The sequence below is a fragment of the Melozone crissalis genome, unplaced genomic scaffold, assembly GCF_028551555.1.
Source record: "Melozone crissalis strain CALT ecotype California unplaced genomic scaffold, PUWL_Pcris_2 ptg000079l_1, whole genome shotgun sequence".
NCBI lineage: Eukaryota > Metazoa > Chordata > Aves > Passeriformes > Passerellidae > Melozone > Melozone crissalis.
In genome coordinates this window covers 5,698,649-5,820,544 of record NW_026535856.1, presented here as the reverse complement: position 1 = coordinate 5,820,544, position 121,896 = coordinate 5,698,649, and the positions used below count along the sequence as shown (strand labels likewise).

General features: G+C 52.3%; 4 gene segments (V, D, J or C); 1 reads left to right on the top strand and 3 right to left on the bottom strand.

Annotated features, from left to right (window-relative positions):
• Positions 1–222: 222 nt before the first annotated feature.
• On the top strand, positions 223–666 carry LOC128946355 (Ig heavy chain V region 3-like; the record flags this gene model as incomplete). The annotated part of the segment is given in 1 exon segment: positions 223–666. A coding segment is annotated over 1 exon segment (444 nt), but the record flags the coding sequence as incomplete, so codon positions are not given.
• Positions 667–5,576: 4,910 nt separating this feature from the next.
• Positions 5,577–47,698, bottom strand: LOC128946354 (Ig heavy chain V region 914-like; the record flags this gene model as incomplete). The annotated part of the segment is given in 4 exon segments: positions 5,577–5,583; positions 13,050–13,174; positions 17,859–17,914; positions 47,377–47,698. Coding segments are annotated over 4 exon segments (510 nt in total), but the record flags the coding sequence as incomplete, so codon positions are not given.
• An 8,729-nt stretch (positions 47,699–56,427) lies between these two features.
• LOC128946353 (Ig heavy chain V region 3-like) lies at positions 56,428–60,981 on the bottom strand (the record flags this gene model as incomplete). The annotated part of the segment is given in 2 exon segments: positions 56,428–56,481; positions 60,598–60,981. Coding segments are annotated over 2 exon segments (438 nt in total), but the record flags the coding sequence as incomplete, so codon positions are not given.
• A 54,333-nt stretch (positions 60,982–115,314) lies between these two features.
• LOC128946352 (Ig heavy chain V region 6.96-like) lies at positions 115,315–118,070 on the bottom strand. The segment is given in 4 exon segments: positions 115,315–115,487; positions 116,594–116,746; positions 117,430–117,595; positions 117,996–118,070. Coding segments are annotated over 4 exon segments (567 nt in total).
• Between the last annotated feature and the right edge of the window lie 3,826 nt (positions 118,071–121,896).

Below are 121,896 nucleotides of genomic sequence, written 5' to 3'. Positions count from 1 at the left end.
GGCCGCCCGGAGCCCTGCGGGACAAAGGGGAGATGGGGATGAGGCGAAAGCTCAACCCTTGACCCAAATCCTGACTCTTGGCCCAAAATTGGGTTCCTTGGAGTTCATCATCCTCCCCCCAGGAGAATTCTACCCCTTTGTCCAGCTGGCCACACCCACTTGGAGGTCCTTGACCAATCAGACTTTTGATTTCCATCATCTCCCCTTTTTCCCGCAGGGCTCCGGGCGGCCATGACCCTGCTGGAGTGCGGGGGGGACCTCCAGCCCCCCAGGGGGTCCCTGCGCCTCCGCTGCCGAGGGTCCGGGTTCACTTTCGGGAGCTACGAAATGTTCTGGATGCGCCAGAGACCCGGGGAGGGGCTGGAGTGGCTCGCGTGGATCAGGAACGATGGTGGCAACTCCGGCTACGCGGATTCAGTCAAGGGCCGGGTCACGATCTCTAGGGACAACGGGCAGAGCTCGGTGACGCTGACCATGAACAACCTCAAGGACGAGGATTCCGGATCCTATTTCTGCGCCAAATGTTACAGCAGTGGTTGTGGTCCTAATATTGATGCTGGTTATGATGACGATGCCAGTGGTGGCCCCTCCTCGATGCTGTGCCCTCAAACATCCCAAAACCCCACATTCTACCCCCAAATCTTTAGTATTGGCCACAAATCTTGACCGTTTTTCCCAATCTCCTCAATCATTGTCTCACCCCACACATTTCCATGGGGCTTTCAGAATTTGAAATAATTCTCAAAGGTTCATCCCCAAAACTCTGCCCTGTGTGCCCCAGATCTCAGCGGGGTTCACTTGTGACCATTGGCTCCAAACTCAGCTGGCTCTACCCCAAATCTCGACTCTTGGCGCCACACCTCAGCTCTTGGCTCCAAGGCTCAACCAAGGCTCTCAACCCTCGGTGCAAATGGTCAAGATTTAGGAAAAATGGTCCAGATTTGGGTCTGTGGGGGTCAACAATGGAGTCAAGGGCAGGAGGGAAGGACCTGGTGAACGGGGATGTAGACAGGACCAAAATTAGAACCAGCAGCATGTGCCTCCCAACCCCAACCCTCATAGGCATTTTTGGCACAGCAATAGGATCGGGAATCCTCGTCCTTGAGGTTGTTCATGGTCAGCGTCACCGAGCTCTGCCCATTGTCCCTGGAGATCGTGACTTGGCCCTTGACCGACGGCACTTCTCTGGGGGTGGAATCATCACCGTTGATCCCCGTGACGTATTCCAGCCCCTTCCCGCGTCTCTGGCGCATCCAGAACATTGCAGATTTTTTGAAATTGAAGCCAGAGGCACGGCACAACAAGTTCAGGGACCCCCCGGGTGTCTGGAGGCTCCCCCCACATGCCAGCAGGGTCACGGCCGCCCGGAGCCCTGTGGGACAGAAGGGAGATGGGGATGAGGAACCTGATTGGCTGTGGGCATGAATGGGTGGCAGTGTAAGCTGGATAAAGGGACGGGACCCACTTGGGAGGAGGATGATGAACGCCAAGGGTCCCAATTTGGGGCCCAGAATCAGGATTTGGGTCAGGGGTTGAGCTTTGGCCTCATCCCAATCTCTTCTTTGTCCCACAGGGCTCCGGGCAGCCGTGACCCTGCTGGAATGCGGCGGGGGACCTCCAGCCCCTTGGTGGGTCCCTGCGCCTCCTGTGCTAAGGGTCTGGGTTAAGTTTTGGTGGTTATACCATGCACTGGATCCGCCAGAGACCCGGGCATGGGCTGGAATGGCTCGCCAGAATCAGCAGCAGTGCTGTTTCCTACACCGACTACGCGCCGTCAGTCAAGGGCCGGTTGAGGATGTCCAGGGACAACGGGCAGAGCTCGGTGACGGTGACCATGAACAACCTCAAGGACGAGGATTCTGGATCCTATTTCTGTGCAAAAGCGAGTGGTGCGGGTAACCCTGCTGCTGCTTATATTGACCGTGTCAGTGGTGGCACCACCCCTGTCTGAGCCACCGGTCCGCAATCCCAGACTGTTCCCCCCCAAACCTCAGCCCTTGTCCCTTTGTCCCAAATCTCCCCCATTTGCCCCAATGGTCAGCACTTACTGTGGAGTATTTTATTAAGAATTGGTTGGCTGAGGAAGGCCATACTGACTTAATGCCACTGGTTAAGCTTGAAAGGGAGGTCAGCAGTCTCTGATTCAGTGACTGCTGACAGGCAAGAATGCCGGATGGCCTTGCTGCAACATGAGGAAAGGGAGGTGAGATTAGTCCTGAATATCTGCAGAATGTAACAGAAGAATAAGCACAAGAATGTAGAAGTAGGTGTAGTTGCTGATATGTAACTAACCAATCCTGAGCTCAACTTTTGCAATATGTATGAAGCTTATTAAGAACTGTATTTAACCCGCCGTATTTGATCAATAAATCGGACTTGGATGAACCAACTGGTGTCTGGGTCTCCTTCCTCCGACAAATGGTGGAGAATGCGGGCAAAGGCACTCTGAACGTTCCCTCTCTTGGATTATAAATTCACCATGGTTGAGGAGGTTGGGTGAGAGTCCTTGCAGCCGGGACGGTGCCGGATTTTAAAAGCACCCTTGAGGATCACAACGGTGACTCAAGTCTGTACGTGTCACCGGGAGCCTGGAAGGCTGCAACAGCGTGCGCTGATATATAGGTATGGATAGGCAAGCGACATACGACCTCTTCTCCTCATATTTAGAAAGGCGAGGAGTAAAAGGGGTAGATTTAAAAAAGGAGTTACCAGGGTTATTAGCTTATGGTTATTCTAAAGGAATTTTTGCTAATCCACATACAGTTCATGAGATAGCAGAGTGGAAAAAGTTTGGGGATATCCTGTGGGATGCAGTGTTAGATGATGATAAGTCAGCAAAGAAATTTGGCAAGTTATGGCGGGTGGTGTATAATACGTTGCTTTAGCAGATTTCTGAGAGAAAGGCAGCAGAAAGGGCAACAGAAGCTCATAAGAGGAATAGAGGGTATGGTCGTGAGGATGATCCCCTGGCACCTTCTGTAACTCAGATACTTATGCCTAAGAGTCCCCAGCAGAGTGGTGTGCTGGATTTTCCTACAGATAGTGTGGAACCGTCTGCACCTTTACTGTTGGGGGAGGAGGACGGGTTGGATGGTGGAGGTAAGAGCTCGCCTCCGCCGCCAGCTTCAGGCAGGTTGGATGGTGGGGGTGGGAGCAAGCCAGCTTCACCTCCGTCTCCAGCTTTGCCTCCGCCGCTTCCCCTGCATGAGGCGGCTTCGGTGGGGGGGTCGCTTCCCCCGCGCAAGCCAGCTCCGGCTTCACCCTCGGCTTCGGTGGGGGGGGGGGGCCGCTTCCCCCGCGTGAGCCCACTCCGGTTTCACCGGCTTTGCCTCCGCCGCTTCCCCAGAATAAGTCAGCCCCGGCGGGGGAGGGGCCGATTCCCCCGCCGGAAACCTCGGTCTCTGTACTGAAGTGCCAGCAGCATAGCACCCTTAAAAAGTCAGATCCTATCCCAGGGGCACACAGTGACCTATGGGGGGAGATGGCTAAGCAGAGAAGGGAAGCTTGGGCTGCTGTGGCAAAAGAAGTAATGCAAATGGGGGATGGCAAGGCGATGGAAGTAGTCTCTAATCTTGCATGTCCGTTTACATATACACCACAATATGATGCACAGGGGAACCTTACGCATAATATAGCAGCCTATGAGCCTTTAGACTTGAAGTTGTTAGCTCAGTTACGTTCTACGGTTAGTCAGTTTGGAGTAAAAAGTGAACCTGTTAGGCAAATGTTAGATTACCTTTTTAATACTCAGATTTTATGTCCAAATGATTTAAGAGGAATAGTTAGGTTGATATTTACTCAGCATCAGCAGTTACTGTTTAATGCACACTGGCAAGCTATGGTTAATGAGTCGGTTGCTGTGCAGCGAGCTCAAGGAGATCCATTACATGGAGTGACAGTAGATGAGCTTATGGGCTTAGGGGCATATTTGCGTATAGAGGCACAGATGATATCAGGAGCAGATAAGCTTAGAGAGTCTATGCGGTTAGGGCGTGCTGCAATAGATATGGTTAAAGAACCAGGAGGGTTACCAGCTTATATGGGCATTAAACAAGGTAGAGAAGAATCATTTGGGAATTTTATAGATAGGGCAGCTACTGCCATAGATCGGGCTGGTGTTGCAGACTACATGAACGGGGCGCTATTGAAGCAGTGAGCTCTTCAAAATAGCAATCCAGCAACACAAAGAGTGTTAGCTACTTTAGGGACAAATTGGACCATTGAGGAGGCATTAGAGCGAATGGCATTAATGCCAACAGCTTCACAGGCATTTATAATAGATGCGCTAAAGGAGCTAGGGTTAGGATTACAAAAGCAAGCAGAGTCTACTCAGAGTCAAGCGTTAGCTGCTCTTGCTCCTCTCCAAAGTGGCTCACCGGCAGTCACGCAGAGCTCGAGACCATTCCTCAAGTGCTACAGATGTGGCAGTGAGGGTCATACGCGACGAACATGCCGAGCATCCAGGGTATGGTGTCACAACTGCCGCTCCAGTTCCCACAACTCTGCAGCTTGTAGGCGCCGGTCGGGAAACTATCCCAGGAGCGCGCAGCAGGCGAGCCGCGCCCAGACACAAGTAGCTGCCGTGACATCGGAGACACCAGCTGCTGACGCAACATCGCTGCCACCCCCTGTCTGCAACCAGCAACAGCAGGGAGCCTCGGCTTGGACTTATCAGCAGCAGTAGACGTCACATTAATGACGAATCGGCCTGAGAGGATACAAACTGGAGTAAAGGGTCCTCTCATTTTGAATGAACAAAAATGTGGAGCATTGTTATTAGGACGTTCTTCAATAACTATGCTGGGATTATTTGTATTGCCTGGTGTTATCGATGCGGATTATACAGGGGAAATACAAATTATGGTTTACACCCTTTATCCTCCTATTAAAATAACAAAAGGACAACGCATTGCACAATTAATACCACTATCACAAATGACATCTGGTATACCATCATTTACTGGACAAACGCGGGATGAAAAAGGTTTTGGCTCTACTGGTGTTACACTTTTGACTGTGGATTTACAAAATAGACCAAAACAAAAGGTGGAAATTACCCATGGACATCAAAGCATAACCCTTTATGGATTATTGGATACAGGAGCAGATACCAGCATTATTTCTCCAGAAGCATGGCCACAACATTGGCCTCTATTCCCATCATCAAATATGCTCACCGGAGTAGGGGGATTTACATTAGCAAGTAGATCACCAATTTTGCTAGTGTGTATTGATGATCAACAAGTATCTGCTGTGTTTTCCGTTGTTCAATTACCACCTACAGTTTCTTGTTTAATTGGAAGGGACATTTTAACACAATTGGGAGTGGTGTTAACTAATCATCACCCTTTGGGGTAATTGCCATTGCTTGGACTTTCCCCATTCCACTCACCTGGAAAACGGATACACCGGTGATGGTTAAGCAATGGCCATTAAAAGGGGAAAGCCTTATGCACGCTCATGAATTAGTAAAGGAACAATATACAAAGGGACATCTACGACTTTCCACGAGCCCTTGGAATACACCTATTTTTGTAATTAAGAAGAAATCAGGGAAATATCGTTTGTTACATGATTTACGAGCTGTAAACGAACAAAGGGAACCAATGGGAGCCTTACAGCCTGGTCTTCCAAATCCAGCTATGATCCCAGAACATTGGCCGCTTTTAATTATTGATCTAAAGGATTGTTTTTTCACTATTGGGCTGCATCCTGATGATATGAAGAGATTTGCTTTTACTTTACCGGCAATAAATCGTGGAGAGCCAGATAAAAGATTTGAATGGACGACTCTTCCGCAAGGGATGCGGAATTCCCCGATGTTGTGTCAGCTTTATGTTGATGCTGCATTACAGCCACTACGTCGTAAGTGGCCAGCAACTATAATATATCATTACATGGATGACATTTTGTTTGCACAGCAACAACCATTCTCCTCTCTGCAGATTGACAGTATTAGAGATACTCTTTCAGCATATTCGCTTGTTATTGCTGCAGAGAAAATTCAGACCACCACACCATGGAAATATCTGGGATGGACCTTAACGGATCAAAAAGTAATACCTCAAAAATTGGAATTACAATTGGACATTAAAACTTTGCATGATGCACAAAAATTACTGGGAGACTTGCAGTGGTTAAAGCCCATTGTGGGAATACCAAATCATTTGTTAGAAACCCTACGGCCTTTGTTAAAGGGTATTGACCCTACTACTCCTGTACATCTGACAAAGGAACACCATCTTACTTTGCAGCAAATAAGTAACTGTGTACAACAAGGGTATGTGTCTCGTCAACAGCTCGACTGCCCTATTGATCTTACTATTTGGAATAGTCCTTGCCATTTGCTTGGTGCTCTCTCTCAACAACAGAAGAAAACGGGGGAGATACGAGTTTTGGAATGGTTATCACCATCACTACAACATAAGAGAACAATATTTTCAAAAATTGAACAATTGGCTGCATTAATCAAAAAAGGGCGTCTCAGAATTACTGAAGTGGATGGTCGAGAACCTGCTACCATTAGATTGCCTATGGAAAAAGAAACCTTAGACTGGTACTTAATTAATTCAAAGGACTTACAGGAAGCATTATTGACATCGTCTGCTAAGGTAGAGACTAGTAAATTAGTACCTAAAGTTTTGCAATGGATGACAGAATGGAACTGGATTACTCGACCATTGAGAGAAGAACGCCCTATAGAAGGAGCTATTACAGCTTTTACAGATGCGGGAAAGAAATCAAGGCGTGCTGCTGTCACCTGGCAAGAAAAAGGACAATGGAAGCATCAACTTCTCACAGCAGACCCTGCAGATAGCTTACAAACCTTGGAATTGTTAGCAGTAGTATGGGCAATGTCTAACTTACAGGAGCCTTTAAATGTGGTCACAGACTCTATGTATGTTGCAGGAGTAGTCAGACGAATAGAGGAAGCAGCAATTAAGGAAGTGAATAATAAACGATTGTACGAGTTACTGATACAATTGAGGAAAGCTTTACGGGAGCGAAATGCAGCGTATTCTGTGATTCATATTAGGAGTCATAAATGGTCTGAAGGTTTAGGAGAAGGGAACGAACGTGCAGACAAATTGGTTACTTTACCCATTGATAACTCTTGTCTTATTGATAAGCATACATTGGCCAGAGAAGCACATAGTAGATATCATCAAAATGCAAGAGGATTGGCAAGAAACTTTGAGCTAAGTTTGTCAGAAGCTAAGGCCATTATTAGAGCTTGTCCAACATGTAGTTATCATAATGGGGGAATAGGTTTAGGTATTGGAGTTAATCCTCGAGGTTTAGCAATAAATGAGAAATGGCAAATGGATGTTACACAGGTACCTAGATTTGGCAAAGTTAAGTACGTGCATGTCACTATAGATACATATAGTCACTACATATGGGCTACGGCTCAGGCAGGACAGAAAGCTATACATGTCATTAGGCACCTGTTAAGTTGCTTTGCTGTCATGGGAGTCCCAAAGAGTATTAAAACGGATAATGGTCGAGATTATGTGTGTGCTAGGGTCCAGAAATTCTTAAATCGGTGGTCCATTAAACATGTGACAGGTATTCCACACTCTTCTACTGGACAGGCAATAGTAGAAAGAGCAAACGGCACCCTTAAACGGTATATTGAGAAGCATCAAGATTAAACAGACCCACAATCATGTTTGGCTAAGGTTCTGTATGTGATCAATCATTTATGTATTTTTGGGGAAGACGATATCCCTCCTGCAATTAAACATCATCCTAAGTCAGGTCAGAAAATTACTAAGGAAACTGAGGTCTGGGTTAAGTATAAGAATCCGAGTACAGGATTATGGGAAAAACCTGCAAAAGTGTTATATTGGGGTAGGGGATATCTTTGTGTTTCCTCACCTACAGGGCCTTTGTGGGTGCCTGCTAAGTGGACTAAACCTGTTTTTGATGTAGCCTCTAGTGGATCGCCTCACGGAGGAGGACAGTGAGCGACTGAGGGAGAAACTGCCTCTAGTCCTACGTCCGCTGCTGCTACAGCTGAAGGGACACTCGAAAGTGTTGGACAGAGCACTGACATGTCACTATCGGACGGCCCAGGAGTTGATTGGTTTTATTGATTCATTATCAACTTTTCGTTTAATAAATCCAGCAAAGGAACATTGCCTTGACTGTCACGATCCACATTGTGCTGCCTGGATAGCCCTACGTTGTGGGGGTTGTGATAATACTTTTTGGATAGAACAATCATTATTACGGGATTTATGATGTCACACTTGTGAGCACGAGCACACGTGGGGTAAAAACTGGGAAGATGAATTAAGGAGACAGACGGGTCTAAATGCATATGAAGCTTTAAATCTTTATGAGTCTCCTGAACAAAAAATTCTTGCTTATTATCGTTGGGAAGTACAATGTGTTGTAAATAGAATTAAGGTTCAGGGTAAATCACGTATAGTCTCTGTAAGGTGTAGGAAATTAGTTCCTTTAACACAACGTTCTATTGTAGGACCCTTCAGGGGGAATCCTGAAAGAGCATTAGATCATTGCATTGAAAAGTTTCAAAAATTAAGTTTGCAAGTGACAGGACCAGTGAAATTAGGAGCAGCAGAACTGAAAACTGATAAGAAAAATAAGGCTAGGAAGGGAGCAACCTCTTCTAAATAAGGCTAATTAGTTTTCTATGATTAGGACAATTTTACAGTTGTGCGACCCTCGGGAGGATATAGTTATTGAAGAAGATAACGAGCAGGAACAACGATTACGAAATAAGATACACCTTGTGTTAAAGAAAGAGATTGAACTATTAGCTTTATATAGTAAGAAAGGTGAAGAGGCTTTGCAATCACCACCATTAAACTGGTTGCATTGGGTCGAAGAGACAGACTTTTATACTGGTCCTTACTTACATTCACTTCCTTGTTATGTTTGTAAAAGGGATGTTGATAAGTGCTATGCATGGATAGCTTTGCATTGTGCAGGTTGTAATAAGGTTTATTGGTACTCACAAAGATCAATAGGGAATTTATGGAGTGGACCTTGTTTCGGGAAGTGGATTCAAGATTTTGTCTGGGTTAGAGCTCTTGAACAAAGTACTGGCCTGCCAGGAAGGGCAGGTGTGAAGGTCCGCCTGAAATGAACGGGTGACGAATGATTTTTGGGTGCAAAAATAATCAACAAAGGCACAGGGGTTTTGCAGTAACAAATCAACAAGGTGCAATTTTATTGATTATAACCACAGCTAAATATGCATTAGGTTAAGGGATCCGGGGAAGAGAAGGGTAAGACAAGGAAAAAAGGGAGGAAAGAAGGTCAGGGAATGGCTACCAAAACGTGAGGTCTTCGGGGTCCCGCCACTGAAACTCGCTGGTACACGTCTTGGGGAGTACTCAAAGGACAGTGGGACCGAACCCCAATATATATACTGTTCTTGGTTGGGGGAAGGGTAGCTGAAATTAGGTTTCTATGGAGGGGAGAAGTCCATTGTTTTCATGGCCGAATGCTCACAGGTACGTTAGGTTTTTCCCCCTCCCTGAGTTGGGAGGGGGTACAGTCCCAGTCTCTGGAAGGAGGTTGCCATGGGGGTGCCATGGGGGTGCCATGGGGGTGCCAATAGGGTGCCAAAGGGGTTCTTGGTTCCTTTGATGAGGGGATTCGCATCTCTGTTGGTCCGTCATGGTGGTTGAAGACAGGCAAGAGGGGTCTTCTCATGGAGCAGGGGGGAGCCACCCCAGAGCTCAGTCCAGCCAGATCAGGAGTTTGGAAGAAAGTCCAGTTCAATTGTCCAGAAAAGGGCAGCATGCCCCCTTCGAGTACAGCATGGCGTGTTCTGCAAACATCACTTGTGAGCACACTAGATAAGCAGGAAGAAAAAACAGGCAAAAAAGAAAGAAAAATGAAGTTTGTTTTTATTATACTGCTTAAATGCTGTAGCAATTAAAGCAGTAGGAATAACACATTTCGGTCAGCCAAGAGAAAATCTATGGGTAAAACTTGCAAACCAAATTAACCAATCATCACTTTGTCTTAATCTTGGAGGGGTTACTAATCCATTTCGAACATGCCTGGTAGGACTTCCAGTGTGGTCTCCTAGAGAATTTTGCAGTTTAATAAGTAATCGAACTTTATGCATGCGTAACATGTCAAACATCACATTGCCAGCACAGCAAGGATATACTGCAGGTCAGAGTGATGGCTATCGCCAATGCTTACTAATCCAATCACTTAACCCTTCTTTGCATTCTCCTCCTGAAGAATTGGATCTTTTTGGAAGTGCAAATGCCAGTATATCTAATGCTACAACCGGCGGATGGTTTAGTTTCAAACCCTTAGATGCCCAGAATTTAAATCAACCTAAAGACACATGGGCCACCTTAGATTCATCCCTGAATTTGAGTGAATTCTCTCCACAGCATTACAGTCAATGTAACGGCACAAACATCACGGCACCAATGAAATTACCTACAGGAATATTTCTAATTTGTGGAGACAGGGCGTGGAATGGTGTACCAGCTAAGCCACAGGGTGGACCCTGTTATTTGGGAAAATTGTCCTTGTTTCACCCTAATGTATCCTTGCTAATGCAGCTCAGTCAAACATCAAACAGGAAAAAATGTAGTATACATGACTTGGACTGCAGCCAGATAGGAGATCCAAAGTTTTGGGGTACATTCAGGCAAGTAGTAGTCTCAACTATTTTACCAGGAGGATCTGCCAATAAGGCTATGAATTTAGCAAAACAATTAGGGTGCTGGGCAAGAGATGAGCTGAACAAAACATCCCAAATTCTGGGACATGATGACTGCAGATGTGCAGAGTGTTAACCATGCTGTTTTACAAAATAGAGCTGCTGTAGACTTTTTGCTCTTAGCACAAGGGCATGGATGTGAAGAATTTGAGGGAATGTGTTGTATGAATTTGTCTGATCATTCGGTGTCCATTCATACTAAGATAAAAGAATTACAACAGGGACCTCACAATCTCAAAGAAGAAGAAGGTTTAGGAATTGACGAATGGCTTAAAGGCTTAGGGCTTGGACCATGGCTAAGGAACATTGTGACATATGCTATCGGCTTACTGGGTGTGATCTTAATATTTTTGCTTATTTTGCCTTGTATTTTTACTTGTATTCAAAACATGGTTAGCCGTATGATAGCAAAAACCTGGCAAACTAATCTCCTTGCTCAAGAAGAAAATGGGGGAAATGTGGAGGATTTTATTAAGAATTGGTTAGCTGAGAAAGGCCATACTGACTTAATGCCGCTGGTTAAGCTTGAAAGGGAGGTCAGCAGTCTCTGATTCAGTGACTGCTGACAGGCAAGAATGCCGGATGACCTTGCTGCAACATGAGGAAAGGGAGGTGAGATTAGTCCTGAATATCTGCAGAATGTAACAGAAGAATAAGCACAAGAATGTAGAAGTAGGTGTAGTTGCTGATATGTAACTAACCAATCCTGAGCTCAACTTTTGCAATATGTATGAAGCTTATTAAGAACTGTATTTAACCCGCCGTATTTGATCAATAAATTGGACTTGGATGAACCAACTGGCGTCTGGGTCTCCTTCCTCCGACAACTTACCCCAAACCCTCCCCTGCTCCTGCCCCAAATCTCAACCATTGGCCCCAAACCTTCAAGCCTGGGATCCAGGTCAGGCCTTGCTCTCCAAGAATTCCCATTTCTGCCTGTGCCAGCTCAGCCAATGGTGAGATGGCAAAGATTTGGGTGAAATGGGCAAAATTGGGGGAAAGTCGAGAGTTGGGGCAGCAGGGGCAGAGTTTGGGGGGAAATGGCTGAGATTTGAGGAACAGGACTGGGATTTTGGGGAAGGACCACTGGGGAATGCAGACATTTGGTGACCATCATGGGGGGTGCCACTGCAGGAACTGTCGCCAAAACCATCAGCAGTGTTACCAGCACCACCATCGAAACATCTGGCGCAGAAATAAACAGCGGAATCCTCGTCCTTGAGGTTGTTCATGGTTAGCGTCACCGAGCTCTGCCCGTTGTCCCTGGAGATCGTGAACCGGCCCCCGAACGATGGCGCGTAGTTGGTGCCTCCACCAGTGCTGCGGATACTGGCGATGTATTACAGCCCCTGCCCGGGTCTCTGTCAATACCAGCCCATCCGAAAACTGCCGAAACTGAACCCGGACCCTCTGCAGAGGAGACGCAGGGACCCCCTGGGGGGCTGGAGGTCCCCCCGCACTCCAGCAGGGTCACGGCCGCCCGGAGCCCTGCGGGACAAGAGGGGAGATGGGGATGGGAAACCTGATTGAGCAAGCAGGGGAGAAGGGGCATGGCTTGTGGAAAAAAGGTGTGGGGCCAACATGGGAGGGGCAGCAGGAGCAGCAGGGCCAAGAGCCGGACTGAACTAGAGGCCGTGGCAGGGATGTGCCCAGGTTGGGGTCCCAGGGGGGTTTTGGGGGTCGTTAACAGTGTATTAACCGTGTAATCAATGCAGTATGCTCAGGATGAGGTGTCTAATTAATTAAAGAATTGATTGGGGTTTATTGCCGGTTTTGAGGCATGTTGAGATATGGAAAACTCTGGTGGGGTTTTGGGGCTAAACAAGGGGAGTAATGAGAGAAATTGGTGAAGGTTTGGGGATGGGCTCCGGGCGGCCATGACCCTGCTGGAGAGCAGGGGGGGGCCTCCAGCCCGCCGGTGGGTCCCTGCGCCTCCTCTGCTGAGGGTCCGGGTTCAGTTACAGACATTTTGGGATGGGCTGGTATGGACAGAGACCTGGGCACGGCTGGAATGGATCGCAGTGATCTGGAGCAGTGGTGCCACCTACAACGCACCATCTGTCAAGGGCCGGGTCACGATCTCCAGGGACAACGGGCAGAACTTGGTGACACTGACCATGAACAACCTCAAGGACGAGGATTCCGGATCCTATTTCTGTGCCAAGGATGCTGATGGTTATGGTGCTGCTCCTAATGCTGCTTGGGAATGGGGTGACCTTCACCGTCAGTATAACCAGCACCATAAATATAGTAACCAGGAGCAGATGTGGTGCAGAAATAGGATCCAGAATCCTCGTCCTTTAGGTTGGTCATGGTCAGGGACATGGAGGTCTGCCCGTCGTCCCTGGAGATCGTGAACCGGCCCTGCACCGACGGCGTCCCGTAGAAGGTGTAACCCCCACTGCCGTAGTAGATGCTGGCGATGAATTCCAGCCCCTGCCCGGGTCTCTGCCAGATCCAGAAAAGGTCAAATTTGTCAAAATCGAACCCAGACCCCAGGCAGAGGAGGAACAGGGACCCCCTGGGGGGCTGGAGGTCCCCCCCGCACTCCAGCAGGGTCACGGCCGCCCAGAGCCCTGCGGCACAAAGGGGAGATGGGGATGAGAAACCTGATTGGAGCAGAAGCTTAATAATGAGCGTGGCCAGCTGGAAAAAGGGGCAGGACCCACCTGGGAGGAGGATGATGAACGCCAAGGGTCCCAATTTGGGGCCCAGAGTCAGGATTTGGGTCAATGTTGAGCTTTGGCCTCATCCCCATCTCCCCTTTGTCCCGCAGGCCTACGGGCGGCCGTGACCCATCTGGAGTGCGGGGGGGACCTCCAGCCCCCCGGGGGGTCCCTGCGCCTTCCCTGCCGAGGGTCCGGGTGCAGTTTCGGGAGTTGTGCCATGCAATGGGTCCGACAGAGACCCCGGCATGGGCTGGAATTCGTCGCCTACATCAGGAGTGATGGTTCCGGCACCTGGTACGCGCCATCGGTGCAGGGCCGGGTTATGATCTCCAGGGACAACGGGTAGAGCTCGGTGACACTGACCATGAACAACGTGCAGGACGAGGATTCCGGATCCTATTTCTGCCCCAAATGTTCCGGCAGTAGTTTTGATTATGATGCTGCTGCTTTTGGTGATCATGGTGTTGGTGGTTGTGGCCCCAAGCCCTCTCCTCTCTGTGCCCACGTATCAGAGAATTCTCTGACCCCTCCCCAAATCCCAGCCCTTTTCCCCAAATCTCCGTCATTTTCACCTAAATTCTGCCATTGCTGCCCCAACTCTGCATTTCCCCTCAGTTTTTATCATTTTTCCCCAATCTCAGCCTTCTCCTCCTCACCCTCGGACAGTTTGCCCAGAACCATGCCCTAGTCCAACACCAAGCACTGAGCCAAAACCCCCAAATTGGTTCTGCCCCAAGCCCTCCTGCTTTGACCCCAAAACTCACCCGATTCTGCCCCAAATCCCCACTTTGGGCTCCCAGCAGCCACTGACCCAAACCTCACCCACTGTCCCCAAATCTCAACCCTTGGGGAACTTTTGGGGGTCCAGGGGGAGATTTGGGGCCGAGAGTTTAATTTGGGGCCAGATCCAGGGCAGGGTTGGGGGCCAATGGGCAGTGTGTGGGCAAAGGGGGCGGGGTTGGGGCAAAGGGTCAGGGGTGGGACAGGGGGTTTGGAGAAGGGTCTGGGGACAGCTGGGGACAGGGACGGGGACAGGACCCCAAACACCAACCCAACCACCGGGAGTGAAACCAATGGCATGGGCGGCATTCCAGCCACCATAGGAATCCTTTGCACAGAAATAGGATCCAGAATCCTCGTCCTTGAGGTTGTTCATGGCCAGCGTCACCGAGCTCTGCCCATTGTCCCTGGAGATTGTGAACCGGCCCTTGACTGAATCTCCATAGTGTGTGGAGCCAACAGTGTTGATCTGTGCTACGAACTCCAAACCCTGTCCAGGTCTCTGTCGACACCAGCCCATCCCAAAACTGCCAAAACTGAACTCGGCTCCTCGGCAGAGGAGGCACAGGGACCCCCCGGGGGGCTGGAGGTCCCCCCCGCACTCCAGCAGGGTCACGGCTGACCGGAGCCCTGCGGGACAAAGGGGAGATGATAGAAATCAAAACTCTGATATGTCAAGGGCCTCCAAGTGGGTGTGGCCAGCTTGACAAAGGAGTAGAATCCTCCTGGGAAGAGGATTCAAAAGAACTCTAAAGATCCCAGTTTGGGGCCCAGAGTCAGAATTTGGGTCAAGGGTTGAGCTTTGGCCTCATCCCCATCTCCCCTTTGTCCCGCAGGGCTCCAGGCGGCCGTGACCCTGCTGGAGTGTTGGGGAGACCTCCAGCCCCCCGGGGGATCCCTGCGCCTCCTCTGCCGAGGGTCCAGGTTCAGTTTTGGCAGTTTTGCCATGAACTGGGTCCGACAGAGACCCGGATAGGGGCTGGAATTCGTCGCCTACATCAGGAGTGATGTTTCCAACATTTACTAGGCGCCATCGGTCAAGGGTCGGTTCACGATCTCCAGACACAACAGGCAGAGCTCGGTGATGCTGACCATGAACAACCTCAAGGACGAGGATTCCGGATCCTATTTCTGCGGGAAATTTGCCTATAATACTTGGGGTGCTGCTTCTGATGGTATTAACCCCATCCCCGTGGCTGTGTCCCCACCTGTCCCAGTTCCCCAGACCCTTCTCCCAAACTCTGGCCCTGACCCCATTCCTGACCCCATCTCCCTACCCTGCCTTGGCTCTGCCCCGAATTCTCCACTCTCGACCACAAAATTGACCTAAATCTTTACCCTTGACCAGAAGTATCCACTTTCAGAATCAAGTTTTGGGGCACAAAGTGGAGATTTGGGGTCAGGAGTTGTGGTTTGGGGTCAGCGGGTGAGAATTGGGGCCGAGGCAGAGCAAGGTTGGGATCATTGGTCAAGGGCTGGGTGTGGGCTGGGGTTTTGGGGGAAGGGTCTGGGAAACGGGGACAGGGGGCGGACATGGGCGTGGGGGGCACGGTCAAAACCATACACAGCACCAGCAGGATCATACCAAACATTAACAGATTTGGCAAAGAAATAGGTGGCAGAATCCTCGTCATTGAGGTTCTTCATGATCAGCGTCACCAAGCTCTGCCTGTTGTCCCTGGAGATCCTGAACTGGCCCTTGACTGAGGGTGCATAGCCGGTGCTGGAACCATCGTTCTTTATCCCCCTGAGCCACTCCGTCACCTGCCCGGGTTTCTGGTGCACCCACTGCATCCCAAAATTCAAAAAATCGAACCCGGACCCTAGGCAGAGGAGGCGCAGGGACCTCCCGGGGGGCTGGGGGTCCCCTTCGCACTCCAGCAGGGTCACGCCGCTCCCCCATGCCCAAACCTTCACAGGAGTTTTGCCCCAAATTCCCTTTGTCTTGCCCCAAACATCCAACAGAGGTATCCTGAATGGTAAAGTGCCTTAAACCCTGCAATTACTCCCAATCCACCCACTGATCAATTGGACACCTCTGTCTGACTTTTGCATCGCCTCATCCCCATCCCCCCTTTGTCCTGCAAGGCTCTGGGCGGCCGTGACCCTGCTGGAGTGCGGGGGGGACCTCCAGCCCCCCGGGCTGTCCCTGACGTTGCTGTGCTGAGGGTCCGGGTTTGATTTTGGGAGTTTAGAAATGGAATGGGTTCGACAGAGACCTGGAAAGGGGCTGGAGTGGGTCAGAAGTATCATCAGCAGAGGTGGAACCTGGTACGCGCCATCGTTCAAGGGCCGGTTCAGGATGTCCAGGGACAACGGGCAGAGCTCGGTGGCGCTGACCATGAACAACCTCAAGGACGAGGATTCCGGATCCTATTTCTGTGCCAAAACCACTGCTTCTGGAAATGTTAATCCTGGTTATGCTATTGGCCCCGTGCCCATCTCTGCATCCCCCCCTGTCCCCGTTCCCCAGACCCTTCCTCAATCCCCAGCCCCTGATCCCATTTCTCACTCTCTGTCCCAGCCCTGCTCTGGCTCTGCCTTAAATGTCCCCTCTGGGCCACACTCAGTTCCCTCGTTCTCCAAATATCCCCGAAATGCCTGGATTTCGGCCCAAAGTTAAGATCAGGAATCAAGAATTCAAATTTTAGCCCAAAATTCCTGATGTGAGGCCAACGGCGCAGACTTGGGTCTGTGACTCAGTGCTTGAAGGGGAGATTTGGGGTGAAACTGGACAAGTCTGGTGGCAATGGTTGGGATTGGAGGGACGAGGCCGAGCTCAGGGTGAAACCGGCCCTGATTTGGGGCCGGAGCTGAGATCTGGGGCCAGAAGCTGAGATTAGGGGCCAGGAGCTGAGATTTGGGGCAGAACCATTTCAGAGCTGGGACACAGGGACAGGAATGGGGTCAGGAGTTGGGGTTTGGGGAAAGAATCTGGAAAATGAGGAAAAGTGTGGAAAGAGCAATGCGGATGGGGAAAATAGGACTTGCAGCAACAGCCCAAACCGCATATTTGGCACAGAAATAGGATCCGGAGTCCTTGTCCTTGAGGCTGTTCATGGTCAGCATCACCGAGCTCTGCCCATTGTCCCTGGAGATCCTGAACCGGCCCTGGACAGAATCCGCGTACCTGGTCCTGGAACCATCGCTGTTGATGCTGGTGATGATTTCCAGCCTCTACCCGGGTCTCTGTCGAAACCAGCCCAGCCCAAAACTGACAAAGCTGAACCCGGACCCTCGGCAGAGGAGGCGCAGAGACCCCCCGGTGGGCTGGAGGTCCCCCCAACACTCCAGCAGGGTCACGGCTGCCCAGAGCCCTGCGGGACAAAGGGGAGATGGGGATGAGCCCAAAGCTCAACCCTTGACCCAAATCCTGACCCTTGGTCCTAACTTGGGACCCTTGGAGTTCATCATCTTCCTCCCAGGTGGGTCCTGCCCCATTTTCCACATGGCCACACCAGCTTTAAGTCCCTCTACCAATCAGGTTTCCCATACCCATCTCCCCTTTGTCCCGCTGGGCTCTGGGTGGCCATGACCCTGCTGGAGTGCGGGGGGGACCTCCAGCCCCCTGGGGGGTCCCTGCGCCTCCTCTGCCGATGGTCCGTGTTCCATTTCGGCAATTTTGGGATGGGCTGGATGCGCCAGAGACCCGGGCAGGGGTTGGAGTTTGTGGTAAGTGTCACCAGAGATGGCGCCACTCCGAGATACGTGCCGTCAGTCAACGGCCGGGTCACGATCTCTGTGGACAACGGGCAGAGCTCGGCGATGCTGACCATGAAAAACCTCAAGGACAATGATTCCGGATCCTATTTCTGTGGGAAATCTGCTAATGCTGGTTGGCCTGCTGCTGCTACTCATATTGACCATGCCAATTTTGGCTTCACCCTGTCTGAGCCCCCTGTCCCCTATATCACACCCTCCCCCCAAACCTCAGCCCTTGACCCCTTGTCCCAAATCTCCCCCATTTGCTCAAATGATCAGCACTGACCCCAAACCCTCCCCTGCTCCTGCCCCAAATCTGAACCATTGGCCCCAAACCTGCACCCCTGGGCTCCAGATCAGGCCTCCTCCAATCAGGGCTGGGGAATGGGTAGAGATTAGGGAGAAATGGGCAAAATTGGAGGAAAGCACAGAGTTGGGGCAACAATGGCAGAGTCTGGGGGAAAATGGTCGAGGCTTTAGAAGGGCTAAAACTTGGGCGAAGCATCGCTGGGACTGGAGAAATTTCACGACCCGCATGGTCACTGCCGGAAGTCAAGGCAAAAACAGCAGCGGCACCACCACCAGCAAAACCATTGTCACGTTTGGCACAGAAATAGGATGCGGAATCCTCGTCCTTAAGGTTGTTCATGGTCAGCGTCACCGAGCTCTGCCCGTTGTCCCTGGAGATCGTGAACCGGCCCTTGAACGATGGCGCGTAGTTGGTGGAGCCACCATTGCTGTTGATACTGGCTATGTATTCCAAGCCCTGCCCGGGTCTCTGGCGAAACCAGTACATCCCAAACTGTCCGAAATTAAACCAAGACCCCTTGCAGAGGAGGCGCAGGGACCCCCTGGGGGGCTGGAGGTCCCGCCCGCACTCCAGCAGGGTCACGGCTGCCCAGAGCCCTGCGGAACAAAGGGGAGATAGGGATGAGACCAAAGCTCAACATTGACCGTAATCCTGACTCTTGGCCCCAAATTGGGACCCTTGGAGTTCATCATCCTCCTCCCAGGAGGGTCCCGCCCCTTTTTAAAGCTGGCCACGCCCACTTTGAGGCCCTGAACCAATCAGGTTCCTCATCCCCATGTCCCCTTTGTACCGCATGGCTCCGGGCAGCCCTGACCCTGCTGGAGTGCGGGGTGGACCTCCAGCCCCCCGGGGCCTCCCTGTGCCTCCTCTGAAGAGGGTCCGGGTCCAATTTTGGCAGTTTTGGGATGGGCTGGCATCGCCAGAGGCCAGGACAGTGGCTGGAAGCAGTCGCAAGTATCAGCAATGGTGGCAGCGCCTACTAGGCGCCATTGGTGCAGGGCCGTGTCACGATCTCCAGGGACAACCGGCAGAGCTCTGTGACTCTGACCATGAACAACCTCAAGGACGAGGATTCCGGATCCTATTTCTGTGACAAAAGCGCCTATGATGGTTGGGGTTGCGAGGCTCATGCTGCTGGTTCTAATTTTGGTCCCGTCACCATCACCGCATCCCCACCTGTCCCCTTTCCCCAGGTCCTTCCTCCAACCCTTGACCCCATTGTTGCCCCCCACAGACCCAAATCTGGCCTGTTTTTCCCCAATCTCGACCATTTTCACCTATGTTTGGGGACCTTGGTTGAGACTTGGAGCCAAGAGCTGAGGATTGGTGACAAGAGCCGAGATTTGGGGCAGAACCAGCTGAGTTTGGATCCAATGGTCACAAGTGAACCCCGCTTAGATCCGGAGCACACAGGGCAGGGTTGAGGGGATGAACCCTTGAGAATTATTTCAAATTCTGAAAGCCCCTTGAAAATGTGTGAGGTGAGACAATGATTGGGGAAATTGGGGAAAATGGTCAAGATTTGTGGCCAGCTCTAAAGATTTGGGGGTAGAATGTGGGGTTTTGGGATGTTTGTGGGCACAGTATCGAGGAGGGGGCCACCACTGGCATCGTCATCATAACCAGCATCAATATTAGCACCACAAGCACTGCTATAACATTTGGCACAGAAATAGGATCCGGAATCCTCATCCTTGAGGTTGTTCATGGTCAGCGTCACCGAGCTCTGCCCGTTGTCCCTGGAGATCCTGAACCGGCCCTGGACCAAATCTGTGTACCTGGTGCTGGAACCGTCGCTGTTGATGCTGGCGATGAATTCCAGCCCCTGCCCGGGTCTCTGGCGGACCCAGCCCATTACAAAATTCCCAAAATCGAACCCGGACCCTCAGCAGAGGAGGCGCAGGGACCCCCCGGGGGGCTGGAGGTCCCCCCCGCACTCCAGCAGGGTCACGGCCGCCCGGAGCCCTGCGGGACAAAGGGGAGATGGGCATAAGGCCAAAGCTCAACATTGACCCAAATCCTAACTCTTGGCCCCAAACTGGGACCCTTGGAGTTCATCATCCTCCTCCCTGGTGTGTCGCAATCCTTTATCAAGCTTTCCCCTCCCAGTTTTTTGGCCTGAAACAATCAGGTTCCTCATCCCCATCTCCCCTTTGTCCCGCAGGGCTCCCGGCGGCCGTGACCCTGCTGGAGTGCGGGGGGGACCTCCAGCCCTCTGGGGGTTCCCTGCGCCTCCTCTGCCGTGGGTCCGGGTCTGATTTCAGGAGCAATGGAATGTTCTGGATGTGTCAGAGACTCGGGCAGTGGCTGGAGTGGCTTGTGGGGATCAGCAGGGACGGTTCCAGCGCCCAGTACGGGGCGTCATTCAAGGAGCGCGTGAGGATCTCCAGGGACAACAGGCAGAGCTCGGTGACGCTGACCATGAACAACCTCAAGGACGAGGATTCCGGATCCTATTTCTGCGCCAAATCTGCTGATAATTATTCGGGGAATAATGCTTGTGGAGGATTTTATTAAGAGTTGGTTAGCTGAGAAAGGCCATACTGACTTAATGCCGCTGGTTAAGCTTGAAAGGGAGGTCAGCAGTCTCTGATTCAGTGACTGCTGACAGGCAAGAATACCGGATGGCCTTGCTGCAACATGAGGAAAGGGAGGTGAGATTAATCCTGAATATCTGCAGAATGTAACAGAAGAATAAGCACAAGAATGTAGAAGTAGGTGTAGTTGCTGATATGTAACTAACCAATCCTGAGCTCAACTTTTGCAATATGTATGAAGCTTATTAAGAACTATATTTAACCCGCCGTATTCGATCAATAAATCGGACTTGGATGAACCAATTGGTGTCTGGGTCTCCTTCCTCCGACAAATGGTGGAGAATGCGGGCAAAGGCAGCATTCTGAACGTTCGCTCTCTTGGATTATAAATTCGCCACGATCGAGGAAGTTGGGTGAGAGTCCTTGCAGCCGGGACGGTGCCAGATTTTTAAAAGCACCCTTGAGGATTACAAAAGGTATCTCAAGTCTCTACGTGTCGCCGAGAGCCTGGAAGGCTGCAACAGCGCGCGCTGATATATAGGTATGGATAGGCAAGCGACATACGATTCCTTCTCCTCATATTTAGAAAGACGAGGAGTAAAAGGGATAGATTTAAAATAGGAATTACCAGGGTTATTAGCTTATGGTTATTCTAAAGTAATTTTTGCTAATTCATATACAGTTCATGAGATAGTAGAGTGGAAAAGGTTTGCGGATATCCTGTGGGATACAGTGTTAGATGATGATAAGTCAGCAAAGACATTTGGCAAGTTATGGCGGGTGGTGTATAATACGTTACTTCAGCAGGTCTCTGAGAGAAAGGCAGCAGAAAGGGCGACAGAAGCTCATAAGAGGAATATAGGGTATGGTCGTGAGGATGATCCCTTAGCACCTTCTGTAACTCAGATACTTATGCTTAAGGGTCCCCAGCAAAATGGTGTGGAAAATTTTCCCTTAGATACAGTGGAACCATCTGCACCCTTCCTGTCAGAGGGGGAGGGCGAGTTGGATGGTGGGGGTGGGAGCAAGCCAGCTTCGCCTCTGCCGCCAGCTTCAGCCGAGTTGGATGGTGGAGGTAAGAGCAAGCCAGCTTTGCCTCCGCTGCCAGCTTCAGGCGGGTCGGATGGTGGGGGTGGGAGCAAGCCAGCTGCGCCTCCGCCGCCACCTTTGCCTCCGCCGCTTCCCCCGAGCGGGCCGCCTCCGCGGGGGAGCCGCTTCCCCCGCGCGAGTCGTCTCCGGTTTCACTGTCAGCTCCAGCAGCGGAAAGAAGTGCAGCGGGGGGGCCACTTCCCCCGCGCGAGCCGGCTCCTGCTCCACCGCCTTCCCCGTGCGAGAACTCGGTCTCGGTACCGAAGTGCCAGCAGCATAGCACCCTTAAAGAGTCAGATCCCATCCCGGGGGCACACAGTGACCTATGGGGGGAGATGGCTAAACAGAGGAGGGAAGCTTGGGCTGCTGTGGCAAAAGAAGTAATGCAAATGGGGGATGGCGAGGCGGTGGAAGTAGCTTCTAATCTTGCATGTCCGGTCACATACACACCACAGTATGATGCACAGGGGAACCTTACACATAATATAGCGGAATATACTCCCTTAGATTGGAAGTTGTTAGCCCAGTTACATTCTATGGTTAGTTTGGAGTAAAAAGTGAACCTGTTAGGCAAATGCAAGAGTGTTAGCTACTTTAGGGGCAAATTGGACTATTGAGGAAGCTTTAGAGCGAATGGCATTAATGCCAACAGCTTCACAGGCATTTATAGTAGAAACTTTAAAGGAATTAGGATTAGGGTTACAAAAGCAAGCAGAGTCTACTCAAAATCAGGTGTTAGCTGCTCAGAATCAGGTGTTAGCTGCTCTTGCTCCTCTCCGAAGCGGCTCACTGGCGGACACGCAGAGCTCGAGACCATTCATCAAGTGTTACTGATGCGGCAATGAGGGACATACGCGCCCAGACACAAGTAGCCGCCGTGACATCGGAGACATCAGCTGCTGACGTAACATCACTGTCACCTCCTGTCTGCAACAACAACAGCAGGGAGCCTCGGTTTGGATTTATCAGCAGCAGTAGACATCACACTAATGACGAACCGGCCTGAGAGGATACAAACTGGAGTAAAGGGTCCTCTTATATTAAATGGATAAAGATGTGGAGCATTGTTATTAGGACGTTCTTCAATAACTATGCTGGGATTATTTGTATTGCCTGGTGTTATTGATGCAGATTATACAGGGGAAATACAAATCATGGTTTAAACCCTTTATCCTCCTATTAAAATAACAAAAGGACAACGCATTGCACAATTAATACCACTATCACAAATGACATCTGGTATACCATCATTTACTGGACAAACGCGGGATGAAAAGGGTTTTGGCTCTACTGGTGTTACACTTTTAACTGTGGATTTACAAAATAGACCAAAACAAAAAGTGGAAATTACCCATGGGCATGAAAGCATAACCCTTTATGGATCATTGGATACAGGAGCTATTACAGCTTTTACAGATGCAGGAAAGAAATCAAGGCGTGCTGCTGTCACCTGGCAAGAAAAAGGACAATGGAAGCATCAACTTCTTACAGCAGATCCTGCAGATAGTTTACAAACTTTGGAATTGTTGGCAGTAGTATGGGCAGTGTCTAACTTACAGGAGCCTTTAAATGTGGTCACAGATTCTATGTATGTTGCAGGAGTAGTCAGACGAATAGAGGAAGCAGCAATTAAGGAAGTGAATAATAAACGATTGTATGAGTTATTGATACAATTAAGGAAAGCTTTACGAGAGAGAAATGCAGTGTATTCTGTGATTCATATTGGGAGTCATAAATGGTCTGAAGGTTTAGGAGAAGGGAATGAACGTGCAGATAAATTGGTTACCTTACCCATTGATAACTCTTGTCCTATTGACAAGCATACATTGGCCAGAGAAGCACATAGCAGATATCATCAAAATGCAAGAGGGCTTGCAAAACATTTTGAGCTGAGTTTATCAGAAGCTAAAGCCATTGTTAGAGCATGTCCAATATGTAGTTATCATAATGAGGGAATAGGTTTAGGCATGGGAGTTAATCCTCGAGGTTTGGAAATAAATGAAAAATGGCAAATGGATGTTACACAGGTACCTAGATTTGGTAAAGTTAAGTGTGTGCATGTCACTATAGATACATATAGTCATTACATATGGGCTATGGCTCAGGCAGGAGAAAAAGCTACACATGTTATCAGGCACCTGTTAAGTTGTTTTGCTGTTATGGGAGTCCCAAAGAGTATCAAAACGGATAATGGTCCAGCTTATGTGAGTGCTAGGGTCCAGAAATTGTTGAATCAGTGGTCTGTTAGGCATGTGACAGGTATTCCACACTCTCCTACTGGATAGGCAATAGTGGAAAGAGCAAATGGTACCCTTAAGCAGTATATTGAAAAGCATCAAGATATAAAGGACCCACAATCATGTTTGGCTAAGGTTCTGTATGTGATCAATCATTTATGTATTTTTGGAGAAGACGATATCCCTCCTGCAATTAAACATCATCCGAGGTCAGGTCAGGAAATTAAAACTCGACTACAGGATTATGGGAAAAACCTGCAAAAGTATTATACTGGGGTCGGGGATATCTTTGTGTTTCCTCACCTACAGGGCCTTTGTGGGTGCCTGCTAAGTGGACTAAACCTGTTTTTGATACAGCCTCTGGTGGACCACCTCACGGAAGAGGACAAGGAGCTACTGGGGAAGAAACTGTTTCTAGTCCTACGACCACTACTGTTACAGTGGAAGGGACACTTGAAAGTGTTGGACAAAGCACTGACATGTCACTATCGGACGGCCCAGGAGTTGATTGGTTTTATTGACTCATTATCAACTTTTCGTTTAACAAATCCAGCAAAGGAACATTGCCTTGACTGTTACAATCCACATTGTGCTGCCTGGATAGCTCTACGTTGTGGGGATTGTGATAGAACTTTTTGGATAGAACAATCTTTATTATGGGATTTATGGTGTCACACTTGTGAGCACGAGCACACGTGGGGTAAAAGCTGGCAAGATGAATTAAGGAGACAAACAGGGCAAAATGCATATATAGCTTTAAATCTTTATGAGTCGCCTGAACAGAAAATTCTTGCTTATTATCAATGGGAAGTACAATGTGTTGTAAATAGAATTGAGGTTCAGGGTAAATCACGTATAGTCTCTGTAAGGTGTAGAAAATTAGTACCTTTAACACAACGCTCGATTGTAGGGTCCTTCAGGGGGAATCCTGAAAGAGCATTGCATCATTGCATTGAAAAATTACAAAAATTAAGTTTGCAAGTAACAGTACCAGTAACGTTAGGAGCAGCAAAACTGAAAACAGATAAGAAAAAGAAGGAAAGATGGGGAACAACCTCATCTAAATAAGGCTATTAGTGATTGCTAATTAGTTTTCTATGATTAGGGCAATTTCACTTCTATGAGACCCTGCCTTGTGGGATGCTGTAGCTCCATGGGACCCTGCTTCGTGGCATGCTATAGGTGTTGAAGAACAAGAACAGCGATTACGAGATAAGATACATTTTGTATTAAAGAAGGAGCTTGAATTGGTAGCTGTATATAGTAAGAAAGCTGAAGAGTCTTTGCAACCACCACCATTGAACTGGTTGGATTGGATCACACAGACAAATTTTAATACTGATCCTTTCCTATATACACTTCCTTGTTATGTTTGCAAAAAGGATAATGATAAGTGCTATGCTTGGGTAGCTTTGCATTGTGCTGATTGTAATAAGGTTTATTGGTACTCACAAAGATCAATAGGAAATTTATGGTGTAGACCTTGTTTTGGGAAGTGGATTCAAGATTTTGTCTGGGTTAGAGCTCTTGAGCAAAGTACTGGCCTGCCAGGACGGGCAGGATTGGAGCTTTTTGAGAGTGCAGAACAAGTGGCTATAGCATATATTAGATGGAAGTTACAGCAAGTACTTAGAGAGCTTGAAGTTACTAGTGCCTCACGCATTATAGCAGCTCGCTGTAAAGCTGATTTGCCTTTAAACCTACCTGATGCTATACCTGTGAGCAAGGATGCTGATTTGGAGTTAGATCAGTGTATTCAAACAATGACTCAGGTCCATTTTAATCAGCCTAACAAGTCAGGTAAAAGACAGCGAAGGAAGAAAAAACAGGCAAAAAGGAAAGAAAAATGAAGTTTGTTTTTATTATACTGCTTAACGCTGTAGCGATTAAAGCAGTAGGAATAACACATTTCAGTCAGCCAAGAGAAAATCTATGGGTAACACTTGCTAATCAAATTAACAAATCATCACTTTGTCTTAGTCTTGGAGGGGTTACTAATCCATTTCGAACATGCTTGGTAGGACTTCCAGTGTGGTCTCCTAGAGAATTTTGCAGTTTAATAAATAATCGAACCTTATGCATGCGTAACATGTCTAACATCACATTGCCAGCACAGCAAGGATATACTGCAGGTCAGAGTGATGGCTATCGCCAATGTTTACTTATCCAATCACTTAACACTTCCTTGCGTTCTCCTCCTGAAGAATTAGATCTTTTTGGAAGTGCAAATGCCAGTATGTCTAACACCACAGCTGGCGGATGGTTTAGTTTCAAACCCTTGGATGTCCAGAATTTAAATCAACCTAAAGACACATGGGCCACCTTGGATTCATCCCTGAATTTGAGTGAATTCTCTCCACAGCATTACAGTCAATGTAACGGCACAAACATCACAGCACCAATGAAATTACCTACAGGAATATTTTTAATTTGTGGAGACAGGGCATGGAATAGTGTACCAGCTAAGCCACAGGGTGGACCCTGTTATTTGAGAAAATTGTCCTTGTTTCACCCTAATGTATCCTTGCTAATGCAGCTCAGTCAAACATCAAACAGGAAAAAGTGTAGTATACATGACTTGGACTGCAGCCAGATAGGAGATCCAAAGTTTTGGGGTACATTCAGACAAGTAGTAGTTTCAACTATTTTACCAGGAAGATCTACCAATAAGGCTATGAATTTAGCAAAACAATTAGGGTGCTGGACAAGAAATGAGCTGAACCAGACATCCCAAATTCTGGACATGATGACTGCAGATGTGCAAAGTGTTAACCATGCTGTTTTACAAAATAGAGCTGCTGTAGACTTTTTGCTCTTGGCACAAGGACATGGATGTGAAGAATTTGAGGGAATGTGTTGTATGAATTTGTCTGATCATTCGGTGTCCATTCATACTAAGATAAAAGAACTACAACAGGGACTTCACAATCTCAAAGAAGAAGAAGGTTTAGGAATTGACGAATGGCTTAAAGGCTTAGGGCTTGGACCATGGCTAAGGAACATTGTGATCTATGCTATAGGACTGCTGGGTGTGATCTTAATGTTTTTGCTTATTTTGCCTTGTATTTTTACTTGTATTCAAAACATGGTTAGCCGTATGATAGCAAAAACCTGGCAAACTAATCTCCTTGCTTAAGAAGAAGACGGGGGAAATGTGGAGGATTTTATTAAGAGTTGGTTAGCTGAGAAAGGCCATACTGACTTAATGCCGCTGGTTAAGCTTGAAAGGGAGGTCAGCAGTCTCTGATTCAGTGACTGCTGACAGGCAAGAATACCGGATGGCCTTGCTGCAACATGAGGAAAGGGAGGTGAGATTAATCCTGAATATCTGCAGAATGTAACAGAAGAATAAGCACAAGAATGTAGAAGTAGGTGTAGTTGCTGATATGTAACTAACCAATCCTGAGCTCAACTTTTGCAATATGTATGAAGCTTATTAAGAACTATATTTAACCCGCCGTATTCGATCAATAAATCGGACTTGGATGAACCAATTGGTGTCTGGGTCTCCTTCCTCCGACAAATGCTTATAATGTTGACCCCATTCCCATGGTTGTGTCCCCATCCCGTCCCTGTTCCCCAGCCCCTTCCCCCAATCCCCAGCCCCTGAATCCATTCCTGTCCCCGTGTCCCAGCTCTGAGCTGGCTCTGCCCCAATCTCAGCTCCTGGCCCCAAACCTCAGCTCTGGGCTCCAAGGCTCAACCAAGGTCCCCAAATCTGAGTGGAAATGGTCGAGATTTGGGGAAAATGGGCAAGATTAGGTCCGTGGCTAGGACTCAGTTCCACCACTGGGATTTTGGCACACAATGGGTCCAGTCTGGGTACGATGATTGGTATTTCATGGACGAGGCAGAGGTAAGGGTGAAACCGGCCCTGATTTGGGGCCAGAGCTGAGATCTGGGGCCAGAGCAGGGCAGGCTTCAGACAAAGGGTCAGGAATGGGGTCAGGGGTTGGAGGGAAGGGTCTGGGGAATGGGGACAGGGACGGAGCTGAAAGGACAACCAGCAGCAGCATTCCAACCACCCGTGCCAGGTTCTTTGGCACAGAAATAGGTGACAGAATCCTCGTCCATGAGGTTGTTCATGGTCAGCATCACGGAGCTCTGCCCGTTGTCCCTGGAGATCCTGACGTGATCGTTGAACGATGGCGCGAGGTTGGTGCCCGAACCATCTTCCTGATGCTCCCGACCCATTCCAGCCCCTGCTCGGGTCTCTGGCGGACCCATTGCATGGCAACACTCCCGAAACTGAACCCGGACCCTCGGCAGATGAGGCGCAGGGAACCCCCGGGGGGCTGGAGTTCCCCCCCGCACTCCAGCAGGGTCACGGCCGCCCGAAGCCCTGCGGGACAAAGGGGAGATGGGGATGAGGAACCTGATTGGTCGAGGACCTCAAAGCAGGCGTGGCCAGCTGGAAAAAGGTGTGGGACCCACCTCGGAGGGCCAGCAGGGGCAGGAGCACACACCTGCTCCTCCCAACCGTTTCGGGAGGGGTTCTTCAGAAATGAATTGTAAGCACCTGTTTATTTCACAGGCACAGCAACCCCCAGCACAGAAAATAAACAACACCAGATGACACCACTCCTTCATTGCTCTGAAAAAGGTGACAAATTCAGAAAGTCTCCCGCAGGGGTGGTCGCTCTGTTATCAGTCCCTCCAGTGCTGGGGCAGCTGCTGCAGCTACAAGGTGCAAACTCTCGGTGTTTCCCAGGTCCTAGTCCAGAGCAGGTCCAAAAAAGGGAAAGGAGAAACAGTCCAGGGAAAATTCTGATTGCCAAGTTGAACTAACTAAAGAGCAGGAGCAAAAAGCAAGAGCAAAATATGCCCTGCGTACTGCCCCGTCTCTGTGTGCCACCGACTGCTGGGGGAGTGGAAAGCTGATACAAAATAAAAGAAAACAAAAACAAAACAAATCAAAACAAAATATTCTCTCTTAGAGCCATTCTTGAAGTCACAGACCATAATATCCAGCATAAAAAGAAAAATTACAGGGGATGCAAGCAACCTAATGACACACTAGGACAACAAGGAGTCAACAACTGGACCAAAGGCCAAGCTTTGGGGCAAAACTCGAGAGTTTGGGGACACAATGATGAGTGCAGATCAAATACCAGAGCTCCAGGCCATGGCCAGCACCGTCACTATAAGCACCAGTAGGCCAACAACCGGTACAAAAAGATTTCATGCAGAAATAGGGTCTGGAATCTTCGTCCTTGAGGTTGTTCATGGTCAGCGTCACCAAGCTCTGCCTGTTGTCCCTGGAGATCCTGAAACGACCCGGTACCGACAACGCGTAATAGGGGCTGCTACGGCTGCTGATACTGGCAATGTATTCCAGCCCCTGCCCGGGTCTCCGGCACACCCAGCCCATCCCAAAATGTCCGAAACTGAACCCGGACCCTTGGCAGAGGAGGCACAGGGACCCCCCGGGGGGCTGGAGGTCCCCTCCGCACTCCATCAGGGTCACGGCCAGCCGGAGCCCTGTGGGACCAAGAGGAGATGGGGATCAGGGAACAAATCCACCCAAATGTTGATTCCTGCATGCAGATCCTGATGTTGACCCGAAATTGTTGCACTTTCTCCTCCTCCCGATCCTGCTGCCAGTCCCAGGTGGGTCGAGGCCCCTTTTTGGATCTGGTCACCCCCTGCCCAGCCCACGCCCGGATCCGGGGCCTCATCCCCATCTCCCCTTTGTCCGGCAGGGCTCCGGGCGGCCGTGACCCTGCTGGAGTGCGGGGGTGACCTCCAGCCCCCTGGGGGGTCCCTGCGCCTCCTCTGCCAAGGGTCCGGGTTCAATTTTGGGCATTTTGGAATGATCTGGATCCGACAGAAATCTGGGAAGACGCTGGAATACATTGCGAGTATCAGCAGTGGTGCTTACAGCGACTACGCGCCGTCGCTCAAGGGCCGGTTCACGATCTCCAGGGACAACGGGCAGAGCTCGGTGACGCTGACCATGAACAATCTCAAGGATGAGGATTCCGGATCCTATTTCTTTGCCAAACGTGGTACTGGTAGTAGTTACGGTTATGATAGTGCTGCTCTTAGTGACAGTTCCGGCAATGGTCCCACCCACCATGATGGTCACCAAATGTCTCCGATCCCCGTAGATCCTTTCCCAATATCCCAGACCTTCTCCTCAGATGTTCACCACTTACGAGCAAACTCTGGCATTACTGCCCCAATTTCCGACTTTCTCCCAGTTTTGCAAATTTCACCCAAATCTCCCTCAGCTCCCCGGGCCCTGATTGGAGGAGACCTGAACTGGAGGCCAGGGGTGAAGGTTTGGGGCCAATGGTTGAGATTTGGGGCAGGAGCAGGGGAGGGTTTGGGGTCAGTGCTGACCATTGGTGCCAATGGGGGAGATTTGGGACAAAGGGTCAAGAGCTGAGGTTTGAGGGGCAACGGTCTGGGATTGGGGACGAAGGGGAAATGGAGACGGGGGTGGATCCACAACTGGTGTCTTCAACATAGGCAGCAGCATCGCCCCAATTGCCAGAAGCAGCAGATTTGGCGCAGAAATAGGTGGCGGAATCCTCGTCCTTGAGGTTGTTCATGGTCAGCGTCACCGAGCTCTGCACGGTGTCCCTGGAGATCCTGAACCGGCCCTTGAACGATGGCGCGTAGCCGGTGTAAGCACCATCGTTCCTGATCCCCGCGACCCACTCCAGCCCCTGCCCGGGTCTCTGCCGGATCCATTGCATGGAAAAACTGCCGAAACTGAACCCGGACCCTTGGCAGAGGAGGCGCAGGGATCCCCCGGAGGGCTGGAGGCCCCCCCCGCACTCCAGCAGGGTCACGGCCGCCCGGAGCCCTGCGGGAAAAAGGGGAGATGGGGATGATGGAATGTATCCACCCAAATGTTGATTCTTGCATGCAGACCCTGATGTTGCCAAAAAATTGGGGCCCTTGGACCTCACCATCTTCCTCCTGCAACTCCTGCCAGTCATCCCAGGTGGATCCCACACCCTTTTGCTGGAATGGCAGCGCCCACTTTGACTGCACAGCCAATCCATCCCCTCATCCTCATATCCCCTTTGTCCCGCAAGGCTCCGGGAGGCCGTAACCCTGCTGGAGTGCGGGGGGGACCTCCAGCCCCCCGGGGTTTCCCTGCGCCTCCTCTGCCGAAGGTTTGGGTTCGATTTTGGGAGTTTTTCCATGCAATGGATGTGCCAGAGACCCGGGCAGGGGCTGGAGTGGCTCACAGGGATCAGCGGCAGTGGTTCCAGCACCTTCTACACGCTGTCGGTCAAGGGCCGGTTCACGATCTCCAGGGATAACGGGCAGAGCTCGGTGACGCTGATCATGAACAACCTCAAGGACAAGGATTCCGGGTCCTCTTTCTGTGCCAAACGTGACAATGGTTATGCTGGTGGTGATGCTGCTGCTGTTTTTGCCTTCACTTCTGGTGGTGACCATGATGGTCGTGAAATTTCTCCAATCCCAGTGATGCTTTCACCAAGTTTCAGCCCTTCTAAAACCTCAATCATTTTCCCCCAAACTCTGCCATTGTTGCCCCAACTCTGTGCTTTCCTCCAATTTTGTCCATTTCTCCCTAATCTCTACCAAGTCCCAGGCCCTGATTGGAGGAGGCCTGAACTGGAGCCCAGGGGTGAAGGTTTGGGGCCAATGGTTGAGTTCTGGGGCAGGAGCAGAGGAGGGTTCGGGGTCAGTGCTGACCATTGGGGCAAATGGGGGAGATTTGGGACAAGGGGTTGAGGGCTGAGGTTTGGGGGGAAGGGTCTGGGTTTGGGGACAGGGGGCTCACACAGGGGTGATGCCAAAACTGGCATGGTCAATATGAGTAGCTGCAGCCGGCTACCAGCATTAGCAGATTTCCCACAGAAATAGGATCTGGAATCCTCGTCCTTGAGGTTGTTCATGGTCAGCGTCACCGAGCTCTGCCCGTTGTCCCTGGAGATCCTAAACCGGCCTTGACTGATGGCGCGTACTCGGTGTAACGTCCATTGTTGTTGACACTCGCGACGTATTCCAACCCCTGCCCGGGTCTCTGGCGCATCCAGCCCATCCTAAATTGTCCAAAATTGAACCCGGCCCCTCGGCAGAGGAGGCGCAGGGACCCCCCGGGTGGCTGGAGGTTCCCCCCGCACTCCCGCAGGGTCACGGCCGCCCGGAGCCCTGCGGGACAAAGGGGAGATGGGGGTGAGGGAAAACCCCAGCCCTTGAGCCAAATCCTGAATCTTGGCCCCAAATTGGGACCCTTGGACCTCCCCATCCTCCATCTCCTCCTCCTGCTGGCCTTCCCAGGTGGGTCCCGACCACCTCCAGATCTGGCTACGCCCAGTTTATTTTGGAAACTAGGACTGAGTGGCATCGGACCCCAATACTCAGAATGCTGCACAATTGCTGTGTTCAATCTATACTATATTACATTAATTCTATATCTACTTAATACTATATTATATCTCATTTATAATATATTATATTTCATTTGTGCTATATTACGACTCCACTAAAGAGATACTAAAAGAATTCAGTACAAAAGACTCTAAAATATCCTATAGAAAACCTGTGAGCAATTAAATTAAAAAAAAATAAGAATCAATCAGCAGAACCCAACTGGTAAATGCCTGGAGGGGAACGATCCCCCCGACACATTCCACATGTGCAGAAACAGCAGGAGCAGCGATGAGAGATGGGAATCGTTTCATCTTCATCTTCTCCCTGTACTGCTCCAGGAAAAATAATGAGAGAGAGAGAGAGGCAGACAGAGAGAGAGGGAGAGAGTGAGAGAGAGAGAGAGGGAGAGAGGGAGAGAGGGAGAGAGGGAGAGAGAGGAAGAGAGACAATGGTGTCTGACTCTGTGCAGGGAACGAGAATGGCACAGCCAGGCCCCGTGCCCATCTCCCCTTTGTCGCGCAGGGCTCCGGGTCGCCGTGACCCTGCTGGAGTGCGGGGGGGACCTCCAGCCCCCCGGGGCTTCCCTGCGCCTCCTCTGCCAAGGGTTCGGGTTCTATTTTGGGGGTTTTGGCATGCACTGGGTGCGCCACAGACCCGGGCAGGGGCTGGAATGGCTTGCAGGGATCAGCAGCAATGGTGCTTGCACCAACTACTTGCCATCGGCACAGGGCCGGTATTGAAGTGAAGGGAGAAACGACCATCCTAGTAATGCATCGAACTCCAATTTTATTGATCAATCAATCACCTTAAATAACAGTGCTAACGAACTCCATGAATATTCTGTAATCCAGATTCATGATAGGCTAACAGAGAAACTTCTAACCACTCCTCTTGTTTTAGAATATCTACAATTGTTTGTTAAAAACAGAACCAGCGTTCCCAAAACTTCTACATCAGTTCTCAGGGTGCCAGGTTTTCCCAGAGACGGTGTTCTGCTTGTTATGGGAAGACTGTCTGAGAACTTTATTGTTTATAAAGAGAGTCTAATTGTTTATAGAAATCAGAAGGCTGAGAACTGCTTTACTTTTCCCTTATACTTTTCTCTCAATTGTATGTCTCATGGCCTTTTATTTAAGTCATTCTCCGACAGGTCGGTTCAGGATCTCCAGGGACAATGGGCAGAGCTCGCTGACGCTGACCATGAACAACCTGAAGGACAAGGATTCCGGATCCTATTTCTGTGCCAAGGGTGCTGGTGCTACTGCTGCTGACAATGATGCCTATGGTATTGGCCCCGCACCCATCGCTGTGTCACCACTTGCCCTCACCTGTCCCAGACCCTTCCCCAAACACCAGCCCTGACCCCATTCCTGTCCCCGCGTCCCAACCCTGCCTTGCCTCTGCCCCACATTCTCAGCTCCTGGCCCCACACCTCAGCTCGGGGCCTACTCGTGGCCATTTTGCCTCCGGAGCTCTCCTTGGCCCTGCTGACCCAGCCCTTGACCGATGGAACGTTCCAGGTGACTCCACCCTTGCACCCATCTGCTTCTCTCAGCATGGAGCCCTCGACTCGAGATCAATTAAAACAGTTTCATCTCCCCTAACTTCCATGAGTTTTTGGGAAAAAAAAAAGGGTTTTTTCTCCATAGCTCGCAGAGAGGATTCCAGCCCAGCCCCAAGGAGCAGCCCAGACACTGAGGCCGCTGAGGGAGAAGTGAAGCCCCAGGTGGGAGCGAGGGAGGGAGGGAGGGAGGAGAAGACGCCGCGATTTTGGGGCTCCGCAGCCTCCCCCCACTTCCTCCCCTGCAGCTGCCGGGGCCCGGCCGGGGCAGGAAAGGAAACAGAAAGTTCCTGGTTTTGGTCGTTTTGAACATCTGTGTTTGGCAGAGGACAACTCAGCCTCGGGGCACTGCGGCAGAGCGCCGGCTGCACAAAAAGCTTTGTGTGCAAAAGGCCCTGGAGCGATCCCCGCTCCGCACTGGGACGGAGGGGAAGGGCCAGACTGGGGAGGAATGGGCAAAATTGGGGGAAACTGGGAATTGGGAAAGTGATGGTGTATTGGAATAAGAATCCAAATATTATCAGTTAGATGGTGCCTGGGCCAGTCTGACCCTCGCTGCTGGGCCAAAGGCAGCAACTGTGGTGTAAATCACCCCTGAGATACCTTGGCTGCTGGAGATTGCAGCTGGGCACTGAGCAAGTCCAGGCTTGTCAGGAACTCCGTTTACCTCAGGAGAGAGAGCTTCTGGCGATGGTGAAGAGAAAAAGGAGAGGATTCCGCTGGAGAGTTTAATGTCCAGAAGTTTATTCCATGGTTATAGAGGTCTGGACGGGAGCAGCTGCTCCAGCAGAATGCACGAGCACATGGCCTGATCACCTTTTAATCTCCCGGGGCAGGGGGAGGGGAGGTACAGGTGAGCCACCCAACCAGGTGAGGGGGGCTGGGTCTCAGGGGGGGACGACACCCAGACTGGCCAATGACCCCTGGGCATAGGGGCATCTTTTGAACTTGACCAACCACAGGACACCTCGCTGGAATGTTGAGCCTGATTGACAGGACTCACTCAGCATGGGGGCAAGGGGGAAGGGAGAGAGGTATAGGCACACCTGGGAAAGGGACCGGGAAGCTCAAGACACACCGCAACATCTCCCCCTAGTTTTGTTTAAAAAGAAGAGGGCTGTGTTTGTGGTGCAGAGTGATTGCCAAACTATGGTTGGTAAATCAGTTCTTCCTCTACAGGAGGGTCAGTGTTTTCCACTGAGGCCTCCAGGTCATCCATTGGAGCACTGAGGGCTTCCAAATGGTAGACCTCAGGAGGGGGAGATGAGCTTGAAATTAACTTGAGGACCATGCGTTTTATTAGTCTAAAAACAATGCTGAAAACTACAATAACTATAGCTAAAATAAACAGCACTAAAAACACAGTTTTCAGAATAGATCCCAACCAGCCCGAGAGTCCCCAGCCTTTGAACAGTCTATTCAGCCAGTTGTCAGTTTCTCTGTTGATGTCCGAGAGCCTTTGTCAAGGTAGTCCATATGTGGTTTGGGCTGCGGCACTATGCAGGAGATCGCAGGTGGGATGATCACGAGCAGAACGAGAAGCAGGCTCAGTCTCATGGCATCTCGAGGCTACACACGAACAGTGGGATCTAAACTGGTACAAAAACTTGAAACAAACATATATTACAAACTATTCCAGATAGGAGGCTTAAATGGAATTTCCTCCAGAGAACGCGTGTGGCGTTTTCTTCTCCAGGCAGCATGAGCAACCTGGGGTGCTTCTGCAGATTTCTCTGAGACCTTGGGAACATAGGGCTTTACCCATTTGGAAAGAACCCACCTTAAACCAGAGGGGGTGGACACACAGGCGTATCCACGTCCCCAAGTAACCAATTTGTAAGGTCCCACCATTTTCCAAGTCTCAGGGTCTTTTACTAAAACCGGAGGCTTTTCTTTCATCAACCTGTGACTGCTCCCCCCAAAGTGGCGTAGGATGGGTGGGTTCAGGCTGTCAAAAGAACAATTCAGAAAATTGATTGTGAATAGCGCCCTGGATAACCGGATATGGGGAGGTTCCACCTTCAGAACCTGTTGCTGCTGGTCCAGGACCCTTTTAATATCACGGTGAGTTCTTTCTACAATGGCTTGACCTGTAGGGGAGTAGGGGATGCCAGTTTTGTGCTCTACTCCCCATTGCTGCAGGAAGCTCCCAAATTCCTTGGATTTATAAGCAGGCCCATTATCAGTTTTCAGCTCCTTGGGGATGCCCATGAAAGAAAAAGCCTGTAAGAGGTGCTTAATAGCATCAATAGATGATTCTCCTGTGTGGGCAGAAGCATAGACCGCTCCAGAAAAGGTATCTACACTAACATGAACATATTTTTGCCGTCCAAAAGACTGTATGTGTGTTACATCTGTTTGCCACAGTTCACAACTGTTCAGTCCCCTTGGGTTTGCTCCCGTACTCACTGCAGGGAGTGCATGTTGTTGGCAATTTGGGCACGTGGCCACAATCGCTTTGGCCTGTTCTCGAGTGATGTTAAACTGACGAACCAGGCCAGGTGCATTTTGGTGGAAAAGCTGGTGGCTGATTTTTGCCTGTTCAAAAACATTTGGGAGAGTGGCCATCACTGCAGGTGCAGCAAGAGCATCTGCCCTTCTGTTGCCTTCAGCGATAAACCCTGGCAAGTCAGTGTGTGACCTGACATGCATCACATAAAATGGTTGCTCTCGGTGAGTGACTAACTTTACCAGTTTTGAGAGCAATTCGAAAAGTGCGATGTTAGATACATCTTGCAGTATTGCTTGATCTGCCCTGGATACTACTCCTGCCACATATGAAGAGTCTGTAATCAGATTAAATGGTTCTGAGAACCTTTCAAAAGCCCTAACAACAGCAGCCAATTCAGCAACCTGAGGTGAACCTTCCACCTCAGCAATGTCCGTCTCCCACTGCTGGGTTTGAGGATCCTTCCAAGTCACAACAGACTTGTGGGACCTCCCAGACGCATCTGTAAAGACAGTCAGAGCCCTTTTTAAAGGTCTCCTACTTAGAGCGCTTCTCAATTTTAAAGTAAATTGAACGTCTTGTTCAAACAATTTGTGAGCGGGCCGCGCTACCGAAATTTGTCCTGAGTAGGAATCCAGAGCAAACTGCAACACTTCATTTTCTTGAAACAATTGTTCTAGTATTTTCATAGTATTTTGACCTGATTTTAACTCAACTGGAATGTGAATGCACTTAAAATCACATCCTGCTAACTCCATGATCCGGGTCCTTGCTTTCCGGATCAGTTCTGCTACCAGCTCCTGAGGCTTTGTCAGTCTCTTGGACCTTTTGTGACTGAGGAAAACCCACTCTACGATCAAAAGAGGGTCCCTCTGGTCCCGGTCCTTTTTTTGTGTGTTCTTTGCCTTGGGTGTTTGTTTTTCCTCCCACTGGAAAATAATTCCATGGAGGTGTGGCAACTTACCTAGAATGATAAATTTGAATGGCAGGTCAGGCCGGCATCGGTTGGCCTGTCTTGTGGACATTGCAATCTGCACCTTTTCTAGAGCTTTCCGTGCCTCTGGGGTAATAGACCTAGGAGCACCTGGGTCCTCTCCCCCTTTCAATAAATTGAAAAGAGGGGCAAGGTCTTCATTAGTCAGACCGAGCCATGGTCTTACCCAATTCAAAGACCCACACAACTTGTGGACATCCGCAAGAGTCTTGATCCTTGGATTGATTTCTAGTTTTTGAGGAACAATGGTCCTATTTCCAATTTCTAAACCCAAATACTTCCAAGGTGGCATCTTTTGAATTTTCTTTTCCTGGAGCTCGAACCCTGCAACAATCAATGCATCGATCGTTAGGTCAAGCGCATGTGTGAGTAAATCATCATTGGGGGCACACACAAGGATATCATCCATGTAATGATAAATAATGGCCTTCTCTGCGGCTGCACGTACTGGGGAAAGCAGGGAAGAGACATTCCACTGGCAGATAGCTGGAGATACCTTTAATCCCTGAGGAAGAACGGTCCAGTGGTACCTTTTCATAGGGGCTTCCATGTTGATGGAAGGGACCGAGAATGCAAAACGCGGTGCATCGTCAGGGTGCAAGGGGATTTGGAAAAAACAATCTTTAATATCAATAACAGCTAATTTCCAATCTTGGGGAAGCATTGTTGGGGATGGCATACCAGGTTGGGGAGAACCCATATCTTCAATTACATTATTAATTTGTCGGAGGTCACAGAGGAGCTGCCATCTCTTTTTGTCAGCTTTTTGGATGACAAACACTGGAGAGTTCCATGGGGACATGGTCTCCACAATGTGGCCCTTTTTTAGTTGCTCTTGCACTAGTTCCTCAAGCGCCTTTATTTTTTGTTTACTGAGTGGCCACTGTTTCACCTGAACTGGTTCGTCTGTTTTCCACTTCAGTTTTTGGGTGGGGCGCTGTTGTTCAATGACTGCTGCACAAAAATGCTGTGGAGGGTCTGGAATATCAATTGTGACACCCCACTGGGCCATTAAATCTCTCCCTAACAAAGGTTCCGAATAATCTAACACAAATGGACGGATATTTGCCAATTGCCCGTTTGGGCCCTCGAATTGAATAATACTTTTGGATTGTCTTGCTAATTGCAGACCGCCCACACCTTGAAGGTGACCGGCAACATTTTGCAAAGGCCAATGTGCTGGCCAGTCTTTTACTGGAATCACTGTGCAGTCTGCACCTGTGTCTACAAGCATCTCAATGCGTTTAGACTCCCCACCCCCACTGACATTGCACCATAATTTGGGTTTATCTTTCCCAATAACTTGGACACGGGCAACTGTGGGCCCTTGTTTTTCGATATTTTCAGGTAAAGATGGCACAGGGATAGCTTGTGCAACAATTTGTCCCTTGGGAAGAAACAGGGGTGGGTGGAAACAGTGCAGGCCGAGAACAAATTGCTCAGGATCTGATGTTGTCATTCCTGGAGCAATTCTGATCTCTTGTGGTGTGTGTTTGGTGTCCCCAATGACGATGTACTTACAACGAATTCGGTTCCAAGTACCCTTCTGTTCAGGATTTACAGAGACAAAATGCCAGTTGCTGTCCTTCAGGAGAAGTGACTCTGTCAGCTGAAACCTGTAAGGCTCATTGACAGAAGACGTGGTTAACACAGGATTACCTAAATCATAACAAAGGTTATTTCGTTTCACTTTTAACAAAGTACTAGCAGACTTGGTCTTTGAAGCACCTGCTTCACTTACACAAACATTAATATTATCGCGCGCTTGATTTGTTTTGCTACCCTTATTCCCTTGGCCTGCTTTTTTTATATCTGCGCGCCTGGCAGGCGGGCGCTCCCTTTTCAGTTTTTTTGTTGTTGACCCGCAGGGAGGGCTTGTAGTTCTCCTCCCCTGCCATTTCTAAATTCATCAAATTCCCTTTTCAGGGGGCACTGGTTACTCCAGTGCCCTAGGTTATTACAAAGCAGGCATGGTTTTGTGGGCTCAACCATTGCTGGTCTCCGCTGCTGCCCAGGGTACTGCTGTGCTGAGGGGAAAGGTGCAGGGCTGGCAACGGCGACACGCTGAGGTGGTCTTGGCAGCAGCCTTGGTCTGGAGTCTTCAGCCACACTCATCAGAGGCACTTTCCTGTTACAGACTAGAAGCATATCTTTTAATGTAGGAGTAAGTTCCGTAGGAAGGCTCAGGATTGCCGCTTGACACTGTGCATTTGCATTTGTAAATGCCATTTCCTCTAAAATTGCTTCTCTAGCATTTTCTTTTTTAACTTGTATTTCAACGGCTCTAGTTAACCTTTCTACAAATTTCACAAAAGGCTCTGATGGTAGCTGTTTAATTTTACTATAAGGCTCAAAAGGCCCCTCAAGTTGGAGGGAAAAGAATGCTTTTTCAGCTGCTTCTTTTACTTTCTCGAGTGTTTCTGCAGGAATTGCAGTAGCTTGGATTGAGGGGGAAGACCATTGGCCCTCACCACAGAGGTGCTCAATGGTGATAGGGTTACCACTGTTGTCTTTGGCTGTGTTTGGATCAGCATGCAAGCCTGGGAGAGCATCTTTTAGCAGCTGTTTCCATGCAGTTTCCCATAATTTGAATTCCGTGGAAGTCATGAGACAAGAAAAAAGCTGTTTTAAATCATGTGGAATCACTACAGTCCTACTCAATTCAGAATTTAAAAGGCCACGGAAATATGGACTGTGTGGACCATATTCTTTATGAGATTTACAGATCTCTTTGATCAATTGTCGTCCAAAAGAATTCCAAATAGCAGTCGAGGCTGCCCCCCCTTGTGCTGCAGGCTGAAAGGTAACAGGAGCCAGTGACAACATGGGACTATGCATTGAATCTGCTGTTCCCTGCTCTGTATCCCTTGAAACAGAAGCATTGGGATCACAGCTACAGGTCTGGGGATAAGCAGTGGGTGTGTCCCCACCGTGGGAACTCGGGGAGGGGGCGGGGACAAGGGGTTGGCAGGGGGCGGGGAAACCGTGGGAACAGGGGGCGGGGTCAGGGGGCAAGCAGGGGGCGGGGACACCTGGTGACATCACGTCAGCAGACGCCCCCTGGGAGGAGTAGAGGGGCGGAGCTGAGGGTACTGCAGGAAAGGGGGGGGAAGGGGGGAAGGGGTCACGAGGAACAGGAGGAGAGGGGGATGGGGCTGGAATTTTGGGATGTTTAAGAGGATTTTGGGAAGAAGAAGACCAGGTTTGGGAAGGTGCCACGTGGCATCCACCATTTTGCGGACCCCCTAGGGATTGGGGGCCATTTTGGGCATCACTGCTCTCCGGAAAGCTGACTCTGGGTTTCAGAGTGGAGGACACAGGGGATTGGGAAAGGTTCCACGCAGCCTGGCCAGGGCTTTGTGGACAGGGCAACTCAGGCAATTCAGCAGACTCTGGGAGACGACTTCCCAATGAGTTTGCTCTCTTTAAAATACCAAGTTTTGGGGTAAGAGGTTTAGGGGTTTTAGAGCTAGGAGAGGGAGAAACAGGGAGAGCAGAGGTACATGGCTTGGCATTTGGCTTTTTCTCCATTTCCCTTTGTTTGAGCAATGCAGTTCGAATTTGTAAACTCCAGAACACAAATTTAGCAGAGGGTACATTGCCAGATTGTCCTAAGGTTATCAATGCATTCCCAACTTTATCCCAGAATTGAATATTGTGGATTTCTTCAGGGGAAATTTTTGGGAAGTGGAGGAAAAGCCATCTTATAAACTGTTTTAATTTTCCTTTAGAGAACTTCACATTACCACTGTCTAAAATTCTAACAATATTATAATACACTCCTTTTTGTACAATGCTGAGTTTGGAACCCATGTTAGATGTAAAAAGCAAAGTACTTAATCCTGCCTGACCAAAAACAAAGCTAAAATCAGCTACCAATTTCGAAAAAAACCCACAGATAGAAAGCGATAACGAACAGATAGAAGCTTCACAATGCAGCTGTATGTACTGCTTTTGAAATTCCCAGGCAGCAGCAGCAGGGCACGCCCTGCCAAACCGAGGTGGAAACAAAGCCTCCCCCGCCGTGCAATGCAGCCCCCCCGTGGAGCTGAGAGAACAGCCTCCCCCACGCCACGTGGCAAGCCGAAACCCCGGTCCCCCGCGCCGCGTGTACCGAGAACACCCCTCCCCCGCACCGAGAAAGGGATCCCCCGGCCACGTGAAGAGCCGAGCACGCTGCGCTGCCGAGCGGGGGGGAAGGGCAGAGCACTCCCGCCGCTCCGGCGCGAATTCCAAAAGACAGTGAAACACACGGCAGAAAGCAAAAGCTAAAACGCAACGAATTCCTCTGTGGGGCTGCGCAGCCAAAAATGCAAAGGCAAAAAAAAGGAACAGAACTCACGGCAGAGTCTGTTTTTGAGCTTCTGCTCCACTGAAAGCAGAAATACTCACCTGAAATGGAAGCTGAAGCTGGCTGGGTACAGGAAGGTCTCCTCACCGGACAGGACTTCTCTCTGGGCACGAGAGAGGCTCCCCTGTCCTCCCTCTGGAAAATCTGCTCACCACAAAAGAGCTGGGCTTTCCAGAGGCACCGAACAGTCCACGAAACTTCTTCTGGGAATATTCCCAAAGTCTCTAGCTGAGGGCTATGCAACCAAAGCCCTTCCAGCTGGATGCACGGCTGCCAGAAGCTTCTCCGAGGTGTTGGGAGTCCGTTCTCGGGCTGCAGAGTCGCTCGCCCACCCAGGGACGCCAGTTATTGGAATAAGAATCCCAATATTATCAGTTAGATGGTGCCTGGGCCAGTCTGACCCTCGCTGCTGGGCCAAAGGCAGCAACTGTGGTGTAAATCACCCCTGAGATACCTTGGCTGCTGGAGATTGCAGCTGGGCACTGAGCAAGTCCAGGCTTGTCAGGAACTCCGTTTACCTCAGGAGAGAGAGCTTCTGGCGATGGTGAAGAGAAAAAGGAGAGGATTCCGCTAGAGAGTTTAATGTCCAGAAGTTTATTCCATGGTTACAGAGGTCTGGACGGGAGCAGCTGCTCCAGCAGAATGCACGAGCACATGGCCTGATCACCTTTTAATCTCCCGGGGCAGGGGGAGGGGAGGTACAGGTGAGCCACCCAACCAGGTGAGGGGGGCTGGGTCTCAGGGGGGGGACGACACCCAGACTGGCCAATGACCCCTGGGCATAGGGGCATCTTTTGAACTTGACCAACCACAGGACACCTCGCTGGAATGTTGAGCCTGATTGACAGGACTCACTCAGCATGGGGGCAAGGGGGAAGGGAGAGAGGTATAGGCACACCTGGGAAAGGGACCGGGAAGCTCAAGACACACCGCAACAATGGTGGAGTTTGGGGGAAAATATCTGAGATGTGAGAAAAAGAGCCAGGATTTTGGGGAAGGATCAGAGAATTTTGAGCTATTTGGGAAGAGAGAGGAGAGGGCTTGGGACAACAACCACCATCAACACCATGAGCAGCAGCACCACCACCACAACCACTGGCATAACATTTGGCAAAGAAATAAATGGCGGAATCCTCGTCCTTTAGGTTGTTCATGGTCAGCGTCACCGAGCTCTGCCCGTTGTCCCTGGAGATCGTGAACTGACCCTTGACTGATGGTGTGTAGGCGGTGTAACCACCATTACCGTAGATCCCCGTGACCCACTCAAGCGCATTCCTGGGTCTCTGACACATCCAGAACATTCCATAATTCCCGAAATCGAACCCGGACCTTCGGCAGAGGAGGCACAGGGACCCCCGGGGGGGCTGGAGGTCTCCCCAGCACTCCAGCAGGGTCACGGCCGCCCAGAGCCCTGTGGGACAAAGGGATGGCAAACCTTATTGTTCAAGGGCCTCAAAGCAGGTGTGGTCAGCTGGAAAAAGGGATGGGACCCACCTGGGAGGAGGATGATGAACTCCAAGGGTCCCAATTTGGGGCCCAGAGTCAGGATTTGGGTCAAGGGTTGAGCTTTGGCCTCATCCCCATCTCCCTTTTGTCCCTCTGGGCTCCGGGCAGCCGTGACCCTGCTAGAGTGTGGGGGGGGGGGGGGAACTCCAGCCCCCCGGGGGCTCCCTGACTTTGCTGTGCTGAGGGTCTGGGTTCAATGTCGGCAGTGTTGGGATGGGCTGGGTGCGCCAGAGACCCAAGCAGGGGCTGGAAACAGTTGCATGCCTTGACAGTGGTGGATACACCTGGTACCCATCCGAGGTCAAGGGCCGGTTCAGCATCACCAGGGACAATGGGCAGAGCTCGGTGACGCTGACCATGAACAACCTCAAGGACGAGGATTCCGCCGTCTATTTCTGTGCCAAATGTGATTATATAAATTGGGATGCTGCTGCTGATAGTTTTGGCCCTGTCCCCATCCGCACGTCCCCCCCGTCCCCATTTCCCAGACCCTTCCTCAAACCCCAGCCCCTGACCCCACTCCAGTCCCCTGTCCCAGCTCTGAACTGGTTCTACCCCAGTCTCAGCTCCTGGCCCCAATCTCAGCTCTGGGCTTCAAGGCTCAACCAAGGTCCCCAAACCTGCGTGCAAATGATTGAGATTTGGGGAAAATCAGCCAAATTTGGTCCGTGGCTATGACATAGTTCCACCACTGAAATTTTGGGGCAGAATGGGTCCAGTTTGGCAAAAATGGTTGGGATTTGTGGGACGAGAGTGAGCTCAGGGTGAAACCGGCCCTGATTTGGGGCCAGGAGCTGGGATTTGGGGTCAGAGCAGGGCAGGCTTGGGACAAAGGGTCAGGAGTGGGATCAGGGGTTGGAGGGAAGGGTCTGGCGAACGTGGACAGGTGGGGACACAGACATGGGAACAGGACCAACACCAGCCCTGTCACCATAACCAGCAGCAGGAGTAGCAGTATTAAAAGATTTCACACAGAAATAGGATCTGGAATCCTCGTCCTTGAGGTTGTTCATGGTCAGCGTCACCGAGCTCTGCCCGTTGTCCCTGGAGATCCTGAAACGACCCTGCACCGACGGCGCATAGGCGATGAAACCGCCAGTGTAGTAGATACTTGTGACGAATTACAACCCCTGCCCGGGTCTCTGGCGGATCCAGAACATGTCAACACTCCCGAAATTGAACCCGGAGCCTCAGCAGATGAGGCGCAGGGACCCCCTGGGGGGCTGGAGGTCCCCCCCGCACTCCAGCAGGGTCACAGCCGCCCGGAGCCCTGCGGGACAAAGGGGAGATGGGGATGGGAAACCTGATTGGCTGTGGTGTCATTGGTGGCGTGTTAAGCTAGAAAATGGGGTGGTGCCACCTGGAAGGAGCAGCAGGAGCAGCAGGAGGATGGGGAGAACCAAGGGTCTCAATTTGGGGCCAAGAGTCAGGATTTGGGTCAAGGGTTGAGCTTTGGCCTCATCCCCATCTCCCCTTTGTCCCGAAGGGCTCCAGGCGGCTGTGACCCTGCTGGAGTGCGGGGGGGAACTCCAGCCCCCCGGGGGGTCCCTGACGTTGCTGTGCCGAGGATCCGGGTGCAGTTTTGGGGATTATGGAATGTACTGGACCCGCCAGAGATCCGGGCAGGGTTTGGAATATGTCGCAGTCATCTACAACACTGGTGGCAGCACCGGCTATGTGCCATCGTTCAAGGCTCGGTTCACAATCTCCAGGGACAACGGGCAGAGCTCGGTGACGCTGAACATGAACCTCAATGACCAGGATTCCGCCATTTATTTCTGCGCCAAGTGTGCTGCTAATTATTACGCTGAAAGTGCTGGTCGTAGTGACGATGCCCATGGGGTTCCTCTGCCATCCCCGTGTCCCCCCCTGTCCCCGTTGCCCAGACCCTTTACCCAGACTCCCAGCCCACACCCAGCCCGTGGCCATTGATCCCAACCTTGCTCTGCCTCGGCCCCAGTTCTCATCCGCTGACCCCAAACCACAACTCCTGACCCCACATCTCCACTTTGTGCCCCAAAATTTTGCTCTGACGGTCGGGGTTTTAGGCCAAGGGTCCCGATTTGGGGTAAAAGGTTAAGGATTCGTGTCAGCGGCTGCTGCTGCAGAAAGCACAAAGTGGGGATTTGGGGCAGATTCGGGTGATTTTTGGAGCCAACTCAGTTGGATTTGGGGCAGAACCCGATTGGGGGTTTTGGCGCTGTGGTTGGTGGTGTTGGAACTGGGGGAGATCTGGGGCAAAGGGTCAAGAATGGGGTCAAGGACTGAGATTTGGGGGAAGGGTCTGGGGCCTAGGGGCAGGAAGGGACCCAGTCAAGGGGAAGAGGCCAAGAGCAGAGACATCATTACCCCAACTGGCACCAGCAGCCTTGGCACAGAAATAGGATCCGGAATCCTCATCCTTGAGGTTGTTCATGGTCAGTGTCACCGAGCTCTGCCCATTGTCCCTGGAGATCCTGAACCGGCCCTTGACTGAACCCGCGTACTCGGTGTAACCACCACTGCTGATCCCCGTGAGCCACTCCAGCCCCGGCCCGGGTCTCTGGCGGATCCAGAACATTCCATGATCCCCAAAACTGAACCCGGACCCTCGGCAGAGGAGGCGCAGGGACCCCCCTGGGGGCTGGAGGTCCCCCCTGCACTCCAGCAGGGTCACGGCCGCTCCCCCATGCCCAAACCTTCACCGGTTTTGCCCCAAATTCCCTTTGTTTTTCCCCAAATCTCCAACAGAGGTATCCTGAATGGTAAAGTGCCTTAAACCGTGCAATTAGCCCCAATCCACCCATTAATTACTTTGACAGCTCTGCCTGACTTTTGCATCGCCCCATCCCCATCTCTTCTTTGTCCTGCAAAGCTCCAGGCGGCTGTGACCCTGCTGGAGTGCGGGGGGCACCTCCAGCCCCCCGGGGGGTCCCTGACATTTTTGTGCCGAGGGTCCGGGTTCGATTTTGGAAATTTTGGGATGGCCTGGATCCGCCAGAGACCTGAGCAGGGGCTGTAGTGGCTCGGAACCATCACCAGAGGTGGTGGCAGCACCGGGTATGCGGATTCAGTCAAGGGCCGGTTCAGGATCTCCAGGGACAACGGGCAGCGCTCGGTGACGCTGACCATGAACAACCTCAAGGACGAGGACTCCGGATCCTATTTCTGCGCCAAGGACACCGATGGCCACAGTGCTTATGCTGATGCTGGTTGGAGAAGATGGAACAGCAAAGCCTTATCAATATGAGTGCCTGGCAAAAGATTTTGAGAATATGGAAACCATCAGCGAGATTGAAAGGAAAGCAAGCTTTGAGATCCCTCAGTTACTGAACAACTGGAAAACAGTTGTTCAGCGTGGCCGGCTAAAGGTGATCCCATTTTGATGGAACAACACCCTCTGATTGCAGACAGGACCAAGGGTCAGAGCAGACCCCACAGCTTGGCAGAAGGGCCCAAAGAGGAGTTTTTAGGGTTTAAAGTTACCCCAAAGAGGAGTTTTTAGGGCTTCAAATTACTCCAAAGAGGAGTTTTTAGGGTTTCCAAAGAGTAGGTTTTAGGCTTACCAGAAGGGGCTCAAAGAGGAATTTTTAGGGTTTAAAATGTAACAAAGTGTAGTAATGTAATGATTGTTTTAGGCTGGATGAAATGCTATAGCATTTGTATATTGTACCAGATTGGTTAGTGAGAATTAGAATATTCAACACAGAAGATGATTTATTGTGTGGTGATGGGAATCTCACTTTCTTATGCTTCTATTCTCTTACAGTTTTATGCTCTTACCCTTTTATTCACTGACTTTTTCACTCTCTTGCACTTTTTATTATCTCATGCTTTTTACTCTCTGACCATTTTTACTCTCTTACTCTCTTCCTCTTTTACCGTCTCACCCTCTCTCCTGCTCTCCCCTCTCTTCTCTCAGCCCTGCTCCAGCTGTGCCTGGCAGCTCCCTGCAGGGCCCTGCAGTTCGTCCTTTGCAATAAACCCCAAATGCCACAACCTGGCTGCAGAAATCTCTCGTGTCCGTCCGTCTGTCCCGACCGTCCTATGCCCTGATGCTCCTGCAGTGCTGGTTGGAGAATGGGGCCAAGCCTGGCACTTCAATAGAAGAAACACCATAAGTACCATCAGGAGTATAAGCATATTTGGCACAGAAATAGGATCCGGAATCCTCGTCCTTGAGGTTGTTCATGGTCAGCGTCACCAAGCTCTGCCCGTTGTCCCTGGAGATCCTGAACTGGCCCTTGACTGATGGCGCGTAGCTGGTGCTGGAACCAGAAGGGCTGCTGATGCCCGCGAGCCACTCCAGCCCCTGCTCGGGTCTCTGGCGGATCCATTGCATGGGAAAACTGCTGAAAGTGAACCCAGACGCTCGGCAGAGGAGGCGCAGGAACCCCCCGGGGGGCTGGAGGTCCCCCCCGCACTCCAGCAGGGTCACGGCCGCCCGGAGCCCTGCGGGACAAAGGGGAGAAGTGTGCTGAGCTTTGTGGACAGCTGGTTGGCTGTTAAAGGTCACGTTGACATAATGCCGCTGGTCAAGCTTGAAGGGGACAAGTACTGGAGCCAGCAGCCAGTGTCCAGTTACAGGCAAGGACATTGTGCCCTTGGTGCAACGGCAGGGTAGGGGAGAGCATCTTTGGCAGGAATACGAAGAGAAGTTTCAATAAAATACCCACAAGAATGCAGAATGAGGCGCAGTTGGCTGATGAGTAACCGACCAAAGGTGAGCTCGCCTTTGCAATATGCATGAGCCCCATTAACACCGATATAAAGATGCGTGCCTACCAATAAAGATTTGAGACTTGCTGATCACTCACATCGCGTGCCGCATTTCTCCCGCCCATCCCAACAGAGATGGGGAAGGGCAAATCTCAACCCTAGACCCCAAAATTCCAGCTATTGGCCTCAGGTTGTGACAATTTGTTCTTCTCCTCCTGCTCCTGGTCACCCTCCCAGGTGGGTCTCATCCCTTTTTCCAGCTGGCCAAACCCACTGCAGGCCCACAGCCAATCAGGTTTCTCATCCCCATCTCCCCTTTGTCCCTCAGGGCTCCGGGCGGCCGTGACCCTGCTGGAGTGTGGGGGGGACCTCCAGCCCCCCAGGGGGTCCCTGCGCCTCCTCTGCCGAGGGTCTGGGTTCGATTTTGGGAATTTTGGGATGGGCTGGATGCGCCAGAGACCTGCGCAGAGTTTGGAGTTTGTGGCGAGTGTCACCACTGATGGCGACACTCCCAGATACGCGCCATCGTTCAAGGGCCGGTTCAGGATCTCCAGGGACAATGGGCAGAGCTCGGTGACGCTGACCATGAACAACCTCAAGGACAAGGATTCCGGATCCTATTTCTGTGCCAAACTTTGCAATGGTTACGCTGGCAATGTTATTGACGCTGGTTTTGGCTTCACTTCTGGTAGTGACCATGATGGTCAACTAATGTCTCCAGTCCCAGAGATCCTTCCCCAAACTCCCAGCCGTGTTCCTAAAATCTTGACCATTTCCCCCAAACTCCACCATCACTTCCCCAACTCCCAATTTGCCCCCAATTTTGCCCATTTCTCCCCAATTTCCCCCAGTTCCCCTCTGTCCCAGTGTGGCAGGGGGATCGCTCCAGGGCCCTTTGCACAAAAAGCTTTTTGTGCAGCCAGCGCTCTGCCGCAGCGCCCCGAGGCTGAGCTGTCCTCTGCCAAACACAGATGTTCACAATGACCAAAACCAGGAACTTTCTGTTTCCTTTCCTGCCCCGGCCGGGCCCCGGCAGCTGCCGGGGAGGAAGTGGGGGGAGGCTGCAGAGCCCCAAAATCGCGGCGTCTGCTGCTCCCTCCCTCCCTCCATCCCTCGCTCCCGCCTGGGGCTTCACTGCTCCCTCAGCGGCCGCGGTGTCTGGGGCTGCTCCTTGGGGCTGGGCTGGAATCCTCTCACTTGAGAAAACCCCCTTTTTTTTACCCAAAAAACACATGAAATTTTGGGGAAATTAAATTTTTCAAATTGATCTCGAGTCGAGGGTTCCAGGCTGAGCGAAGCAGATGGGTGCAAGGGTGGAGTCATCTGGAACGTTCCATTGGTGAAGGGAAGGGTCAGAATCGCCAAGGAGAGCTCCGAAGTCAAAATGGCCCCGAGTGGGCCCCGAGCTGAAGTGTGGGGCCAGGAGCTGAGAATGTGGGGCAGAGCCAAGGCAGGGTTGGGACACGGGGACAGGAATGGGGTCAGGGCCTGGGGATTGGGGAAGGGTCTGGGACAGGTGAGGGCAAGTGGTGACACAGCGATGGGTGCGGGGCCAATACAATAGGCATCATTATCAGCAGCACCAGCACCCTTGGCTCAGAAATAACTGGCGGAATCCTCATCCTTGAGGTTGTTCATGGTCAGTGTCACCGAGCTCTGCCCGTTGTTCCTGGATATTGTGACCCGGCCCTTGACCGATGGCATGTAGTCGGTGTAAGCACCACTGCTGCTGATCCCTGCAAGCCATTCCAGCGCCTGCCCGGGTCTCTGGCGCACCCAACTGCATGCCAAAACCCCCAAAACTGAACCCGGACCCTCGGCAGAGGAGGCGCAGGGACCCCCCGAGGGGCTGGAGGTCCCCCCCGCACTCCAGCAGGGTCACAGCCACCCGGAGCCCTGCGGGACAAACGGGGAGATGGGGATGGGAAACCTGATTGGCTGCGGACCCAAAGGGAACATGGCCATGCCAAAAAAAGCGTGTGGGACCCAACTTGGAGAGGCAGCAGAAGCAAAAATCCAGGATGGGATGGTCCATGGTTCACAGTTTGGAGCCAAGGGCCATTATTTTGGCCAAGGGTGGAGCTTGGGCCTCATCCCCATCTCCCCTTTATCCCGCTGGGTTCCAGGTGGCCGTGACCCTGCTGGAGTGCGGGGGGGACCTCCAGCCCCCCGGGGGGTCCCTGCGCCTCCTATGTCCAGGGTCTGGGCTCAGTTTTGGGAGTTTTGACATGTGCTGGCTCCGCCAGAGACTCGGGCAGGGGCTGGAATGTGTTGGAAGTATCAGCAGTGGTGGTGGCACCACCTTCTATGCGCCATCGGTGCAGGGCCGGTTCACGATCTCCAGGGACAAAGGGCAGAGCTCGGTGACGCTCACCATGAACAACCTCAAGGACGAGGATTCTGGATCCTATTTCTGTGCCAAAGCTGCCTTTAATAATTGGGGTGCTGTTGCTGGTGTGGATGGTGTTCACCTCATCCCCATCCCTGTGTCCCCCCTGTCCCCGTTCCCCAGGCCCTTCCCCAGACCCCAGCCCCTGACCCCATTCCTTTCCCCGTGGCCCAGCTCTTACCTGGCTCTGCCCCAAATCTCAGCTTTTGGCCCCAAACCTCAGCTCTTGTCTCTAAGGCTCAACCAAGGTCCCCAAACCTGGGTGCAAATGGTCGAGATTTGGGGAAAAACGGGCCAGATTTGGGTCCGTGGAGTTCAGCAATGGGTTCAAGGGTAGGAGGGGAAGGACCTGGGGTATGGGGATGGGGACGGGACCAAAATTAGAACCAGCAGCATGAGCCTCCCAACCCCAACCATCATAGGCGTTTTTGGCACAGCAATAAGATCCGGAATCCTCGTCCTTGAGGTTGTTCATGGTCAGTGTCACCGAGTTCTGCCCGTTTTCCCTGGAGATCCTTAACCGGCCCTTGACCGACGGCGCGTATCTGGGGGTGGAACCATCACCGTTGATCCCCGTGACGAATCCCAGCCCAAGCCCGGGTCTCTGGCGGATCCAGAACATTGCAGATTTTGTGAAATTGAAGCCGGATATTTGGCTCAGCAACGTCAGGGACACCCCGGGGGGCCGGAGGTCCCCCCCGCACTCCAGCAGGGTCACGGCCGCCCGCAGCCCTGCGGGAAAAAGGGGAGGTGTGGATGAGGAGCTGGATTGGTTTTGGATCAAAAGTGGGCACCGCCATGCCAGAAAAAGGATGTGGGATCCACCTGGGATGACTGGCAGGAGTTGCAGGACGAAGATGGGGAGGTCCAAGGGCCCCAATTTTTGGTACACATCAGGATCTGCATGCAAGAATCAACATTTGGGTGGATTTTTTCCTTCATCCCCATTTCTGTGCCAAGGCTGCTGGTAATATTTGGGATGCTGCTGCTGCTGCTGCTGCTGATGGTTTTGACCCTGTTCCCATCTCCAAGACCTCCCCAGTCCCCAAACCCATCTTCTTCCCCCAAACCCCAGCCCTCGGCCCTTTGTCCCAAATCTCCCTCATTTGCCCCAGTGGTCAGCACTGACCCCAAACCCTCTCCTGCTCCTTCCCCAAAACTCAACCATTGGCCCCAAATCTTCACCCCTGGCCTCCAGTTCAGGCCTGCTCCAATCAGGGCCCGGGGAGCTGGGGGAGATTTGGGTGAAATGGGCAAAACTGGGGGAAAGCCGAGAGTTGGGGCAGCAGACGCGGAGTTTGGGGGAAATTCCTTAACAACTGAGGAGAAAAGCTGGGCTCTGGAGGAAGGATCACTGGAAGTGGAGACATCTGGTGACCATCATGGAGGGTGGGACCACTGCTGGAATTGTCACTAAAAGCAGCAACACCACCACCATAAATACTACGAGCGCGTTTGGCACAGAAATAAAAGACAGAATCCTCGTCCTTGAGGTTGTTCATGGTCAGCGTCACCGAGCTCTGCCCGTTGTCCCTGGAGATCCTGAACCGGCCCTGCACCCATGGCGCATAGTAAATATTGGAACCATCGCTCCTGATGTAGGCGACCCATTCCAGCCTTTGCCCGGGTCTCTGGCGCACCCAGTTCATGGCAACACTCCCGAAACGGAACCTGGACCATCGGCAGAGGAGGCGCAGGGGTCCCCCTGGGAGCTGGATGTCCCCCCCGCACTCCAGCAGGGTCACGGCCGCCCGGAGCCCTGCGGGAAAAAGGGGAGATGGGGATGGGAAACCTGATTAGTCGAGAGTCCTCAAGTCATCCAGGCCAGTTGGAAAATAGGATGGGATCCATTCTGGAGGATGACCAGGATCACGAGGAGAAGGACGAAGTGTTCACAATTTGGGGCCAATAGTTGGGATTTTGGGGTCAAGGGTTGAGCTTTGGCCTCATCCCCATCTCCCCTTTGTCCCGCAGGGCTCTGGGCGGCCGTGACCCTGCTGGAGGGCAGGGGGTACCTCCAGCCCCCCGGGGGGTCCCTGCGCCTCCTCTGCCGAGGGTCTGGGTTCGATTTTGGGAATTTTGGGATGGGCTGGATGCGCCAGAGACCTGCGCAGAGTTTGGAGTTTGTGGCGAGTGTCACCACTGATGGCGACACTCCCAGATACGCGCCATCGTTCAAGGGCCGGTTCAGGATCTCCAGGGACAACGGGCAGAGCTCGGTGACACTGACCATGAACAACCTCAAGGACGAGGATTCCGCCGTTTATTTCTGGGTCAAACTTTGCAATGGTTACGCTGGCAATGCTATTGACGCTGGTTTTGGCATCAATCCTGATAGTGACCATGATGGTCAACTAATGTCTCCAATCCCAGAGATCCTTCCCCAAAATCCCAGCCGTGTTCCTAAAATCTTGACCATTTCCCCCAAACTCCACCATCACTTCCCCAACTCCCAACTTCCACCCAATTTCCCCCATTTCTCCCCATTCTGGCCCTTCCCCTCCGTCCCAGTGCGGAACGGGGATCGCTCCAGGGCCCTTTGCACACAAAGCTTTTTGTGCAGCCGGCGCTCTGCCGCAGTGCCCCGAGGCTGAGCTGGCCTCTGCCAAACACAGATGTTCACAATGACCAAAACCAGGAACATTCTGTTTCCTTTCCTGCCCCGGCCGGGCCCTTGCAGCTGCCGCAGGGGAAGTGGGGGGAGGCTGCGGAGCCCCAAAATCGCGGCGTCTGCTCCTCCCTCCCTCCCTCCCTCCCACCAGGGGCTTCACTGCTCCATCAGCGGCCTCGGTGTCTGGGGCTGCTCCTTGGGGCTGGGCTGGAATCCTCTCTGAGAGCTATGGACATGGTGACGATGCTGGTGGTGGCCCAAACCCCCATCCCTGGCTCCCCAAATGTCCCAAAATCCCCAAATCCTGCCCCAAATCCCAACCCTTGACCCCATTCTTGACCTTCTCCCGCAGTGTCCACCATCTTTGCCCCAACTTCCGACTTTCTCCCAATTTTTCCCATTTCACCCAAATCTCCCCCAGCTCCTGGGCCCTGATTGGACGAGGCCGGAACTGGAGGCCAGGGGTGAAGATTTGGGGCCAATGGTTGAGTTTTGTGGCAGGAGCAGGGGAGGGTTTGGGGTCAGTGCTGACCATTTGTGCAAATGAGGGAGATTTGGGACAAAGGGCCGAGGGCTGGGGTTTGGGGGAAGAAGCTGGGTTTGGGGACAGGGGGGGAGACTGAGAGGGGGGTGGATCCACAACTGTCATCTTCACTATAAGAACCAGGTCTACAACAACCACTACCAGCATGTTTGGCACAGAAATAGGATCCGGAATCCTCGTCCTTGAGGTTGTTCATGGTCAGCGTCACTGAGCTCTGCCCGTTGTCCCTGGAGATCGTGAACCGGCCCTTGACCGACGGCGCGTACGCGGTGTAACCACCATTGCTGGTGATCCCTGCGAGCCATTGCAGCCCCTGCCCGGGTCTCTGGCGCACCCAGTGCATCCCAAAACCTCCAAAATCAAACCCGGCCCTTCGGCAGAGGAGGCACAGGGACCCACCGGGGGGCTGGAGGTCCCCCCTGCACTCCAGCAGTGTCACGGCCGCCCAGTGCCCTGCGGAACCAAGGGGAGATGGGGATGGGAAACCTGATTGGTGAAGAGTGCCCAAGTTGGCATTGCATGATTGAAAAAGTGGTCGGACCCCTGTAGGAGGAGGATGATGAACTCCAAGGATTCCAATTTGGGGCCGAGGGTCAGGATTTGGGTCAAGGGTTGAGCTTTGGCCTCATCCCCATCTCCCCTTTGTCCTGCAGGGCTCCGGGCGGCCGTGACCCTGCTGGAGTGCGGGGGGACCTCCAGCCCCCCGGGTGGTCCCTGACGTTGCTGTGCCGCGCATCTGGGTTCATTTTTGGGAGATTTGGAATGTTCTGGATCCATCAGAGACCCGGGCAGGCTCTGCAATTCGTGGCATACATCAACAGTGGTGGCACCACCATCTACTCGCAGTCGGTCAAGGGCCGGTTCACGATCTCCAGGGACAACGGGCAGAGCTCGGTGACGCTGACCATGAACAACCTCAAGGACGAGATTCCGCTGTTTATTTCTGCGCTACATGTTCCAATGTTTATGCTGGCAACGCTCATGCTGCTGGTTTTGGCATCAATCCTGGTAGTGACCATGATGGTCACCATATTTCCCCAATCCCGGTGATCCTTCCCCCAAATCGCAGCCCTTCTCCTCAAATCGTCACCATTTTATCCAAACTCCACCCCTGCTGACCCAACTCTGGACTTTTCCCCCAATTTTTCACATTTTTCCCAAATCTCGCCCTTCCCTTCACCCTGGGGCCGTTTGCCCAGAACCATCCCTCAAATCTCGGCCTTTCACCCCAGATTTACCCTCCCTTCCATTGTGACCATCGGCCTGAAAATCCCTCTGGGCCAGCCCCAAATCTGCACCCCTGGCCTCAAACCCGTACTGGGGGCACCGAATCCTGGGGATTTGGCAAAAAAATTGGCACCAACGGTGAAGGGGTGGGGCCGAGAGTTGGGAATTTGGAGGAAAATGGGGGAGATTTGGGGAAGAGCCCGATCAGAGGGGGGGTCACGGGGACAGGAATGGGGTAAGGGGTTGGGGTTTGGGGGAATGGCCTGGGGAACGGGGACAAGGGAGGACATAGAAATTGGTGCAGGGTCAATACAATAAGCACCATTAAAACCAGCACAACCAGCAGCAGCCTTGGCACAGAAATAGGATCCGGAATCCTCGTCCTTGAGGTTGTTCATGGTCAGCGTCACCAAGCTCTGCCCGTTGTCCCTGGAGATCCTGAACCGGCCCTTGACCGATGGCGCGTAGTAGGTGCTGCCACCACCATTACTGATATCTGCAATGTATTCCGACCCCTGCCTGGGTCTCTGGCGGATCCAAAACATGTCAAAACTGCCAAAACTGAACCCGGATCCACGGGAGAGGAGGCGCAGGGACCCCCCGGGGGGCTGGAGGTCCCCCCGCACTCCAGCAGGGTCATGGCCGCCCGGAGCCCTGCGGGACAAAGGGGAGAGGGGGATGAGGCCAAAGCTGAACCCTTGATCCAAATCCTAACTCTTGGCCCCAAACTGGGACCTTTGGAGTTCATCATCCTCCTCCCTGGTGTGTCGCAATCCTTTATCAAGCTTTCCCATCCCAGTTTTTCGCCCTGAACCAATCAGGTTCCTCATCCCCATCTCCCCTTTGTCCCGCAGGGCTCCGGGCGGCTGTGACCCTGCTGGAGTGCGGGGGGGACCTCCAGCCCCCCGGAGGGTCCCTGCGCCTCCTCTGCTGAGGGTCCAGGTTCGATTTCGGCAGTTTTGGGATGGGCTGGGTACGCCAGAGACCCGGGCAGGGGCTGGAGTTCGTAGCACAGATAAACACTGTTGGACACCCACTATAGAGATTCGGTCCAGGGCCGGGTCACGATCTCCAGGGACAACAGGCAGAGCTCGGTGACGCTGACCATGAACAACCTCAAGGACGAGGATTCCGGATCCTATTTCTGTGCCAAGGATTCCTATGGTGGCTGGAATGCCGCCCATGCCATTGGTTTCACTCCCGGTGGTTGGGTTCGTGTTTGGGGTTTCAGCCCCGTCCCTGTCCCCAGCTGTCCCCAGACCCTTCCCCAATCCCCACTGTCCCACCCCTGACCCTTTGTCCCAGGCCCGCCCCCTTTGCCCCAACGCTGCCCATTGGCCTAAAACCCTCCCCTGGGTCTGGCCCCAGACTCAACTCTCGGCACCAAATCTCCCCTTCGTGCTCCAAAAGTGCCCCAAGGGTAGAGATTTGGGGACAGAGGGTGAGGTTTTGGTCAGCGGCTGCGGCTGGGAGCCCAGAGTGGGGATTTGGGGCAGAATAGGGCGAGTTTTGGGGTCAAAGCAGGAGGGTTTGGGGCAGAACCAGTTTGGGGGTTTTGGGCCTTTGGTCAACATTGGTGGAAATGGGGGAGATCTGGGCAAATGGGTCAAGAATGAGGTCAAGGGCTGAGATTTGGGTGAAGGTTCTGAGATTTGGGGACAAGAGAGGCTGAGACGAGGGTGCTGCCTACACCAGCACGGTCAATGTAAGTAGCCGCAGCAGCCCAAGCAGCGCCAGCAGCTTTGGCGCAGAAATAGGATCCGGAATCCTCGTCCTTGAGGTTGTTCATGGTCAGCGTCACCGAGCTCTGCCTGTTGTCCCTGGAGATCGTGACCCGGCCCTTGACCGACGACGCGTACTAGGTGCTGGAACCATCGCTCCTGATCCACACGATGAATTCCAGCCCCTGCCCAGGTCTCTGGCAGATCCAGAGCATGTCAAATTTCCCAAAACTGAACCCGGACCCTTGGCAGGGGAGGCGCAGGGACCCCCCGGGGGGCTGGAGGTCCCCCCCGCACTCCAGCAGGGTCACGGCCGCCCGGAGCCCTGCGGGATAAAGGGGAGATGATTAAAAATGAGAAATATGATTGGTCCGGAAGGGGAAAAGGTGTGCGTGTTCCAGAAAAAAGTGGCGGAGCCCACCTGGGAGGGGCAGCAGGGGCAGCAGGGCCTGGAGCCAGGGGGAGCTCAGGGCCAAGGCCGGGCTGCGCCGGGGTTGGGGTCCCGGGGGGTTTTGGGGGTTGTTAACGTGGTATTGCTTTTGAAATCAATGTGGAACCCTGAGGAGAAGGTGTCCAATTAATTAATGAGATTATTTAATTCCAGCTTTTGAGGAACCTCAGGATACCCAAAAAATCTTGTTGAGGTTTGGGACCGAACCAGGGGAGTTATGAGTGAAATTGGTGAGGATTTTGGGATGGGCTCTGGGCGGCCGTGACTCTGCTGGAGTGCGGGGGAGACCTCCAGCCCCCCGGGGGGTCCCTGACGTTGCTGTGCCGAGGGTTCGGTTTCGATTTCGGGAGTTTTGGGATGGGCTTGGTGCGACAGAGACCCGGGCAGGGGCTGGAATTTGTCGCAAGGATCAGTGACAGTGGAGGTTACACTGAGTACGTGCCATCGGTCAAGGGCCGGGTGACGATCTCCAGGGACAACGGGCAGAGCTCGGTGACGCTGACCTGAACAACCTCAAGGACAAGGATTCCGGACCCTATTTCTGTGCCAAAACTGCTGATAATAATTGGGATGCTGCTGCTGCTGCTGCTGCTGATTGTTTTGACCCCGTTCCCATCTCCAAGACCTCCCCAGTCCCTAAACCCAGACCCTTCCCCTAAACTTCAGCCCTTGACCCCTTGTCCCATATCTCCCCCATTTGCCCCAATGGTCAGCACTGACCCCAAACCCTCCCATCCTCCTGCCCCAAATCTCAACCATTGGCCCCAAACCTTCACCTGGGGGCTCCATTTCAGGCCTCCTCCAATCAGGGCCAAGGGAGCTGGGGGAGATTGGGGTGAAATGGGCAAAACTGGGGAGACAATCGAGACTAGTGGAATGATGGGGCAAAGTTTGGGGGAAAATGGTGAAGATTTGACACAAAGGGCTGGGATGTCGGGGAAGGATCGCTGGGCATTGGAGACATTTTTTGACCAACATGGGGGTGGTCCGCTGACAGAATTGTCGCCAACAAGAGCAGGACCAGAAAAACCATAATCATTACTGCTACATTTGGCGCAGAAATAAACGGCGGAATCCTCGTACTTGAGGTTGTTCATGGTCAGCGTCACCGAGCTCTGCCCATTGTCCCTGGAGATCGTGAACCGACCATTGATTGATGGCGCGGGCTGGGTGGTGCCAACACCATTGATACTTGCGAGGTATTCCAGTGTCTTCCCAGATTTCTGGCAGATCCAGAACATTCCATAATTTCCGAAATCGAACCCGGACCCTCGGCAGAGGAGGCTCAGGGACCCCCCGGGGAGGCTGGAGGTCCCCCCCGCACTCCAGCAGGGTCACGGCCGCCCAGAGCCCTGCGGGACAAAGGGGAGATGAGGATGAGGCCAAAGCTCAACCCTTGACCCAAATCCTGACGCTTGGCCCCAAACTGGGACCTTTGGACCACCCCATCCTAGTTGTCCTGCTCCTGCTGCCCCTCTCAGGTGGGTCCCGCCCCATTTTCCAGTTTGACACACCCACTTTGAGGGCCACAGCCAATCAGGTTTCTAATCCCCATCTCCCCTTTGTCCCGCAGGGCTCCGGGCGGCCGTGCCCCTGTTGGAGAACAGGGGGCACCTCCAGCCCCCCGGGGGGCCCCTGACGTTGCTCTGCCGAGGGTCCGGATTCAGTTTTGGGAATTATGGAATGTACTGGATCCGCCAGAGACCTGGGCAGTGGCCTGAATTCATTGCATGTATCAATGCTGATGGTGTCAACACCTTCTACGTGCCGTCGGTCAAGGGTCGGTTCACGATCTCCAGGGACATCGGGCAGAGCTCGGTGACGCTGACCATGAACAACCTCAAGGACGAGGATTCCAGATCCTATTGCTGTGCAAAAAACGCCTATGATGGTTGAGGTTGGGAGGCTCATGCTGCTGGTTCTAATTTTGGTCCTGGCCCCATCCCTGTGTCCCCACCTGTCCCCGTTCCCCAGGTCCTTCCCTCCTACCCTTGACCCCATTGCTGGACTCCACAGACCCAAATCTGGCCCATTTTCCCCAAATCTTGACCATTTGCGCCGAGAGTTGAGAGCCTTGGTTGAGCCTTGGAGCCAAGAGTTGTGGTTTGGCGCCAAGAGCCGAGATTTGGGGCAGAGCCAGCTGAGTTTAGGGCCAATGGTCAGAAGTGAACCCCGCTGAGATCTGGGGCACAAAGGGCAGAGTTTTGGGGATGAACCTTTGAGATTTGGGCCAAATGATGAATGCCCCATAGAAATGTGGGAGGTGAGGCAATGATGGGGGAGTTAGGGGAAAATGTTAATGATTCAGTGCCAGGAGCAAAGATTTGAGGGTAGAATGTCGAAATTTCTGGATGTTTGTGGGCTTTCAATGGCTGGGGTGGGTCCACCACTGGCATTGTCAATAAAAGCAGCATAAATATAAGGACCACAACCACTGGTGTAACATTTGGCGCAGAAATAGGATCCGCAATCCTTGTCCTTGAGGTTGTTCATGGTCAGCGTCACCAAGCTCTGCCCGTTGTCCCTGGAGATCCTGAACCGGCCCTTGACTGAATCCGCTTAGCCGGAGTTGCCACCATTGCTCTTGATCCACGCGAGCTACTCCAGCCCCTGCCCGGGTCTCTGGCGCACCCAGAACATGTCATAGCTCCCGAAACTGAACCCGGACCCTCGGCAGAGGAGGCGCAGGGACCCCCCGGGAGGCTGGAGGTCCATCCCACACTCCAGCAGGGTCACGGCCGCCCGGAGCCTTGCGGGACAAAGGGGAGATGGGGATGAGGCCAAAGCTCAAACCTTGACCCAAATCCTGACTCTTGGCCCCAAACTGGGACGCTTGGAGTTCATCATCTTCCTCCCAGGTGGGTCTCGATACTTTATCAGGCTTGACCCTCCAAGTTTGCGACCCTGATCGAATCAGGTTTCTCATCCCCATCTCCCCTTTCTCCCGCAGGGCTCTGGGTGGCCGTGACCCTGCTGGAGTGCGGGGGGGACCTCCAGCCTCCCGGGGGGTCCCTGACGTTGCTGTGCTGAGGGTCCGGGTTCAGTTTGGGTAGTTTTGCCCTACAATGGGTCCGACAGAGACCCGGGCAGGGGCTGGAATTCGTTGCCTACATCAGCAACACTGGTGGCACCATCTACTACGCACCGTCAGTCCAGGGCCGGTTCACGATCTCCAGGGACAACGGGCAGAGCTCGGTGACGCTGACCATGAACAACCTCATGGACGAGGATTCCAGATCCTATTTCTGTGCTAAAAGTTGGGATGGTTGTTGTGGTCCTGCTGCTGGTAAAGACATTGATTGTGATGAGGTTGGTCACGGTGGTTTTTTCTGAGTCCTCAATTTTGAGTTCCCTCCTCCCCCAAAACCAGACACTTCCCCCAAACCTCAGCCCTTGACCCTTTGTCCCAAATCTCCCCCATTTGCACCAATGGTCAGCACTGACCCCAAACCCTCCGCTGCTCCTGCCCCAAAACTCAACCATTGGCCCCAAACCTTCACCCCTGGCCTCCAGTTCAGGCCTCCTCCAATCAGGGCCAGGGGAGCTGGGGGAGATTTTGGTGAAATGGGCAAAACTGGGGGAAAGTCGAGAGTTGGGCAGCAGGGGCAGAGTTTGGAGGAAAAGGGCTGAGATTTCAGGAGAAGGGCTGGGATTTTGGGGAAGGATCAGATAATTTTGTGATACTTGGAAACGCAGAAAAAAGGGCTTGGGACCACAACCACCATCAACACCATAAGCATAAGCGCCATTACCACAGCCACTGCTGTAACATTTGGCACAGAAATAGGATCCGGAATCCTCGTCCTTGAGGTTGTTCATGGTCAGCGTCACCAAGCTCTGCCCGTTGTCCCTGGAGATCCTGAACCGGCCCTTGACCGACGGCGCGTAGCCGGTGTAGCCACCAGTATTGCTGATATCTGTAATGTATTCCAGCCCCTGCCCGGGGCTCTGGTGCACCCAGAACATTTTATAACTCCCGAAAGTGAACCCGGACCCTTGGCAGAGGAGGTGCAGGGACTCCCTGGGGGGCTGGAGGTCCCCCCCGCACTCCCGCAGGGTCACGGCCGCCCGGAGCCCTGCGGGACAAAGGGGAGATGGGGATGGGAAACCTGATTGGTCCAAAGCCCCAAACTGGGGGTGGTTGGCTGGAAAAAGGGGCGGGACCCACCTGGGACTCCAAGCAGGAGCAGCAGGATGAAGCTGATGGAGAGAGCCAAGGTTCAAATTCTGGGTCAAAGAATCAGGATTTTGGGGTCAGTGGTTGAGCTTTGTCCATCCGCATCTCCCCTTTTTCCCGCAGGGCTCCGGGCAGCCGTGACCCTGCTGGAGTGCAGGGGGGACCTCCAGCCCCCCGGGGGGTCCCTGACATTGCTGTGCCGAGGGTCCGGGTTCAGTTTCGGTGATTATGGAATGTACTGGATTGGCCAGAGACCCGGGCAGGGTTTGCAATACGTCACAGGGATCCACTACAATGGCGTCACCATCTACGAGCCATCGGTCAAGGGCCGGGTGACGATTTCCAGGGACAACGGGCAGAGCTCGGTGACGCTGACCATGAACAACCTCAAGGACGAGGATTCTGGTGTTTATTTCTGCGCCAAGTGTGATGTTTATAATTATGCTGAAGATGCTGGTCGTAGTGACCATGCCCAAGGTGTCCCCACACCAATCCCCGTGTCCCCCCTGTCCCTGTTGTCCAGACCCTTCCCCCAAACCCCCAGCCCACACCCAGCCCTTGGCCATTGATCCCAACCTTGCTCTGCTCCAGCCCCAATTCTCACCCGCTGACCCAAAACCACAACTCCTGACCGCAAATCTCCACTTTGGGCCCCAAAACTTGATTCTGAAAGTGGATACTTCTGGTCAAGGGTTATGATTTCGGTCAACTTTGTGGCCAAGAGTAGAGAATATGGGGCAGAGCCAGGGCAGGGTTGGGAGATTGGGTCAGAAATGGGGTAAGGGGCAGAGTTTGGGAGAAGGGTCTTGGGAAACGGGAGAGGTGGGGACACAGCCATGGGGATGGGGTCAATACGATCAGCAGCAGCACCCCAAGTATCATAGGCAGCTTTCCCGCAGAAATAGGAACCGGCATCCTCATCCTCGTGGTTGTTCATGGTCAGCGTCAAAGAGCTCTGCCCGTTGTCCCTGGAGATCGTGAACCGGCCCTGCACTGATGATGCGTAGGCGTAGCTGGATCCATCGTTCTTGATCGCTGCGACGTATTCCAGCCCCTGCCCGGGTCTCTGATGAACCCAGAACATTCTGAAACTGCCGAAACTGAACCCGGACCCTCGGCAGAGGAGGCGCAGGGACCTCCCGGGGGGCTGGAGTTCCCCCCCGCACTCCAGCAGGGTCACGGCGGCACGGAGCCCTGTGGGACAAAGAGGAGATGGGGATGAGGCCAAAGCTCAACCCTTGATCCAAATCCTGACTCTTGGCTCCAAACTTTGACCCTTGGATTTCATCATCCTTCTCCCAGGTGGGTCCTGCTGCTCCTGCTGCTCCTCCCAGGTGGATCCCAACCCATTTTCCAGTTTAACACGCCCACTTTGATCTCACTGCCAATCAGGTTTCTCATCCCTATCTCCAGCCCGCCGGGGGGTCCCTGCGCCTGCTCTGCCGAGGGTCCGGATTCAGTTTCGGACGAACCAGTCTGATGTCGATCTGCCAGCGGCCTGGGCAGGGCCTGGAATACATTGCAGGGATTGATTATGATGGAGACACCAGATACTCGTCATCGTTCAGTAGCCGACTCAGCATCTCCAGGGACAACGGGCAGAGCTCGGTGACGCTGACCATGAACAACCTCAAGGACGAGGATTCCGGATCCTTTTTCTGTGCCAAAACTGCTGATAATAATTGGGATGCTGCTGCTGCTGCTGCTGCTGCTTCTGATGGTTTTGCCCCTGTTCCCATCACCAAGACCTCCCCAGTCCCCAATCCCAAACCCTTCCCCCTAAACCTCAGCCCTTGACCCTGTGTCCCAAATCTCCCCCATTTGCCCCAGTGGTCAGCACTGACCCCAAACCCTGCCCTGCTCCTGCCCCAAAACTCAACCATTGGCCCCAAACCTTCACCCCTGGCCTCCAGTTCAGGCCTCCTCCAATCAGGGCACGGGAACTGGGGGAGATGGGGGTGAAATGGGCAAAACTGGGGAGACAATCGAGACTAGGGGAAGGATGGGTCAAGGTTTGGGGGAAAATGGTGAAGATTTGACACAAAGGGCTGGGATGTCGGGGAAGGATCGCTGGGCATTGGAGACATTTTTTGACACACTTGGGGGTGGTCCGCTGATAGAATTGCCGCCAATAAGAGCAGGACCAGAAAAACCATAATCATTACTGCTACGTTTGGAGCAGAAATATACGGCGGAATCCTCGTCCTTGAGATTGTTCATGGTCAGCGTCACCGAGCTCTGCCCATTGTCCCTGGAGATCGTGAACCGACCTTTGATTGATGGCCCTTGGTGGGTGGTGCCAACACCATTGATACTTGCGAGGTATTCCAGTGTCTTCCCAGATTTCTGGCGAATCCAGAACATTCCATAATTTCCGAAATCGAACCTGGACCCTCGGCAGAGGAGGCTCAGGGACCCCCCGGGGGGCTGGATGTCCCCCCCGCACTCCAGCACGGTCACGGCTGCCCGGAGCCCAGCGGGACAAAGGGGAGATGGGGATGAGGCCAAAGCTCAACCCTTGACCCAAATCCTGACGCTTGGCCCCAAACTGGGACCTTTGGACCACCCCATCCTAGTTGTTCTGCTCCTGCTGCCCCTCTCAGGTGGGTCCCGTCCGATTTTCCAGTTTGACACACCCACTTTGAGGCCCACAGCCAATCAGGTTTCTAATCCCCATCTCCCCTTTGTCCCGCAGGGCTCCGGGCGGCCGTGCCCCTGTTGGAGTGTGGGGGGGACCTCCAGCCCCCCGGTGGGTCCCTGCGCCTTTTCTGTCGAGTGTCTGCGTTCAGTTTTGGGAGTTACGACAGGTTCTGGATCCGCCAGAGACCCGGGCAGGGGCTGGAGTGGGTTGCGAGTATCTACAGCAGTGGTGGCAGCTCCTGGTACGCCCCATCAGTCAGGGGTCGGTTCACGATCTCCAGGGACATCGGGCAGAGCTCGGTGACGCTGACCATGAACAACCTCAAGGACGAGGATTCCGGATCCTATTTCTGTGCCAAATGTGTGGATACTGGTTGCTATGATGGTTCTGCTGGTGCTGAACGTTTTGACCCCATCCCCATGGCCGTGTCCCCGCCCCTCTCCCTGCCCCCCAGACCCTTCCCCCAAACCCCCAGCCTACACCCAGCCCTTGACCATCGATCCCAACCTTGCTCTGCCTCGGCCCCAATCCTCACCCGCTGACCCCAAACCACAACTCCTGACCCCAAATCTCCTCTTTGTGCCCCAAACCTTAGCTCTGAAGGTCAGGGTTTGAGGCCCAGGGTCCTGATTTTGGGTCAAAGGTTCACGACTCATGTCAGTGGCTGTGGCTGGGAGCACAAGTGGGGATTTGGGGCAGAATCGTGTGAATTTTGGGGCCAAAGCATTTGGGTTTCGGGCAGAACCAGCTTGGGGGTTTTGGCTCAGTGGTTGGCGTTGTTGGAACTGGGGAAGATCTGGGACAAAGTGTCAAGAATGGGGTCAGGGGCTGAGATTTGGAGGAAGGGTCTGGGGATTGGGGACAGGAGGGGACGCAATCAAGGGGATGGGGCCAAGACGAGAGACATCATTACCCCAACTGGCACCAGCAGCCTTGGCGCAGAAATAGGATCCGGAATCCTCATCCTTGAGGTTGTTCATGGTCAGCGTCACCGAGCTCTACCCGTTGTCCCTGGAGATCGTGAACCGATCCTTGGCCGATGGCGCGTTCTCGGTGTAAGCACCATTGCTGTAGATCCCAGTGAGCCACTCCAGCCCCTGCCCAGGTCTCTGGCGGATCCAGAACATTCCAAAACTCCCAAAATTGAACCCGGACCCTCGGCACAGCAACATCAGGGACCCCCCCGGGGGGCTGGAGGTCCCCCCTGCACTCCAGCAGGGTCACGGCCGCTCCCCCATGCCCAAACCTTCACCGGTTTTGCCCCAAATTCCCTTTGTTTGTCCCCAAATCTCCAACAGATGTATCCTGAAAGGTAAAGTGCCTTAAACCGAGCAATGAGCCCCAATCCACCCATTAATTACTTGGACACCTCTGCCTGACTTTTGCATCGCCTCATCCCCATGTCCTCTTTGTCCCGCAGGGCTCCGGGCGGCCATGACTCTGCTGGAGTGTGGGGGCAACCTCAAGCCCCCCGGGGGGTCCCTGACGTTGCAGTGCCGAGGGTCCGGTTTTGATTTTGGCAATTTTGGGATGGCCTGGATCTGCCAGAGACCTGGGCAGGGGCTGGAGTGTGTCAGAACCATCACCAGCAGTGGTGGCAGCACCTCGTACGCGGATTCCGTCAAGGGCCGGTTCGGGATCTCCAGGGACAACGGGCAGAGCTCAGTGACGCTTACCATGAACAACCTCAAGGATGAGGATTCCGCATCCTGTTTCTGCGTCAAGGACACCGATGGTCACGGTGCTTATGCTGATGCTGGTTGGGGAAGGTGTAACAGCAAAGCCTTATCAATGTGATTGCCTGGCAAAAGATTTTGAGAATATGGAAACCATCAGCAAGATTGAAAGGAAAGCAAGCTTTGAGATCCCAGAGTGACCGAACAACAGGAAAACAACAGTGTGGTCACCTGAAGGTGATCCCCTTTTGATGGAACAACACCCTCTGATTGCAGACAGCTCCAAGTGTCAGAGCGACCTAACAGCTTGGCAGAAGGGGCCAAAGAGGAGATTTTAGAGTTTAAAGTTACTCCAAAAAGGAGTTTTCGTGTTTAAAGTTACTCCAAAAAGGTGTTTTCGGGTTTAAAGTTACTCCAAAAAGGTGTTTTTAGGGTTTGAAGTTTCTCCAAAAAGGAGTTTTTAGGGTTTCCAACGAGTCGGTTTCAGTCTTAGCAGAAGGGTCCCAAAGACCAATTTTTTTGGGTTTAAAATGTAACACAGTACGGTAATGAAACGATTCTTATAGGCTGTATGTAAATGCTGTAGGGTTTGTATATTGGACCAGATTGGTTAGTGAGAATTAGAATATTCTACAGAGAAGAAGATTTATTGTATTGTGGTGCGAACCTCACTCTCTTACCCTTTTATTCTCTTAGAGTTTTATGTTCTTACCCTTTTACACTCTTACCATTTTATTCACTGACTCTTTCACTCTCTTACCCTTTTTATTCTCTCACCCTTTCACTCATTTACCTTTTTTACTCTCTTACTCTCTCACCCTCTCATCCTCTCTCCCCTCTCTTCTCTCAGCCCGGCTCCAGCTGTGCCTGGCAGTTCCCAGCAGGCCCCTGCAGTTCGTCCTTTGCAATAAACCCCAAATGCCACAACCTGGCAGCAGAGATCTCTCATGTCCGTCCGTCTGTCCTGACCGTTCCGTGCCCTGATGGTCATGCAGTGCTGGTTGGGGAATGGGGCCAAGACCGGCACATCAATAGCACCACCATCAGAACTGCAACCACCAGTATAAGCACATTTCCCACAGAAATAGGATCCAGAATCCTCGTCCTTGAGGTTGTTCATGGTCAGCGTCACCGAGCTCTGCCCGTTGTCCCTGGAGATCCTGAACCGACCCTTGACCGATGGCGCGTAGTAGGCGCTGCCACCTTTGCTGATACTGGCGACTGGCTCCAGCCCCTGCCCGGGTCTCTGGCAGATCCAGAACATGGAGAAACTCCCAAAACTAAACCCGGACCCTCGTCAGGGGAGGCGCAGGGACCCCCCGGGGGGCTGGAGGTCCCCCCCGCACTCCAGCAGGGTCACGGCCGCCCGGAGCCCTGCGCGACAAAGGGGAGATGGGGATGAGGCAAAAGCTCAACCCTTGACCCAAATCCCGAATCTTGGCCCCAAATTGGGACCCTTCGAGTTCATCATCCTCCTCCCAGCTGGGTCCAGGCCCCTTTTTCTAGCTGGCCTTGCCCACTTGGATGCCCTCGACCAATCAGGTTTCTCATCCCCATCTCCCCTTTTTCCCGCAGGGCTCCGGGCGGCCGTGGCCCTACTGGAGTGTGGGGGGGACCTCCAGCCCCCCGGGGGTTCCCTGCGCCTCCTCTGCTGAGGGTCTGGATTCGATTTCCGACAAAGCAGTTTTATTTGGGTTCGCCAGAGGCCTGGGCAGGGGCTGGAAGGGGTTGCGCGGATTGACTACGATGGAGACAACTTCTATGTGGATTCGGTGCAGGGCCGGTTCACGATCTCCAGGAACAACGGGCAGAGCTCGGTGACGCTGACCATGAACAACCTCAAGGATGAGGATTCCACCGCCTATTTTCTGTGCCAAAGCTTCTTATGATGGTGGTGCTGATGCTGCTGCCTATATTGACCCTGCCGGTGGTGGCACCACCATTTCTGAGCCCTTCCTGTCCCCAGTCCCCAGACCCTTCCCCAAATCTCAGACCTTGACCCCATTCCTGACCCCCTCCCCCAGATCTCCCCCATTTCCAGCAACGCCAACCACGGAGACACAAAGCCCTTACTTGTTCTGCCCCAAACCAAAGTAAGTTGGCACCAAAATTCGCCCCAAATCTCCATGTTGTCCTCAAATCGTGCCCAGCTCCTCGGGCCCTGATTGGCTGAGCTGGCACAGGCAGAAATGGGAACTCTTGGAGAGCAAGGTCAGACGTCGAGCTCCGGGCTGAAGGTTTGGGGCCAGTGATTCAGTTTTGGGGCAGGAGCAGGGAAGGGTTTGTGGTCAGTGCTGACCATTGGTGCAAATGGGGACAAAGCGTAAAGGGCTGGGTCAATGGGTGACATTTGGGACGAAAATCACATCTCTGGGGACACAATGATTGGAGTGGTGCCAGAACCAGGAGCTGGAGGCCATAACGTGCATCGTCAACATAACCAGCACTAGAAACACAACCAGAGAACGGAGCTTTCCCACAGAAATAGGATCCAGAATCCTCATACTTGAGGTTGTTCATGGTCAGTTTCACCGAGCTCTGCCCGGTGTCCCTGGAGATCCTGAACCGGCCCTTGACTGATGGCGCGAAGATGGTGCTGCCACCAGTGTTGGTGATCCCCGCGAACCACTCCAGGCCCTGCCCGGGTCTCCGGTGGATCCAGTTCATTTCGTAGCTTCTGAAACTGAACCCGGACCCTCGGCAGAGGAGGCGCAGGGACCTCCCGGGGGGCTGGAGGTCCCCCTCGCACTCTAGCAGGGTCACGGCCGCCCGGAGCCCTGCGGGACAAAGGGGAGATAGGGATGAGAAACCTGACTGGTTGAATGTATCATATTGCATGTGGCCAGCTGTAAAAAGGAGCGGGACCCACCTGGGAGGAGGATGATGAAATCCAAGGGTCCCAGTTTGAGGCCCAGAGTCAGGATTTGGGTCAATGTTGAGCTTTGGCCTCATCCCCATCTCCCCTTTGTCCCACAGGGCTCCGGGCAGCCATGACCCTGCTGGAGTGCGGGGAGGACCTCCAGCCCCCCGGGGGGTCCCTGCGCCTGCTCTGCCCAGGGTCCGGGTTCGATTTCATCAGTTTTGGGATGGCCTGGATCCGCCAGAGACCGGGACAGGGTTTGGAGTTTGTGGCGAGTGTCACCAGTGATGGCGACACTCCCAGATACGCGCCGTCATTCAAGGGCCGGTTCAGGATCTCCAGGGACAACAGGCAGAGCTCGGTGACGCTGACCATGAACAACCTCAAGGACGAGGATTCCACCGTTTATTTCTGTATCAAACTTTGCAATGGTTACGCTGGCAATGCTATTGACGCCGGTTTCGGCATCAATCCTGGCAGTGACCATGATGGTCATCAAGTTTCCCCAATCCCAGAGATCCGTCGTCCAAATCCCAGCCCTTCTCCTCAAATCTTCACCATTTTCCCCCAAAGTCTGCCCCTGCAGACCAAACTCTCCATTTCCCCCCAATTTTCCCCATTCTACCCCAATCTCACCCAGTTTCCCTCCGTCCGAGTGTGGAGTAGGGATCGCTCCATGGCCCTTTGCACACAAAGCTTTTTGTGCTGCTGGAACTCTGCCGCAGAGCCCACAGGCTGAGCTGCCCTCTGCCAAACACAGATGTTCACAATGACCAAAACCAGGAACTTTCTGTTTCCTTTCCTGCCCCGGCCGGGCCCCGGCAGCTGCCGGGGAGGAAGTGGGGGGAGGCTGCAGACCCCCAAAATCGCGGCGTCTTCTCCTCCCTTCCTCCCACCCACGCTCCCACCTGGGGCTTCACTTCTCCCTCAGCGGCCGCGGTGTCTGGGGCTGCTCCTTGGGGCTGGGCTGGAATCCTCTCTGCGAGCTATGGAGAAAAAACCCTTTTATTTTTCCTGAAATTCATGAAAGATAGGGGAGATGAAATTGTTGAAATTGATCTCGAACCATAGGCACCATGCTGAGAGAAGCAGAGGGGTGCAAGGGTGGAGTCACCTGGAACGTTCCATCGGTCAAGGGCAGGGTCAGAATGGCCAAGGAGAGCTCAGGAGCCAAAATGGCCCCGAGTGGGCCCTGAGCTGAGGTGTGGGGCCAGGAGCTGAGAATGCGGGGCAGAGCCAGGGCAGGGTTGGGGCACGGGGACAGGAATGGGGTCAGGGCCTGGGGATTGGGGAAGGGTCTGGGGAACGGGGACAAGGGGGGAAAGGATGAAGGGCCGGCGTCAAAAGCATCAGCACGAGCAACATTTCCAGTAACAGTGGTTTTGGCACAGAAATAGGTGGCGGAATCCTCGTCCTTGAGGTTGTTCATGGTCAGCGTCACCGAGCTCTGCCCGTTGTCCCTGGAGATCGTGACCCGGCCCTTGACCGATGGTGCGTAGTAGGTACTGCCACCACTGTTGATGCTTCCAACCCACTCCAGCCCCTGTCCAGGTCTCTGTCGAACCCAATCCTTTTCGAAACTGCCAAAACTGAACCCGGACCCTCGGCATAGGAGGCGCAGGGAACCCCCAGGGGGCTGGAGGTCTCCCCCGCACTCCAGCAGGGTCACGGCTGCCCGGAGCCCTACGGGAAAAAGGGGAGATGGGGATGAGGAACCTGATTGGTCGAGGGCTTCAAAGCAGGTGTGGCAACCTGGAAAAAGAGGTGGGACCCACCTGGGAAGACCGTGATGAACTCCAAGGGTCCTAGTTTTGGTCCCAGGGTCAGGATTTGGGTCAAGGGTTGAGCTTTGGCCTCATCCCCATCTCCCGTTTGTCCCGCAGGGCTCCGGGCGGCCGTGACCCTGCTGGAGTGCGGGGGGGACCTCCTGCCCCCTGGGGGGTCCCTGACGTTGCTGTACCGAGGGTCCGGGTTCAGTTTCGGGGCTCACTCCATGCAATGGATCCGGCAGAGACCCGGGCAGGGGCTGGAATGGCTCGTGGGGATCCACAGCTCTGGGGGTTACATCCATTACGCCCCGTCGGTGCAGGGCCGGGTCAGGATCTCCAGGGACAACGGGCAGAGCTTCACAGCCCTGACTATGATCGACCTGCAGGACGAGGATTCCGGATTCTATTTCTGTGCCAAAGCCGCTGGGGCTGATGGGGATGACAATACTGCCTGTGTTACTGGCCCCACCCCCATCATTGTGTCCCCAAATGTCCCCAAACCCCAGACTCTCCCCCAATTCCCAGCCCTCGTCCCCACTCTTGGTGACTGATTTCGTGTCCCCAGCCCCGGGCCCAGCGCTGACCTTTGGGGCAGAGTTTGGGGGAAGATCAACGGCCAAGGGTTGGGGTTTCGGGCCGGAGAGGGGAAAGGGAAATGGAGAAAAGGTCACGGGCTGGGTCAGGGGCTGGGAGCTGGGCAAGGGTCTGGGGAACGGGGACGGGGGGGACACAGTGATGATGGTGAGACCAGGACTTCGCAGGTCCCCATCAGCAACAGCAACAGGAGCACCAGTACCGTTAGATTTCCCACAGAAATAAATGGCGGAATCCTCGTCCTTGAGGTTGTTCATGGTCAGCGTCACCGAGCTCTGCCCGTTGTCCCTGGAGATCGTGAACCGGCCCTTGACCGATGGCGCGTACCTGGTGCTGCCACCAGTGTTGATCTCTGCGACATACTCCAGTGCATTCCTTGGTGTCTGCTGATACCAACCCATCCCAAAACTGCTGAAACTGACCCCGGACCCTCAGCAGAGGAGGCGCAGGGACCCCCCGGGGGGCTGGAGGAACCCCCCCGCACTCCAGCAGGGTCACGGCCTCCCGGGGCCCTGTGGGACAAAGGGGAGATGGGGATGAGGTCAAAGCTCAACCGTTGACCCAAATCCTGACTCTGGGCCCCAAATTGGGACCTTTGGAGTTCATCATCCTCCTCCCAAGGGTGTTCTGCCCCTTTTTACAGCTGGCCTTGCCCACTTTGAGGCCCTCGACCAATCAGGTTCCTCATCCCCATCTCCCCTTTGTCTCGCAGGGCTCCGGGCAGCCGTGACTCTGCTGGAGTGCGGGGGGGACCTCCAGCCCCCCGGGGGGTCCCTGCGCCTCCTCTGCCGAGGGTCCGGGTTTGATTTTGGAAGCTACGACATGTTCTGTGTGCGCCAGAGACCTGGGCAGGGGCTGGAGTGGCTCGCGAGTATCAGCTACAATGGTGGTTTGACCGGGTACGTGGATTCGGTCAAGGGCCTGTTCAGGATCTCCAGAGACAACGGGTAGAGCTCGGTGACGCTAACCATGAACAACTTCACGGTCGAGGTTTCCGGATCCTATTTCTGTGCCAAGTGTGTTGATGATCGTGCTGGTTTGGAGAATTTTGCCTGTCGTTTTGACCTCATCCCCATCGCTGTTTCCCCCATGTCCCCGTTCCCCAGACCCTTCCCCAATCCCCAGCCCCTGACCCCATTCCTGTCCCCGTGTCCCAGCTCTGAACTAGCTCTGCCCCAATCTCAGCTCTTGGCCCCAAACCTCAGCTCTTGGCTCCACGTCCCAACCAAATTCCCCCAAACTGACGAGGACTGGCCAGATCCGGGCCCACCGTGTCAATCTGCCTTTGCTTTGTGTGATTGGCCACAAACCTCTCGCGCTGAGCGGCGCCATCGAGTTCTGTGTGTACTGCCAGGGCCGTGAGCCGCCGGCACCTCCCCATGGCCCCGGCCCGGTGAGGAGAGCGATTGTGGGAAACACAACGGCTCCCGAAGGGTCCCCACAGCCCCGTCCCGGTGGGGATTGGGACAGAGATTCCCGGGCGAGGATAAATCCCTCTGGGGCAGCCCCAAATCCGCACGCCTGGCACCAAACCCGCGCTGGGGGCACCGAATCCGGAGGGTTTGGCACAAAAATTGGCACCAAGGGTGAAGGGGTGATGCCGAGAGTTGGGAATCTGGGGGAAAATGGCGGAGATTTGGGACAGAGCCAGTTCAGGGCTGGGACACGGGGCAGGAATGGGGTCAGGGGCTGGGGACTAGGGGAAGGGTCTGGGCTTTGGAGATGTGGCTAAAACGATACCACCAGCATAGGCATTATTATCAGCAGACTTCCCACAGAAATAGATGGCGGAATCCTCGTCCTTGAGGTTGTTCGTGGTCAGCGTCACCGAGCTCTGCCCATTGTCCCTGGAGATCGTGAACCGGCCCTTGACTGAATCCGCGTAGGCAGTGCTGCCACCATTGCTGCTGATACTCGCGATGTATTCCAGCGTCTGCCCGGATCCCTGCCGCACCCAGTACATCCCAAATTTTCCAAAACTGAACCCGGACCCTCGGCAGAGGAGGCGCAGGGACCCCCCGGGGGCTGGAGGTGCCCCCCGCACTGCTAAAGGGTCACGGCCGCCCGGAGCCCTGCGGGACAAAGGGGAGATGGGGATGAGGCCAAAGCTCAACCCTTGACCCAAATCCTTACCCTTGGCCCAAAATTGGGACCCTTGGAGTTTATGATCCTCCTGCCAGGTGGGTCCTGTACCTTTTTCCAGCTGGCCACACCCACATTAAGGCTCTCGACCAATCAGATTTCTCATCCCCATCTCCCCTTTGTCCCGCAGGGCTCCGGGCGGCCGTGACCCTGCCGGAGTGCGGGGGGGACCTCCAGCCCCCCGGGAGGTCCCTGCGCCTCCTCTGCCGAGGGTCCGGGTTCATTTTCGGGGGTCACTCCATGCAATGGATCCGCCAGAGCACCGGGCAGGGGCTGGAATTGCTCGCGGGGATCCACAACTCTGGGGGTTACACCCACTACGCCCCGTCGGTCAAGGGCCGGGTCAGGATCTCCAGGGACAACGGGCTGATCTTCACAGCACTGACCATGATCGACCTGCAGCACGAGGATTCCGGATCCTATTTCTGTGCCAAAGCCGCTGGGGCTGATGGAGATGACCATGATGCCAATGCTATTGACTCCACCCCCATCCTTGTGTCCCCAAATGTCCCCGAACCGCAGACCCTTCCCCCAAATCCCAGCCCTCGTCCCCGCTCTCGGTGACTGAATTCGTGTCCCTAGCCACAGGCCTAGCGCTGACCTTTGGGCCGAGTTTGGGGAAAGATCAACTGCCAAGGGTTGGGGTTTGGAGCCGGAGAGGGGAAAGGGAAATGGAGAAATGGTCACGGGCTGGGTCAGGGGGTGGGAGCTGGGCAAGGGTCTGGGGAACGGGGACAGCTGGGGGTGCAGTGATGATGGTGAGACCAGGACTTCGCAGGTCCCCATCAGCAACAGCAACAGGAGCACCAGTATCAGCAGATTTCGCACAGAAATAGATGGCGGAATCCTCATCCTTGAGGTTGTTCATGGTCAGCGTCACCGAGCTCTGCCCGTTGTCCCTGGAGATCGTGAACCGGCCCTTGACCGACGGCGCATAGCCGGTGCTGCCACCAGTGTTGATCTCTGTGACGTACTCCAGTGCATTCCTTGGTGTCTGCCCATCCCAAAACTGCCGAAACTGACCCCGGACCCTCGGCAGAGGAGGCGCAGGGACCCCCCGGGGGGCTGGAGTTCCCCCCCCCCGCACTCCAGCAGGGTCACGGCCACCCAGGGCCCTGTGGGACAAAGGGGAGATGTGGATGAGGCCAAAGCTCAACCCTTGACCCAAGTCCTCAATCTTGGCCACAAATCGGGACTCTTGGAGTTTATCATCCTCCACCCATGTGAGTCCTGCCCCATTTTTGAAGCATGCCGCGCGAAGTCGGGAACTCTTCACCAATCAGGTTTCTCATCCCTATCTCCCCTTTGTCCCGCAGGGCTCCCTGTGGCCGTGACCCTGCTGGAGTGCAGGGGGGACCTCCAGCCCCCCGGGGGTTCCCTGCGCCTCCTCTGCCGAGGGTCCGGGTTCAGTTTCGGGAGTTTCTCCATATTCTGCATGTGCCAGAGACCCGGGCAGGCTTTGGAATACGTAACAAGCATCTACTACATTGGTGCCAACACCTACTACGCGCCATCGGTCAAGGGCCGGGTCAGGATCCCCAGGGACAACAGGCAGAGCTCGGTGGCGCTGACCATGAACAACCTCAAGGACGACGATTCCGCTGTTTATTTCTGTGCCAAATATTACACCAGTGGTTATGGTGGTGGTGCTGCTGCTCATGGTGTTGGTGATTCTGGTCCTAAGCCCTCTCCTCTCTCTTCCCAAATATCTCAGAATTCTCTGATCCTTCCCCAAAATCCCGGCTCTTTTTCTCACATCTCAGATATTTTCCCCCAAACTCCACCATCACTTCCCCAATTCCCAGTTTCCCCCCAATTATGCCCATTTCTCCCCCGTCTGGCCCTTCCCCTCCGTCCCAGTGTGGCACGGGGATCGCTCCAGGGCCCTTTGCACACAAAGCTTTTTGTGCAGTCGGCGCTCTGCCGCAGCGCCCCAAGGCTGAGCTGCACTCTGCCAAACACAGATGTTCACCGTGACCAAAACCAGCAACTTTCTGTTTCCTTTCCTGTCCCGGCCGGGCACCGGCAGCTGCCGGGGAGGAAGTGGGGGGAGGCTGCAGACCCCCAAAATCGCGGCGTCTGCTCCTCCCTCCCTCCCTCCCTTCCTCGCTCCCACCTGGGGCTTCACTTCTCCCTCAGCGGCCTCGGTGTCTGGGGCTGCTCCTTGGGGCTGGGCTGGAATCCTCTCTGGGAGCTCTGGACATGGTGACGATGCTGGTGGTGGCCCCAAACCCCCATCCCTGGCTCCCTAAATGTCCCAAAATCCCCAAATCCTGCCCAAAATCCCAACCCTTGACCCCATTCTTGACCTTCTCCCCCAGTGTCCACCATCTTTGCCCCAATTTCCGACTTTCACCCAGTTTTGCCCATTTCACCCAAATCTCCCTTAGCTCCCCGGGCCCTGATTGGAGGAGGCCTGAACTGGAGGCCAGGGGTGAAGATTTGGGGCCAATGTTTGAGATTTGGGGCAGGAGAAGGGGAGGGTTTGTGGTCAGTGCTGACCATTGGGGCAAATGGGGGAGATTTGGGACAAAGGGTCAAGGGCTGAGGTTTGGGGGGAGGGCCTGGGTTTGGGGACTGGGAGGCTCAAAATAAAGGACTCAGAAACAAATAGCACCATGACCAACATCATCCCAATCAATGTCTTTGCCGGCAGCGGGACCACAACAACCAGCCCAACTTTTGGCACAGAAATAGGTGGCGGAATCCTCGTCCTTGAGGTTGTTCATGGTCAGCGTCACTGAGCTCTGCCCGTTGTCTCTGGAGATCGTGACCCGGCCCTTGACCGATGGCGCGTAGTAGATGTAAGCACCAGTGTTGCTGATGTAGGCGACCCATTCCAGCCCCTGCCCCGGTCTGTGTCGAACCAGTTCATGGCAAAATTCCCAAATTCAAACCCAGACCCTCAGCAGAGGAGGCGCAGGGACCCCCCGGGGGGCCGGATGTCCCCTCCGCACTCCAGCAGGGTCACGGCCGCCCGGAGCCCTGCGGGACAAAGGGGAGATGGGGATGGGGCCATGTAAAAGTCAGGCAGAGCTGTCCAATTAATTAATGTGTGGATTGGGGCTAATTTCAGGGTTGAACGGACTTTACAGTACTGAAATTCTCTGTTGGAGATTTGGGGCCAGACAAAGGGAATTTGGGGCAAAACCAGTGATGGTTTGGGGATGGGCTCCAGGCGGCCGTGACCCTGCTGGATTGCAGGGGGGACCTCCAGCCCCCCGGGGGCTCCCTGCGGCGCCTCTGCTGAGGGTCCAGGTTCGATTTTGGGAGTTTCTCCATGTTCTGGATGCGCCAGAGACCCGGGCAGGGTTTGGAATACGTCGCAGGCATCTACTACAATGGTGCCAACACCTACTACGCGGATTTGGTCAAGGGCCGGTTCACGATCTCCAGGGACAATGGGCAGAGCTCGATGACGCTGACCATGAACAACCTCAAGTACGAGGATTCCGCCGTTTATTTCTGCGCCAAACGTAGCAGTAATGGTTATTGTTCTGCTGGTCCTGCTCGTATTGACAATTCCTGCCGTGGCCCCAGCCCCATTGCAGTCCCAAGTGCCCATAATCCCCAGAGTTCTTTCCCCGACTCCCAGCTCTGTTCATCAAATGTTCACCAGTTCCTTCCAAACTCTGTCCCTGCTGCCCCAACTCTCGGCTTTCCCCCAGTTTTGCCCATTTCACCCAAATCTCCCCCAGCCCCCTGGGCCCTGATTGGAGGAGGCCTGAACTGGAGGCCAGGGGTTAAGGTTTGGGGCCAATGGCTGAGTTTTGGGGCAGGAGCAGGGGAGGGTTTGGGGTCAGTGCTGACCATTGGTGCAGATGGGGGAGATTTGGGACAAAGGGTCAAGGGCTGAGGTTTGGGGGAAGAAGCTGGGTTTGGGGAAGGGGGAGGCCTTGGAGATGGGAACAGGGTCAAAACCATCAGCAGCAGCAGCAGCAGCAGCATCCCAAATATTACCAGCAGCCTTGGCACAGAAATGGGGATGAAAGAAAAAATCCACCCAAATGTTGATTCTTGCATGCAGATCCTGATGTGTACCAAAAATTGGGGCCCTTGGACCTCCCCATCTTCGTCCTGCAACTCCTGCCAGTCATCCCAGGTGGATCCCACACCCTTCTTCTGGCATGGCGATGCCCACTTTGGATCCATAACCAATCCAGCTCCTCCTCCCCATCTCCCCTTTTTCCCACAGGGCTCCGGGCAGCCGTGACCCTGCTGGAGTGCGGGGGGGACCTCCAGCCACCCGGCGGGTCCCTGACGTTGCTGTGCCAAACATCTGGCTTCAATTTCACAAAATCTGCAATGTTCTGTATCTGCCAGAGACCCGGGCTGGGGCTGGAATTCGTCGCGGGGATCAACGGTGATGGTTCCACCCCCAGATACATGCCGTCGGTCAAGGGCCGGTTCACGATCTCCAGGGACAACGGGCAGAGCTCGGTGACGCTGACCATGAACAACCTCAAGGACGATGATTCCAGATCCTATTGCTGTGCCAAAAACGCCTATGATGGTTGGGGTTTGGAAGCTCATGCTGCTGGTTCTAATTTTGGTCCCGTCCCCATCCCTGTTCCCCAGGTCCTTCCCTCCTGCCCTTGACCCCATTGCTGAACTCCACGGACCCAAATCTGGCCCGTTTTTCCCCAAATCTCGACCATTTGCACCCAGGTTTGGGGACCTTGGTTGAGCCTTGGAGCCAAGGGCTGAGGTTTGGCGCCAGGAGCTGAGATTTGGGGCAAAAGGTTGAGATTTGGGGCCAAGAACCAAGATTTGGGGTCGAGATTGAAGATTTGGGTCCAGGAGTTGAGATTTGGGGTCTAAGGTTAAGATTTGGGGCCAAGAATGAAGATTTGGACCAAGAACGAAGATTTGGGGCTAAGAACAAGGATTTGGGGCCAAGAATGAAGATTTGGGGCCAAGAATGAGGATTTGGGGCCAGAAGTGAAGACTTGGAGCCGAGATTGAAGACTTGGGGCCAAGAGGCAAGATTTGGGGCCCAGAACGAAGATTTGGGGCCAAGAATGGAGATTTGGGGCCGGGAGTGGAGATTTGGGGTCAGAAGTGGAGATTTGGGGCAGAGAACAAAAATTTGGGGCCAAGAACGAAGATTTGGGGCTAAGAACAAGGATTTGGGGCCAAGAACGAAGATTTGGGGCTAAGAACAAAGATTTGGGGCCAAGAATGAAGATTTGGGGCCAAAGGCTGAGATTTGGGGCTACGAGTGAAGGTTTGGGTCCAGGAGCTGAGATTTGGCACCAGGAGTGGGGATTTGGGGCCAAGAACGAAGATTTGGGGCCAAGAACGACGATTTGGGGCCAGGAGTTGAGATTTGGGGTCTAAGGTTTAGATTTGGGGACAAGAAAGAAGATTTGGGGCTAAGAGCTGAGATTTGGTGCCCAGAACGAAGATTTGGGACCAAGAGCTGAGATTTAGGGTGAAGAACGAGGATTTGGCGTGAAGAATGAGGATTTGGGGTGAAGAACGAGGCTTTGGGGTGAAGAATGAGGATTTGGGGTGCAGACTGAGGATTTGGGGTGAAGAACGAGGATTTGGGGGGAAGAACGAGGCTTTGGGGTGAAGAGTGAGGATTTGGGGTGCAGAGTGAGGATTTGGGGTGAAGAACGAGGCTTTGGGGTGAAGAACGAGGATTTGGGGTGAAGAGTGAGGATTTGGGGTGAAGAACGAGGATTTGGGGTGAAGAGTAAGGATTTGGGGTGAAGAACGAGAATTTGTGGCGAAGAGTGAGGATTTGGGGTGAAGAGTGAGGATTTGGGGTGAAGAGCTGAGATTTGGGGTGAAGAGTGAGGATTTGGGGTGAAGAGTGAGGATTTGGGGTGAAGAACGAGGATTTGGGGTGAAGAACGAAGATTTGGGGTGAAGAACGAGGATTTGGGGTACAGACTGAGGATTTGGGGCCCCCAGCAGGTGCAGCAGCTGCAGCTGCAGCCGAGCCCCGAAAGTGAAACCGGCGCCAATTTGGGGCCAATTTGGGGCCAATTGGGGCCAACTGGGGCCAATTTGGGCCTTTTGGGGCTTTTCGGGGCCTTTGCAGATCCCTGAGGGTGGCGCCGGGGCCGGAACAGAGAGAAAAACCCGGGGAGGCCTCGGGGGCAGAGCCGGGAGAGCTCAGGGCTGTTTGGGGCATTTTAATTCAATTTTATTTAATTTTATTTAATTTAATTTTATTGTATTTTATTTTTTTTAATTTTATTTTATTTTATTATTTTATTTTATTATTTTATTTTATTTCGTTTTATTTTTCTTTTTATTCTTCTTTTAGTTTAATTTAATTATTTTATTTTATTTTATTTTATTATTTTATTTCATTTTTCTTTTTTTATTCCTAATTTAGTTTCATTTAATTTTATTTTTATTTTATTTTATTTTTCTTTTCTTTTCTTTTTCTTTTTTTTATTCTCATTTAAGTTTGATTTAATTTTATTTTTATTTTATTTCTCTTTTCTAACTTAATTTTTTAGTTTTTTTCATTTTGAAATTTAGTTTAAACTTTAATTTCAATATAATATTATTTCTATTTGTAATTTTTATTTAGGATTTTCATTTTAAACTAATTTGAACTGATTTAAATTTTAATTACAATTGTAAGTATAATTTCATTTTTTAATTTCATATTAAGTTTATTTTTCTTTTAATTTTCATTTTCTTTTTCAATTAAATTTTGATTTTATTTTAATGATTATTTTATTTTGAATTTTATTTTTTACTATAATTAACTTTGAATTTATTTTATATTTTTAATATAAATTTTAATTTTCTTTTTTCTCTTAATATTAATTTTTTATTCTATTTTCAATTATAATTTTATTTTTAAATATATTTTAAGTTAATTTTCTTTTTCTTATTATCATTATTTTCATTTTATTTTTTTATTGTGTTTTCAATTTTTCTTAATTTCTAAATGTAATTTCAGCCTGAATTTTACCTTTAAGTTCCTTTTTTATTTATATGTTTACTTTTATCTTGTTTAATTTTATTTTAACTTTAACTTTAACTTTAATTTTATTTTCATTTCTTTTTTATTTTTAATTTATTTTTTATTTTGATTTATTTCACTTTAATTTAAAATTATATGTTTATTGATAACTTTAATTTTATTTTAAAATTTATATGTTTATTTTCAGCTTGAATTCAATTATATCGTAAATTTTATTGGTAAGTATATTTTTATTTAATGTCTTGTAAAGTTTAATTTTAATTTTACTTTTAATTTTTATTTTTATTGAATTTTAATTCTTGCCAATTTTGGAACTTTTAATTACGATTTTTGTGATTTTCTGTTATTATTGGTTTCCAGGTGAATTTTTTATTTTAATTACGATTTTAAATTAATTTAGTTTAATTTAACTTAATTTAATTAATTTTAGTTTAATTTAGATTATTTCTATTTTATTTTATTTTTATTGAGGTTATTTTAGTTTAATTTAATTTATTTGAAGTTTCATTTTGTTTTATTTCCTTTTTATTTGACAAAGTCTAAGTAAATAAAATTATTTTAAATTTTAATGAATTTAAATTGAAAGTAAATTTATTTTATTTTACGTTATTTTACGTTATTTTATTTTATTTTATTTTATTTTTATTTAGTTCATTTTCGTTTAATTTAATCTATTTGAAGTTTTATTTTGTTTTATTTCCTTTTTATTTAACAAAGTTTCAGTAAATTAAATTATTTTAAATTTAAATGAATTTAAATTTTAAGTACATTTATTTTTTTATTTTATTTTTTATTTTATTTTATTTTATTTTATTTTATTTTTATTGAGTTTATTTTAGTTTAATTTAATTGATTTGAAGTTTTATTTTGTTTTATTTCATTTTTATTTAACGAAGTTTCAGTAAATTAAATTATTTTAAATTTAAATGAATTTAAATTTAAAGTAATTTTTTTTTTATTTTTATTGAGTTTATTTTAGTTTAATTTAATTGATTTGGAGTTTTATTTTGTTTTATTTCATTTCTATTTAACAAAGTTTCAGTAAATTAAATTATTTTCAATTTAAATGAATTTAAATTGAAAGTAAATTTATTTTATTTTATTTTATATTTTATTTTATTTTTTAATTCTATTTTTAATTAATTACTTCTATCATTAATTTGTTAACTTTGTTTATTGGAGGTTTATTAATGAAAATATTAATATTAATAGTATAATACTAAAACAATAGAATATTTTTTATTTTATTTTTATTTTTAAATTAATATTTTTAATTAATTACTTTCATCATTTATTTGTTAACTTTGTTTATTTGAGGTTTATGAATGACAATATTTTTGATTTATATATTTTTGATAATAATACTAAAACAATAAAATATTTTATTTTATTTTATTTTATTTTATTTTATTTTATTTAATTTTATTTTTATTGCTTTTATTTTTATTGTTTTTATTTATTATTTTAATATTTTGCCAGGTTCCTTCCTTGCTAATATTTATTAATATCCATTAAAGTCAATGAACTTTTTTAAATCGCTATTAATTAATATTATTTCAATAAAAAATCAAGAATTCCATTTTCTTCTGGGTTTTCTTCGTTATTTTCGTTTTTTACCTTTGGGGATCAATGAAAGAAAATGGAATTAAAGGGAATAAAAGAATTGTAATCAAATAAATGGAAAATAGAAAAAAATTCAAAATTAAATAGAAAATTCAGTGAAATAAAATAAAATAATTCAATAAAATTAATGTTGTTTTTATTTTATTTTACTTTATTTAATTAAAATCTATTCATTTATCATGATTTGCATTTTGATTCAATGGAATTTATTAGGATTTATTTTTATTATTTTTTTTAATCACAAAAAATTTATTTTATTTTTATTTGTTTTTATTCATTACGGCGTATTCTTTATTCTTATTTCTATGAATGGATTTTGAAAATATTAAAATTAAAATGAATTTGAATGAAAATTAAAATTAAATCATTAATTTAAATTTAAAAAATTTTGAATTTAAAAGAAACGAAAATTGAATCTAGAATTAAATTGAAATGAAATTAAAATAAATAAAATAGAATAAAATAGAATAAAATAGAATAAAATAAAAATTAAAATAAACTAAAAGAGGAATAAAAATAAAAATAAAATAAAATAAAATAAAATAAAATAAAACAATAAAATAAAATGAAATAAAATAAAATAGAATAATAAATTAAAATAAAATAAAATAATAAAAATAAAATAAAATAGAATAAAGTAAAAAAAAATAGATTAAAATAAAATACGATTAAAAATAAATGGGAGCAAATAAAGTAATCAGAAAAAATCAATGAAATAAAAATGAAATAAAAGAAATATTATAGGAAATAAGTGGAATTAATAATTTATATTTTTAAAATAAAAAGTTTAATTAAATCTTAAAGAAAGGGAAAGATTAAGAATTGAAAAAAGGGAATGAAAATAAATTTATAAAAATAGAAAACGGCAAAAACAGAGGCAGGAAATTGATGCAAATTAGGGAGGAAACGGGGGGAAAAGAGAAATAAAAATCAATTAAAGCAGAGGAATGAAAAACAAATAAAGGAGATTAATTGAAATAAATTGAATAAAATAAAATAAAATTAATTCAAGGAACGGATGAAAATCCAGGAATTCAATCCCAAAATTTGATAAAATACAAGAAGAGGAATTTAATTTAATTTAATTTAATTTAAGTTAATTAGATTTTATTTTTTAATTAAATTTTAATCTTATCAATGATTTATTAATATAAAACATGAAAAATAAATTTATAGGAAATTGAATTATTAGAAAATGGATATTGATAGAAATTAATTTATAACAGTTTTTAGGTTTTTAATAAATAAAAATACAAATTTATATTGGTAGAATTTATTAATTTATGATAATCGGAATAAATAGAAAAAAATTTTATATCTTTATTAATTTAAAATTTTATAGTTTTTATTTATAAAATGTATCAACTTATATTAATGGAAATTAATGCAATAAATTAATTGGCTTTAGTATTTGAAGTAAATTTTTAATTCAAATATTTATAACTTTATATTAATTTGAAACAATATAATACATTTATAGGTTTTTATTGATTGAGAAAATTTATAATTGTTTATTCATAAAATTAATAAACTGTTATTTTTTTAAACGAATAAAACCTATTAATAGGCTTTCATTAATTGAAATAATACTTTTATTGGAAAAATTATAAATTGATATTATTGAAATAAATAATTAGAAAAATTAAAATTTGTCTTAATTGAAAATGAGTTTATATTACTTGAAATTAATGTAATTACACTAAACAAACCCCAGTTAAACGAAATAAAACTGCAATTGATTCCAATTAAACTAAACAAACCAAACGCCAAAAAAAGGAATCAAAATAGCGATAAAATCCCAAATCAATTAATTATAATTTAAAAATTAATTAAAATAAACCCAAATCCGCATTTTCCCACCTCCTCCTCACCAGCGGCCGCTGATTGGTCGAGAGAAAAGGGCGGCGACCAATCAGCACCGTGCGCGGGAAGAGCGCCCTTGGGGGGGAAAATCTGCCCAGCGACGGCTTCTCATTGGTCCGGAGGCGGCCCGGGGAACCAATCAGAGGCAGGGATCCCCGAGACACGGCCGCCAATTCACTGAGGGCGCCCCAAAACCTCCTGAAAATCGCCCCAAAATCCCTTTTAGGACCCTTAAAATCCCCTCAGAACTCACAAAATCGCCCCAAAATCTCTTCCAGGAGCCCAAAAATGCCCTCAGAGTCCCAAATTCCCCTTAAAAATCACTTCAGAAACCCCAAAATTCGCCCAAAATGCTCTCAGAGCTTCAAAATCCCCTCAGAAATCCGAAATCCCCTAAAATCCTTTCAGAGCCCCCAAATCGCCCCAAAATCCCCTCAGGGACCTCCCAAAAAAATTCCACAAATCACTTCAAGGACTCCAAAATCCCCCCAGAAACCTCAAATAACAAAAAATTCCTTTCAAGACCCCAAAAATCCCACTCAGAACACCCAAGTTTGCCCCAAAATCTCCTCCGAGACCCCAAATCGCCCCAAAATGCCCCCAAAAATTCCCTCAGAGACCCCAAAACCGCCCCAAAATCCCTTCCATGACCCCAAAATCCCAAAATCCCTTTCAGGACCCCCCAGAATCCCACTCAGAAACCACAAAATCCACCCAAAATCCTCCTGGGACCCCCTCAAAATCCCCAAATCTCCCCAAAATCTTCTGGGCCCCCCCCAAAACAATCCCCCAAAATCACCGAACAACTGCTCGGGACCCCAAATCTGCCCCAAATCCCCCGAAATTCCCCCTCAAGGCACCCCCAAACCCTCCTGGGACCCCCTAAAAATCCCAAAATCCCCCCCATAAATGCCAAAACGCTCCAGAAAAACCCCAAACGCCCCCCAAAACCCCCTCCCAAATGCCCCCAAAATTCAAAAATCCCCCCAATATCCCAAATTTCCCCCCTAAAAAATTGGGAAAAATCCCAAATCCCCCCCAAAATTCGCTAAAATCCCCCCCAAAATCACCAAATTCCCCCAAATTTCCCCAAAATCCCCCCAAAATTCCCCACAAAAAATCCCAAATCCCCCCCAAAATGCCCCCAAAATCACCAAATTCCCCCAAATTTCCCCAAAATCCCCCCCAAAATTCCCCCCGAAAAATCCCAAATCCCTCCCCAAAATTCGCTAAAATCCCCCCCAAAATCACCAAATTCCCCCAAAATTCCCCCCGAAAAATCCCAATTCCCCCCCCAAAATTCGCTAAAATCCCCCGCAAAATCACCAAATTCCCCCAAATTTCCCCCCAAAATCCCCCACAAAAAATCCCAATTCCCCCCCCAAAATTTGCTAAAATCTCCCCCAAAATCACCAAATTCCCCCAAATTTCCCCCCAAAATCCCCCCCGAAAAATCCCAAATCCCCCCCCAAAATCCCCCCCAAAATCACCAAATTCCCCCAAATTTCCCCAAAATCCCCCCCAGAATTCCCCCCGAACAATCCCAAATCCCCCCCCGAAATTCGCTAAAATCCCCCCCAAAATCACCAAATTCCCCCAAAACCTCCCCCCGCAATTCTCCAAAATGCCCCAAATCCCCCAAACCCCGCAAATTTCCCCCAAAATGCCCGAAACCCCCCTCAAATCCCCCTTACACATTTCCCTCTATCTCATGTGTGTATGGTTTAATGTACAGATAGTGGCAGCAACACCCAACGAACGGTGATATTTGCAAATCATTCTCACCCCACAATTGTGGGGTTTGTGTTTTTCCATCTTTTTGCATTATCCCCCACGTGCAACCCGGTTTGCTGAGAAAAACAACCCCACGAATGGGTTTGTCCGTATTCGAGGCGGGATTAATCCACACAGTCTTCCCTAACAAACCTCTTATTTGTACCACTGGTGTGGGATTTCAGCGCCTCAGGACTGAGGTGCAGAGTGACCGAGACCACCCTTGGGGGGTCCTGGAATTTTGCCAGAAGCGTCTGGTGGCTGGACTTTGATCCTGCACGGGAGACGACACCTGTGTGAGGACGGGAGGATTTCACCGGGGTAAATGGTGAAGGGATGAGTTAATTAGAGTGTAAAATACAGGGTTTAGGATTTCTGTACAGGGGGGGGTCTGGAGAAGTAAGATGGAGGAATTGGGGCGTGTCCCGTCCTTCTTCTTCTTCTTCTTCTTCTTCTTGGCCTCCATCTTCTGTGATGGTGGTGGCACTTTGGGATTGGTTATTACTAAAAGTAATGAAAAAATTGGTTATTACTGGTCAATAAGGGTGAAAGGTATTGGAAAGAATAGGTAAATATTGTTTACGTAATTTTGAGTATAAAGATAAGTGACCGCTCCGGGGGCTGGCAGTGTGCACCTGTATGAGGATGGGAGGATTTCACCGGGGTAAATGGTGAAGGGATAAGTTAATTAGAGTAGTGTGCACCTGTATGAGGATGGGCGGATTTGAGTAATTTTGAGTATAAAGATAAGCGACCGTCCCGGGGGCTCGCAGTGTGCACCTGTATGAGGATGGGAGGATTTCACGGGGATAAATGGTGAAGGGATAAGTTAATTAGAGTAGTGTGCACCTGTATGAGGATGGGAGCATTTGAGTAATTTTGAGTATAAAGATAAGTGGCCGCCCCGGGGGCTCGCAGTGTGCCCGTGGCCGGCTTGCTGTGCGGACCTCTATCGGGCAGAGAGAAAATCTTTTAGATAAACAACCAATAAATACCGAAGTCCGAGAAAGACCTGAAGCCTCTTCTCGTCCTTTGGAGCGCGGGCTGCCCAAGGCCATCTCCGAGCCTTTCCAGGCCATAAAACAGCCGAGAAAAGAGACACACCACGTCCAACCCGGTCCCTGAGCAAAAACAACCCCACGAATGGGTTTGTCTGTACTCGAGGCAGAATCGATCCACAGTCTTCCTTAACAAACCTTTGCTATGTTCCACTGGTGTGGGATTTCAGCACCTCAGGACTGAGGTGCAGAGTGACCGAGACAACCCTTGGGGGTCTCGGGGGTCCTGGAATATTGCCAGAAGTGTCTGGTGGCTGGACTTCGATCCTGCACGGGAGACGACACCTGTATGAGGACGGGAGGATTTCACCGGGGTAAATGGTGAAGGGATGAGTTAATTAGAGTGTAATACACAGGGTTTAGGTTTTCTGTACAGGGGGGGGGTCTGGAGAAGTAAGATGGAGGAATTGGGGTGTGTCCTGTCCTCCTTCTTCTTCTTCTTCTTCTTGGCCTCCATCTACTGTGGTGCTGGTGGCACTTTGGGATTGGTTATTACTAAAAGTGCACCGGTCAATAAGGGTGAAAGGTATTGGAAAGAATAGGTAAATATTGTTTACGTAATTTTGAGTATAAAGATAAGCGACCGCCCCGGGGGCTGGCAGTGTGCACCTGTATGAGGATGGGAGGATTTCACCGGGGTAAATGGTGAACGGATAAGTTAATTAGAGTAGTGTGCACCTGTATGAGGATGGGAGGATTTGAGTAATTTTGAGTATAAAGATAAGTGGCCGCCCCGGGAGCTCGCAGTGTGCCCGTGGCTGGCTTGCTATGCGGACTTCTGTCGGGCAGAGAGAACATCTTTTAGATAAACAACCAATAAACACCGAAGCCCGAGAAAGACCTGAAGCCTCTTCTCGTCCTTTTGAAGCACGGGCTGCCCAAGGCAATCCTCGAGCCTTTCCAGGCCATAAAACAGCCGAGAGAAGGGACACACCACGTCCAACCCGGTCCCTGAGCAAAAACAACCCCACGAATGGGTTTGTCTGTACTCGAGGCAGAATCGATCCACACAGTCTTCCTTAACAAACCTTTGCTATGTTCCACTGGTGTGGGATTTCAGCACCTCAGGACTGAGGTGCAGAGTGACCGAGACAACCCTTGGGGGTCTCGGGGGTCCTGGAATATTGCCAGAAGCAAAAGAATTGTCTGGTGACAGGACTTTGATCCTGCACGGGAGACGACACCTGTATGAGGACGGGAGGATTTCACGGGGATAAATGGTGAAGGGATGGGTTAATTAGAGTGTAAAACACAAGGTTTAGGATTTCTGTACAGGGAGGGTCTGGAGAAGTAAGATGGAGGAATTGGGGCGTGTCCTGTCCTCCTTCTTCTTCTTCTTCTTCTTCTTCTTGGCCTCCATCTTCTGTGGTGGCGGTGGAATTTTGGGATTGGTTATTACTAAAAGTAATAAAATAATTGGTTATTACTGGTCAATAAGGGTGAAAGGTATTGGAAAGAATAGGTAAATATTGTATACGTAATTTTGAGTATAAAGATAAGTGACCGCCCCGGGGGCTGGCAGTGTGCACCTGTATGAGGATGGGAGGATTTCACGGGGATAAATGGTGAAGGGATAAATTTATTAGAGTAGTGTGCACCTGTATGAGGATGGGAGGATTTGAGTAATTTTGAGTATAAAGATAAGGGACCGCCCCGGGGGCTCGCAGTGTGCCCGTGGCCGGCTTGCTGTGCGGACCTCTGTCGGGCAGAGAGAAAATCTTTTAGATAAACAACCAATAAATACCGAAGCCCGAGAAAGACCTGAAGCCTCTTCTCGTCCTTTGAAGCGCGGGCTGCCCAAGGCCATCTCCGAGCCTTTCCAGGCCATAAAACAGCTGAGAAAAGAGACACACCACATCCAACCTGGTCCCTCAGCAAGGACAACCCCACGAATGGGTTTGTCTGTACTTGAGGCACAATCGATCCACGCGGTCTTCCCTAACAAACCTCTGATACGAACCACTGGTGTGGTATTTAAGCACCTCAGGACTGAGGTGCAGAGTGACGGAGACCACCCTTGGGGGGGCTCGGGGGTCCTGGAATGTTGCCAGAAGTGTCTGGTGGCTGGACTTTGATCCTGCACGGGAGATGACACCTGTGTGAGGACGGGAGGATCTCACGGGGGTAAATGGTGAAGGGATGAGTTAATTAGAGAGTAAAACACAGGGTTTAGGATTTCTGTACAGGGGGGGGTCTGGAGAAGTAAGATGTGGGAATTGGGGCGTGTCCCGTCCTTCTTCTTCTTCTTCTTCTTGGCCTCCATCTTCTGTGGTGATGGTGGCACTTTGGGATTAGTTATTACTAAAAGTGCACTGGTTAATAAGGGTAGAAGGTATTGGGGAAAAATGATAAATATTGTATACGTAACTTCGAGTATAAAGATAGGTGACCGCCCCAGGGGCTCTCAGTGTGTGCTCATGGCTAACTGCTGAGCAGACCTCTGTCGGGCCAAGAGAAAATCTTTTAGATAAAAAATTAATAAACACCAAGACTGAGAGAAGGTCTGAAGTCCCTTCTCGTCCTTTGAAGCGCGGGCTGTCCAAGGCCACCCCGGGCCTTTCCAGGCCTTCTAAACAGCCGAGAATCTGACAGATGATGAACTCCAAGGGTCCCAGTTTTGGGCCGATAGTCAGGACTTGGGTCAAGGATTCAGCTCCGGCCTCATCCCCATCTCCCCTTTGTCCCGCAGGGCTCCGGGCGGCCGTGACCCTGCTGGAGTGCGGGGGGGACCTCCAGCCCCCCGGGGGGTCCCTGACGTTGCTCAGCCGAGGGTCCGGGTTCAGTTTCGGGGATTATGGAATGTGCTGCATCTGCCAGAGACCCGGGCAGGCTTTGGAATACGTCGCAGGCATCTACCACAATAGCGCCAACACCTACTACGCGCCATCAGTCAAGGGCCGGGTCACGATCTCCAGGGACAACGGGCAGAGCTCGGTGACGCTGACCATGAACAACCTCAAGGATGAGGATTCCTCCGTTTATTTCTGCGCCAAGTGTGCTGCTAATAATTACCCTGAATATGCTGCTCGTAGTGACGATGCCCATGGTGTCCCCATCCCCATCTCCTCATCCCCCCCCCGTCCCTGTTCCGCAGACCCTTCCCCCAAAACCCCAGCCCACACCCAGCCCTTGACCATTGATCCCAACCTTGCTCTGCCTCGGCCCCAGTTCTCACCCGCTGACCCCAAACCACAACTCCTGACACCAAATCTCCTCTTTGTGCCCCAAAACTTTGCCCTGAAGGTCAAGGTTTTAGGCCCAGGGTCCCGATTTTAGGACAAAGGTTGAGGATTCGGTCAGTGGCTACTGCTGAAGGGAGTACAAAGAGGGGATTTGGGGCAGAATCAGTTTGGGGGTTTTGGCACCGTGGTTGGTGGTGGTGGAAATGGGGAGATCTGGGACAAAGGGTCAAGAATGGAGTCAAGGGCTGAGATTTGGGTAAAGGTTCAGAGATTTGGGGACAAGAGGGGCTCAGGCAAGGGCGCTGCCACCACCGGCATGGTCAATGTAAGCAGCAACAGCAGCCCAAGCAGCACCAGCAGCTTTGGCACAGAAACAGGATCCGGAATCCTCGTCCTGGAGGTTGTTCATGGTCAGCGTCACCGAACTCTGCCCGTTGTCCCTGGAGATCGTAAACCGGCCATGCACCGACAGCGCGTAGATGGCGCTGGAACCATTGCTCCTAATCTACGCGACCCATTCCAGCCCCTGCCCAGGTCTCTGGCGGATCCAGAGCATGTCAGAGCTGCCAAAACTGAACCCGGACCCTCGGCAGAGGAGGCGCAGGGAACCCCCGGGGGGCTGGAGGTGCCCCCCGCACTCCAGCAGGGTCACGGCCGCCTGGAGCCGTGCGGGAGAAAGGGCAGATGTGGATGAGGGAAAAAATCCACCCAAATGTTGATTCCTGCATGTAGATTCTGATGTTGGCCTCAAATTGCGGCACTTTCTCCTCCTCCCGATCCTGCTGGCCCTCCCAGATGGGTCCAGGTCCCTTTTTGGATCTGGTCAACCCCAGCACAGCCCACGCCCAGGTCCGGCTCCTCATCCCCATCTCGCCTTTGTCCCGCAGGGCTCCGGGGGGCCGTGACCCTGCTGGACTGCGTGGGGGACCTCCAGACACCTGAGGGGTCCATGCACCTCCTCTGCCGAGCGCCCGGGATCGATTTTGGGATTATTGTGATGGCCTGAATCCGCCAGAGACCTGGGCAGGCGCTGGAGTTCATTGCAGATATCAGCACCACTGGCAGCACGAGCTACGCGCATTCGGTCAAGGGCCGGTTCAGGATCTCCAAGGATAATGGGCAGAGCTCGCTGACGCTGACCATGAACAACCTCAAGGACGAGGATTCCGGATCCTATTTCTGTGCCAAATATGCTTATACTCTTGATGGTACTTATGGTTTTGCTTCTATTGACGTGCCGCCTTTGCCCCACCCCCCGATCAGCATTGTTGGACCATCAGGGCGCAGGACGGTCGGGACAGACAGATGGACACGAGAGATCTCTGCAGCCAGGTCATGGCATTTTGGGTTTATTGCGAAGGATTAACTGCAGGGCCCTGCTGGGAGCTGCCAGGCACAGCTGGAGCAGGGCTGAGAGAAGAGAGGGGAGAGAAGATGAGACGGGAAGAGAGTAAGAGAGTAAAAAAGGTAAATGAGTAAAAGGGTGACAGAATAGAAAGGGTAAGAGAGTGAAAGAGTCAGTGAATAAAATGGTAAGAGTGTAAAAGTGTAAGAACATAAAACTCTAAGAGAATAAAAGGGTAAGAGAGTGAGGTTCCCACCACAATACAATAAATCTTCTTCTCTGTAGAAGATTCTAATTCTCACTAACCAATCTGGTCCAATATACAAACCCTACAGCATTTTCATACAGCCTATAAGAATAGTTTCATTACCATACTCTATTACAATTTAAACCCTAAAAACTCCTCTTTGGGCCCCTTCTGCCAAGCCTAAGACCTGCTCTTTGGAAACCCTACAAACTCCTTTTTGGAGTAATTTTAAACCCCAAAAACCCCTCTTTGGCCCGTTCTGCCAAGCTGTAGAGTTGCTCTGACCCTTGGGCCTGTCTGCAGGCAGAGGGTGTTGTTCCATCAAAATGGGATCACTTTCAGGTAGCCACACCGTTGTTTTCCAGTTGTTCAGTCACTGAGGGATCTCAAAGCTTGCTTTCATTTCAATCTCGCTGATGGTTTCCATAGTCTCAAAATCTTTTGCCAGGCAATCCTTTTGATAAGGCTTTGCTGTTCCATCTTCCCCAACCAGCATCAGCATAAGCACCGTGACCGTCGGTGTCCTCGGCACAGAAATAGGATCCGGAATCGTCATCCTTGAGGTTGTTCATGGACAGCGTCACTGAGCTCTGCCCGTTGTCCCTGGAGATCGTGAACCGGCCCTTGACTGAATCCGCGTACCTGGTGATGCCACCACTGCTAGTGATGGTTCCGACCCACTCCAGCCCCTGCCCGGGTCGCTGGCGGATCCAGGCCATCCCAAAACTGCCGAAACTGAACCCGGACCATCGGCACAGCAACGTCAGGGACCCCCCGGGGGGCTGGAGGTCCCCCCCGCACTCCAGCAGAGTCACGGCCGCCTGGAGCCCTGCGGGACAAAGGGGAGATGGGGATGGCGCAATGCAAAAGTCAGGCAGAGCTGTCCAAGTAATTAATGGGTGAATTGAAGCTAATTACAGGGTTTAAGGCACTTTATCATTCAGGATACCTCTGTTGGATGTTTGGGGACAAAAAAAGGGAATTTGGGGCAAAACCGGTGAAGGTTTGGGGATGGGGGAGCAGCCGTGACCCTTCCAGAGTCCGGGGGGGAACTCCAGCCCCCAGGGGGGTCCCTGCGCCTCCTCTGCTAAGGGTCCGGGTTCAGTTTTGGGGATTATGGAATGTTCTGGATCCGCCAGAGACCCGGGCAGGGGCTGGAGTGGCTAACGGGGATCAGCAGTGGCGGTTACACAGAGTACGTGGGTTCAGTGCAGGGCAGGTGCACGATCTCCAGGGACAATGGGCAGAGCTCAGTGATGCTGACCATGAACAACCTCAAGGACGAGGATTCCGGATCCTATTTCTGCGGCAAGGCTGCTGGTGCCGGTTGGGGTAATGACGTCTCTGCTCTTGGCCTCTTCCCCTTGACTGGGTCCCCTCCTGCCCCCAGGTCCCAGACCCTTCCCGCAAATCTCAGCCCTTGACCGCATTCTTGACCCTTTGCCCGAGATCTCCCCCAGTCCCAACACCACCAAACACGGAGCCGAAACCCGCGAACTAGTACTGCCCCAGACCCAAATAAGTTGGCCCCAAAAATCGCCCGAATCTGCCCCAAATCCCCACTTTGTGCTCCCTGCACCAGTAGCCGCTGACCGAATCCTCAAACTTTGTCCCCAAATTGGGACCCTGGGCCTCAAACTCAGAACTGCAGAGCAAAGTTTTGGGGCACAAAGTGGAGATTTGGGGTCAGGAGTTGTGGTTTGGGGTCAGCGGGTGAGAATTGGGGCCGAGGCAGAGCAAGGTTGGGATCAATGGTCAAGGGCTGGGTGTGGGCTGGGGTTCTGGGGGAAGGGTCTGGGGAACAGGGAAAGGGGGGATAAGGGGATGGGGGTGGGAAAACCTTGGGCATCCTCACTACGAGCAGCATGTTCAGGGTAATTATTAGCAGCGCACTTGGCGCAGAAATAAATGGCGGAATCCTCGTCCTTGAGGTTGTTCATGGTCAGCATCACCGAGCTCTGCCCGTTGTCCCTGGAGATCCTGAACCGACCCTTGACCAATGGCGCGTAGTAGGTGTTGGCACTATTGTAGTAGATGCCTGCGACGTATTGCAAAGCCTGCCCGGGTCTCTGCCGGATCCAGTACATTCCATAATCCCCAAAACTGAACCCGGACCCTCGGCAGAGGAGGCGCAGGGATCCCCCGGGGGGCTGGAGGTCCCCCCCGCACTCCAGCAGGGTCACGGCCGCCCGGAGCCCTGCGGGAGAAAGGGGAGATGGGGATGAGGAACGTATTTGGTGAAGAGTGCCCAAGGTGGCATGGCACGCTTGAAAAAGTGGTGGGATGCACGTGAGAGGAGGATGATGAACTCCAAGGGTTAGAATTTTGGGCCAATAGTCAGGATTTTGGTCAAGGTTTGAGCTTTGTCCTCATCCCCATCTCCCCTTTGTCCCGCAGGGCTCCGGGCGGCCGTGACTCTGCTGGAGTTCGGGGGGCACCTCCAGCCCCCCGGGGGCTCCCTGTGCCTCCTCTGCCGAGGGTCCGGGTTCGATTTTGGCAGTTTTGTCATGTACTGGATCGTCCAGAGACCCGGGCAGGGGCTGGAATGGGTTGGAAGTATCAGCAGTGTTGGTGGCAGCACCAACTACGCGCCATCCGTCAAGGGCCGGTTCAGGATGTCCAGGGAAAACGGGCAGAGCTCGGTGACGCTGACCATGAACAACCTCAAGGACGAGGATTCCGGATCCTATTTCTGTGCCAAAGCTGCCTATAATAATTGGGGTGCTGCTGCTGGTGTGGATGGTGTTCACCTCATCCCCATCCCTGTGTCCCCACCTGTCCCCATTCCCCAGACCCTTCCCCAATCCCCAGCCCCTGACCCCATTCCTGTCCCCCTGTCCCAGCTCTGAGCTGGCTCTGCTCCAAATCTCTGCTCTTGGCCCCAAACCTCAGCTCTTGGCTCCAACGCTCAACCAGGATCCCCAAACCTGGGTGCAAACGGTCGAGATTTGGGGAAAATGGGCCAGATTTGGTCTGTGTCTGTGACTCAGATCCACCACTGAAGTTCTGGGCCAGAACAGGTCCAGTGTAGGGCAATGTGGGATTTAAAGGCCGAGACTGAGCTCAGGGTGAAACCGGCCCTGATTTGGGGCCAGGAGCTGAGATTTGGGGCCAGAGCAGGGCAAGGTTGGGACAAAGGGTCAGGAGTGGAGGGAAGTGTTGCGGCACGGGGACAGGGAGAAAACCATAAACAATATTTGCAGCACCCCAAGCAGCACCATAACCATCAGCACCCCTGGCGCAGAAATACGATCCGGAATCCTCGTCCTTGAGGTTGTTCATGGTCAGCGTCACCGAGCTCTGCCCGTTGTCCCTGGAGATCGTGACAGAGCCCTTGAATGACAGCGCGTATCTGGGAGTGGCGCCATCACTGGTGACAATCGATACAAACTCCAGCCCCTTCCCGGGTCTCTGGCGGACCCAGCCCATTTCAAAACTGCCGAAAACGAACCCGGACCCTCGGCAGAGGAGGCGCAGGGACCACCCGGGGGGCTGGAGGTCCCCACCGGACTCCAGCAGGCTCATGGCCGCCCGGAGCCCTGTGGGACCAAGGGGAGATGGGGATGAGGCCAAAGCTCAACCCTTGACCCAAATCCTGAATCTTGGCCCAAAATTGGGACTCTTGGAGTTTATCACCCTCCCCCCAGGAGGATTCTACTCCTTTGTCTGGCTGGCCACACCCACTTGGGGGCCCTTGACCAATCAGAGTTTTGATTTCCATCATCTCCCCTTTGTCCCGCAGGACTCCGGGCGGCCGTGACCCTGCTGGAGTGCGGGGGGGACCTCCAGCCCCCTGGGGGTCCCTGACGTTGCTCTGCATCGGCTCTGGGTTCACTCTGGCCAATCACGACATGCTCTGGGTGCGCCAGAGACCCCGGCAGGGGCTGGAGTTTCTTCCCCACATCACCGACAATGGAGGCTACACCATCTACAATCCATCGGTCAAGGGCCAGTTCACGATCTCCAGGGACAACGGGAAGAGCTCGGTGATGCTGACCATAAACAATCTCAAGGACGAGGATTCTGGATCCTATTTCTGTGCCAGACGTCACAAGTATTGGGGAGCTGGTTATGCTTTTATTGATGACGACACCAGTGGCACCACCCCCATGGTGGGCAGCAAATGTCCCCAATCTCCTGATATTCTTCTCCCAAATCCCAGCCCTACTCCTCAAATCTTGACTGTTTTCCGCCAAACTCCACCCATTCTGCCTCAAGTGTCGACCTTCCCCATAATTTGGCCCATTTAAACTAAATCTACCCCAGCTCCCAGGGCCCTAATTGGCTGAGCTGGCACAGGCAGAAATGGAAACTCAGAGAGTAAGGCCTGACCTGGAGCTCAGGGGTGAAGGTTTGGGGCCAGTGGTTGAGTTTTGGGGCAGGAGCAGGTGAGGGTTTGGGGTCAGTGCTGACCATTGGGGCAAATGGGGGAGATTTGGGACAAAGGGTCAAGGACTGGTTCAATGCATGAGGTTTGGGATGAAAATCAGAATTATGAGTATAAAATGATGGGAGTGGGATGTAAGGCAGGACCTTGAGACCATCAGGGCCATCGTCACCATTAGCAGCAGCACCATAACCATCAGCAGCCCTGGCACAGAAATAGGATCTGGAATCCTCGTCCTTGAGGTTGTTCATGGTCAGCGTCACCGAGCTCTGCCCTTTGTCCCAGGAGATCGTGAACCGGCCCTTTACCAATGGCGCGTACTCGGTGTAAGCACCATTGCTGTAGATCCCGGCGAGCCACTCCAACCCCTGCCCGGATCTCTGGCGGATCCAGAACATTCCAAAACTCCCAAAATTGAACCCGGACCCTCGGCACAGCAACGTCAGGGACCCCCCGGGGGGCTGGAGGTCCCCCCCGCACTCCAGCAGGGTCACGGCCGCCCGGAGCCCTGCGGGAAAAAGGGGAGATGGGTATGCGGCCAAAGCTCAACTCTTGACCCAAATCCTGACTCTTGGCCCCAAACTGGGACCCTTGGAGTTCATCATCCTCTTCCCAGGTGAGTCACATCCCATTTTCCAGCAGACCACACCCGCTTTGACTGCACAGCCATTTAGGTTTCTCATCCCCTTTGTCCGGCAGGAGTCCGGGCGGCCGTGACCCTTCTGAGTGCGGGGGGGACCTCCAGCCCCCCGGAGGGTCCCTGACGGTGCTGTGCCGAGGGTCCGGGTTCAGTTTTGGGAGTTATGGAATGTACAGGATCTGCCAGAGACCCGGGATGGGGCTGGAATTCGTCGCAGGGATGTACAGCAGTGGTGGCACCACTGGCTACGTGCCATCGGTCAAGGGCCGATTCAGGATCTCCAGAGACAACGGGCAGAGCTCGGTGACGCTGACCATGAACAACCTCAAGGATGAGGATTCTGCCGTCTATTTTTGCGGAAAATCTGCTGATACTGGTGCTGGTGGTGGTGTTGCTAATAAGAGTGATGATGATGGTTGTGTCACCATCTCCGTGTCCCCCCCTGTCCCCGTTGCCCAGACCCTTCCCCCAGACTCCCAGCCCACACCCAGCCCTTGACCATCGATCCCAATCTTGCTCTGCCTCATCCCCAAGTCTCACCCGCTGACCCCAAACCACAACTCCTGACTCCAAATCTCCACTTTGTGCCCCAAAACCTTGTTATAAAATGGATACTTCAAGCCAAGGGTAAAGGTTTTAGTCCACTTTGTGGTAATGTGCAGAGAGCGGATTTTGGGCAGAACCACTCCAAGACTGGGACATGGGGACAGGAATGGGGTCCAGGCTTGGGTGGGGGACCGGGGAAAAGGAACACAGCCAAATGCAACCTAAACATGAGAGTGACCAATACCTTCAGCAGCACCCCAACCAGCAGTACCAACAACACTTCTGCCACAGAAATAGGATCCGGAATCCTTGTCCTTGAGGTTGTTCATGGTCAGCCTCACCGAGCTCTGCCCGTTGTCCCTGGAGATCGTGAACCGGCCCTTGACCAATGGCGCGTAGTAGGCGCTGCCACTGCTGTGGATACTCGCGACCCACTCCAGCCCCTGCCAGGGTCTCTGGCGGACCCAGCTCATTCCAAAACTCCCAAAACTGAACCCGGAGCCTCGGCAGAGGAGGCGCAGGGACCCCCCAGGGGGCTGGAGGCCCCCCCGGACCCCAGCAGTGTCACAGCCTCCCGGAGCCCTGCGGGACAAAGGGGAGATAGGCACGGGGCCTGGCTGTGCCATTCTCGTTCCCTGCACAGAGTCAGACACCATCCTCTCTCTCCCTCTCTCTCCCTCTCTCTCTCTCTGTCTCCCTCTCCCTTTCTCACACATTTTTTTTCCCCGAGCAGCACAGAGAGAAGAAGAAGATGAAACAATTCCCATCTCTCCTCGCTGCTCCTGATGTTTCTGTGCGTGTGGAATGTGCCAGGGGGATTGTTCCCCTCCAGGGATTCATCATTTGGGTTCTGCTGCAGATTGTTTTGTTTCCTTGGCCAATGGGCTCCAGGCTGTGACCTGGCTCTGTCATACACTCGTGGGGTTTCTTCAGGATATTTTGGGGTCTTTTGTACGGAATTTTTTAGTATCTCTTTAGTATAAATGCAATATAGTATTAATGAGATAATATATAGAATTAATGAGATATTATATAGCATTAATGAGATGTAATATAGTATTAATGAGATAAATATAGAATTAATGAGATATTATATAGCATTAATGAGATGAAATATAGTATTATTGGGATATAATATAGAAATAATGAGATATAATATAGTATTGATGAGATATAATATATTATTAATGAGATGTAATATAGAAATAATGAGATAAAATATTGTATTAATGTAATAAAATATAATATTAATGTAATATAGTAGAGATTTAATAGAGCAATTGCTCAGCATTCTGCATAATGGAGTCAGATGCCGTGACCCTGCTGGAGTGCGGGGGGCACCTCCAGTCCCCCGGGCGGTCCCTGCGCCTCCTCTGCCGAGGGTCCGGGTTCGGTTTTGGGATTTAGGGATGCAGTGGGTCCGCCAGAGAGCCGGGCAGGTGACGGAGTGGCTCGGGGGATTAAGAGCGATGGTTCCAGCACTGGCTATGCACCCTCAGTCAAGGGCCGGTTCAGGATCTCCAGGGACAACGGGTAGAGCTCAGTGACGCTGACCATGAACAACCTCAAGGACGAGGATTCTGCCACCTATTTCTGTGCCAATCTGTTAATGTTTGGTATGATCCTGCTGGTGTTGTTTATAGATTTGACTGTGCCCTCCATCCCCGTGTCCCCCCCTGTCCCCATTCCCCAGACTCTTCCCCCAAACCCCCAGCCCACACCCAGCACTTGACCATTGATCCCAACGTTGCTCTGCCTCAGACCTAATTCTCCCCCGCTGACCCCAAACCACAACTCCTGACCCAAAATCTCCTCTTTGTGCCCCAAACTTTGAATTAAAAGTGGAGATTTAAGGCCAAGGTTAAGACTTGGGTCAACTTTCTTGCAAGGTATGGAGAATTTGGGGAAGAACTGCTCTAGGGTTGGGACAGAGATAGGAATGGGCAAAAGGGTTTGGGTTTTAGGGAAGGGTCTTGGATTTGGGAGCCGGTCGGGACACGGCCACAGGGTCCGGACCAAAACCATCCACACCAGCACCAGTACCCCAATTGGTATAGGCAGATTTCCCGCAGAAATATGATCCGGAATCCTCGTCTTTGAGGTTGTTCATGGTCAGCGTCACCGAGCTCTGCCCGTTGTCCCTGGAGATCCTGAACTGGCCCTTGACCGAATCCGCGTAGAAGGCGCTGCCACCAGTGTTGATCCCTGCGAGCCACTCCACTCCCTGCCCGTGTCTCTGGCGTACCCAATTCATGTCGTAGCTCCCGAAACTGAACACAGACCCTCGGCAGAGGAGGCGCAGGGAACCCCCGGGGGGCTGGAGGTCCCCCCTGCACTCCAGCAGGTTCACGGCCGCCCGGAGCCCTGGGGGACAAAGGGAAACGACAAGTCTGATTGGTCCAGAATGAGAAAAGGGGCATGGCTTGCAGAAAAAAGGGGCAGGACCCGCGTGAGACGGCAGCCAGGATGAGGATGTGGTGGCAGAAGTGTCAAAATTTTGGGCCAAGAGTCAGGATTTGGGTCAAGGGTTGAGCTTTGGCCTCATCCCCATCTCCCCTTTGTCCTGCAGGGCTCCGGGCGGCCGTAACCCATCTGGAGTGCGGGGGAGACCTCCAGTCCCCCTGGGGGGTCCCTGCACCTCCTCTGCCGAGGGTCCGGGTTCGATCTCGGGAGTGTTGACATGTTCTGGATCCGCCAGAGACCCGGGCAGGGGTTGCAATACGTCGCAAGGATCTACTACACTGGAGGTTACACCGACTACGCGCCGTCGGTCAAGGGTGGGTTCACGATCTCCAGGGACAAGGGGCAGACCTCGGTGACGCTGACCATGAACAACCTCAAGGGCGAGGATTCCGGATCCTATTTCTGCGCCAAATGTTACACTAGCAGTTGTGATGGTGGTGGTGCGGCTTATGGTGTTGATGGTGGTTGTGGTCCCGAGCCCTTTCTTCTGTGTTCCCAGGTATCACAGAATTCTCTGATCCTTCCCCCTGGTTCCAGCCTTTTTTATCAAATCTTGACCATTTTCTCCAAACTCCTCCCCTGTTGCCGCAATTTTTGGCTTCCCCCCAATTTTCCCCAATTCTCCCCAATCTCCCCCATTTCTCCCCAATCTCCCCCAGTTCCCCTCCATCCCAGTGTGGCACGGGGATCGCTCCAGGGCCCTTTGCACACAAAGCTTTTTGTGCAGCCGGCGCTCTGCCGCAGCGCCCCGAGGCTGAGCTGCCCTCTGCCAAACACAGATGTTCACAATGACCAAAACCAGGAACTTTCTGTTTCCTTTCCTGCCCTGGCCGGGCCCCGGCAGCTGCCAGGCAGGAAGTTGGGGGAGGCTGCAGAGCCCCAAAATCGCGGCGTCTTCTCCTCCCTCCCTTTGTCCCTCGCTCCCACCTGGGGCTTCACTTTTCCCTCAGCGGCCTCGGTGTCAGGGGCTGCTCCTTGGGGCTGGGCTGGAATCCTCTCTGACAGCTATGGAGAATAAACCGCCTTTTTTAACCAAAAACACCTGAAAGTTAGGGGAGATGAAATTTTTGAAATTGATCTCGAGTCGAGGGCTCCATGCTGAGAGAAGCAGATGGGTGCAAGGGTGGAGTCACCTGGAAGGTTCCATGTTTCAAGGGTCAGGTCAGCACGGCCAGGGACAGCGGGCTGAGCTTGGTGACGCTGGCCATGTGTGACCACAGGGGAAAGGTCTGGGGACAGCTGAGGACACGGCGATGGGGACAGGGCCAAAAGCACCGGCAATATCAGCCTTGCCACCAGAAATATGCTTGGCACAGAAATAGGGTCCGGAATCCTCGTCCTTGAGGTTGTTCATGGTCAGCGTCACCTAGTTCTCCCCGTTGTCCCGGGAGATCGTGAACCGGCCCTTGACCAATGGCACGTAGTAGGCGCTCACACCATCAGGATTGATCCCAGCAACCAATTCTGGCACCTGCCCGGGTCTCTGGTGGATCCAGAACATTCCAAAATTCCCAAAATTGAACCCAGAGGCGCGGCACAGCCACCTCAGGGACCCCCTGGAGGGCTGGAGGTCCCCCCGCACTGCAGCAGTGTCACGGCTGTCCGGAGCCCTGCGGGACAAAGGGGAGATGCGGATGAGAAACCTGATTGGCTGCAGAGCCAAAGTGAACATGGCCATGCCAGCAAAAGCATGTGTGAGCCAACTTGGAGAGGCAGCAGGAGGAAAAAAACAGGATGGGATGGTCCATGGTTCACAGTCTGAGGCCAAGGGTCAGGATTTGGGTCATGGGTTGAGCTTTGGCCTCATCCCTATCTCCCCTTTGTCCCGCAGGGCTCCGGGCCGCCGTGACCCTGCTGGAGGGCGGTCGGACATCCAGTCCCCCGGGGGTTCCCTGACGTTGCTGTGCCGAGGGTCCGGGTTCAATTTTGGGGGTCAGTCCATGAGCCGGGTCCGTCAGAGACCTGGGCAGGGGCTGGAATGGGTCGCGGGCATCTACAGCGATGGTTCCTACACCGGCTACGCGCTATCGGTGCAGGGCTGGTTCCCGATCTCCAGGGACAACGGGCAGAGCTCGGTGACGCTTACCATGAGCAACCTTAATGACGAGGATTCTGCCACCTATTTCTGTTCCAAATGTTTTGATGATCATGCTGGTTGGGAGAATGTTGCCTGTCGTTTTGACCCCATCCCCATGGCTGTTTCCTCCATGTCCCCGTTCCCCAGACCCTTCCCCCAGTCCCCAGCCCCTGACCCCATTCCTGTGCCCGTGTCCCAGCTCTGAGCTGGTTCTGCCCCAATCTCAACTCTTGGCCCCAAACCTTGGCTCTTGGCTCCACGTCCCAACCAAATTCCCCAAAACTGACGAGGATGTCCCAGATCCGGCCCCACCGTGTCAATCTGCCTTTGCTTTGTGTGATTGGCCACAAACCTCTCGCGGTGAGCTGTGCCATTGAGTTCTGTGTGTGCTGCCGGGGCCGTGAGCCGCCGGCACCTCCCCATGGCCACAGCCCGGTAAGGAGAGCGATAGTGGGAAACCAAACGGCTCCAGAGGGGTCCCCATAGCCCCGTCCCTGTGGGGATTGGGACAGAGACCCCCGGGCAGGGATGGGCCCAGGGCTGAGGTTTGGGGGAAATGTTGGGGGTTTGGGGACAGGTAGGGACACTCAGATGGGGGGTGTGGATCCACCACTGGGGTCTTCACCATAAGCAGCAGGGCCCCAATCACTAGCATAACCAGATTTGGCACAGAAATAGGATCCGGAATCCTCGTCCTTGAGGTTGTTCATGGTCAGCGTCACCGAGCTCTGCCCGTTGTCCCTGGAGATCCTGAACCGGCCCTTGACCGACGGCGCATAGAAGGTAAAACCACCAGTGTTATCGATCCCTGCGAGCCATTCCAGCCCCTGCCCGGACCTCTGTCGAGCCCAGATCATGGCATAACCACCAAAACTGAACCCGGCCCCTCGGCAGAGGAGGCGCAGGGACCCCTCTGGGGGCTGGAGGTCCCCCCCCGCACTCCAGCAGGGTCACGGCCGCTCCCCCATCCCCAAACCTTCACTGGTTTTGCCCCCAATTCCCTTTGTTTTATCCCAAATCTCCAACAGAGGTTTCCTGTATGGTAAAGTGCCTTCAACCCAGCAAACAGCCCCAATCCACCCATTAATTAATTGGGCACCTCTGCCGCTCATGTTGCTGGTTCTAATTTTGGTCCTGTCTCCATCCCCGTTCCCCAGGTCCTTCACTCCTACCCTTGACCCCATTGTTGACCCCCACAGACCCAAATCTGGCCCGTTTTCTCCAAATCTCCACCATTTGCACCCAGGTTTGAGAACCTTGCTTGAGCCTTGAAGCCAAGAGCTGAGGTTTGGTGCCAAGAGCTGCGATTTGGCGCAGAACCAGCTGAGTTTGGGGCCAATGGTCACAAGTGAACCCCGCTGACATCTGGGGCACACAGGGCAGAATTTTGGGGATGAACCTTTGAGAATTATTTCAAATTCTGAAAGCCCCTTGGAAATGTGTGAGGCGAGACAATGATTGGGGAGATTGGGGAAAATGGTCAAGATTTGTGGCCAACACGAAAGATTTGGGGGTAGAATGTGGGGTTTCGGGATGTTTGTGGGCACAGTATCGAGGAGGGGGCCACCACTGGCATCGTCATCATAACCAGCATCAATATTAGGACCACAAGCACTGCTGTAACATTTGGCACAGAAATAGGATCCGGAATCCTCATCCTTGAGGTTGTTCATGGTCAGCGTCACCGAGCTCTGCCCGTTGTCCCTGGAGATCATGAACTGCCCCTGGACCAAATCTTTGTACATGGTGTTGGAACCGTCGCTGTTGATGCTGGCGATGAATTCCAGCCCCTGCCCGGGTCTCTGGCAGATCCAGCCCATTGCAAAATTCTCAAAACTAAACCCGGACCCTCGGCAGAGGAGGCGCAGTGACCCCCTGGGGGGCTGGACGTGCCCCCCGCACTCTAGCAGGGTTACGGTCGCCCGGAGCCCTGCGGGACAAAGGGGAGATGGGGATGAGGACAAAGATCAACCCTTGACCCAAATCCTGACTCTGGGCCCCAAATTGGGACCCTGGGAGTTCATCATCCTCCTCCCTGGTGTGTTGCAATCCTTTATCAATCTTTCCCCTCCCAGTTATTGGCCCTGAACCAATCAGGTTCCTCATCCCCATCTCCCATTTGTCCCGCAGGGCTCCGGGCGGCCGTGACCCTGCTGGAGTGTGGGGGGACCTCCAGCCCCCCGGGTGGTCCCTGCGCCTCCTCTGCCGAGGGTCCGGGTTCGATTTCGGGAGCAATGGAATGTTCTGGATGCATAAGAGACCCGGGCAGGCGCTGGAGTGGCTCGTGGGGATCAGCAGGGACGGTTCCAGCGCCAGCTACGGGGCATCATTCAAGGAGCGCGTGAGGATCTCCAGGGACAACGGGCAGAGCTCGGTGACGCTGACCATGTACAACCTCAAGGACGAGGATTCCGGATCCTATTTCTGCACCAAATCTGCTGATAATTATTCAGGGAATAATGCTTATAATGTTGACCCCATCCACATGGCTCTGTCCCCTCCCTCCCTGTTCCCCAGACCCTTCCTCCAGCCCCGAGGTGCTGACCCCATTCCTGTCCCCCTGTCCCAGCTCTGAGCTGGCTCTGCCCCAATCTCAGCTCCTGGCCCCAAACCTCAGCTCTGGGCTCCAAGGCTCAACCAAGGTCCCCAAACCTGGGTGCAAATGGTCGAGATTTGGGGAAAATGGGAAAGATTTGGTCCGTGGCTAGGACACAGTTCCACCACTGAAATTTTGGTGCAGAATGGGTCCAGTCTGGGGGCGATGATTGGGATTTCATGGACGAGGCCGAGGTCAGGGTGAAACCGGCCCTGATTTGGGGCCAGAGCTGAGATCTTGGGCCAGAGCAGGGCAGGCTTCAGACAAAGGGTCAGGAATGGGGTCAGGGGTTGGAGGGAAGGGTCTGGGGAATGGGGACGGGGACGGAGCTGAAAGGACAACCAGCAGCAACATTCCAACCACCAGTGCCAGGTTCTTTGGCACAGAAATAGGTGGCAGAATCCTCGTCCTTGAGGTTGTTCATGGTTAGCGTCACCGAGCTCTGCCCGTTGTCCCTGGAGATCCTGACGCGATCCTTGAACGATGGCGCGAGGTTGGTGCCGGAACCATCGCTCCTGATGCTCCCGACCCATTCCAGCCCCTGCCCGGGTCTCTGGCGGACCCATTGCATGGCAACACTGCCGAAACTGAACCCAGACCCTCGGCAGAGGAGGCGCAGGGACCCCCCCTGGGGGCTGGAGGTCCCCCCCGCACTCCAGCAGGGTCACGGCCGCCCAGAGCCCTGCGGGACAGAGGGGAGATGGGGATGAGGAACCTGATTGGTCGAGGACCTCAAAGCAGGCGTGGCCAGCTAGAAAAAGGTGTGGGACCCACCTCGGAGGGCCAGCAGGGGCAGGAGCACACACCTGCTCCTCCCAACCGGTTCAGGAGGGATTCTTCAGAAATGAGTAGTAAGCACCTGTTTATTTCGCAGGTACAGCATCCCCCAGCACAGAAAATAAACAACACCAGATGACGCCACTCCTTCATTGCTCTGAAAAAGATGACAAATTCAGAAAGTCTCCCTCAGGTGTGGTCGCTCTGTTATCAGTCCCTCCGGTGCTGGGGCAGCTGCTGCAGCCACAAGGTGCAAACTCTCGGTGTTTCCCAGGTCCTAGTCCAGGGCAGGTCCAAAAAAGGGAAAGGAGAAACAGTTCAGGGAAAATTCTGATTGCCAGGTTGAACTAACTAAAGAGCAGGAGCAAAAAGCAAGAGCAAAATATGTCCTGCGTACTGCCCCGTCTCTGTGTGCGACCGACTGCTGGGGGAGTGAAAAGTTGACAACAAAATAAAAGAAAACAAAACCAAAACAAATCAAAACAAAATATTCTCTCTTAGAGTGATTCTTGAAGTCACAGACCATAATATCCAGCATAAAAAGAAAAATTACTCGGGATGCAAGCAACCTAATGACACCCTAGGACAACAAGGAGTCAACAACTGGACCAAAGGCCAAGCTTTGGGGTAAAACTCGAGAGTTTGGGGACACAATGATGAGTGCGGATCAAATACCAGAGCTCCAGGCCATGGCCAGCACCCTCACTATAAGCACCAGTAGGCCAACAACCGGTACAAGAAGATTTCATGCAGAAATAGGATCCGGAATCCGCGTCCTTGAGGTTGCTCATGGTCAGCGTCACCGAGCTCTGCCCGTTGTCCCTGGAGATCGTGACCCGGCCCTTGAACGACGGCGCGTAGTAGGTGCTGCCACGGCTGTGATACTGGCAATGTATTCCAGCCCCTGCCCGGGCCTCTGGCGCATCCAGCCCATCCCAAAATTCCCAAAACTGAACCCGGAGCCTCAGTAGAGGAGGCGCAGGGACCCCCCGGGGGGCTGGAGGTCCCCCCCGCACTCCAGCAGGGTCACGGCCGCCCGGAGCCCTGCGGGACAAAGGGGAGATGGGGATGAGGGAACAAATCCACCCAAATGTTGATTCCTGCATGCAGATCCGTATGTTGACCCCATATTGTGGCACTTTCTCTTCCTCCCGATCCTGCTGCCCCTCCCAGGTTGGTTGAGGCCCCTTTTTGGATCTGGGCACCCCCAGCCCAGCCCACGCCCGGATCCGGGGCCTCATCCCGATCTCCCCTTTGTCCGGCAGGGCTCTGGGCGGCCGTGACCCTGCTGGAGTGTGGGGGGGACCTCCAGCCCCCCGGGGGGTCCCTGCGCCTCCTCTGCTGAGGGTCCGGGTTCAATTTTGGGGAGTTTGGAATGATCTGGATCCGACAGAAATCTGGGAAGATGCTGGAATACATTGCAGGTATCAGCAGTGGTGCTTACAGCGACAACGCGCCGTCGGTCAAGGTCCGGGTCATGATCTCCAGGGACAACAGGCAGAGCTCGGTGACGCTGACCATGAACAACCTCAAGGACGAGGATTCCGGATCCTATTTCTGTGCCAAACATGGTACTGGTAGTAGTTACAGTTATGATAGTGCTGCTCTTAGTGACAGTTCCGGCAATGGTCCCACCTGCCATGATGGTCACCAAATGTCTCCGATCCCTGCAGATCCTTTCCCAATATCCCAGACCTTCTCCTCAGATGTTCACCACTTACCCCCAAACTCTGGCATTACTGCCCCAATTTCCGACTTTCTCCCAGTTTTGTCCATTTCAACCAAATCTCCCCCAGCTCCCCGCGCCCTGATTGGAGGACGCCTGAACTGGAGGCCAGGGTTGAAGGTTTGGGGCCCATGGTTGAGTTTTGGGGCAGGAGCAGGGGAGGGTTTGGGGTCAGTGCTGACCATTGGTGCCAATAGGGGAGATTTGGGACAAAGGGTCAATGGATGAGGTTTGGGGCAAGGGTCTGGGATTGGGGACAGGGGGGGAAATGGACACGGGGGTGCATCCACAACTGGTGTTTTCAACATAGGCAGCAGCATTGCCCCAATTGCCAGCAGCAGCAGATTTGGCACAGAAATAGGATCCGGAATCCTCGTCCTTGAGGTTGTTCATGGTCAGCGTCACCGAGCTCTGCCCGTTTGTCCCTGGAGATCGTGAACCGGCCCTTGAACGATGGCGCATAGCCGGTGTAAGCGCCATTGTTCGTGATCCCCGCGACCCACTCCAGCCCCTGCCCGCGTCTCTGGCGCATCCATTGCATGGAAAAACTGCCGAAACTGAACCCGGACCCTCGTCAGAGGTGGCGCAGGGACCCCCCGGGGGGCTGGAGGTGCCCCCCCACACTCCAGCATGGTCACGGCCGCCCGGAGCCCTGCAGGACAAAGGGGAGATGGGGATGAGGGAACGAATCCACCCAAATGTTTATTCTTGCATGCAGACCCTGATTTTGCCAAAAAATTGGGACCCTTGGACCTCACCATCTTCCTCCTGCAACTCCTGCCAGTCATCCCAGATGGATCCCACACTCTTTTTCTGGAATGGAAGCGCCCACTTTGACCGCACAGCCAATCCATCCCCTCATCCTCATCTCCCCTTTGTCCCGCAGGGCTCCGGGCGGCCGTGACCCTGCTGGAGTGCAGGGGGGACCTCCAGATCCCAGGGGGGTCCCTGCCCCTCCTCTGCCGAGGGTCCGGGTTCGATTTTGGGAGTTTTTCCATGCAATGGATCCACCAGAGACCTGGGCAGGGGCTGGAGTGGCTCACAGGGATCAGCGGCAGTGGTTCCAGCACCTTCTACACGCCGTCGGTCAAGGGCCGGTTCACGATCTCCAGGGACAACGGGCAGAGCTCGGTGACGCTGACCATTAACAACCTCAAGGGCGAGGATTCCGGATCCTATTTCTGTGCCAACCGTGACAATGATTATGCTGGTGGTGATGCTGCTGCTGTTTTTGCCTTCACTTCTGGTGGCTACCATGATGGTCGTGAAATTTCTCCAATCCCAGTGATGCGTCCACCAAGTTTCAGCCCTTCTAAAACCTCAACCATTTTCCCCCAAACTCTGCCATTGTTGCCCCAACTCTGTGCTTTCCTCCAATTTCGCCCATTTCTCCCTAATCTCTACCAAGTCCCGGGCCCTGATTGGAGCAGGCCTGAACTGGAGGCCAGGAGTTAAGGTTTGGGGCCAATGGTTGAGTGCTGGGGCAGGAGCAGGGCAGGGTTTGGGGTCAGTGCTGACCATTGGCGCAAATGGGGGAGATTTGGCACAAGGGGTCAAGGGCTGAGATTTGGGGGGAAGGGTCTGGGTTTGGGGACAGGGGGCTCCGACAGGGGTGATGCCAAAACTGGCATGGTCAATATGAGTAGCAGCAGCAGGCCAACCAGCATTAGCAGATTTCCCACAGAAATAATATCCGGAATCCTGGTCCTTGAGGTTGTTCATGGTCAGCGTCACCGAGCTCTGCCCGTTGTCCCTGGAGATCGTGAACCGGCACTGGACTGATGGCGCATAGCCGGTGTACCCTCCATTGTTGTTGACACTCGCGACCAACTCCAGCCCCTGCCCGGGTCTCTGGCGCATCCAGCCCATCCCAAATTGTCCAAAATCGAACCCGGACCCTCGGCAGAAAAGGCGCAGGGACCCCCCGGGGGTCTGGAGGTCCCCCCCGGACTCCCACAGGGTCACGGCCACCCGGAGCCCTGCGGGACAAAGGGGAGATGGGGGTGAGGGAAAACCCCAGCCCTTGAGCCAAATCCTGACTCTTGGCCCCAAATTGGGACCTTTGGACCTCCCCATCCACCAGCTCCTCCTCCTGCTGGCCTTCCCATGTGGGTCCCGCCCACCTCCACATCTGGTACGCCCAGTTTATTTTGGAAACTCGGATTGATTGGCATCTGACCCCATGACTCAGAATGCTGCACAATTGCTGCATTCAATCTATACTTTATTACCTTAATTTTATATCTACTTAATACTATATCTCATTAATAATATATTATATTTCATTTGTGCTATATTACCACTCCACTAAAGAGATATTAAAAGAATTCAGTACAAAAGACACTAAAATACCCTATAGAAAACCTGTGAGCAATTAAATTGAAAAAGAATAAGAATCAATCACCAGAAGCCAACTGGTAAATGCCTGGAGGGGAACGATCCCCCCGACACATTCCACATGTGCAGAAACAGCAGGAGCAGCGATGAGAGATGGGAATTGTTTCATCTTCTTCTTCTCCCTGTGCTGCTCCAGGAAAAATAATGAGAGAGAGAGACAGAGAGAGAGGGAGAGAGAGAGAGAGAGGGAGAGAGAGAGAGAGAGGGAGAGAGGGAGAGAGGGAGAGAGGGAGAGAGAGGGAGAGAGACAATGGCGTCTGACTCTTTGCAGGGAACGAGAATGGCACAGCCAGGCCCCGTGCACATATCCTCTTTGTCCCGCAGGGCTCCGGGCGGCCGTGACCATGCTGGAGTGCGGGGGGGACCTCCTGCCCCCCGGGGCTTCCCTGCGCCTCCTCTGCCTAGGGTCCGGGTTTGATGTTGGGAGTGTTGACATGTTCTGGATCTGCCAGAGACCCAGGCAGGCGCTGGAATACGTGGCAAGGATCTACTACACTGGTGGCAGCACCTACTATGCGCCGTCGGTGAAGGGTCGGTTCACGATCTCCAGGGACAACGGGCAGAGCTCGGTGACGCTGACCATGAACAACCTCAAGGACGACGATTCCGCCACCTATTTCTGTGCCAAATGTTACAGCAGTGGTTGTGGTAATGCTACTGCTGGTTATGGTGTTGATGTTGGTTGTGGTCCCAAGCCCCTTCTTCTGTGTTCCCAGGTATAACAGATTTCTCTGATCCTTCCCCCTGGTTCCAGCCCTTTTTATCTAATCTTCACCATTTTCTCCAAACTCCTCCCCTGTTGCCCCAATATTTGGTTTTCCCCCAATTTTCCCCAATTCTCCCCAATCTCCCCCAGTTCCCCTCTGTCCCAGTGCAGAACGGCGATCGCTCCAGGGCCCTTTGCACACAGAGCTTTTTGTGCAGCCGGCGCTCTGCCGCAGCGCCCCGAGCCTGAGCTGCCCTCTGCATAACACAGATGTTCACCATGAACAAAACCAGGAACTTTCTGTTTCCTTTCCTGCCCCGGCTGGGCCCCGGCAGCTGCCGGGGAGGAAGTGGGGGGAGGCTGCGGAGCCCCAAAATGGCGGCGTCTTCTCCTCCCTCACTCCCTCCCTTGCTCCCAGCTGGGGCTTCACTGCTCCCTCAGCAGCCGTGGTGTATGGGGCTGCTCCTTGGGCTGGGCTGGAATCCTCTCTGGGAGCTATGGACACGGTGACGATGTTTTTCGTGGTTCCAAACCCCTCGCTCCCCAAATGTCCCAAAATCCCCAAATCCTGCCCCAAATCCCAACCCTTGACCCCATTCTTGACCTTCTCCCCGAATGTCCACCATATTTGCCCCAACTCTGGATTTTCACCCAGTTTTGCCCATTTCACTCAAATCTCCCCCAGTTGCTGGACCCTGATTGGAGGAGGCCTGAACTGGAGGCCAGGGTGAAGGTTTGGGGCCAAAGGTTGAGTTTTGGGGCAGGAGCAGGGGAGGGTTTGGGCTCAGTGCAAATGGGGGAGATTGGTGCAAATGGGGGAGATTTGGGACAAAGGGTCAAGGCCTGAGGTTTTGGGGGAGGGTTTGGGATTGGGGACAGGGTGGGTTCAGACAGGGGTGGTGCCACCACCGGCATGGTCAATATAAGCAGCAGCAGTATTATCACCAGTACCACTCTCTTTGGCACAGAAATAGATGGCAGAATCCTCATCCTTGAGGTTGTTCATGGTCAGCGTCACCGAGCTCTGCCCGTTTTCCCTGGAGTTCCTGAACAGACCCTGCAGAGACGGCGCGTAGTAGGTGGCACCATTGCTCCAGATCGCTGCGACCCGCTCCAGCCCCTGCCCGGGTCTCTGGCGCATCCAGCCCATCCCAAAATTCCCAAAACTGAACCCGGAGGCTCAGTAGAGGAGGCGCAGGGACCACCCGGGGGGCTGGAGGTCCCCCCCGCACTCCAGCAGGGTCACGGCATCTGACTCCATGAGTCAGAATGCTGAACAATTGCAAATAAATCTCTACCATATTACACTAATATTATATTTTATTACATTAATACTATATTATATCTCAATATTACTATATTACATCTTATTAATAATATATTATATCTCTTTAATACTGTATTATATCACAATAATTCTATATTATATCTCATTAATACTAAACTATATCTCATTAATACTGTATTACATCTCATTAATGCTATCTCTCTTGAATTCTCTATTATATCTCATTTATGCGATATTACAACTATACTAAGGAGATACTAAAAGAATTCTGTACAAAAGACCCCAAAATATCCTGAAGAAACCCCTCGAGTGTCTGACAGAGCCAGGTCACGGCCTGGAGCCCTTTGGGCAAGGAAGCAAAACAATCCTCAGCAGCAGCCAGCGGGTGAATCCCTGGAGGGGAACGATCCCCCCGACACATTCCACATGTGCAGAAACAGCAGGAGCAGCGATGAGAGATGGGAATTGTTTCATCTTCTTCTTCTCCCTGTGCTGCTCCAGGAAAAATAATGAGAGAGAGAGACAGAGAGAGAGGGAGAGAGAGAGAGAGAGGGAGAGAGGGAGAGAGGGAGAGAGGGAGAGAGAGGGAGAGAGACAATGGTGTCTGACTCTTTGCAGGGAACGAGAATGGCACAGCCAGGACCCGTGCCCATCTCCCCTTTGTCCCGCAGGGCTCCGGGCGGCCGTGACCCATCTGGAGTGCGGGGGGGACCTCCAGCCCCCCAGGGGGTCCCTGCGCCTCCTCTGCCGAGGGTCCGGGTTTGATTTCGGGAGAGTTGAAATGTTCTGGATCCGCCAGAGACCCAGGCAGGGGTTGCAATACATCGCAAGGATCTACTACACTGGAGGTTACACCGACTATGCGCCCTTGGTCAAGGGCCGGTTCAGGATCTCCAGGGACAATGGGCAGAGCTCGGTGACGCTGACCATGAACAACTTCAAGGACGACGATTCCGCCACCTATTTTTGTGCCAAATAGTACAGTAGTAGTTTTGGTGGTGGTGGTGCTGGTTATGGTGTTGATGGTGGTTGTGGTCCCAAGCCCTCTCCTCTCTCTTCCCAAATATCTCAGAATTCTCCTATGCATCCCTAAAATCCCCACCCCTGTTTCTCAAATCTTGACCATTTCCCCCTAAACTCCACCCCTGCTGCCCCAGCTTTTGGTTTCCCCCAATTTTGCCCATTTCTCCCCCGTCTGACCCTTCCCCTCCGTCCCAGTGTGGCACGGGGATCGCTCCAGGGCCCTTTGCACACAAAGCTTTTTGTGCAGCCGGCGCTCTGCCGCAGCGCCCCGAGGCTGAGCTGCCCTCTGCCAAACACAGATGTTCACCATGACCAAAACCAGGAACTTTCGGTTTCCTTTCATGCCCCGGCCGGGCCCCAGCAGCTGCCGGGGAGGAAGTGGGGGGAGGCTGCGGAGCCCCAAAATCGCGGCGTCTGATCCTCCCTCTGTCCCACCCTTGCTCCCACCTGGGGCTTCACTTCTCCATCAGCGGCTGCGGTGTCTGGGGCTGCTCCTTGGGGCTGGGCTTGAATCCTCTCTGGGAGCTCTGGACATGGTGACGATGCTGGTGGTGGCCCCAAACCCCCATCCCTGGCTCCCCAAATGTCCCAAAATCCCCAAATCGTGCCCCAAATCCCACGCCTTGACCTCATTCTTGACCTTCTCCCCCGGTGTCAACCATCTCTGCCTCAACTCTGGACTTTCCCCCAGTTTTGCCCATTTAACCCAAATCTCCCCCAGCTCCCAGGCCCTGATTGGAGGAGGCCTGAACTGGAGGCCAGGGGTGAAGTTTTTGGGGCCAATGGTTGAGATTTGGTGCAGGAGCAGGGGAGGTTCTGGCGTCAGTGCTGACCATTGGGGCAAATGGGGGAGATTTGGGACAAAGGGTCAAGGGCTGAGATTCGGAGGGAGAGTCTGGGTTTGGGGACTGGGAGGCTCTAAAAAAAGGACTCAGAAAAAAACCACCATGACCAACATCATCCCAATCAATGTCTTTACCAGCAGCAGGAACACAACAACCAGCCCAACTTTTGGCACAGAAATAGGTGGCGGAATCCTCGTCCTTGAGGTTGTTCATGGTCAGCGTTACTGAGCTCTGCCCGTTGTCCCTCTAGATCCTGAACCGGCCCTTGACCAATGGCGCCTAGTAGATGTAAGCACCAGTGTTGCTGATGTAGGCGACCCATTCCAGCCCCTGCCCGGATCTCTGTCGAACCCAGTTCATGGCAAAATTCCCAAAATCAAACCCGGCCCATTGGCAGAGGAGGCGCAGGGACCCCCCGGGGGGCTGGAGGTTCCCCCCCGCACTCCAGCAGGGTCACGGCCGCCCGGAGCCCTGCGGGACAATGGGGAGATGGGGATCATAAACCTGATTGGTTCGGAAGGGGAAAAGGGTAGGACCACCTGGGAGGGGCAGCAGGAGCAGCAGGGCCAGGAGCCGGAGGGAGCTCGAGGCCGTGGCCGTGATGTGCCGGGGTTGGGGATGGGTAATGCTGGTTTTAATTTTGAAATCAATGTTGAACACTCAGGTCAAGGTGTGCAATTAATTAATGAGAATATTGAGTTAACTTGTAGGGTTTGAGGGACCTCAGGATTCCAGAAAAATCTGATGGAGAATTGGGACCAAACCAGTGGAGTTATGAGGGAAATTGGTAAAGATTTGGGGTTGGGCCCCGGGCAGCCGTGACCCTGCTGGAGTGCAGGGGGGACCTCCAGCCACCCGGGGGGTCCCTGCGCCTCTTCTGCCGAGGGTCCGGGTTCAGTTTTGGACAATTTGGGATCAGCTGGGTGAGCCAGAGACCCGGGAAGGGGCTGGAGTGGGTTGCAGGCATTGACAGCAATGGATACACCAGATACCTGTCTGTGTTCAAGGGCCAGTTCACGACCTCCAGGGACAACGGGCAGAGCTCGGTGACACTGACCATGAACAACCTCAAGGACGAGGATTCTGGATCCTATTTCTGTGCCAAATGTGCTTCTGCTTGTTGGGGTGCTTATGTTCCTGGTGCTGCTGTTGGACCCCATCCCCATCCCTGTGTGCCCCCCCATCCCTGTTGCCCCGATCCTTCCCTCCAACCCTTGACCCCATTGGTGACCCCCACAGACCCAAATCTGGCCCATTTTCCCCAAATCTCAGCCATTTGCCCCCAGGTTTGGAGACCTAGGCAGAAACTTGGAGCCCAGAGCTGAGGTTTGGGGCCAAGAGCTGAGAATGTGGGGCAGAGCCAGCTCAGAGCTGGGACACGGGGACAGGAATGGAGTCAGGGGCTGGGGATTGGGGAAGGGTCTGGGGAATGGGGACAGGGAGGGACACAGCCATGGCGAGGCAGCAATTCCATAGGCATCATTAACAGCACCATTATCATCAGTACCCCTGGCACAGAAATAGGATCCGGAGTCCTCGTCCTTGAGGTTGTTCATGGTCAGCATCACCGAGCTCTGCCCGTTGACCCTGGAGATCGTGAATCGGCCCTTGACCGATGGACTGTAGTAGGTGTAAGCACCACTGCTCCAGATCCCCGCAACGTATTCCAGCACCTGCCTGAGTCTCTGGCGGATCCATTGCATGGGAAAACTCCCAAAACTGAACCTGGACCCTCTGCAGAGGAGGCGCAGGGACCCCCCCGGGGGGCTGGAGGTCCCCCCCGCACTGTAGCAGGGTCACGGCCACCTGGATCCCTGGTGGACAAAGGGGAGATGGGGATGAGGCCGGAGCTCAACCCTTGACCCAAATCCTAACCCTGGGCCCCAAACTGGGACCCTTGGAGTTCATCAACCTCCTCCTCCTGGGCCTGCTGGTCCTCCCAGGTGGGTCCCATTCCATTTCCCAACTGGCCAAACCCACTTTGAGTCCCACAGCAAATCAGGTTTCCCATCCCCATCTCCCCTTTGTCCCGCAGGGCTCCGGGCGGCCGTGACACTGCTGGAGTGCGGGGGGGACCTCCAGCCCCCCGGGGGGTCCCTGCGCCTCCTCTGCCAAGGGTCTGGGTTCAATTTTGGAAGCTACGACATGTTCTGGATCCGGCAGAGATCCGGGCAGGGGCTGGAGTTCATTGCAGGAATCTGGAACACTGGTGGTAGCACCTGGTACGCGCCGTTGGTCAAGGGCCGGTTCACGATCTCCAGGGACAACGGACAGAGCTCGGTGACGCTGACCATGAACAACCTCAAGGACGAGGATTCCGGATCCTATTACTGCACCAAATGTTACACCAATGGTTGTGGTCCTTCTTATATTTATGCTGCTTTTATTGACATTGTCAGTGGTGGACCCACCCCAGCCGTTGAAAACCCACAAACATCCAAAAATTCCGACATTCTACCCTCAAATCTTTACTCCTGGCACTGAATCCTGAACATTTTCCCCCAACTCCCCCATCATTGCCTCACCTCTCACATTTCCATGGGGCTTTCATCATTTGGCCCAAATCTCAAAGGTTCATCCCCAAAACTCTGCCCTTTGTGCCCCAGATGTCAGCGGGGTTAACTTGTGACCATTGGCCCCAAACTCAGCTGGCTATGCCCCAAATCTCAGCTCCTGGACCCAAACCGCAGCTCTTGGCTCCAAGTCCCAAACAATGTCCCAAAACCTGGGTGCAAATGGTCGAGATTTGGGAAAAACTGCCCAGATTTGGGTCCGTGGGGGGTCACCAATGGGGTCAAGGGCTGGAGGGAAGGACCTGGGGAACAAGGATGGGGACAGGCCTAAAATTGAACCAGCAGCATGAGCCTCCCAACCCCAACCATCATAGGCGTTTTTGGCAGAGAAATAGGATCCGGAATCCTCGTCCTTGAGGTTGTTCATGGTCAGCGTCACCGAGCTCTGCCCATTGTCCCTGGAGATCATGACCCAGCCCTTGACCGATGGCGCGTATCTGGGGGTGGAACCATCACCGTTGGTCCCCGCAACGTATTCCAGGCCCAGCCCAGGTCTCTGGTGGATCCAGAACATTGCAGATTTTGCGAAATTGAAGCCAGAGGCGTGGCACACCAGCGTCAGGGACTCCCCTTGGGGGCTGGAGGTCCCCCCCGCACTCCAGCAGGGTCACGGCCTCCCTGAGGCCTGCGGGACAAAGGGGAGATGGGGATGGGGAGATACAAAAGTCAGGCTGAGGATCCAAATTAATTATTTGGTGGATTGGGGCTGTTTGCTGGGTTGAAGGCACTTTACCATACAGGAAAACCCTGATGGAGATTTGGGGAGAAACAAAGGGAATTGGGGGCAAAACCAGTGAAGGTTTGGGGATGGGGGAGCTGCCGTGACCCTGCTGGAGTGCGGGGGGGACCTCCAGCCCCCCGGGGGGTCCCTGCGCCTCCTCTGCCGAGGGGCCGGGTCCAGTTTTGGGTGTTATGCCATGATCTGGGCTCGAGAGGGGCCTGGGCTGGGGCTGGAATGGCTCACAGGGATTGATAACACTGGTGGGTTCACCTTCTACGCGCCGTCGGTCAAGGGCCGGTTAAGGATCTCCAGGGACAACGGGCAGAGCTCGGTGACGCTGACCATGAACAACCTCAAGGACGACGATTCCGGATCCTATTTCTGTGCCAAATATGCAGGCGCTGGTTGGGCTGTTGCTGCAAATCCTTTTGTCCCCAACCGCATTGCTGTTTCCCCACTTGTCCCCATTTTCCAGATTCTTTCCCCAAACCCCAGCCCCTGACGCCATTCCTGTCCCCGTGTCCCAGCTCTGAACTGGCTCTGCCCCAAATCTCAGCACCTGGCCCCAAATCTCAGCTCTTGGTCCCAAATCTCAGCTCCCAGCCCCAAATCAGGGCCGGTTTCCCCCTGAGCTCAGCCTCGTCCCTCCAATCCCAACCATTGCCCCCAGACTTGTCCAGTTTTACCCCAAATCTCCCCTGCTAAAACCGAGTCACAGCCACGGACCCAAATCTGGCCATGGCCTCACATCTGGAATTTTGGGCAAAATTTGAATTCTTGACCCCTCAGCTCAGCCTTGGGCCCACATCCAGACATTTCAGTGACATTTGGAGATCGAGGGCACTGAGTGTGGCCCAGAGGGGACATTTGGGGCAGAGCAAGAGCAGGGCTGGGACAGAGGGTCAGCAAGGGGGTTTGGGGGAAAGGTCTGGGGCACGGGGATGCTGACCGGGGTCCAGTGATTAGATCAGTTGGATCAAGAGCAGCAGCAGCTCCACAACAAGTATCACCACTACTTTTGGCACAGAAATAGGATCCGGAGTCCTCGTCCTTGAGGTTGTTCACGGTCAGTGTCACCGAGCTCTGCCCGTTGTCCCTGGAGATCGTAAACCGGCCCTTGACCGACGGCGCGTACTCGGTGTAGCCACCAGTGTTGCTGATATCTGCAATGTATTCCAGCCCCTGCCTGGGGCTCTGGTTCACCCAGAACATTTTATAGCTCCAGAAAGTGCACCCGGACCCTGGGCAGAGGAGGTGCAGGGACCCCCCGGGGGGCTGGAGGTCCCCCCCCACCCCAGCAGAGTCACGGCCGCCCGGAGCTCTGTGGGACAAAGGGGAGATGGGGATGGGAAACCTGATTGGTCCAAAGCCCCAAACTGGGGGTGGTTGGCTGGAAAAAGGGGCCGGACCCACCTGGGAGTCCAAGCTGGAGCAGCAAGATGAAGCGGATGGGGAGAGCCAAGGGCCAAATTCTGGGTCAAAGAATCAGGATTTTGGGGTCAGTGGTTGAGCTTTGTCCATCCCCATCTCCCGTTTGTCTCGCAGGGCTCTGGGCGGCCATGACTCTGCTGGAGTGCGGGGGGGACCTCCAGCCCCCCGGGGGTCCCTGACATTGCTGTGCCGAGGGTCCGGGTTCAGATTCGGTGATTATGGAATGTACTGGATCCGCCAGAGACCCGGGCAGGGTTTGGAATACATCACAGCGATCCACTACAATGGCGTCACCATCTATGCGCCATCATTCAAGGGCCGGTTCAGGATTTCCAGGGACAACGGGCACAGCTCGGTGACACTGACCATGAACAACCTCGGCCCTTAACCGACGGCGCGTAGTCGGTGTTGATACCATCAGCATTGATCCCAGCAACGAATTCCAGCCCCTGCCCGGGTCTCTGGTGGATCCAGAACATTCCAAAACTCCCGAAACTGAACCCAGACCCTCGGCAGAGGAGGCGCAGGGACTCCCCGGGGAGCTGGAGGTTGCCCCCGCACTCCAGCAGGGTCACGGACGCCCGGAGCCCTGCAGGACAAAGCGGAGATGGGGATGAGGCCAAAGCTCAACCCTTGACCCAAATTCTGACTCTTGGCCCAAAACTGGGACCTTTGTCATTCTCTTCCTTATCCTGGTCACCCTCCAGAATGAATCCCATACTTTTTTCCAACTGGCCAGGATGACTGGGGGACTCTCGACAAATCAGGTTTCTCATCCCCATCTCCCCTTTGTCCCGCAGGGCTCCGGGCGGCCGTGACCCTGCTGGAGTGTGGGGGGGACCTCCAGCCCCCCTGGGGGTCCTTGACGTTGCTCTGCCGAGGGTCCGGGTTCAGTTTCGGGAGTTTTGCCCTACAATGCGTCCGTCAGAGACCCGGGCAGGGGCTGGAATTCGTCCCCTACATCCGCAGCGGTGGTAGCACCTGGTACGCGGATTCGGTGAAGGGCCAGTTCATGATCGCCAGGGACAACGGGCAGCGTCTGATGACGCTGACCATGATCAACCTCAAGGTCGGGGATTCCGCCAATTATTTCTGTGCCAAAAATTGTAATGATTGTTGTGCTCCTGCTGCTGGTGACTATATTGACTGTGGTGATATTGGTCATGGTGGTTTAGGCCCTGCTCCCATTTTTGGGTCCCCCCTGTCCTCAAACCCAGACCCTCCCCCCAAACCTCAGCCCTTGACCCCTTGTCCCCATTTGCCCCAATGGTCAGCACTGACCCCCAACCCTCCCCTGCTCCTGCCCCAAAACTCAACCATTGGCCCCAAACCTTCATCCCTGGCCTCCAGTTGAGGCCTCCTCCAATCAGGGCACGGGAACTGGGGGAGATTTGGGTGAAATGGGCAAAATTTGGGGAAAGTCGAAAGTTGGGGCAAAGATGGTGGAGACTGTAAAGGAAGGTCTAGAAGGGGGTCAAGGTTTGAGATTTGGGGCAGGATTTGGGGATTTTGGGACAGTTTCGGGAGCCAGGGATGGGGTTTTGGGGCCACCACCAGCATCATCACCATGTCCAGAGCTCCCAGAGAGGATTCCAGCCCAGCCCCAAGGAGCAGCACCAGACACCGCGGCCGCTGAGGGAGAAGTGAAGCCCCAGGTGGGAGCATGGGGGGGACGGAGGGAGGAGCAGACGCCGCAATTTTGGGGCTCCGCAGCCTCCCCCCACTTCCTCCCCGGCAGCTGCCGGGGCCCGGCTGGGGCAGGAAAGGAAACAGAAAGTTCCTGGTTTTGGTCACCGTGAACATCTGTGTTTGGCAGAGGGCAGCTCAGCCTCGGGGCGCTGCGGCAGAGCGCCGGCTGCACAAAAAGTTTTGTGTGCAAAGGGCCCTGGAGCGATCCCCGTTCCACACTGGGACGGAGGGGAAGGGTCAGACGGGGGAGAAATGGGCAAAATTGGGGGGAAACTGTGAATTGGGGAAGTGATGGTGGAGTTTGGGGAAATGGTCAAGAGTTGAGAAAGAGGGGTGGGGATTTTGGGGAAGGATCAGAGAATTCTGAGATATTTGGGAAGAGAGAGGAGAGGTCTCAGGACCACAACCACCATCAACACCATAACCAGCACCACCACCACCAAACTACTACTCTAACATTTGGCACAGAAATAGGTGGCGGAATCCTCGTCCTTGAAGTTGTTCATGGTCAGCGTCACCGAGCTCTGCCCGTTGCCCCTGGAGATCCTGAACCGGCCCTTGACCGACGGCGCGTAGTCGGTGTAACCTCCACTGTAGTAGATCCTTGAGACATATTGCAACCCCTGCCCAGGTCTCTGGCGGATTCAGAACATGTCGTAGCTTCCGAAACTTAACTTGGACCCTCGGCAGAGGAGGCACAGGGACGCCCGGGGCGCTGGAGTTCCCCCCCGCACTCCAGCAGAGTCACAGCCGCCCGGAGCCCCGCAGGGCAAAGGGGAGAAGGGGATGAAGGAAAACATCCACCCAAATGTTGATTCTTGCATGCAGACCCTGATGTTGCCCAAAAATTGGGACCCTTGGACCTCACCATCTTCCTCTTGCAACTCCTGCCAGTCATCCCGGGTGGATCCCACACCCTTTTTTCGGAATGGCAGTGCCAACTTTGACCGCACAGCCAATCCATCCCCTCATCCCCATCTCCCCTTTGTCCCGCAGGGCTCCGGGCGGCCGTGACCCTGCTGGAGTGCGGGGGGGACCTCCAGCCACCCGGGGGTTCCCTGCCCCTCCTCTGCTGAGGGTCTGGGTTCAGTTTTGGCAATTTTGCCATTAACTGGGTGCGCCAGAGACACGGGCAGGGGCTGGAATTCGTGGCGTACATAAACATTTGTGGAACCACTTACCACGCGCCATCGGTCAATGGACAGTTCACGATCTCCCAGGACAGCGGGCACAGCTCGGTGATGCTGACCATGAACAACCTCAAGGTCGGGGATTCCGGATCCTATTTCTGTGCCAGGGCTGCTGATGGTTATGGTGCTGCTGCTAATGGTGACGATGGCCCTGATGGTCTCAAGCTCCTGCTTTTCATCCCACTCCCATCATTGAGTCTCCAGAGTTCTGCTTTTCATCCCAAACCTCACCATTGACCCAGCCCTTGACCCTTTGTCTCCATTTGCCCCAATGGTCAACACTGACCCCAAACCCTCCCCTGTTCCTGCCCCAAAACTCAACCATTGGCCCCAAAACTTCACCCCTGGGCTCCAGTTTAGGTCTGCTCCAACCAGGTCTTGGGAGCTGGGGGAGATTTGGGTGGAATGGGAAAAACTGGGAGAAATTCGGGAGTTGGGGCAGCAGGGGCGGAGTTTGGGGTAAAATGGCCGAGATTTGATGAAAAGGGCTGAGATTTGGTGGAGAGATCAGAGGACTGTGGGATATTTGGAAACAAAGTATAGGGATTTGGGACCAAGATCAGAACCAGCAATAAATGCCACAACAACAGTACCCTCACTATTGGCACAACCACCATCAACACATCTGGCACAGAAATAGGATCCGGAATCCTCGTCCTTGAGGTTGGTCATGGTCAGCGTCACCGAGCTCTGCCCGTTGTCCCTGGAGATCCTGAACCGGCCCTTGAACGATGGCGCGTAGGCGATGCTGCCACCATTGTCCTTGATCCCTGCCATGAATTCCAGCCCCTGCCCAGGGGCAGGTCTCTGGCACACCCAGAACATGGAGAAACTCCCAAAATTAAACTCAGACCCTCAGCAGAGGAGGCGCAGGGACCCTCCGGGGGGCTGGAGGTGCCCCCCGCACTCCAGCAGGGTCACGGCCACCCGGAGCCCCGCGGGACAAAGGGGAGATGGGCACCAGGACCAGCTGTGCCATTCTCATTCCCAGCACGAAGTCCGACACCATTCCCTCTCTCTCTCTGTCTCTCTCTCCCTCTCCCTCTCTCTCTGTCTCTCTCTTTCTGTCACAGGATTTTTCCTGGAGCAGCACAGAGAGAAGATGAAGATGAAACAATTCCCATCTCTCCTCACTGCTCCTGCTGTTTCTGCACATGTGGAAAGTGTCAGGGGTATTGTTCCCCTCCAGGGATTCATCATTTGGGTTCTGCTGCAGATTGTTTTGTTTCCTTGGCCAATGGGCTCCAGGCCGTGACCTGGCTCTGTCAGACTCTCACGGGGATTCTTTAGGATTTTTTCGTGTCTTTTGTACGGAATTCTTTTAGTATCTCTTTAGTATAGATGTAATATAGCATTAATGAGATATAATATAGAATTAATGAAATATAATATAGTATTAATGTGATATAATATAGAATTAATGAGATGTAATATAGCATTAATGAGATGTAATATAGTATTAATGGGATATAATATAGAATTAATGAGATATAATAGAGTATTAATGAGATGTAATATACCATTAACGTGATGTAATATAGTATTAAAGAGATGTAATATAGTTTTAATGAGATATAATATAGTATTAATGAGTTATAATATAGAATTATTGAGATATAGTATTAATGAGATATAATATATTATTAATGAGATGTAATAAAGTAATAATGAGATATAATATTGTATTAATGCAATAAAATAAAATATTAATGTAATATAGTAGAGATTTAATAGAGCAATTGTTCAGCATTCTACATAATGGAGTCAGATGCCGTGACCCTGCTGGAGTGCGGGGGGCACCTCCAGTCCCCCAGGGGGTCCCTGCGCCTCCTCTGCCGAGGGTCCGGGTTCAGTTTTGGGAATTTTGGGATGCAGTGGGTCCGCCAGAGAGCCGGGCAGGTGACGGAGTGGCTCGGGGGATCAAGAGCGATGGTTCAAGCACCGGCTATGCACCCTCAGTCAAGGGCCGGTTCAGGATCTCCAGGGACAACGGGCAGAGCTCG